The following is a 121,692-nucleotide window of genomic DNA, read 5'->3' on the forward strand; positions in this document are numbered from 1 at the left end:
CTGGCATATTAAGGATTTGAAACCATTTTATGTCGATGATTCTGATGATTTTTCGAGTGATGATCAATCCGACCAGGATTAGTTTGTTTACCGGATATTATCTACAGGCATATCTATATATTCATATATGAATATTATTTTCTTTTATTTTCTCTCGTTTACCTCCTTGACTACCCACCAAAAGTCACATATATCTTTGAGTACGGTTAGGTGAAAAAATATCACAATACCGTTATCTATTCGATCTGCGGGTAGGCTAAGCACTCGCTGATCTTTAGTATCTTACCGTTGAGTGAAAGTTACTCAAACTATTTAATTATCTTTGAGAAAAACTCAGTACCTTACCGTTAAGTGAAAAATCATTTAATATATCTCTGAGCAAAACTCATTAGGTACTTTACCGTTAAATGGAAAATTCCTTATATTATCTTTGAGTAAAGTTCATTTATCTTTGCTCACTATCTTATCGTTTGGCGGAAAACCACTCAAACTAGCTATGCGAAAGCACCCTATCTGGCCAGTAAGTTGAAAACCATTTGTTTACTGTACCGTTAAACTTATAATAACTTTGATTACGTTATTATACTTTTAGTATCTATATAGTAGTTATAGTAGCTCCTATATTACCTATTATAGTTTTTTATTTTTATAAGAAGTCCTTTATGGATTGATCAACCCCAAATGGCGATAATTTATTTATGATCTGACTTACAACCAGTGATGAATCGAGCCGCCATCAGTGAATCATAAGAATGTAATTCTCGACGTAAAACTCTATTCTTCTTCTTCTATATTTCAAAATCTGTTTTTACCTTACTAGTTGTCTCGAGAGGAACGGCTAGGACGATAATCTGGGATTCGTTAGCTAGGGACCTGTTGAGCTTTTGAGGAAGACAGACAGATTCCTCTTAAATCTTCTTACTCTTTAATTTTTTTCTTTTATTACTTATGTTGTCTACCAGACCCTTTTTTCACTGATATGACTTAGGAGTTTTCGTATGTTTACTTCAACCCGATTGTGACTTTACCGATTGTGTCCCTAAATTTAATTTAGACGCGTGGTACGCGTAGCTATTAACTGACAACCATGGACTTACTTCTTTCTTCTTCTACTTTTTTAAAATCTAGTTGAGTTTTTATTTATCTTTGTGACATTCACTTTGGCATAGGCATCCCAATGACTTTATGATTTTATCGAGCGCTGTTAATTTAGCCGTTTCGATACCGTATTTTTAATTATAGATTTCCTAAGCATAACTCTGTCTCTAATTTATCTTGCCGAAATACTCATGACTACCGAATTCGACGTTATTTCTTCGATAGGTAATTCTGATGTAATGAGGGTTACTTTAGATATCTTTTTTATCTTGACGTTTGGTTACCTCATTTGTTAATACTCGTAACGTTTTTATATCTTAATATTTTTTCAAGGCACGTTCCTCGAATAATTTTAAGGGCATAGAAAAAAAAAAGGAATCCTTAGGTTTTTATCGGAAACCATTGTTCTTCTTCTTTACCAGTTTCTTTTCTAGGCAGTTGGCTGTGTAACATATTTTTTATAATAAGATTAGTAAATAGTTAGTATACCTTTCAGATTAATTATAAATCCCTTTACACGCTACAATGTTACACCTAAGGCCGTATCTGCAAACAACTGGGTTTATTATTAGAAACGGGACCATTTGTTTATTGCAGCTTTACCGAAACACAATGTGTTGAAAATAGACCGACAGTCTCTTATTTTATAGAGCTCTTATTACTGTAATCTGTTTTGGTATAAAAACCTCCAAAGAAGTTTACTACTAAGATCCCGTTAGGTACTCCACTCTATTCAAAGCGGGAATGTGTATTGCAATGTTTTATTGCTGCTTTCCGTTTACTTTCGATTTCAAAGTAAACCTTTTTACTCAAAAACTTACCGTCTTCGCCTTTTTCGGCATGTTCCGTTATGTTGTTTAGATTACCGAGGCACAGCCTGGTTTGTGCGAAAGCAAAGTTTTCATTTTTTTTGAGAGGGAATATATCCTCACTTTTTTTAAAGAAAAAGCGTCGAAAAGATTGCGAATAGGAAAGGACTTGGCGGCTGAGTATCTTAGAGTGCAGACGTCTGTCTCTCATATCTAAAATCTTATCTACAATATATCTTGGGAGTGAAAAGTCACTCTATTATCTTATCTGACTGTGAATACACTCTAACATCTTCCAGATTTTGAAATCAAAATATAAGTATCTTCAGTGCTTGATTACTAGTTAAAGTAAAATTAGATTCAGTGCAACTTAAGAGGCAACATCATAAGGGTTACTGTAAGTGTCTTAATTAAATATACATCCAAATATCTCCAAAAGTAGAGCTAATCCACGGGCTATCTACCTCAAACCTTTCTTCATGTGGTTAAGGATAACCACCGATGTAATCTAGTTCCCAAAAGGACAGCGGTTTCATTAATAGAACTTTTTATTCATTAAATGAGAACTTTTCATTATCAAGTATTAATTACAAACATTCCCTATTTAATTAAAAGCTGTGCGAATGGCTTCTTTATAAAACCGAGTACGGGTGGTTTTTGAATTTTGAACTATAAACTTTTGATAACTACTTTGTATGCTTTACATTTAATTTTATTATATATTTTTTCTTTATATTTTCTATCCACCATTAAATTTACCAACTCAGTTATCTCGAGATAAGCCATAAACAGCAAAGAGAGGTCTTTTATGGTAGATGCTTGATTGATTTTTTTTAATTAATGACCAGACTCTCTTTACTGTGCTTTTATTTGTGCATGATTTTACCATAATATGATATATGTATTTGTTTTATTATATTTATTGTTGATTTCTACATGCATCCAACCACACATTGATTGTTGGTGCAGTTTTGACTTATGTATATAGTTTCCTGATTATCTTGTTTTTTGGGATTCACCCTTCTGGTGAACCATTTGCTCAATATATTGTTTTTTTGTTTATTTCATGATTTTTATTTATCTACTAATAATAAGTTTCCTGATAAGAGATTACCTCTAAATATTTGCTAAGTAACATAAACAATCACTATATTACCTTCGACCAGGAGAAATATGACGTAGAATAAGTTTTGTAGGTAAGTAGTTGAACGACTGTCACCGAATATATTTATTAGTTCTTTATGTAGTGTTTTGACAACACTTAGGTTTTTACTAATTAACTGTTCATACCTTTTCTTGTATTTATTCTCAGAACCTAATTATCTTCCCTTACCTGTTTCCGTTTCTAAGGTTTCTTAATTTTCCCCTTGTAACCCCAAAAAGTTTAGTGGCGCCCTCTAAGTATCTCTTTTCTTTTATATGGTAATTTTACCTACCTATCTGTTTATTTGTTTCTCTCTCTTCTCTAATGTACCTTCTCTTACCTTATCTTTACCTATTTCTTCTATTGGCCCTATTCCACGTTCCAAAATCTAGTTTAGAACCCACGACTCGCTTTCCACCAACCATCTGGCTGCCGTTCGCAGTGTCTCCATTGATAACCTTTCTAGCACCATCCAAAAAAAGGTTTTCTAGGTTAAAATATCTTTAATAATAAAGAAAATAGACGGTTTTACTCTTTAATATGTGTTTCTGACATGCATACGTCAGGAGGCCATGTTTTATCATACCACTAAAATGAAATTATTTCGTATATATAGTGCGATAGTAAAAGAGTGTTCAAAGAAAAAGAATATGTGTAATGTACATCTCGCTATTTAAAGAGCCTCCACGTAGACGAAAAATCCGTATTACTTACAGGAAAATTCCACCCCAAAACATATGCAGTCTCCATTAAACAATCTCGTCTCTCTTACGTTGCGCTGTGCATACCGCTTACCTAGTCGACAAATAATTCTTATAGGTGTCGATAAGAACTGTTTACGTTATGTGCCTTTCTGTTTTTAAAGTTTTGTTAACTGTTATTTTTTATTGTTAATTTAGTTTTGTTTCAGTTAAAACATATGTAAGGAGTAAAACTACCTATTTTCTTTGTTTCTTAAGATATCAGTCTTCAACTCAAAAAACAAAATGTTCGCAAAACATAAAACTACTTACAGTTCCGATCTATACTCAGATTTGTACCTCGTCCTCCCTACAGGGTGTTTCAAACTTAACACGAGAAAAACATTTCTGTTCTTCCACCCGCTATAAGTACAAGAAAGAAGTTTGAGTAAATTTTTGCACAATTGTGTAAATAATAATGAAATATCTAAAATAATAAAAAAAATTAGCGAAATCCGTTAATCCATTCACGAAAAAATCAACTATGAAAATGAGCATACATTTTCTATATCCTTAATTTATGCCTCCCAGTGTCTAAAAATATACAGAGTGAATAGTGCGTTCCTTTAAGGTATGGACAGTGGCGTAGCTGAAGATTGCGCCCCCCCCCGCGGCAATTTTTGTGGGCCCCCGTATTATAAACATAACAACTAATAACAGTATAATTACTAAAATATGTGTAAATGACAATATTTGGCCTTTCTTTAATAAGTCTTCATTAGTTAGTGTTAATAGATTTTTTTGGGAATAGACATGAAAACCTATTATACATGTACCTTAATCCGACAAACCTATTAGTAAGTTGTTGCAATATTACTAAATTTATATTGAGAACATTAACTACAAAACTTTTTTTGCTAAAAGTTATTTTTTTCTCGCAGCTGAGCTCATCGTAAAATTGTTATTCATTTATTTTTAAATTCCGGTATAATACCCCACTATTCTGCTATTCCTACTGCTTTTGCTAAAATAGTTTCTGAAAACGAATTTCTCATTTCTAAATTATCGAGTTTTTTCAAAAAGTTGAAGGGCGACCGTTAACTCTGCCGTTTAAGATTGCAAAAGTGTTGATGTTAGATTAATAATGTTAAGTATTTTAGATTAAATAGTAAAGTTAACGACAAATTCAAAATTATTCATATGCTCTAATAATGCATTACCTTATAATCTTTCATCGTTTTTTAGATAGCAATGAAATTTTCGTTAAAGATTTCATTACTTGTCGGAAAGCTCGACGCAAAGCCATCACAGCATCATGACTGGATAACCACCGGGTTTCACATAACCTTTTAAGTGTTGGAAAACGCTACTACTACTACTATCGGCTTACAGCGTTCTCCGACGTCTTCCGACTCCTAACCCCCATTCTTCTCTGTTTAACCATAGACCTGGAGGGATTTCTCTTTCCTCCAGTTCTTTTTCAATTCCCTCCCTCCAGTTTCTTCTCGGCCTTCCTCTTTTTTTCTCCCTTGTGGTGTCCATGCCATAATCTGTTTAGGGATCCTGTCCTCTGGCATTCTCTGTACATGGCCGTTCCATACCAGTTGTTTTGTTTTTATGTCATCAATTATTGTATGTGTTACTCCCATCATTTCTCGTATTCTCTCGTTCGGTATCCGATCTCTTCTTGATTTGCCTGCTGCTCTTCTCCAGAAGTCCATTTCTGTTACTAGTAACATTTTCTGCGCTCTTTGTTTCAGTGGCCAAACACTGCCATATGTGATTTTACTTTTAAGTATATGAGCTGTTTGTTCGCTTTAGATATTGTCTGGTCCCACAGAATGCCGTTCATCATGGATATGGCTTCTCTGCCCTGTATGTTTCTGTCTTTTATAGCAGCATCGAGTGTTCCAACTTGAGTTATCTTCATGCCCAGATACTTGTATTCATCGCAGTGTTTAATTTCTACCCCATCGTCTAATGTAATGGACTGCTTTGTTCCTCCAATACAAATGGCTTCAGTTTTCTTAATGTTGACTTCGAGACCCCATTTGTTATATTCTTCTATTAGCTTCCGCGTCATGTAATTTAATTCGTCATGATCTTGAGCAATTAGAATTTGGTCATCAGCGAAACATAAAGTGTATAGTGTTGTGTCGTCATTGAGAGGGATTCCCATTCCATTATATTTTCTTTTCCACAGCTTGAGTGCTTGTTCCAGATAAATTTTAAAAAGGGTAGGCGAAATACAACAACCCTGCTTAAATCCTTTCGTGACCTTAAATCCCTCAGACATCCTTGATACAGTTTTAATTTTTGCAGTCGTTCCATTATACAGACCTTGGACTGCTTTGATAAGACCATGTTTAATGTTGGTTTGATGTAGGGTTGACCATAGTTTGCTGAGGGGCACACTGTCATATGCTTTTTGTAAGTCTACGTATACCAGGTAAACTTCTTTATTGACGGATGTCCTTTTCTCAAAAACTTGCGTAATAGAGTACAGGTGGTCTACTATGGACCGCCCAGCTCTAAAGCCAGCTTGCTCCTCTGCTTCGTAATCTCTATAGTCATTTTCTATTTTGTGCTTAATAAGTTTCCCACACATCCTACTTATTGTGCTGTTTACCGCAATTCCTCTGTAATTTTCATATTGATCCTTGCTGCCCTTTTTGTGGATTGTTGACATGCTAAATAATTTCCATTCTTTTGGTAATTCGGCACCATTTAAGCAATTTTGGAAGAGTTTTCTTAGCTGTTCTTGGAGTTTGTCTGTGCTGGCTTTCATTAATTTTGCAGGGATGTCACCAGAACCAGGGGCTTTTCCATTTTTCAGGGATTTGGTTATTTCTTCCATCTCTGATTTACTTATTTGTAATGGTGATTAATTTATATGTATACCTATCGTGTTGTCTTCTATGTTAACAAATCCTGGTCTTTGTTTTGTTAGTAATGTTTTGAAATATTCTTCCCATTTTTCCGTTGTTATTGGTGATATAACGTCTTTTTTCTTATTAGTTCTCATATTTTTAATTAACCTCCAACTCTCTGTACTTCTTCTACCTCCTATGTAAGTGTTGATTTCTTGGCAGTTCTTTTCCCATGATTAGTTCTTTTTTTGAGTTATCTTCTTTCTTACTTTGGCTTGGGCTTCTTTGTAAATTATTTTATCGTTGTCTGTTTTTGTTGATAGGAACGTTTGGTATTTCCGACGTGTATCTGTAATTTCCCTTTCTACTTCTTCATCCCACCAGTACGGTTTTATTCCTTTATGGTTTTCGTCACATTTCCCCAGTGCTTCTTCTGCTGCCAAATGATTGGACTTTTTGATGTGTTCGTAGTGTTCTTCGGTATTTTCAAAACTACCACTTTCTAATTTTTCGTCTAAACCTTTTTTATACAATAGCTTTACACTCTAATGGTTTAGACTGTATAGATTGTACCGTAATTGTTTTATTAGCTGATTTGGCCGCATATGAAATGCCTCCCAAAAAAGGGTTTCTTACCTGTCGCTAAAATGGTCACATATGAATTGCCTCCCAAGCTTTAAATAAATTACATGCTTCTAATCTTTATGTGAAGCTGAAACGTTGCCATATCTTCGTCCCTTTGTAAATTTTTGGCAAAATTGGTATTTTGTTATTTAATTTTCAACCTTTATAATGTATTAAACATTATTCACACTAGGCGGTATTTATAAATTTCAACTAACTACTTATACATAATATACCATTAGTTTTATAACCATTATAATATATTTTATAATAACCTTTATTTTTTGTTATTATAGTTATTAAGGTACCATATAAGGATAATAACGCTTCAGGTCAATGGTGTATAGACCGAGGGCCTTCGGGCCCGGGGTATATACGTTGACCGAAAGCGTTATTATTATAATACCCGCGACAAGTCTCTTTTCCGCACGCGACTGCAGTTTGCCGAACGACGCGAAGCGGGAGTTTCTGCACTTGTTAGGAAAATAACTATTTCAATTAGAAAATTTATTTTTGCTTTACTTTCGGCAACATTTTTGTTTTGGTGTCGAAACAGAATTCATTTTAATATAGGTATTTATTTGAAATTGTAAAATTATATCAATAAAATTAAAGGGCAGTAGAAAGAAGAATTTTACTTGAAATGAACACTTTCGCATGGGTTTGTGGTTCTTTGTAAGGATGAAGAGTGCTCAGCCCAAAGATGTGGAAGAAATGTTGAATTTTCAGATAATATGTAATTATCAACAAGATAATCACAAAATTGGGTGACTCTTTCATCGACTGGTTTAATTTCTGCCAACTTTACAGCAAAAAAATCGACAAGAACTTCAGGATATAAGAATGAAAGACCAAAAATATAAATAAGAAAATGCGTAATTTCGGTTGACTTAACACCTTTTTTCTGGTATTCTGGAGCCAATCCCTGTGCTTGAACCTTTCTATACCATGCCCGTCCCAAATGAAAACGACATCCATGAAGATCTGCTTTAGGAAATGCCATACGAATACCATTATGAATGGAAATTTCAAAGTCTGAAGTTGTTACTTTAGAGGATAGAGGACAATTAATTGTAAAACATTCTTCTATGATATATTTAAAAGCGAGATAATATGAAGACGACTTTTTATCTTGAAGTAAACAAAAGACAAGAGTAATATAATGTCCATTTTTCAAGCCATGTATACTAAACAAATGAGTGAAAGAACGAGGACAGTATTCAAAAGTTCCGTCAACATACCAATTGGAAACAGTCGAAAGAAAACGAAGATTTGAAAAGCATGTTAATATAACAATATGATTATGTTTGTCATTTTTAATTATAAAACTTTCATTTCTATTTGTAATAATAGAAGATAAATCAAGAGCTTGATGAAATTCAGATATATTTTTGGGAAGTTTAATTAAAGAATTAGTGGTTCCAGCATAACATACATTTTGTCTCACCTTATTGATATCATTGATAGTAAATGTCTCTATATTTGTCTTCTTAAGTTCTTTACAGATGAGCTTCATTGGTTTTTCGCTGACATCTTCCACGGCTGCTCTTTTTATTGGATTGCTTACGGCTTTTCTATTGTAAACTTCGACAGACAACTTCTCGTGGTTATGACCTAATATTGATTCAATTATCGTATTTTCAGATCCCTGTGTTTTCACAAATGCTTTGCAGGTTTTTTTAGTACATTAGTACATATTCAAAAGTACCTATTCATGGAATCGTTAAGAAGAGATAAGAATCGGAATTGGAATTACCCAGAAAAGCTGGCTATTAGATTCTCGGAACAAGTTTCTTTTCTAAAAAGAAATATGTCATACTGTGAAATATTTATGTTACCATATTTTATGTACATTTTAGTACCTATTTAAATTATGATTTGGCAACATTGTCTCATTATACAGAGATTAAGTAGACAAAATATCAGTCTAACTGTTTAACAAACCGGAGGCATTTCGATTGTACCTAGGAGGCATTTCATGTATGAAAATATTTACCTGAAAAAGTGGGAGGCATTTCGATAACACCGGCTGATTTGACTCGATGTGCTCTTTTTCTTCGCAAACGCGAAGGATCCAATTAATAATACAGTCGAACCCGCTTATTAGAATCCCTGTTATAGGAATATCCCGGTTTATGGAATAGAAATTCGAGGTCCCGAAACGTTCCCATTTACTCCTTAATAAATTTATCTGTTTATTGGAATATGTTCTAATTAGATAATACCGCTTATTAACCTATTCTGCAGGTCAACGGATATTTTTTCACAATTTACTAAAAATTTAAATTATGTTTGGTATTATGGTTTATCGTCAAGGGCCTGTAGTGCTGGATTAGATATTATTGGGTAATAAATATTTATTACTTTGTTACGAGTACCATCTTTAGCCTACAAATGCATGGGTCGTAAAGTAATTTTTATTTATCTACAAAGTTCTGTACATATTCTCACCCACTGTTGCCTGCTATAAAATTGTTAGAAGCAGTTTATTTAGAATTCACCCAGAGAGTACCTACTTGTTTGCAAGATGTGAATTATGGCTTTGTTAAATTTGAAAACAAAAGATCTTACTTTAACCCGACGTGAGGTTGAAGTAACAATCCATTTATTGCCGCCAATAAAACTTCGATTCAACCAATGGATTAAGGATGACCACACGGATTAACAACAAAAAAGCTATAATTACCGATAATTTCTCAAGAAAAAATAAGTAATTTTGTTATATTATATGCATTTTAATAAGAAAATATTTACATATCTACATATTGCATACATTTCATATTAATTACCTACTGTATTCATTCACATACATATAATGTAATTTGGTATTTAACACATAGATAAGTAGTAGTTACACTACTGTATTATTGACATAAAAAGACCTAAAACCATTTACATATACTGGTTATGTAGGTACATATAATATGATATACATATTGGCATAGTATGTAAAATTACATATTGGCATAGTATGTAAAACTACACATTGACATAGTATGTAAATAATATTATTACGTATATTCGGTACACTTATTTCGACTAGCCATCAATGATCGGGTGTTAGAATATCCCGGTTATAAGAATATTTTTGCCTGGCACAAAGGCTATTCCAATAAGCGGGTTCGACTGTAGTACATCCTATATTTTAATACTTTCACTAAAAAAACATAATATTTTAATTATATCCTAAAAAAACCAACTCCTGTACACCAGCAACGGCATCATTCAACACTAGGTTTAGTTTGTGTACGGAAATGTGCTTTGATTGTATAAATTTTAAAATTTCATTTATAAGACCTTCTGCACTTTGGTCTAACATGCGAATAAATCCCAAAAAACTTTAAAGAACTTCTGCTTTAGAAGATAAATTATTTTCATCGCAAGTTACATACCGGAAAATAAAATTAAGCTGATCGTGTTTCGAAATATCTTGAGTGGTATCAAGATATTGAATAGAAACAATTTTTTTAAATTAATCAATTTGTTTTCAGTTTCTTAAGCCAGCAAATTTATAACTTCGTTTTGTATTTGGGGGCCCAGGTAATTTTTTTTTTTTTAGTTATTGTTTTTATCAATTAATTTAGCTAAAACAGGATCACATTTAGCTAGTAAAAGAACCACCGACAAAAATTACCTTTTTGGGATTCACTTTCATCTAATCTACCAACATGTCCACGAAAGTACGAAACGCTAAATTGCACCCGAAAACAGTAAGAGCTACGTCAATTACCCGCTTCATTATTTCCTTCCAAATTCCCTATTTTGATGCTTATTAAGAAATATGTTTTGGTCCCCAATTTAAAGATAGTAGAAGTATTAGGCTTGAAGGCTTTAAGGGGCCCCTCCTGACGTCGGGGCCCCCCGCCTTGCGGGCCCTGCGGGCCTGTCAGCTACGCCACTGGGTATGGATATAATACACAATTTAGAACAAAAAAGTTCTTTAACATTTTTTTCTGAAGTTAACCGTTTCCAAGAAAAAAAATACATTTTTCGCCATATAAGTGAATTTTTATTTTCATAAATTTGAATGTTGTTCTGAAGCTATTTCCTTGTGGCATTTTTATGATTAAATAGTAAAAAGGAGTGCCGAAAATTCATAAAGCGAACATACCACTTAGACCCATTTGTAGTACCATCAATTCTCCTTGTAGTGAACTATCAAAATTCTTATTAAACATTCTAAAACCATTTGCTAATAATGATGACACTTTTATAAAAAATACAAAACATTTTTTAAACAAATTATCAACTATTGAATTTAATCCAAATAATATTTTAGTAAGTTTTGACATAAACAGTTTATTTACAAATGTACCATTAGATAAAACTTTAAACATAATCAAAACGAAATTAGAGAATGATAATACATTGGCAACTAGGACAAGACTAAATGTATCAGCTATAATGGAGTTATTGACATTATGTACCAATAATACCTACTTTCAACTAAACAATGAATTCTATAAACAAAATTTTGGTCTAGCAATGGGCTCTTCCTTATCTCCATTAATGGCTAATATATTTATGGAGGATTTCGAAACTAATATTATTTCTAAACAAAATTTAAAACCCACAGTATGGTGGAGATATGTAGATGATGTGTTTTCAATATGGCCTCATAAATCAGAATTGTTGGATACGTTCCTGAATATTATAAACGATCAAGAAGAGACAATAAAATTTACAATGGAAAAGGAATACAATAACAGCCTACCTTTCCTCGATGTGTTGATATCAAAGAAGGATATTGGATATGAGACTCAAGTGTATAGAAAATCAACACACACCAACAGATACCTCAATTACAAGTCAAATCACAACATCAACGTTAAAAAGGGAATCATTAAATCCTTATATGATAGAGCCAAAATTACTTGTTCTAACGAAAATTCCTTTTTAGCAGAAAAACAATTGTTAGCATCTATTTTATTAAAAAATGATTATCCTTTATCGTTTATAAATAAGGAATTGTCAAGATTGGATCGAATGGAACAGAACAACTTAGAACGGAATCCTACAACATTCACAAGAAATAATACGAGAAAAATATCAATACCATATATAAAAGGACTATCCGAGAAACTTAAAACAATAGGAAATAAATTCAACATTTCAACAACATTCAAAACAACAAACACATTGAGATCTATTCTATCTAAAACTAAACCTAACAATGATCAAGAAAGAACAAAGAATTGCATTTATAAAATACCTTGTGAATGCGAACAATTTTATTTAGGTGAGACATCAAGACCATTAGACGTTAGAATAAGTGAACATCAATCTTATATTAAAAATAGAGAATTTGATAGATCTCAAATATGTCAACACGCATGGGATAATGAACATAGAGTTCAGTGGAGAGATTCAAGTATAGTCCTGAAAGAATCAGAGAGTAAAAAGAGAAAAATCAAAGAAGCGGCTCTAATTCTGCTAAATGAAACCAATTGTGTCGCAAATTCCTCGGTAGAATGCAGTAGGATGTGGTTGCCCATACTGAAAAAGGAAGTCAACAGAAAGAAAATACCAAGATTAGTAAGTCAATAACATCGAGCTGGTACATATTTTATATTTTAGTATTACTTATATATCTAGTATTATTAATATTATTTATAATTTAAACATGTTACAAGTCAGAATTTGGTATTATTTTTTGAGAGTAAATTAAATGTAAGACCAAATACTTACGATGTCGGGATAGTATCACAAGGTTTTTTCCTGGTTTTCCCTTGTGATTTACTATGAAGTCTCTAACGCGAGAATTTTACTGTCGTTGCATTTGGTTGTCTTTTTAAAGACAGATCACATGCTATAATTTTTTTGTGACGGATATTCTTGAGTTGGGGTTGATTTCATGTAATCGAATGAACTATCTTTCAGTAAGTCGTCCTAGGAACGCAACTCATAAATATTGGCAATATCATTTTAAAGTCTTCTACTTTAAAATGTATAATATATGTCTAAATTGCCAATATAAATGAGTCAGATTAAATAAATTATTAGAAGAATTTTTTTGCTTAGCAACAACATTTTTGTTTTTGACAATAATATTTTGTATTTTGACAACGGCACCCGATTTGGGCGTCGAAACGTTAATAAAATTATTTTTTTCATTTTAATTGTGGCTTATTTCCCATAATCATAAATTTGAATGGCATGGCAACGTAGCCTAAAAGAACTTGCTGTAACTGTGAAAATTTAACCTAATAACCCTTTGTTTATTTACTTTGAGGTGTGATTTTTGGGGTTGTTGACATCGTAGGTACCTACCTGCAAAATAATGGATATGGGTTTGGTTGATATTCACATTATTTTACCTGCCAGATGCAACTGACCTACAAACCTACTTTTTTAATCTTTAGATTTTTGAGTTACGCGTTGTTGCCAGACTTCAATTTGCATATCAAAATATATTCTCGGTTGTTGGTCAAATGGATCAATTTGTGCCTTCTACCTATACCTTTAAGGAACGCACTATTTTCGGGGACACCCTGTATAAGTAGAAATAATACATTATTTTTTTAGACGTAGAGTTTCAGAAGAGTAGATATTTTAAAATAATAAAAAGTATTGAGAATCCTACAAAAATCAATTTACCTATTATTTATTATCTAAAATAAATGAACAATTAATTTGACTCAACCTCTATAAATACATCTGTCGTTAAAGATATGTGGTTTGAATACTATATCACCTTAGATGTATAAAAGAATAATGCTCAACCAAAGTAGTTACAGTTTAACATGGGTGTAAAGTGTATATTCTTGACATGCCTATTTTATTTTGAAATATTTATGTTGGCTCATGCCCGTAAGTACATAAATGTATACATACAAACATACACACACACACAGACGCACGCGCGCGCATATAAATATATTAACCAATATTAACTAATCAACATTATTACAAGAATTAAAATCTCTGGCCCGATCTTTCGACGTTCCAAAGATGTCATCTTCAGGGCTTCCGGGATCTCAGGCTCTTGAACCCCCAGATAATACACTGTACACTGAACATTGCAATACAGTATTGTGTATGTCTATGTACAAAATGTATAGTAGGTATTATGTGTAGGGATGTGTAGGTATATACAGTATAGGTATGTCTAAAATTATTTTACTTAAATAAAAATATTTGAATGTAAAGATGAAATAAAAAATACTAATTTCTGTAAAGCTCAATTTTTCGATAAATGGGATTACGTTAAAAATAAATATTTTGTTTAGTTAATAACCGGTGCTTGTTAATAATCCATATTGCCACCTCTAGCTTTAGTTCAGGAAATTATTTTAGCTTAATTATTTTAGAAAGTTATTTTATTGTACGTTATTAATCTGTTTCTAGTGCGGATTTTTCAACTTTTTACTTCCAAAATGAATATTCCACCTATAACTTTTATCTTCAGTTTAAACTTAAGGTAACCAATTACAAATAATTTTTTATCATTCTTATTGTGCCATAAATATTTAAGTATAAAATCGCCGGTCCGGAATAAGAATGACTTAACTGCAAACAGCCAAATATCTCCGGAGAGCAAACAAAAACGATTTTTAAATAATTAACCCGGGAACAGTCGCGCTCACTTCTGTAACGTGAACAGTCGCGTGTTAGATTTTATCTCACAGTACGAATTTAAATAATAATTTACAATAAATTTTTATTTTATAATATCTTTATTTATTTGCTATGTTAAAAATACTATTTCTAACAATTATTAACTCTTAAGTACTAACACCCCGTCTCTCAGACGGCATCGCTTGTTAAAAGTGGGATATTTCCCTTCCTAGAAAATTTTGAAGTTCACCCGTTTATGACTTTTCAAGTTGGGTTGTTCTTTAGTAGTATTGAATTCGACAATTTTCGGCAGGTTGTTATTCGAAAGATATTTAGGCTCAAAGTGTGATTTCCGTCTAATAAACGTGATGTTAGTGTTTGTGCCCAGTTCGTCATTACACATAATGTGCCCCAGTTCCTCAAAATACATCAAATAAGGGAATAAAGACCCTGAGGAAACTCTTTTGAAATGATTTGATGAGGTAGAAGACGACATAAGCGAACTGGAATCAATTTGTGATGAAAATGTTGCCACTGACTACCATTGCTACACTGTACTAACTATAGTACCTGTCAGTTTCTTTTTGTTTTAATATTTTTTAAAAACCTTTTTATTTTCATTGTTCTTACTTTTTGTTTAACTGGATTTTAAATTTTTATTAAGATTCTTTAATTTGTTTAATTTTTATCACACTTTTTTCAGGAGTAAAAATGTACACAAACAATCCTTCCATTCTTGTTAAAATGTTTTTTATTTTAATAAATACAGAAAAAGTAGATATATATATATATATATATATATATATATATATATATATATATATATATATATATATATATATATATATAAATCAAACAAATGAAATAGAGAATGTGGAAAAATCTCCTTACGAACAATTCACACATCCACCATTTCAGGTTGGGAAAAATTTCTTGAATAGAATCAAAGATCCAAACACCTGTTCTTAGAAATGTGTTTCGCCCTCTTCAACCTCTCTGGGCTTATCAATAAAGATAAGAGGTTGAATATCTTTAGACACATTCCATCAAAAAACAACATTCGAGACCCAGACATAGCAGGAGCGTATATCTACGCCGCATAATCTGACCATGACAGCCTCACGTTTTAATTCCCTAATTACTATAAGTAAAATATATATATATATATATATATATATATATATATATATATATATATATATATATATATATATATATATATATATATATCATAAAGGAGTACGACCGTCAATTCCAATATAACAAAGGAGCACTCGTAAGTGTAGGGTTTTATCGGTCAGTGGGTGAAAAAAGAGACAAAGAATTCAGCTACTTCATCTATTTATTGAAGACGTTTCGTCTACTGCTCAGTAGACATCATCAGTTCATCTACAAAAAGAGTGGTATAAGAAACAACATCCAAAAGAGAGGTAAAAAAGCACTAGCGTTACCTTAAAAAGACATGTAGCAAAAGATAAGATGTACATAGTAAAAAAACCTTATCCATGAACCAACGTAATGTAAAAGTATATAACATTTAAGTGTATAGTTAATATTTAAAAAACTTTAGTACAGCCAAAGACAAGACCATGTGGTAACAGTCACATATAAAAAAACAAGTGTAAAAAAGCTGGCTTGCTTTTTTTTTTTTTTTTAAAGTCTAGAATGAATATATATATATATATATATATATATATATATATATATATATATATATATATATATATATATATATATATATTGATGTGATCTTGATTACTGATATGAGATAATATTCTTATATGTCATTTAATTTAATCCATGCATTAATCATAATCTAATTAATTTACCAGATCACATATCAATATGTTTTCAATCTCAGGGCGAATTATAAAATTAATTACTTACTCTCGTGGCTTCTAAGTATTTCTTAATGGTTCCTAATCGGGATAGGAAAGAAAAGAGTAAAATAATAACACATATGGGTTACAATTGTAATCAAAATATTGTTTATTTTATTTAACTGGCAATCACTGCTTAATATTTGCTATATCTTATTATTCTTAAACATAACATTTACACATGGGAATCTTATTTCCTTTTGGTTTCCAATTGAAAGTTTTTATTAACATTTAACTATTATGATTTATTAGCAACAATTCTATTTAAGTTTGATGAAGCTTTTCTGATATTTTCTTCAATTTTAAATGTGGTATTTAATACGAAAAACCCATACATTCATGTCCAAGCAAATGAGACTGACCTTTTTCTGGTGAACTGAGAATGTCTTCACACAAGACCCGTTTCGTGCTATCCTTGGCTGCAATCAAAACCTCGTCCTGGCTTCCAGTAATGTTCTCCTCTGAAACTAGCTCGTATAGCTCTCGTTTCCTGCTTCTGTCGTGATGCTGTGTTCTACCTTTTTCGAAACTGCAATCAGCTACCGGGAACTCTTGGCTCAAGGAGGTTCTTTTACTCTCAACCTGGCCTACCTCTCGTTCCACGATAGATACTCCACACTCACGGAACTACACCGGCTTTCTCACTCTGCGTACACTACCGTCTACTACTGGACTTCACTTCTCGACAGCTCAAAACATTCTGATCTCTATTTGTCATTCATTCCCCTACTTTCTAAATATCCCTTCCAGATTCACAAATCAAACTTCCACCACCAACTCTCATTCGCAGTATTCCTCAAAACCCATTTTTTAATCTTTCTAAATATGCTTAATGGATTTCAAAAGAAAAATAGTTAATTCCCATTCTAAAATTACTTTCTACTAATTACAAAATTTAATGATCTATTATCTACTTCAACTGAGTCTTATTTAGCATAAGCTAATGATCGAACCTTCCGCGAACAACGATAATGACCTATTATCGATTTCACTTGAGTTTTATTTAGCATAGGCTAATGATCGAACCTTCCGCGAACAACGATAATGGTACGCGCTATTCACTTTGTTTGTTCTAAGCGCATTGTCCCGAGTTTCGTTTAATCACTTCTTAAAATTAAATATAACAATTTGTTGTATACAGGTTGTTCTAAATTTATATGCCCGTGGTTGAGAAAATTGAAAATATTTTATATTAAATTGAATTTTGTTTATAATTATCAAAATTTAATTTTCATATCAAATAGAAATATAACAATATATATATATATATATATATATATATATACATATATATATATATATATATATATATATATATATATATATATATATATATATATATATAAAACAGATGAAATAGAGAATGTGGAAAAATCCCCTTACGAACAATTCACACATCCACCATTTCGGGCTGGGAAAAATTTTTTGAATAGAATCAAAGATCCAAACACCAGTTCTTAGAAATGTGTTTCGCCCTCTTCAACCCCTCTGTATATATATATATATATATATATATATATATATATATATATATATATATATATATATATATATGTATATATATATATATATATATATATATATATATATATATATATATATATATATATATATATATATATATATATATATATATATATACAGATATATTCTGTCAATCTGGCACGATTTTTAAGCAAAACCTGTCAATGTCGCACCCAATTTGACGATGTGGCACCCGATTTTGGGTGCCAGTACGACAGCGTGTATGTTTTCGTCCTAGGAGTGTACAAGTGTTCCTAATGCAGAATATGTAAAAAACGTAATGGTGCCAGATTGAGACTTTTTCTAAACGGACATATTGATTTGTTCAGGCATTTTTCGATAGAGGGCGCTCTACTATATACAACTGTATGTACCTATATAATTTTAGTCAATTTGGCACCAATAAAAAAGTGGTATAGTGGCACCATAAATCTGACAACTCCGCCTTTCCCTAATATAACCTAACTGATGTTACTTGGCGCCGTTTTGTTATACCGCTTAGATCGCTGCGATCAATGGAGATACATATCCGATTCTATGTAATAAAGTATTTTCAAAGGTGCTCTTTGTGTGCAGTAAATCAAAGTGAGTGCAATAAACAATAAATTGGATGTTAACATGAGAGACAGAACGAAAAGAATACTTAAATTATTAGACGACAAAGTACAATATAACTAACCTAAACTAATTATAACAATAGTAATACAGTATTAACCCTTTAACGTTTAGTGTTTATATTTGAAGCCACTAATGGTAGGCAAGCCCAAGCGGAGATTTTTGCAGTTACTCGAGCGCGTCATATTATCATATGGGTAGAATCCTGGTACCCTGCAGATGTACGTCTACCATATATTGGCTCTTACAGGGGAGTTCGTTAAGGGGGGGCCGAAAAAAAATCTATCCTTAAAAAAACTCCAAATTGTCAGATTAAGATAATGTAAGTTAAATAAATGAAAAAGAGTGTATATTTCAAAAATCAGACGATTTGAGCCGGGCGTAAGGAAATGGGTGAGTCCCAAAATTTCACAAGAAAAAAGCGAATATTTCGCGAAATAAATGACAGATCGAAAAACTAACGACTTCCCACATAAAGGGGGGGGGGGATTTTATATTTTAAATACGAATCCCGCGATATTTCGCGAAATGAACATCAGATCGAAAAACTGTAAAATACCCTTATTCAATATTTTTAAAAAATCTATAGAATGGCAACACACACGACCTCCCACGGAGGTGGGGTGGTGGGTTACTTTAAAATCCTAAATAGGAGCCCCCATTTTTTATTGCAGATTTGGATTCCATACGTAAAAATAAGTAACTTTTATGCGAAACATTTTTTCGAATTATGGATAGATGGCGTCATAATCGGAAAAAACGATTGTTGGAAATGGAAAACTAAATTAAAAAATGGCATGCGCCTAATAAAATTGAAAACTTTACTTAACTTTTTTTGGTTTTGGGACCTACTCTTCACAACCCAATAGGTCCCCAAAGCGCTCGAGTGACTTCAAATTTATCATACTTTGCTCCACTACCACAAAGAATACTCTAAAAGCATTAATTTTTTCTTGTAAGAACTGAGTCATTCTATTGTGGAATGAAGTGGAGAAACTAACGTGGTTTTTTATCTAATGAAACTTTTTATTTATTTGATGAAATAGAATCGCCAAGATAAATGTACAGATTTAAAATCCATATACACAGAGAGATTCTAAATTATGGAATAAATTCATTTTATGGTCACTTTGGAGAAAAATCCCGAGACAGGTCGATTTTTAATTTTAAAGTATGATTTTTTGACATTATATGCCATAATAGTAACGTCATCCATTAGGGCGTGATGACGTAATCGATGATTTTTTTTTTAAATGAGAATAGGGGTCGTGTAGTAGCTCATTTAAAAGGTTATTTAATTCTCTATTCGGTAATATAAACATAATCCTTATTTATAAAAAGTGGCCAAAAAAATTATTTTTGAATTAAATTATTTGCTGCAAAAAGGAGAATGTATGTATTTTATTTAACTCAAAATACATTCTACTACTGTGAGAAAAGAGAAAAATATGTTTATTTGATAAATAAACATTGCCTTTCGCTTAAATTAAATGTTCAAACTGCCAACAAGTAGGTGAGTGGCTGTTTGACATTTAATTTATGCGAAAAGCAATGTTTATGTATGAAATAAACATTTTTTTTTTATATTTTCTTACATCAGTAAAATGTATTTTGAGTTAAATAAATTACATATCTAGTTATATTCTTCTTTTTGCGCCAATTAATTTATTTCAAAAAAATATATTTTTGGCCATCCTGTATAAATAATAATGTTATTGTTTATATTACTGACTAGAGAATTGACTAACCTTTCAAATGAGCTACCACACGAGCCCCGTTTCCATTTTTAAAAAGTCATCGATTACATCAAACGCCCAAATGAATGAAGTCACTATTACATATATTATATAATATGTCAAAAAATCATAATTTAGAAATAAAAATCGACCTGTCTCGGGATTTTTCTCCAAAGTGGACTGTTTTCGATAAATTGAATTTATTCCATTATTTTAAACATCTCTATACAGGTGAGTCCACGAGTCTTTACCCGTGCGTTATCCTTTAAAGTTAAAGCATACGAAATAAGTCGAAAAATTTACTAAACGCAACAGCAAGTGACAGTAAGTAGCTACTGTTCCAATCACGGGTTAAAATTTGACGTTATCAAATAAATTAAATGGCAAATGTAAGTTTCGCTTTAAAATTTTGGTGCAGAATTACAGCTACATTTGAAGTAGCTTAATAAATTCTTTTATTATCATTGATTAATAAATAAATAAGCAATTTATAAAAAAAAATTAATAACATATTTTCTTTTTGATATTTTATTCACTTTGGCGGAACATTGAACACAAGCATTCCTTAACTGTGTCAATGAGGTTAGTTGTCAAAATTAATCGTAAAATAACAGAAACTTATTATAAAATTTCAAACTCCAATATAAAATTAGTTGGGAAAACAACTGTTTGTATACTATAAAAAACTTCAACAAACTGACAGCCATAAATGTAAACAAACGAAAACGTCAGAAATTGTACTTAAAATATGTGAAAACATCCCCAATCGTCCTTTTTTGTACCTATCTCTTTTCATTGTACTGAGCGTAGATCCTTCATAAAAATAACATGTGTTTTTACTTAATAAGAGGCGGTAACTGATTTGTCATTAGCTTCATGCGTGGAACAGAATGATTGTCCAATAATAAATATTCAGAATTCATATTCGATATTGAACAGAATTATTTTATCACCCAGTAGACCGCACGAATTTATTTATTTTATATTCACGCACGTAGATTAATTAGTTTAGATACAAATTGGTCAATTATCAACAATATAATTTGGAAATGTCACGAAACTGCTGACAAAAGTAGAATTATTTACCTTTATTAGATATACAAATCACGGGGGACTAGCGTCACCTATGACCCAATTTAAGCTTCTATAAAACTAGGCTCTTGGGCCTAGAAAGAGAGTTCTCATTCTGTCTTCAGCTAATCGCGTATCATTTATCAGTTACAGTGTTCGGCGGTTCTCCCGGGATTGAAATATATCCTTGTGTTCGTCTATATCAATAAACGTATTTATCGCTACTCACGTCTTTTACATCCTACGTATTTACACAATGATGCTAGATAAAAAGTATGTGTTTTATCTCGCCAGGTATTCATAAGGCACGGGTACAGACTCGTGGACTCAGTGCATATACAGTGATGAGTGCGCTAACGCTAATAACTGGCAAAATCACGTAAAAGATAGAAAACATTAAGTTATTAGATAAAAAAATGAAACTAGTAGATGTGGGAAGTTTAGTGACAATAACCTATAAATTTACATTATATTTACTGTTTCCCACCTTTAGACGTATCGCACGAGTTTAGCAACTGCCACTGTGAGAGTGACTGTTTTAGTTGATATTCTCCTCTGATACGTCTAAAGGTGGGAAACAATAAATAGAATTTAAATTTATACGTTTTTATCGCTAAATTTCCCAACTCTACTAGTTTCATTTCATTCTATCTCACAATTTAATATGTTTTCCATCTTTTGGGTTATTTTGCCGATTATTAGCGAGCTCATCAATGTATACAAAAGTGACTACATATTAGGTACAGTTATTATTGTTGGGGTGGAAATGATAGCTTTTTCTCTAGCTTTGAAATTTACAAGACGTCAAAAAATTGTCCTGTGTATAAGATCAGTATATCAAAAAAATATAGTTTTTATATACTTGGAAAGCAAAGATTCTATAGAAAATCATATTAAAAAATAAAATTTTTGTCTTCAAACAAAAACAAACACCAGCGCAATAAGAAACAACAAACCATGGTTTTGTCAAGAAGTCAAAGAACTCGCAGAACAAAAGAGAAAATGCTATATGTGTTACAAAAGTACCGGAACGCAGGAACAACGCGCCATCTATATAGAAAAAACAAACAGAATAAATTCGCTAATAAGAACAATAAAAAGAGAGCATTGAATCAAGTTCACAAGTGACATGGATCACTACAACTACGGCGCACAGAGGAAAGTTTGGAAAATGCTAAAAAACAGAGAAAAAACCAATAAATGAATTTGTACAGACAATAGGGATACCAACTGAGACATGGAAAAATATTTCAAAGAACCCTACGAAGGTGAAGAAGCCAATGACGAACACGATTACAAAACAGAAGACAGGTATATCACTAAAGAAACTGAAGGAGAAGCGAGAATGAAGATCTTAAAGAATAGACGATCGCCAGGTACTGATGGAATACCGAACGAACTGCTGAAATACAGCGGTCAGAAAGTCAATAATTATTGTCTCACAACATTGTTTAACAAAATTTTAGACAGAGCAGAGATACCACAAGATTGGCACACCAGTATCACAATACCCATCTTTAAGAAAGGATAAAGATCATATCCGGACAACTACAGAGGAATAACTCTCTTAAATACGACAATAAAGTTATTCACAGGCATATTCAAGGATAAATTGGATTTACAGACAAAGAGCAGAGAAGAACAGGAAGTATTCAGAAAACTCAGGTCGACGACAGATGCAATATTTGTCATGAAACAAGTGAAAGAGAAGTAGATAAAATATAACAAACCCGCATATATTTGTTTCGTAGACCTAACGAAAGCATTTGACAGTCATAAAACCGAGTCAAAAATCGTTCAAGTCGTTTCCGAGATACTTGAGGCGTTCCATACATAAAACTCACTCTGTATAAATGTTATTTAATTAAAATGTGTGTATTACTTTGTATTAATTCTTGTTAAAAAAAGTCAATCTTAAAATTTTCAACTAATAGCAAACAAAATTTATCAACTAATAATAGTGTCAAAGCTATTGCGTACTGTTCTGTAATTTAATTTGTATTTTTTTTTTATTTTTTATTTGAATAAATGGCAAATTGTAAAATTCTTTTATTCCATTTCATTTCATATACTTAATCTGAGAGTCCATCAATCCCTTTCTAGACAGAGAATGTTCTTTAAAATACAGTCAAATTTATGTCATTTATTTGGTTTTTGTGTTTTCACATTTATTAATTTGGTTGGTTTTTTCTATGTCTATGTTAAGTCAAGCTGAAAATGTACCTATACGTTTACGTTGTTCTAAGATCTAAAGTAATATTTAATAAATAGCAATATGCTAGTGGGTAACTGCGAGACTTGCAAGACTCTTGCTGCAAGACCAAGACCAAGACCAAGACTGGGAGTGCAATACCAAGACCAAGACCAAGACGAGGTGTATTGGTGCAAGACCAAGACCAAGGCTGTCCAAGTCTCGTCTTGGTCTTGCATTTGGGCAACACTAGATCCTTTATACGGGGCATTGTTTTCGTCGCTCTTCAGCGACCTTACTTGACGATGCTGGCGCAAATTTGACGACAATTAAACTTAATGGGGTGGAGATCTTCTACCGTTGCTGAGGGGTACATCGAGAATTATTTGGAAAATAAGAATTTGATTGCCCGAAAACTGCTGCCGGTGCAGCGAACATCACCAACAACATCCGAAGATATTGTGGCCTTAACTTCGACTAGAAATTCAGTTATTTCTACTCATTCCTCCTTAACTGCACAAAAACATTAATATGCCTAGTACAACGTACAGACACGATGTTCGTTGATACGATCACGTTGATTCAACGTAAAAAATGGGAATTACCTATCGTTGGGGCTTATAAGTTGATGTTCGTTTAAACGAACATGGCGACTTAAAGGCTTAAATAGTAGGATCTAAAAGAAAACGTACGAACACTGTGTCGTCATTTTTTAGTGGCACATGCATCTACACTGTCGATATCGTTTCAAACTTTCCACTTATTGACGATTTTCATAGAAAATTGGTCATAACTTTGTAAATAACCTGTATAACATAACAAACATTTTTATTTTTGTAATGGAAAAGTTAAGAAGATTTCTAATATAAAATAAAATACAGGGTGTTCCATTTAAAAAAAAATACAGGTTTCGTCTGCAACTATTTTATCGAACACCCTGTAACATTATAACTAATTTTGTGATGTAAAGCTCAAAGTTGGCTACAATAATAATAATAATAATAATAATATCGTATGGCATTTGTGCCGGGGAGATCCTATCGGATTGTTCCGGCGCCATTTACATCTTTAACCCTGTTTCAAGTAAGTAACTAGTGTCGATGAAAACTAGCCCAACGTGACCGACGACTTAACTTACTCTCCGAGGCACGGTGAACGGCTTGTATCATTTTTAAAAATGAAAATGGATTGTTGTTGCCGGGGCTCGAACCCGTGCGCTCTGGCTTATTAGGCCAGGTATCATGCCGCTGAGCTACTGCCGTCCACTACTGTCTACAATTTTTGTTGCTATCTATTATTATAGCAGATCTACTGAGCTTTATCACACTACTCAATTACCCTGTATTTCAATTTTTGTTTAGACGAAAAACTGTTTTAGGCGGTTATAGCGAACAACAGTCCAAATCAACGTTTTTTTTTATAGTATGTATATTGAAGTAACTAAGTCCTGTAGAACAAAAAAAAAATGGGAAAAACACATTCAAACTCTTTAAAAAGCAGTTTTTTCGGACTTTCAAAGGTGACGAACCTTACAGAAAGATATGAAAAAAAAAAAATAAAAATGTTTTGTTTGACAAAATACACAAGATTAAAAAAATAGACCTGCAGCCATCCCAAAAAACAGATATACGCTTTTTCCCAAAAAAACTAAAAAACATTTAAAAAATTAATAACCATTTTCAATTTCGTTGCAAAACGAAAACACAGCCGACCCATATTCTAGTCCAATCAGAGAGTGCTGAAAGCACCCCTACCGGTTTCGAAACTTATTAGTCTCTCATCAGGAGGCACATATGCTGCTCTCCCTGATCCAACCAAAACAAACCCCAGCGTGCAGTCCCGGATTGCAACGAACGAAATGGCATAGATGCCCTAGCGGCAACTGCTAGCAAAAAGACTAAGTTTTCACTCTAATGGCATATAAAATAACATAATGCTATTCTACATCCCACCAGCATGAAAACAATGGGAACCTTCTCTGGTTACACCTCCGAGGCTTCTACAATTTGCAAGCCATACGGATACTGAGACTAAGGAAGATGAGGGAATTCTACAATTTACAATTCACGTCCCATCTGCTCAGCGCGGTAAAGTTCCAACGAGAATGGTTCCCTTCATACTCCACACAGAGTAAATGTAAATCAAAAATGAATAACCATTTTCAATTTCGTTGCAAAACGAAAACACAGCCGAACCATATTCTAGTCCAATCAGAGAGTGCTGCAAGCACCCCTACCGGTTTAGAAACTTATTAGTCTCTCATCAAGAGGCACATATGCTGCTCTCCCTGATCCAACCAAAACAAACCCCAGCATGCAGTCCCGGATGAGCAGATGGGACGTGAATTGTAAATTGTAGAATTCACTTAAACATTCTAGAATTGTAAATTGTAGAACGAAAAATGAAGTTTTCGATAGTGGGGTAAGGGAGAAGGGGGTAGTGGGTTAAAATTAAGCTGAGTCTTATGTATTAATCACATTACACTTAAGAAAATGTAAAAAATTTAATTCTGGTAGTGAGGGAGGTACCTTTAATTTATTTATCCCGTCCCTAAGTAAAAAGTTTGATGTGCCACTGTCGACGCATATGCGACTAAAGTGACGGCACATATTTTCTTTTAGGTTCTACTATTTGACTCTTATCCGGGCAACATATTTTACTTACGTAACCGGGCAAATCGGGTCCGTTTGGCCCACTACTGTTCTTGAATGTACTATTCATATTTACCCATATATTTCTAATATTCTTTTTTGATTTTTTATTAAAGTTAAATTTAAATTATCTAGATTTAAAAAAGGTGCTACTATAGTATGCGGTCTACCTCGAGGGTGCGAGCTATCTGAAGGATTTGCACAAAATAATGAAGTGCAAAAAAACTTTTGTAGAAAAAATATTTATTCACAAGTAATAAACATTTGGAACCATATAAAGACTACCTCGATACGGAACAAGTTGCTCATCTACCGTTATGTGTTTTTCTGGTAAATAGTATTTCTGAAATATTTGGGTTGACTTGATTCCACACATCGCGTATTGCTGCTAATTTGTCGTTCCTTCTTCGTTCAGAGCTCGTCTTATTTATCGTCAAATCGAACAAGTCTTAGCAAGTTTTTGAATCGTTTTAACCCCATGGTAGCTTTAAATATAGTAGGTCCATAAAACTTACTCCAAAGTATATCTACATTATGGATGTTAGCACTCAGGTGCCCTGCAGTTAGTAGTAGTCCAATAGAGGCATATAGCTCTGGAGAGTCGCAATATTTCCAGTTCTATATCCCCAGGACTTCTTAGGCTTCTTTATTTGTACACTTGACTATTTCGTTCACAATTTTTTCGTTCACAAATAAACAAAAGGAATCAACAGAATTATCTACACTTTGACCAGTGACTAACATTACTTTGTGGTCTTTGCTTTTTATTATGTCGCAATATCCCATACGTCCTGTCGGTTGTGGTTAACTCTTCCATTTAATTCCATCCTTAGTTTCAAAAATTACACACTCTGAAATCTGGGAACTTGTAGCTACACATTCTTCTTCATTATCACTCAATACTAATTGCTGATCATCCTCTTCACTTGCTTCTGAAAGATGATCCTTAATTTCAGAGTCACTTTCAATGCCACCTACTTCAGGAGATTCTGTATCATAGGAATCCCATAAATGATCAGCAATATAGTTCTGCAGCTGATAATTGTTTTCGGGACTTTTTATTGGCACTATCTACTTTCACTGTAATTCAATATAATTTTAGGAGCTTAGTTGCCGACACTAACATCGATATCAAGCGACTGATAGCAGATGCATTATTTATTTCAAAATATGACAAACACCTAACAATATTATTGCATTCCAACAATAATTCTAACGTGCTATGTACTAAGAGTATAAGTCATAAAAAAGATTTTTCGGGATTCTTCTATATTTTGATTTATATAATTAATAAGGTATTACCAAAGTAGAAAGTAAAATAGTTAATTACTAATTTATTAATCATATTTCGTCACCATTTTCATATTTAGTTGTAATAGTTATTTCATCAGTGGTAAAAAAGACTTTGAAAAGTCCTAATAAAAAATTTTCATTTTTGACTTATACTCTTAATACATAGCACTCTAGAATTATCAGTTTTAAAATTAATTTAGAATAGAACACCTATTGTTAGCATCTCTTTGATGTTCACATCATTGTTTGTTACACGTTTAGACTTTATTATTGTATTTCCGGAATCATAAAAGTCGTTAAGATAATCCAAAAGACAATACCTGACTGCCAGTTTAACTATTGTAACAAAGATTTAGACTTTAGGTATAAATACAAATAGGGTCCGACGGGCCCGTGTTGCCCCTTTACGTGACAAAATTCTTTCGATGCAATAATTTCAGAAATGATAATGAATATTGTTGGAGAACTGTATTCTCCACCCAAAATAAACTCTATTTCACCAACAACAAATTTCCGCGCCGCCTCTGTAACAACCATAAATGATTCCATCACGCAGTGTCTGGAGAAATCTTCCAAGAATGTTAATCTCCGCCTTCTTTTACCCAAAGCACCCCCAAACCGGGGAAATTTGTTAACGGTATGCAAGAGCGGGGTGCAACAGTCAGTCAGTCAACTATCAACACTCATTAAGAACGTACGCAAAAACCTCTTTTCATTTACGCTTTTTCGAAGAGAATTCTTCACGCCGCAATTAGCAAAAAGCCGGTACAAAGTGTAAATATATGTGTAGTGGCGTCTTTCACGGATAAGTTGTTAACTCAATTGTTCACATGTAAAATTCTATTTCTTGCCTTTTTCAACTTCATTACAGTTATAGCAAAATATAAAGTGTTTTATTTACATTAACAATTCAACAGGCCAGAATTACAGCATCTTACGGTTCATTAAAAGTTCTCCACTTAGCTATCGAAGGCTTAGCGACACATTGAACTTACTGCAAGTGCAAAACGCTGGAAAGAGACATTGGAACTACTCCAAACTCTCCATGGAGGAATGTTGAACACCGGCGTCCCTCCATTTTGTTCCTCCGAGACCGGATTTTGTTTCTAAGAGCCGAATTTGGCCCTTAGAGCCACAATTGATCCATCGACCGAACTTTTCTGGCCTAAAAACACTCGATTCAAGTTTCTATCTAATTCTATTATTTTGTTAAAAAACATTTCTGGCTAATGCCAACTCTTTCTAAAAGACATTATAAGTGTCGCGTTTTTCGGATATTCTCGTCGAATAGACAATAATTCCAAGAGACAAAGTGATTGCGTTATTTATTCTACGGACAAATAAACATTCTGTGAACAAAAACAGTGATAATAGTTTACTTCAAGAAGTGGTGTTCAAGGACTAGCTGATTCCAGGAAAAGCAGCCCACATTCAAGTACCAAGAGCCCAGGGGTGACGTACAAAATAAACTTTTCTATATATGTAAATTCAAAAAGTTAATTATCAAAGATCTCTTGCGAAATGTTACTCTAATAAAGTTAAACACTATTTAAAGAACTATTCAGGGTTGAATTTTTGGTTTAATATTGCATGCTTGTTAAAATTCAAAAATAAATAATAATTTCATTCAAAAATAAACAAATTAAAGTTATTACAATGAGCAAAAAAGGTTTAAGTAAATTATTAAACAAAAAGCATTCCATTCTAGATTCTGTTAATAGAATTCAAACGTGGCTAGAAGCAAACCATGACTCGGAAAAAGATGTTTTCTCATTCAAAACAAGAGAAGGTCAATTACAAGACCTGTTCTCTGATTACAATAACGTACAGGATGAAATTGAATTCCTGGACGATTCTCAAAAATGTGATCGTGCCATATTTGAAGAAAATTATTTTGCGGTTCTGTCAAAAATACAAAGTTCGATTAGAGCATTGGATATTACCAATACAGGGAGCGTCGCTGCCGCTAAGCAAGTGGCCGTAAAGCTCCCGGCAATAAGCATATGCAAATATTCCGGGCAAATAGGGGACTTCGAAAGTTTTTTTGAGCTCTTTGACACACTGATAATACAAAATCAGTCCCTTTCTGACATCCAAAGGTTTCTTTATTTGAAAAGTTACCTACAGGGTGATTCTCTTAAGTTGGTGGATTCTTTGAAAGTCACAAATGAAAATTTTTCGATTGCTTTAGATATTCTAAAGAACCGCTATCAGAATAAGGTCACAATCATAAATTCTTACTTAACAGAAATTATAGACATTCCTACACTGAGAAACAGCTCACCGCAAGCCCTCAGAAATTTTCTAACTACCGTAACAAAAAATATGCAATTGCTAAAAAATTTGCAATTTTCAAGTACAGAGCTCATTGATATAATTTTAGTTTTCCTGCTAGAAAGCAAATTAGATTTTTCAACAAGGAGACTTTTTGAAACTGAGCGAAATCATTCAGATGTACCAAAATTGGATGTTCTTCTTGAATTTCTTGAAAAAAGGTGCATTGTTCTGGAAAGTCTGGAAAATACAAATCCTAGGCAAGCCAAAAACGTAAAAGTTTCACATCATGCATCCAGTAATAACACATCAGAGGATTCAGATAAAAATAATACGTCAAATAATTTAGTTTCTGATTTTTATTGCATTTTCTGCAAAAAGCAAGGTCATAAAATTTACAAATGTCACTTTTCCAAAAACATTCAGCATGATGACAAAATAAAATTCGTGAATTCAAAAGGTCTCTGCGTAAATTGCCTAGGTAGGCATAATTCTAAAGATTGTTCATCAAAACATGTATGTACCGTTTGTAAAAGGCGCCATAATACAAATTTGCACATTCTGGCACCAAATAATAATTCGGGTAAACATAATACTTTTTCTACGACCCATAAAAATGAAAGTCCGTCCACTTCTACAAATTCAAACAATTACGAACGCGAACATTCGTCAAATTCAAACTTTCAAGGTCCTTCGTTTCAAGGGCAAGAACCGTTTACAAATTCCTTTTCTGCCTTGTCCGTAAAAAATTTAAACATACTTCTAGCTACGGCCAAAGTAACCATTTTCGACAAAAACGGGAAACCTTTAACGGCCCGATTGTTACTCGATACGGGAAGTCAAAATAGCTTTTGTACCCAGTGTCTCGCTGATAGGCTGGGCTACAAGCCATATGACATATCTCTAAACATTTCTGGCATAGGCCAAAGTAATTCGGTTTCAAAAAAGATGGTCAACATAAAAATGCATTCTAACTATAATAAAAAGTCTTTCAAAATTTCATGTGCCATCTTAGAAAATATTACTTGCAACCTTCCACAGTTCCGCATTCTTACAAAAAAATTACCAATTCCAAGGGACGTTTTTCTCGCCGACGATTCATATCACAAACCTAGTCAGGTAGACATCTTGGTTGGGGCTGATTTAATTCTAGGCTACGACTTAATTCTTCCTGACATAATTCCTCTGGGCCCTAGGCTTCCAGTTTTGCAGGCTTCTCATCTGGGGTACCTAATAGCCGGCGTGATTGCTCCTCACTTGACGGCACCTACAGTAGCAAACAATGCTTCTGGAGATGTTGCTCTACTTTCTACGTGTAGCACGGACGAGCTGCTCACGAAATTCTGGAACATGGAAGAACTTTCTCAAAAACCTATTCTGTCGGAAGCTGACGAGCTGGCCGAACAAATATTTCAAACTACAACAAAGATCCTTGAAAATGGACGCTTTGAAGTAGATATTCCATTAAAAAGTGCACAAGAACACCAATTACTGGGTGATTCATTTTCTATAGCCAAACGGCGTTTTCTTTCACTCGAAAATAAATTCCAAAAAGATAAAAAATTATTTTTCGAGTACAAAAATTTCATTGACACATATATTTCTTTAGGGCATGCTGAATATGTACCTCTTTCGTTCGTAAATGAAAATTCGGACAAAAAATATTTTATTCCACATTTATGTGTCATCAACGAACAAAATAAAAGTACAACTTTGCGTGTCGTCATGGACGCTAGTTGTAAAAGCTCTACAGGAAAAACTCTGAACGACATTTCATTAAAAGGGTATCAGGTTCAACCCGATTTATTCGACATTCTGGTTCGTTTCAGGCAATACAAATTCATATTTTCCTGTGACATTTAAAAAATGTTTCGACAGACGTGGATCAACAAAGATCAACGCTTTCTACAAAATATTCTATGGAGGGACGATACCCACGATTCTATAAAATGTATTCAATTAAATACTATCACATACGGGACGAATAGCGCCCCGTTTCTTGCGACGAGAGTCTTGCAAGAAATTTCAAATAAAAATAAAGTTCAATTCCCATTGGCCTCGCATTTTCTCGAAAACCAATTCTACGTAGATGATGGTTTATGTGGGTCAAATAATATTCAAGAATTGCTCGAAATACTTCAGCAATTAAATTCTGTTCTAAACCGCCATGGGTTTACTTTACATAAATTCCATTCAAATTCATCCATATTCCTACAACAAATCAACCCAGAACATTCAAAAAATACTACTCAGGAATATGACCTAAATTTCGATTCCACTTCCAGTAAGGTTCTAGGCCTAAAATGGGACCCTGCGGAAGACCAAATAACAATTTCCGTCCCCGAAAATAATTTCTGCCCACCAATAACAAAAAGAAAAATCCTATCTGCGTTAGCGCAATGTTTCGACCCTCTGGGACTCATCAATCCGTTTATTGTTAAAGGCAAAATGCTTATGCAGAAACTCTATCTGCAAAAAATTCACTGGGACACAGAAATTTCGGACAAAACTATTCTAAACGATTGGAACAACTTTCTACAGGACTTGTCACAATTAAAACAATTAAAAATTCCTCGTTTCTATTTTTCTGAAAAAATAATTCTGAAGGTTGAGCTTCATGGATTTGCAGACAGCAGCATGGCAGCTTATGGCGCATGCGTATACCTAAGAACTTTCTATTCGGATGAGACCATCTCTTGTGCATTAGTTTCTTCCAAATCAAGGATAACTCCGTTAAAGACGGTAACACTTCCTAGGCTTGAGCTGTGCGCAATGGTTCTTCTTTCAAAACTTGTTGCAAAAATAATTTCTATCTTTGAAAATCAATCTATAAAATTTCATTCAGTCAGCCTCTGGTCAGACTCCCAAGTAGCTCTGTCGTGGTGTAAAAGTCATCCAAGTCGGTGGTCGGTTTTCGTGGCTCACCGGGTAGCTCTTGTCCAAGAGTTGACTCAAAACTTTACATGGCTTCACATAAAGTCTGCGCAAAATGCCACAGACCTTCTTTCTCGAGGAATGTCTGGTTCTGAAATTCTCAATAGCGACTTCTGGTGGCAAGGTCCCAAATGCTTGCGAGATAAAAATTTCAATGTTTCCAATCTAGTAAATGACAAAGTTCTCGAAAACCTATCCGAGGAAAGAAAAATAAGCCTCGTGGTAAATTCTAATGTGGAAAATTTCTGGATAAAAATTTTCTCACGTTTCTCAAATATTTCACGCTTAAAACGTACAGTAGCGTACGTATTTCGTTTTATTTCTAATTGTAAAAAACAAAAAATTTCTGAACCTCTTTCTGTTGCGGAGTTAAATTATGCAATGGATTTCATCATCAAGAAAATACAGGGTGATGCATTTTCAAAAGAAATTTCGGCGCTTAAAAATAACAAATTTATTTCGAATAAAAACTTCATGTCACTAAAACCATTTTTAGATTCTTCTAATTTTCTCAGAGTTGGAGGCAGACTTACGAACTGTCCCGACATAGACTATTTGCAAAAACATCCGATACTGCTCCCATCCAATAATCCTATCGTCAATCTTATCATCAAAAATGAACATCTCAGATTGTGACATGCTGGTGCGCAAAAAGTTCTCTCAAATCTTCGTTTGAAATTCTGGGCTCTCAATGGTCTAAAGGAAGCAAAACGAATCATTTGCAACTGCACCATATGTTTCCGATTTTCGTGTGCTCCTGCACAACAGCTTATGCGTAATTTACCTGAAGATAGGTTGTCCATTACAACAAGACCCTTTCAAAAAGTGGGTGTAGATTATGGTGGACCCTTTCTGTTAAAATCTTCTTCACTCCGAAAAGCGCCAAAAATCAAGGCATACATAGCCATTTTCGTGTGCATGGTGACCAAAGCTGTGCACATTGAGGTTGTTTCTGATCTAACAACTTCTTCCTTTCTATTAACACTTAAGAGATTCATTTCCCGACGTGGTAACCCAACCGTCATTTACAGTGACAATGCCACATGTTTTTCTGGTGCAAAAAACCAACTCTATGACTCATACAAATTTTTTCAAAATAAGTCTAATTCTCAAACCATTATGGAATACCTTTCTGAAAATCAAACCTCATGGAAGTTTATCCCCCCTAGATCTCCTCATTGGGCTGGGCTCTGGGAAGCTTCAGTAAAAAGCGCAAAATATCATATGCGTAGGCTAATAGGCTGTTCTTCTTTCACTTTCGAACAGTTTTACACTGTCATGGTTCAAATTGAAGCTGTGATGAATTCAAGGCCTATCTGTTCCATGTCCAGCGACCCTTCAGATTACACCTTTCTCAGTCCTGGGCATTTTATAATTGGCTCCAGCCTGTCAGCGCATCCTGAGCAAAACTTACAAAAAATTCCGGAAAATAAACTATCCATGTTTCAGCAAATTGCAAAAATACAACAAAGTTTCTGGAAAAAGTGGTCTGTTGATTACTTGAACCGGTTACAAAATTCTCCAAAATGGTCCCGACCAAGGGAAAACGTAAAAGTCAATGACTTAGTTCTTCTGAGAGAGGATAATGTACCTCCTCTAAAATGGCCTTTAGCACGGGTAGTTGATACAATGCCCGGGCAAGATGGCAAAGTCAGAGTGGTCAAGTTGAAGACCATCGATGGTCAATTCACAAGGGCAATCTCTAAAATTTCGGTTCTCCCTAATCAAGGTATAGAAGAGTAGGTTAGACCACAAGGCTCTAACGCCGGGGGGAATGTTGGAGAACTGTATTCTCCACCCAAAATAAACTCTATTTCACCAACAACAAATTTACGCGCCGCCTCTGTAACAACCATAAATGATTCCATCACGCAGTGTCTGGAGAAATCTTCCAAGAATGTTAATCTCCGCCTTCTTTTACCCAAAGCACCCCCAAACCGGGAAAATTTGTTAACGGTATGCAAGAGCGGGGTGCAACAGTCAGTCAGTCAACTATCAACACTCATTAAGAACGTACGCAAAAACCTCTTTTCATTTACGCTTTTTCGAAGAGAATTCTTCACGCCGCAATTAGCAAAAAGCCGGTACAAAGTGTAAATATATGTGTAGTGGCGTCTTTCACGGATAAGTTGTTAACTCAATTGTTCACATGTAAAATTCTATTTCTTGCCTTTTTCAACTTCATTACAGTCATAGCAAAATATAAAGTGTTTTATTTACATTAACAATTTAACAGGCCAGAATTACAGCATCTTACGGTTCATTAAAAGTTCTCCATTTAGCTATCGAAGGCTTAGCGACACATTGAACTTACTGCAAGTGCAAAACGCTGGAAAGAGACATTGGAACTACTCCAAACTCTCCATGGAGGAATGTTGAACACCGGCGTCCCTCCAAATATTTTGAATAGCTTATGACTATGTTGAAGGATACACACTTCTAAACAAATTCAGTGATGCATAAAATTCAATAAATTTTTTTTTATCAGTTTATGATAAAATAACACTGGGGAACACATTTTTTGTTGAGTTAGATCTGACACTTGTTTTTCACTAATTTTTGGCGTCTGAATATGAGAATAACCTCAGATTTTCTCTGTCACATCAACTTTTTAAACTACAGGATATCCTCAAAAATCATAAAAATCATGCATTTAAAGGAACATAAAATAAAAATCAGTTTACAATACAGTTTATAAATCATTTAATTTAAGTTAAATCGAGTTCATACAAATAAAATTGTTTAATAATGAACATTACTTACAAATTAAGAACAAAAATTGCGTTTATGGCTTTTTCAGGAGTGTTCAGTTTGTGTACATTCGCGCTTGATGCTCCAAAAATAGCCAGCCATCATATGTACATCCTATCTACCTTGGTACCTTGCTTCCATGATGAAACAGAACCAAATAAATTTCCATTATGGAGGAGAACACATTTCAAGCTCCGCTTTGAGCTATCTATAAACATTCTTGAGTTATAGTTTAATTGAAATTATAGTTTGAAATTCCCAATTCTTCCATTAAACCACTTACATTATGGCAAAACACAAATCCACCTTCACTTTGAAAATATTGCAGAAATGCCCTTTCTCGTGTTCGAAAATAGGATACCTTGGCTCCTTTTTCAAGCAAGTTTTTTTCATTGAGTCGTGATGCTAAGAGCTCTGAAGCTTTTTTGGATAGTTCCAAATCTCGTACCAAATCATTTAGCTCTTGTTGTTCGAATCCCTTACGTACGGAGTCATCTTCAATTTCGAAATCTTCATCGTTGGAGTCGCTTTCATCTGCACCATATCCGTATTCCTCTTCTTCCAAATAGGGAAATTCATTGAAAACTGGCAAGGGGTTTTCGCCGGAATACGGCACTGGGCGTATAGCTGACAGTAAACTAGGATACTCTATTTTACATTTGTTTTTCTTGTTATATCCTGATGTTTTCACTATACAAAAGTAACAATCACTTGAATGATCTTTGGGCTCACGCCAAATCATAGGTATACCAAATGGAAGTTTAGCGGAAATGCACTTTATGAGGTGCCCATACTTTATCTTGATCACCAAGTTTCACTTTAAAATAGGCAAAATATGCTTGTCTGACAAATGTACTAATGTTTGTCCTTTGACTGGGAATGGTAAAACTGCCACATATATAACAAAACGAATCGGGGCTATTTTCGCACTTACGACGTATAGGAGCACAGGTAACCATGAGGAAACGTTTCAGTTCAAACACACTAAGCAGTTCTATACACTTCAGTAACAAAATACTAAATACTGCTAACCGACACACAACGTTTCACCACAGTATAACAGACATAACTGAATTTAACAGGCAAGTCTAGACAAATTGCAGTTATCAGAGCGTCATTACTCCCACCAGGCGCCCCACCCCCATAGAAAAAGAACGTGACGTGATAGAAGAAAACTAAAAACAGTTTTGAAATCAGCATGCCTAATTCTATAAAAAACTGCTAAAAAATTTAACTCAACAGAAATTAAGTTTCAAATTGTTCCCCAGTGTAATTGGCGTCTCGGGCCCGTTGGACCCACCTTGCCCGGATAAGAGTTAAGTTATAGGCAGTTCTTATATAGCAGTTATAGTTCTTAAAGTGCTTAAAATGATTAGTAAAGGACATCGCACACATCTTATGGAAAATATAATGTCACTCAAATTCAATAAAATTTATACGAATAGATACGTTTTAAATTAACGGTCAGATCTTATCACTGCGCTAACTCTATATTTTCAATAATAAGAGCAGAAATTGATATAAATAAATCTGAAATCAAATGGGTACGTACATAAGTTAGAGAGAGAAAAAATATTTTAAAATACCCAAATTGTCGGTACTCCATAAATCAGCGGATTAGTTTCACTAATCCGCTTAGGCCCAGCGGGGTTTAAGCTCCTTTTGAATAGCACCCAGAGCAATAGTGACACTTTTACTGACTCCAAAAATGTTATTTCGATAAATTTTAATTGCAATTTGCGCCGTAATTAATCATAATTAAGAGTTGGCGCAATGATAAGATTTGACCGTTAATTTAAAACGAATCTATTCGTATAAATTTTATTGAATTTGAGTGACATTATATTTTCCATAAGATGTGTGCGATGTCCTTTCACCTATGCCAGCTCTTAGTCTAATAGTATATTTTGAGACTCGCTATATTATCGAGAAGTCAGCCGATAGAGGAGGACCGACCACCGACGACAGAAGCTGTAGTGCAGTCGAGAAAACGCCCGCCGTGTTAAAAGGAACTGCGTTTTTTATTGTTATTAAATGACCACTTCAAGTAACGATGGACAACCACAAATTCTCTACTTTTTGCTGCCGATTTCGACTTCAAAAAGCGGCCTTAGTTTCACGCTCGGTAGCGTATTATGAATCAAGTATTCATAATACGCGACCTAGTGATTCAAAGAACCAAACTCATTGGTTAATCTTTTCTAAAGTCAATGAAAAAATTTGAATCAACCGTTATAAATATACAGAGAGAGTCTGTAAAGTGGAATAAATTCAATATCTCAAATACTAATTGTTTTTTTGGAAAATGCTCAGACCCGTCGATTAGTATTTCAAATTGTCCTTTTTGACATTCAATAAAAATGTATACAGGGTGTCCCAATTTAGAGATATGACGTCATCGTCGATTTTCTTAAATGGCAACACTGTCATTTTGATAGCTAATTTGATAGGGTTTGTAAAGTTATACATAACTGCAAAATATCAAATTTTTATTCTCTACCATTTACAAGATAATAGAAAATAACAAAGTTATATCTGTAATTTGGAATATATTCAATAATTAAAATACTAACTGTTTTTTTGAAAAATGCTCAGACCCGTCGATTAGTATATCAAATTGTCATTTTTGACATATAATAATAATGTATACAGGGTGTCCCAATTTAGAGATATGACGTCATCGTTGATTTTCTTAAATGGCAACACTATCATTTTGATAGCTATTTTGATAGCGTGTGTAAAGTTATACACATCTGAAAAATTTCAAAATTTTATTCCCTACCATTTACAAGATAATAAAAAATAACAAAGTTATGAAGAACAAGAAGTAATCAAATAATAATTGAATTTATTTATTTCAATTAAGCAAATGCTCATAACGTTGCCCATTGACAATTTGACAATTGAGGGCAGCATTATGAGTTTTTGCTTAATTTATTGAAATAATTAAATTCAATTATTAGTTGATTACTTCTTTTTCATAACTTTGTTATTTTTTATTATCATCTAAATGGTAGAGAATACAAATTTGAAATTTTGCAGTTGTGTATAACTTTACACACCCTATCAAAATAGCTATCAAAATGACAGTGTTGCCATTTAAGAAAATCAACGATGACGTCATATCTCTAAATTGGGACACCCTGTATACATTATTATTATATGTCAAAAAGGACAATTTGATATACTAATCGACGGGTCTGAGCATTTTTCAAAAAAACAGTTAGTATTTTAATTATTGAATATATATTCCAAATTACAGATATAACTTTGTTATTTTCTATTATCTTGTAAATGGTAGAGAATAAAAATTTGATATTTTGCAGTTATGTATAACTTTACAAACCCTATCAAATTAGCTATCAAAATGATAGTGTTGCCATTTAAGAAAATCGACGATGACGTCATATCTCTAAATTGGGACACCCTGTATACATTATTATTGAATGTCAAAAAGGACAATTTGAAATACTAATCGACGGGTCTGAGCATTTTCCAAAAAAACAATTAGTACTTGAGATATTGAATTTATTCCACTTTACAGACTCTCTCTGTATATTATATATTTAGTAAAATCTGTTGACTGGTTATTCCAATAACCAGTCTCAATATCAACACTTAGCGAGAGGATTTAGAGTTAAGATGGAAAAATGTTTTATGTGGTTCGTGTGTGTATTTCTTTTTGGAGTATTTTCAATAGTTGATGCGGGTAAGTATACTACTGATGTATATAATGGCTAAATTAATATATTGGTTTGTATTAAGTATTTAGCAAAGCATGAATCATTGCCTTTTACCACGTAAAAAGAAGGTCAATTACCTTTGAAGAATATCATATTATCATTAAAATCACCAGCGCACACCTGGGCCCGGATTACGTACACTCGATACGCATCGTATCCGCCATGTTTTACCGTAGCGCCTTATGGCAAAACATGGCGGATACGATTCGTATCGAGTGTTCGTAATCCGGGCCCTGATAACAGATATTATCATTACAAAAAAAAGCAATTTTTTGGAAAAATTAGGCATAGGTACGATAAATTCGAAAAATGTCTATGTGTAATATTCTGTAAATCTTCATTTACTGAACTATCCTATTATACAGGGTGGCCGGATGAAAGCTCTAATAGTGCGTCTCTGTTGCACCTAGGTCGACCTTGACACATCTGCTTTCCGGATGAAACATTTTTTTAAATTTTATTTATAAGGAGCAGACTTTCTATATGCATTTTTGTCCATTTTTTCAAATTTTCAAACAAATATGGCATCGCAAACTATATGTACAGAGCCACCATTTTATGTCACAAAAGACGTTATAAATACATTATGTTGTCTGCAAATTAGGCAATCCAAACCACGTGATTTTCAATAACAGGACGTATGGCAGGCAGCAGTGTTGTCAGAGAAATTTTTGTAAATGCACCGGAATGACTGGAATAGTGACACAAAATGTACTAAACCAACACATTTTGTACAAAAACTTAAAAAAACGTCGTTTAATGTTATTTGAAGCAAATTTTTTATATCACAAATTTTTAGGTTTTTACTTTAGGAGACATTAGTATCAAAAGTTTGGTTGTTAATTTTATCAAATTGGTACAATTGTAACAACTCTGGCAACACTGCACACAATCGATTTGTATTGGATATTTTATTTAAAATCAAAATTTAATATTTAAGATAAAATATTTAATATTTAAAATACAATATTTTATTGAATTATACTAAAATTGATATTATTTAAAAGGCATTATATTTAATTTTGATTCAGGTTTTACTCACGTATCGAGTACTAGGAAGCAGATTTGTTGATCTTTACCTCGGTGAATTGATATGTTGCGGAGTGCAACTATATAGACTCCCCATGTCTATACATTCATCATCCTTTTCCTTGCAATTTTTAGAAGGATGGGAATAAGTATAAGAGAGAATCTGTTTCCGAACTAAGAAATCGAAAGATTTTATTATTTTTAAACATTTATTTGTTTGAAAATGGAGTCTTTTGGGTTTCGACATTTTGTTGATATTATTTCTTTATAGAAAAAAATTATTGACTATTTATAACATAACCTTTAATAAAATGTTGACTTTTTCACACACCCTTTTTCATATTTTTATTTTGTGAGGTCTGCTCTTCTTATGGCTCTTATCCATTCTTGTCTGTGTTTAGCACTATTTAGCAGATGATAAGTGGGTAGCATGTTTAAAATTCAGTGGTTTGGAAACAGCAAAGAAAGATAATTTATCCAACCTGCTTCCACAGATAACTACAATACATTGTCAGTCGCATGACAACTATTACTAGGTACCTAAAATAACAAAATATATATTACCACGATGATTTTATCTAAAATCTATTTTAGGGATGCTCAATATTATTTTTTATTAAACTTATGAAATATAAAATTTCTTAATCTACCTTTCTTCAATCTTCCAAATTACTTAGATAAAACTTTTTAACTACTTAAAGTTTATTGACGTAAGCAATATTTTTTACTATGTCACAGAAGTATTTCGCAAAACTTACACGGACATATAATAATAAAATTACTTTAAAATACTAAAATAACAATATACTATCATATGCCTTCAATGTATTGTATGCCATAGGCCAGACATATTGGAATAGTTTGACAGACCGTTGGATTGCCTAATTAAATGAAGAAAATGCTTTGGACTTTCTATGTGCTTTGTATCCATTGACGGTAGACGAACTAATCGAAGTTTGTCCGTGCGCTGTGGACTAATTGCGATTTGTTTGTCGTTGGCGGTAGTTGCCGTTTCATTGTTGGTGTCTATACTGTTAAGCTTGTTTATGTGCGTTTGTTTTTCCGCTTTTCAACGAAATAATATAAAATAATAGATGTACTTGTGGCAAGAGATCATGTAGTTGGTGATACAGACCGTGGTAGTAGAAAAAGAAGAAGACATCTCACTTTTAAGAGAGTTATTCCAAGAAGGGAAAAGACTAGTAGAGACTGGATTGTTTATGATATAAAAAATGCGTTAACTTCTTTAACAAAAAATTGAAGGAATCGGTGTTGCAAAACGAATTATTACTAATAGGTCACAAAATAACAATGATATTTTGCTTAATGGCGCGTCCGCATTGCGATGGCTTAGTGTGAAAACCTCGTATCTCATTTTACAGAAAATTTTACATGAGTAACTAAACTAAATTTTTGCATACTCTAACCCAAAATATATATGAAAAATATATGTGTAATGATCTAAACATACCCAGAATCAAAATATGTAAAGATAGTTTTTTGTTTTAAGTTATAGTATGAAGAAATTAAGTTTAAAGTATCTCCTGTAAAATTTTCTGTGAAATGAGATACGAAGTTTTCACACTAAGTTATCGATTGGTAAATTTTTCGTGCGTATTGAACTAATGGTTCGTCGTAAGAATTTGCGTCGCAAATTTTTATCAGTGAGGACGCGGTGCTCAAATCATTTGATCTTCGCTCGAAAACGATAACCGATGGAGCGTGTGCGTTGTGTGCGTCGAAAATTTTTGCGTCCGATTTATGCGACGAACACGTCCACACTTGCACGATTTATTTCGAGCATGCAAATACTTGCGACGAACAGCTGGTACGCACCACAAATTTACCAATGCGGACGCAGCATAAGACTGAGCTGTTTTACAGAAATGATGATCCATTCAAACAATTACAAATTGAAACGTAGAAAGAAGCTTTCTAATTTACACTTATCTACTGTAGATTTTCAAATCGAGATTAAACCAACTCAAAAAACTCCAGAGCGTCTCGAAACTATCAGTGGAACTATCAGGGGCGAATTGGGTCAACGATCCTGAGTTAACATGGTTACAACAAATTCTTTCTGACATTGGTAAGCAAAATGACCATCAAGCTAACCTTGGTGAAACTGAGGATGATGACATTATCGAAGGAGCTGAGTGCTGCGATTGCAGTGATGGTGACTATGAGAACCTTTATGATATATGTAAAATGCCATTATTTTTTAATTCATTTTTAAACATTATTTTGTATTTAAAACTATAACAGTATTTTTATGAAGCTACTCTAGTTATTTTTACTTCGTTACTACCAAAAGTCAGTCATACCGCTTTGTGTAGACAATAAAAATGCGTTTTGTCCCAGGATGATAATCTAAATGCAGTTTGTTCAACAGTTTTTTCAAGTTTTTTTTGGATATTATCAATACTAGATTTTTAGCATATACTTATATTTGAATGATTTTCCATCATCTTTTAGGTAAGTACATCAGTTTTTCGTTTAATTTCTTGCCAAAAGTTTGGTAGTTTTTCCCTATTTGCCAAAATTCAAAAAATGGCCAAAATTATTTAGAAAATCTGCTCCTCAAATATTACTTGCATGGGTTGCCAATCAAAATCTTGTCATAGCTATCCTTAACCCAGATATTACTACCGTCCTTTTAAAAGGCAGTGTAAATTATGCGTAATTTAGGTTAGTACAGCTACCAACTGATAGATGGCTCTAGATGGAGTGTTTTCAAGAGCCAGCATTCGACAAGTTTTAACGATTTTAGTGCGCGCACATGCTGTAATTGTGAGGTTATCTGTGTAAATTGCCAGGTTTTGGACTACAAAATGGATGCTTATAATTGGAGGTAAGTCTAGAATTAAAAAACTGTTATTTCACGGCATTGGCATGTGGATTATTGTGTAATAGGGACTTATGTATAGTATTTTTACTACAAAAACGTTATTACGTAGGTCAAAATTTTTGACGTAAGAGAACTGTCAAAACATTAGAATGTGACTTTTCATTATTGCCGTGTTTATAATAAACATAGCAATAATGAAAAGTCACATTCTAATGTTTTGACAGTTCTCTTAGGTCAAAAATTTTGACCTACGTAATAACGTTTTTGTAGTAAAAATACTATACGTATATTCTTGGCTCGAATAGTTGTCACGTTGTTTCAAAGGCTCGCCGCTTGGGATTTCATTTTGTTCTTTTAAAAGGACGGTAGTAATTAGTACTACCAACGTGCGTATTGTTTCAGGAGGCCTCTCAAATTGCATGAGCTATTAGAAGAGCTTGATTCTGATGAAATCCCAGTCCCTCCAGATGGTTTGATTATATTTACCCCAGAAAATGCCAATGATAATGTCACCGATTGCGACTCCGGCGATGAAGAACTAACTACAATAAATAATTTACCGGGTAGTCAGTTGAGAAACGATGTAGAACTTGTTTTTGACAACGCGACTGAATTACCACAAGATTCTGTGAATTCCAGCCTACCAGAAGAAGATTCGGATGATGACAATATACCATTGGCTTTGTTTCTTTCCAAGGAAAAGCTGCCCCATCAATTAGAGAAGAGAATATCTGCACACTGGATTCAAGGAGACTTGTATCAACACCCTGATTGTACTTACTGGAAAACTCAATTTGGACCGAAAATGACTCAGTCGCCGATGTAAATTTTCAATTTGTTTTTTGATGATGAAGTCATCAATTTGGTTACCGAATACACTAACATCTACGCAGGACAAAGAAATCTTTTGAACGACATTACTCAAAATGAGATTCGATGTTTTATAGGCGTTCTTGTATTGAGTGGTTATGTGGTTGTGCCGAAAAGGTACATGTACTGGGAAAATCGTGACGATTCGCACAACGCAATGGTGGTAGCTGCTATATCTAGGGATAGATTTTCCCACATAATGAAAGTTTTGCATGTTTGCAATAACTGGTCATTAGATAAATTTGATAGATTTGCCAAGATGCGACCCCTGTTCGACGTAATAAACAAAAAATTTATACAATTTTCCCCTTTAGAACAACATCACAGCATAGATGAGGCAATGGTTCCGTATTTTGGTCGCCATCCCACAAAGCAATTCATCAGGGGAAAACCAATCCGTTGGGGGTACAAAATGTGGGTAGGAGCCCTTCGTCTGGGATACATAGTTTGGTTTTCTCCTTACCAAGGTAATTCCACTACAATACCTGAACAATATAAAGTCCTTGGATTGGGTGCATCAGTAGTTCTATCCTATGCAGACAGATTGAATGAAGTATGGCCTCAAAGGCGATTTCATCTTATTTTTGATAATTATTTTACTTCTACTCATTTACTGCATGAGCTAAAACAAAGAGGCATATTTGGTACAGGCACTGTAAGGGAAAATCGCACCATGAAATGCCCTTTACCCTGTTCATCTAGTATGAGAAAAACTGAACGTCGTAAATACGAGTATCGTCTTGATAAAAATACAGGAATAGTGGTTTGCCGCTGGCATGATAATAATATCGTTTCTATTGCTTCCAATTTTGTACCAGTAATGCCTTGCTTCTCTGTAAAGAGATTTTCACAAGCAGAGAAAAAACATATTCAAGTTCCTCAACCAAATATTGTTAGAATATACAACAACTTCATGGGCGGCGTTGATCGCAGTGACCAGAACATCAGTTTATATCGAGTGTCCATAAGAGGAAAGAAATGGTATTTTCCCCTTTTTGCTCATTGCGTTGAAATGGCTATTCAAAATGCGTGGCAGATTCACAAAACTCAAGACGGTAAACTGGATCAACTTGAATTTAGAAGATCTATTGCAACTAATATTTTGGAAACTTTTAAAAAAGAAACAAAACGCGGACCTTCTAAGCGGAATTCGAATTCGGTAGCCAATTCAAAATATGACGGTATTAACCACTTGGTTCTTTATCAAGAAAAGCAATCGCGATGTGGATATTGTCACAAAAAAGTCCAGTTTTTGTGTGAAAAGTGCAAAATACCTTTACATCCAAAATTTTGTTTTAAATCCTTTCATTCTTTGTAAATTGATACTAATAAAATATATATGATATCTGGTACCGTATATTACTACCGTCCTTTTAAAAGAACATGTCAAAACTTGACAGGTATCGTCATAAAAAAATATATGATTGTGTTTTTTGGTTCCATATGCTATAATTTCCATGAAAATTCGAAATTAATTCAAAATGTTAACAATAAAAGTTTCAGTAATATCTGGGTTAACGAGGAGGCGTATGGTTTGAAATCAAAATTTCATGTTCAATCAGAAATCTTGTTGATGCGGTATACTCATTACTTGTGTTTTCATGGCATTTATTATTAGTCTTCTGTCTCTGAATGCTTTTTTCCATATAGCCAAATTTTCTTGCAGTTGTTTTGCCGTAGGTGCCAGAATAACGAGGTCATCGTTACGCGTACGCCATTGCGTATATTGATACCTTTTGCATGAGTCTGTATCCTATGTGATAGGCTTTTGTCAATTATTTGCATGCTTTCATTATTTCATCCATGACAGCTATAAACAACAATGGGCTTAGTATGCCTCCTTGACGTACTCCAACTCTTTTCCTGAAAGCTTCCGAGATCTTATTTCCTTTTCTTACGTGTACCTTCGCATTTTCGACATATAAACTTTTAATTGCATTAGTTAGATTATCCGTGACATTTTTCCTGATTAAGGAATTCCAAATGATGTGCCTTGGGACTCGATCAAAAGCACTCTCGAGGGCGATAAATCCAATAAATACCTACCCATTTCTTTCAACGCTTTTTTCAACTATCTGCCTTAGGCCGTCCACACACAGAGCTACTAAAAAGAAACTAAACTAGTTGGTAACTAGAATTACCAACTGGTTACTATCTATGACTCGCAAAATAAGCTACTGAAAATAAATAAAAACGAGTCACTTCTTGACTGTACGAATAACTTTGTTATACGGTGGTTAAATTTTAAACCTTTATATATATTATTGAATGTTATTATCGCGTTAAAAATATCTAGTGATTCAAGTGGTGAAGATATTATTCCTTATTATTATAACAAAAGACGTAAAAAGCAGAAAAAAGGACGTATTGGGCTCATCCCTACATTGCAAACAATATAAATTGCAGAGCCTTTGTTGCAGCAAAAGTATTACAAGAAAGTGATGCAAATTTCTTGCATTTTATAGGATGTCAAAACAAACTTATTTACATTTAGTACAATTGCTTGTTCGTGCAATTCACAAGAAAAATACTCCAATGCGAAACTACTAAACTAATAATTATACTTAAGACACCGGTAGCTAAATTAAACATTAGTATTATTTGTATTTATTATATTTCCACACAAGTTCATAATAGACTGTTCTACCAATTTCGCCATTTCGCATGTTAAACTTTAATAAAATATCACAACAGACTAAAAACTAGTCCCCAAGCAACCTGCACGTCGAGTCCGCTGTCGACGGATCACTGACGCATTACAGACCGGCAACTACCTAGTAGCGCTGTGTGCGGATACTCATTAAAATACATGCGCAGTAACTAATAAGTAATTGATTGGTAACTAAAGTCACCAACTGGTTTCTTTTTAGTAGTTCTGTGTGCGGATGGCCTTAATGTGAAGATTAAATCTTGGGTGCTTTATCCCGGTCTGAATCAGCACTGATTTTCTTCGAGATTTACTTCCACTAAATTTCTAAGTCGTTGTTCTAGTACTCTTTTGTACACTTTTCCTTGGACATTAAGTAGCGAGATACCTCTGTAATTGTTTCAGGATTTAAAGTCACTTTTCTTTAATGTCAACACTACAATGGAAGTTGTCCAATCTTGCGGTACTGTTTTGGTCCTATATGCCATATTAATCAGATATACCAATACGCTTTGTCCTGCTGGTGGCAAAATGTTGTCATTTCAGGGAATATGTCGTCACAGCCTGCCGATTTTCCTAATTTCAGCTGCTGGATTGTTGCTTTTACTTCGTCCTCTATGATTTCTTCGTTTCCTCCGGGCACCTCTCCCTCGACGTCATCAATTTGGGCCGTAGATTCGGAATTTAATAAATCATCGAAATGTTCTCTCCATCCTTCTATTTTCTTCTGTCCTTCCAATATGAGCGTTCCATCTTTTGAAAGAAGGTTGTTTACGGCTACTTTCATGTTTTGGTTTCTGAGGTTTTTCAGGGTTCTGTAGAATAGTTTTTAATTTCCCTGCTATTGGTTTCCATTGCCGTACCAAAGTCTGACCATTCTTTTTGCTTTGACCTTTTTACTAAATTTTGTACTTTCCTTTTTTGTGCTTTATAATCCTGATAGTCCTGGGCAGATTTTGTTGATAGATATATTTTCCATTTTTGTTTCTTAACTTGGACTTCTCTTTTGATCTCATTCAAGTTCGTTAAGGGGGGCCCGAAAAAAAAAATTGATCCTTAAAAATACTCGAAACTGTCAGATTAAGATAAGGTAAGTTAAGGACATACAAAGCAGTGTATATTTAAAAAATCTGACGATTTGAACTGGGCGTAAGTAAATGGGTGAATTAAAAAGTTTCACAAAAAAGCGAATAATTCGCGAAATGAACGTTAGATCGAAAAACTAAAAAATACGTATTCAATATTTTTCAAAAATCTATCGAATGATAACAAACATAACCCCCCACGGAGAGGGGTGGGGGTAAATTAAAAATTTTAAATACAAATCCCGCTATATTTCGCAAAATAAACATTAGATCGAAAAACTGCAAAATACACATAATCAATATTTTTGAAAAATCTATCGAATGGTACCAAACACGACCCCCCGCAGAGGTGGGGTGGGGGGTTACTTTAAAATCTTAAGTAGGAGCCCCAAATTTTTTTCTAGATTTGGATTTTTTACGTAAAAATAAGCAACTTTTATTCGAAACATTTTTTCGAATTATGGATAGATGGCGCTATGATCTAAAAAAACCATTGTTGGAAATCGAAAATTTAATTAAAAATGGAAAGTCCCCGCTAAAATGGAAAATTTTACTTAACTTTTTTTGGTTTTAGGACCTACTCTTCACAATCCAATAGGTACCCAAAGCGCTCGAGTGACTGCACATTTAGAATACTTCTCTCCCGTACTATACCGATAATATTAAAATTCATTTTCAAATACTTGAAGGGTGAGTCTAGGTTTACTCTCCTCATTATAATATGATCAATTAGTTCTTATTTGGTTACAAGTGATTTCGAATTAATTTGCCAATCTTCTAAAAAACATGAAACAATTTGACTCAACCTCTATAAATACCTATATCTCTCACCAATATCCGTTATATGGATATTCTAACAACTAGTAGAATATTTATAAAATAATGCTCAGCTAAACAATTTACATTAAGATGGAAATGTTCTGTTTGTGGTTTGTGTGTGTATTTTACTCGGTATTATTTAAAATAGCTGATGCTCGTAAGTAAACTACTATTGAATATTTATGGTATTTATACTATATAGTGACTCATTTAATTTATAATCTTTTGAAGTTAGAAATCCTCCATCGATATTAATAATAGGTCTGGATCCCGCTCATGAAAAAAAGTTGACTAATAGCAAGCTGAAAATTTGTTAATAGCTTAAAGGCGTCTAGTCGAATAAACTTTGATATATGGGAACACCGGAACAGGGGTAGTTTTAATTGTGGAACAGGTTAAAAATTTGGAACGGTCAGAACACGAAAACGGCACATTTATTTTGTCCGTCAGAACAGACTTAAACTCTCCGAACATAGAATAAACTCTCATGAAAAATCAGACTGCTATTTATCAGCTGTCATAATTCCTGTCATTTGACATATTCTACATGTTCCACTCATTAAAACGCCCATTTGGTGATAAATAGCAGTCTGATTTTTGCATGAGAGTTTATTCTCTGTTCGGAGAGTTCAAGTCTGTTCTGTCGGACAAAATACATGTGCCGTTTTCGTGGTCTGACCGTTCCAAATTTTTAACCTGTTCCACAATTAAAATTTCCCCTGTTCCAGTGTTCCCATATATCAAAGTTTGTCCGACTAAACACCCTTAAGCTATTAACAAATTTTCAGCTTGCTATTAATCAACTTTTTTTCATACGCGGGATCCAGACCTATAATGGAGATAGGGATGAACCCGTAGCTAATCCGAATTTTTTTTCAAAGAAACTATTACCTAGTTAAAAATAAGTGTGATCTGCATAAAGTTTTAGTGGCTCCATGATAGCTGATATACCTATTCAGCTTGTTTTTTTTTTGTCAATGTACCATCTCTCTCTAATTTGCCTCTTATTTTTTACCTTGTTAAAGTTTTATCCCATGGTAAATTGGTGAAAAGACTGGTAATGTAAAAACTTAGTAGTATATTGTTGGAATTGTAATCTATTTCTACCTTTTGTAAGATTGCTGTGAGTTCTTGATAAAGCCGAATTCATGTTATAACGAAGCGTATATGATACGGGTCGTGTAACAATAGACGGCGCACGTCCCCGTTGTCGTTCCGTCCCGTTGTACTATAAACTACTCAATTTCTTTCATATCACATGATTCTTCAACGTGTCCCGCAAGACAGCCGTGCCTTCCACGTTCCGTGCCCGTCCCGTCCTAAGATGTATCAGTCTTTAAAGATGTGTTGTATGCTAGAGTCTGTATTATGTCTAGGAGGAACGTTGACAGTCTGTTGCAAGGAGAACCTAATACTTAAGAACTTTTCGTGAAAGGTTTATTTCGAGTATTTAAGCACTTTGAAAGTACTTAAGGCCATGGGTACATAATTTGCAAATATTTTACGGTTATCCCTACTTTTTCTGTCTTTACACGGCAAATTACCTGTAGTAAAATTCACACTGGTATGGATATGTAAACATTACTAGAATGTCATTCAACTTGAAAATGTCATCATTAACTAAAAGAGATGGCTTTTGAATGTTCTTGGATAACTGTTGTTTGTAAACTTGCAAATTATTAATTCAGTTAATAAATGTGATAATTTTTTCACTAACTATGTATTCAGTGATTGTAAAAATATATATGTACAACAAAAACTAATACTCAATCGACAAAAAAAAATGAAACGTGTGAAAGTGATTTTTTAATAATATCTTGTTACTATGGAATGCTTACAATTTTGAACATCTTTAACAACAAAATCCTTGGATCACAGAATATATTATCCTGATGTATTCTCTGCTTGGATCTTCAACAAATAATACACAATAAATAACTTATTAAGTTCACGTCTTAAATCAATTATTTATCAAATACACTATATCAATAATATTTAATCAACAACTCAAAATAATCCCGATGCCATGTCAAATATTTAAAATTGTCACTGATTGTCAATGTCTGACTGACAATATTCTATTCGACTGAGTGCGTTGTAAGACAAAGATAGATTTGGAAAATATTACCACGGACATGGTGTCCATTTTTTTCGAATCCTGAAAAAACTAATAAATACTTTTAAAAAATTTAAACGCAGAATGAAAGACTAAATTATTACCGAATGCAGAAAGTCCCTTAGAATAAATAAAAAGTTTATTTTGAATGAGATATTTGAAATTAAAAATCACACTAAATTTTCTCTTAGTTATAACCCCTGTAACTTATTAAAATAAACATTATATAAGTTAGCTGGGACTTTTGGCCCTCGTTAATAAAGTAATCTTTCAATCCTCGTTTAAATTTTTCAAAAATACTTATTAGTTTTCTCAGGATTCGAAAAAAATGAATCCCCATTTGAATAGCACTGCAGCCGAAAAGACGTACCCATCCTCTTAATATTTTTTATTTTTTAAATTGCAAGTAAAAATATATTTAAAATAAATTTATGTACTAAGTACAAGTATTTGTCGGAATACTTAAAAGTTCAAGTACCAGTACACGAATCTTTTGTGGTATTTAGAGTAAAGTACTCAAGTACTTAAAAGTACTTAAGTACATTTTTTAAGTATTCTCGGTAATCAGTACCGCAGCTGTGCTCGACAGGTAATTTTAATTAAATATGTGCCACTCTGACTTAAACTAATCAGATACCTCTAATATTTTTTCCAACGGTACCTTCTTCTAGAATTGAGTAAGTATTGTAAATGTTCATTTACTTATTTATCTTTTATTACCTTTTAACTGACGTAATCAAAATAGCGTCCACAGAGAGCATTGATATCAGAAAAGGTGTGCGACAGGGATGTGTTCTCTCCCCTCTCCTTTCTAATATTTATTCCGAACAAATTTTTAAAAAAGCACTGAATGAAGCAAACGAAGGCATAAAAATCAATGAAGAATTGACAAATAACGACAGGGTACAAAGAGCGAGTGAAGAAAGAGGACTTAACCTCAACATAAATAAAACAATATGGATGCTGGTCAGCAAAACTCAAAAACCTGCCAGACAATTGAAAATAAAGAACCAAATAATCGAACACGTTGACTCGTACATATACCTTGGAACAGTCGTCAACTCGAAATGGGATCAAACCACCAAAATACGATTTAGAGTCAGAGCAACATTTAACAACATGAGAAATATATTCACCCATTCCGACATATCTCTTCCACTAAAAATACGGCTGCTAAAATGCTATGTATTTCCAGTCTTGCTGTATAGCACAGAGGCATTGACACTAACGGAAACATTAATGAGGAAGCTGAAGGCATTCAAAATGTGGGTGTATCGACGTGTCCTCAAAATATCCTGGACGACTCACACCACCAACGTAGATGTATTGCGCCGAATGGGAAAACAAAAAGAAATCTTTTTCACAATTAAAACGGAAACTTGAATACTTCGGTCATATTATGAGATATGATAAATATCATATACTCCAACTGATAATACAGGTTAAAATAGAAAGCAAACGCGGATGCTGAAGTAGAAGACACTCATGGCTTTAAAACTTACGTCAATGGTTTGGACTATCATCGATCGAGTTATTCAGAAACGCCGCAAATAAAATTAAAATTGGTATAATATCCTGAAATATCCTGGACGACTCACACCACCAACGTAGATGTATTGCGCCGAATGGGAAAACAAAAAGAAATCTTTTTCACAATTAAAAACGGAAACTTGAATACTTCGGTCATATTATGAGATATGATAAATATCATATACTCCAACTGATAATACAGGTTAAAATAGAAAGCAAACGCGGACGCTGAAGTAGAAGACACTCATGGCTTTAAAACTTACGTCAATGGTTTGGACTATCATCGATCGAGTTATTCAGAAACGCCGCAAATAAAATTAAAATTGGTATGATGATAGCCAACGTACACAACGGACAAGGCACATGAAGAAGAAGAAGATTCAAAATAGCAAGAGATAATTCACCATCACGTCGGGTAGAAGAAGAGTGGGCTGGCAACGGAAAAGATTGAGTGACAAGTCCAAGAAAATAGACAGAACAGACTAATAACAAGAAGGAAGAAAAATAAGGAGACGTTTGGGATGAATCGTTTAGGATAAGATTTAGGATGTCACAATCATTTTGATATTGATAAATCGCTTGACTTTTGTCAGACCCTTTGTCAAGCGCTTGAGGTATTTTACTAAGATGTTACGTGTTTTCGATACTGCAATATGAATTCAGAAGCTGAACACTGAAGTAAGAACAAATAAATGAACCGCAATAATTTGAAATGTGATATTATAGTCCAAGAGGCAGCGCTGAAAAATGTCTCTGAATTTACAAAGCTAGTCATTTCACAGTTGTTGATTACTGTGATTGTGTAGAGAAACATACTGCGGTCGGTCAAGCGAAACGTAGAACAGGTGGTACTGACAGCTTGTCAAAGTTGCTAACTTGCGGAGGTAATTAAATCCATTTACTAAGGCTGAAAATCAGTACACACATTCTAAATTAAATATAAATAAAAGTTATTATAGTTGGTCAGCTGTATGACGGGACAGAGCCGGTCGGTCGACCCTAATGAATGTACAGGGTTATTCACTATAGTCTGACCCCCCCTCTAAACTGCTTTATTTACAGAATTAGAAAAAAATGTAAAATACAAAACTTATTCAATTTTTAAATTATGATTTTTTGACATATTATATCTTACTAGTGACGTTATCCATCTGGGAGTGATGACGTAATCGACTATTTTTTTAAATGAGAATATGGGTCATGTGCTAGCATATTTGAAAGGTTATTCAATTCCCTATTCAGTAATATAAACATTAACATAATTGTTTATACAGGGTGTCTAAAATTTTTTTTTAAATAAATTAATTGTTTAATTAATAATTCAGAAAATTTTTCGGACACCCTGTATAAATAATGGTCTTAATGTTTATATTACTGCATAGAGAATTGAATAAACTTTTAAATGGGCTAGCACACGACCCCTATTCTCATTAAAAAAATAGTCGATTACGTCATCACGCCCAGATGGATGACGTCATTAGTACGATATAGTGGAACCTCGATTATCCGTCTCTCCATTAACCGTCACCTCTGTTAACCGTCAGGGTCCGTACATAAGTTTGATTGACTACATAAGCAAAAATTGAGTCATCAATTCATTTTGTTTGAGCATTGAAATCAAACGAATGGTTAATTTGTGATGTGGATGCAAACAGCTATCAAATGCTGACAAATGATGAAATCGATGAAATGGCAACAGAGGCGGACAAAATAGATTCAGAAGCTGATACAGACTTGGAATTTGACGGTGGCAATATCGATGATACTATTGCAACTTACAAAGATTTGAAGAAGCAAAATTTGATTAAAGAAGCTAGAGAAGCTGCACATAGCACATACAACAATTCATCGAGTGGTATTTTCAACAAGGAGAAGCCAATAAAATAGATTGCATGATATTACTCCGATTAAGAAATTCAGATGTTGCAAAATGTAAAGTAACAGTAAAACAAACAAAGAGTTTAGAATATTTTAAACCAAATTGATTCGATTGCCGATACACAAATCCTTCTTATATTGTGAAACAAAAAATACAAATTAAATTTTAGAGTTGTACTGTGACCTTTTATTTTTTTTGTAATGTTCTGTTAACCGTCTTTTCGATTATCCGTCATACCTTTGTCCGGTGCCTTGACGGATAATCGAGGTTCCACTGTATGTGGAAAAATCATAATTAAATAATCGAATAACTTTTGTATTTTACATTTTTTTCTAATTCTCTAAATAAAGTAGTTTACAAGGGTGTCAAAATATAGTGAATAACCCTGTACACTCATTGGGGCCGACCGACTTACATTGTAGAATTATTATCCTGTCATATAGCTGACAGTCTATAATAACTTATATTAATATTATATTTAGAATTTGTGTACTCATTTTCAGCCATAGTAAATGGATTTAATTACTTCCGCAGGTAAGCAACTTTGACAAGCTGTCAGTGCCACCTGTTCTGCGTTTCGCTTTACCGATTGCAGTATGTTTCTCTACACAATCACGGTAATCAACTGTAAAAAAACTAGTTTTAGTAAATTCAGAGAGATTTTCGGCACTGCCTCTCTGTCTATTACGGAAGGATGTTTATAATAGCATGGATGCAAAAGGTAACGAACACGAAATTATTGCGAGAAATGGGCAAATACTTCCAAATAAAAATAAGGAAGTTACAATATCTGGGACACGTAATGAGGAGACAGCGATATGAAATGCTAAGGGAGCTCGCAAACCAAAGCAATATCCCTACATCGCATAACATACATTGACGCACTGAAACTTCGTTCACCGAAAACCAGATGTGACACGAGAAAGTGCGTATCTTTCGCAATGTATGTTATGCGATGTAGGATATTGCTTCGGTATGCGAGCTCGCTAAGACTGATAATACAGGGAAAGATAAGAGGCGAAAGAAATATAGGAAAAACGAGAGTGTCATGGTTGAAGACTTTAAGCGACTGGTTTAAATGCAGTTCTATAGAACTATTCAGAGCAGCGGTAGTAGAGTAAAGATAGGCATGATGATATCCAACCTCCGATTGAGAGACAGCACTTAAAAAATAATAACTTAACCCATATTACACAAAATGTATAAATAAATAATATGAAATAATATAATATTTTAACATTAAATAAATATTCGAGGTGTGCAATTACTTGGAGGGGATACGAGAAACGATCGTGCACAAATAGTGGAGAAATCTTGTAACTTTCCTAAATAAATCATATTGTCAATTGAAATTGTCAAATTGGCGTATATTTCATACCTACTGTCATTGAAGAAGAAAAATTATCATACAGAAGTAAAAACTTCGTTTGTATAATGGTATAAAAAAAGTTTTATTAAAAAACATTAAAAGTCATCCAAAAGGAATTGCAAAACGTTTTCAATCTGGATCAGATCATCCTCAGTGCGTTCTGCTTAGTACATGAAACTAGCAACTTTTTGAAATAGAGATCCAGAAATCCTAATCCAGAATTATGGTTTACATGATAATTGTATGGTATTTATAGCGACTTCAAGTCGATGTTACAAGATTAAATGTGTTAGGAGTGCTCAAAGGACAACTTGGTTCCCTGCTCGATAAGAACTTGTGGTTCTTGCCAGTTCAATGGACACAGACCAACAAAAAATTATATGTTGCTCCACAGTATTGATATGATAAGCAATTATTATATAAAAGTAAATTTAAATAATTGTATTTTGCTTGCAGTACTGCATTTTAATAATTAATTTTATTTACTACATACAATTGTTTACCTTTTATTAATATAACCGAAATCTTACTTTTTCTTCTTATAATTTTTTTATGCTACAGCCTTGACAATTATCTAACGCAGTAGTCGGCAAATTTTTTAGCCAAAGAGCCAAATATGAACATTAAAACAATTTAAAAAAAAATTGGGAGCCAAATCTGCTTGTTCAGCAAACTTTTATTATGCTAAATAAAACTAAGTCAGTTGATTAAGATAGTGAAAAATGCTCTTAGTGATATTCCAAAAATAAAAGAACCACATGTTTAACATCGACCAAAAAGTATTCGACCAAAAAAATGGTTAAACCCCTAGCCCCATCCATAACCCCCCAAAAAATGAAAATGTGTTTTTCGTTTTTTGGCGATATCTTCGTCTTTAATAATCGTAGAAACTTTTATTGTCTTTCGTTTTGTAGGGTTTTATTTCCTACAACACTGTATTTTTTACAAAATTTTTGGCGCAAAATCCCATTTTTTTTAAATGTTGATATTTAGAATCGAAAAGAATCGGAAAGAACAGCAAACGTGAGATTTTTAGCTGATTACAAGAATCAGGAATATTATTTCAAGCGTTGAAAATGATCATGTCTTCCTACTCCAGGTCATTCAAAGCAGACCACTTCTTGTGTTGTGAATATTTTTCTTCTCCAATATTTTCAATTCAACAGAAAGACGTTCGTATTTAGAGCGCCATACCTCTTTGTTTTTTAAATCCAGAAATTGTATTTCAAAGTTATTAATGCCAATTTCAAAAGGAGAAAATTTCAACTCTGTTGCAGCAAGAGGATTTTTGACAAATTCTAAAGTTTGTAAGTTTGATAAAAGTTAATTTATCAGAATAAGATGTAACGTTTTTCCTACCAATTTTTATTAACGGAAAATATTATTGCGCTTTCCGTGGATATTTGTGCCAGAGCCGCATCTAAGGAGCCAAAGAGCCACATGCGGCTCCGGAGCTGCACTTTGTTGACCACTGATCTAACGGAATGGGACGTTTCATCGCCGCCAGTTCATCGCTGCCGTTTCGACGCCGCCGATTCATCGCCAGTCCATTTCATCGCCGTCCGTTTCATCGCCAGTTAGTCAGTTGATTTTGTATTATGGGAGATAACTCGACACGACGTTAAATTCAGTTCAAAACTTATGCCAATTAAACAGATAAAAAATATTATTATATTTACTGTTCTATTTCTACTTCCCCTAAATTTAATACTAAGGCCCGGTACATTATGTCTGCGTTAACAGCCGGTTAGTTAACCGGGGTTTAATCGGGACCTCTTTAGGGTCTCTTGCGTTGTAATAAATGCAATTATAATTATTATTATACTTATTTATAATTAGTACTATAGTACTATTGTAGTATTAAATGGCCTTTGTAGAAATAATATGTTCAAATTTATGTAGTGTTAGGATGGGTTAGGTCAGGGTAGGTCATTTCCTAGAATTCCTAATTAATATTAAAAATAAATAATAAATGTAACAGTCGAAAATTGGTCGGAAATTCGGAAATAAATCAGTTAGCGGTTAACTGACTGGTGATAAATGGGCCGGCGATGAATCGGCCGGCGATGAATTGGCGATGATGAACTGGCGGCGATGAAACGTCCTATACCCTTATCCAACAACCAGGACTAATATAATTGGCCAATATAATTAAAAGTGCGAAAAATGTTGCTAAGCTATGAAACCAGGTGTCGCTTTTCCGAACTTGCACGGTCCCAATAACGATTTAGCTGTTTTTTAATTTATTCAAAACAATTATGTTATTTAAGTTTAATTACTAAGCGATCTATCACTTTTCTCTTTCTTACAGAACGTGGACAGCCATGTCTTACGCCCAACGGAAACTTAGAAATATGTAAGTCAATCTACGACTGCAGCCACTTTATTAGAGCAATTATAAAACAAAATCCGTCTGAATTAAATTTTATAAAACAATCACAATGTGGTTTCGATACATCTTTCTTGGTTTGCTGTGGTGCCGATGTCAATTTTGTGACATCTAGAAACTCATCTTCTATACTTAGAAAAAGGGAACTTCTATCTGTCAATTCCAGCATTTTACCAGACCAGGTATCTATTTCAGACAGAAAAGTTTGCGGTTATCAGGTAAGAAGTAGTTATACTTATCCAAAACAGCTTCAAAAAAGTGGTAATATGGTCCTTAAGTGAATATGTACAATCAATCCTCTCGAAATTTGCACAAGTATGACATTATTCACGAATTATTTTTTATATTACGACTCTTCCCAACCCACAGATTATATTATGTATAATGATTAACTTAAGAAAAATCCACGAGAAAAATAAAATTCTTGTAGCTAGCAACAATTCACAGCACATTGGTCACAGAAACACACTTGTTTATAAATGACTGTTGAATATGTCCAAGGGTTCGTAACAAACTTTAAATTAATACGCCAAAATGAATTCTAATGTTAATTGTAGCACGAAACGTCTCTACCGGTGGTTTTTCTGAAACTACATTTAAAACACGACTTTTTTTAATTCGAGTTTTGGTTGAAGTTTTGTTTCGTATCGTATGAAATTTGACACGAATAAGCGTCGATGTTTATAGAAACAAAGATATGAGCGTTCAAAATCATCGCCACTTAGGATATTTTTATAAACATGATGTACACGGTTCCATGACATCTCGTAACGCAACAGTTCGTAACCGGACAACTGGTAACGGACAATTCGTAACAGCGATAGTTCGTAACGGCGACAGTTCGTAATTATACAAATTCGTACCGGACAATTCGTAACGTCCAAATTGAATTATTCTGTTTATTTTTGTTAACGTGGAAACTAACTGTTATTACAGTTATAATGAAATTATGTTTATCAATTTAACGAATCAGTATTAGGATAAGTATTAGGTGTTTAAGGATATAATAATAGTTATTTATGACATAAGTGTTAAAAGTACAATTTTAAGGCGCGCATGTGAAAGTTTGCAGAATGAGCGAAGCGAATACTTTTATTGTTGTATATTTTAATAGTTTTTTTTTTTCTACAAACGTGCTAAAAATGCAATAATACAGTTTAAATTAAATTTTAAAAACCTTTTAAACCACCTTTTTCAAATTGCGCAAGTTATACTATTGATATTAAGGTTAATAAATAAAATATAAATATTTTGACGTTTCACAATTTGACAATTCACTTTAAACTGCAGTGCTTTAAAATTTTTAAAGCACTAGTGCTTTAAAGTAGCATTTTTAACGCTCCTATGGAGTGCTAAAAATTGCATTTTTAACACGGTTTTAGAAAAAAGTATTTAAACACGCAAACAAAAATTATTTAAATAAAATGCTTTTCTTAGAAACATGTTTACTTAGAAAGTTGGGAATGTCTAAAGACGGTTGTCGGCTTAAATATTTCACAAATTACTTCATTATTTTTTTTGTCTAGGTATATGCAAATTTAAGGGACAATAATGCCTGGTTTCACCAACAAATCTTAAGCTCTAGCTTAGCTTAGCTCAGCCTATACATAGGGCCGCTTTGACTCTCACTTACGTTTCATCATAATTTTCGATTATTATCTAAGTAATCTATGTAGCAATTCATTGTAGCAAGCTAAAAACTGGTCCAGAACTCAATGCTGCAACGCGTATTTCTCGTAAACGGAGCTTAAAACACGTCTTATGTCTAAGATGTGTTGGTGCAATCAGGCATAAGAGGGACAAACTTTTAAAAATATTGTTAAAAGTTTGTATGTATTTAAATATTTGTTTGTGCTTAAAGACTTTTAATATATATTCTGAAACACAAAGTATAAAATGTGTTAAAGATGTTTATGCAGGTACCTACTATTTCGTTAAATTGATAAACATGTTTCAATTACATATAACTGTAATAAGAGTTAGTTTCAACGTTAACAAAAATAAACAGAATAATTCAATTTTGACGTTACGGCTTGTCCGTTATGAGTTTGTATATTTACGAACTGTCGCCGTTACGAAGTGTCGCCGTTACGAACTGTCGCTGTTACGATTTGTCCGTTACCAATTGTCCGGTTACGAACTGTCGCGTTACGAGATGTCTGGTCACCAATGTACACACATGAAAAGTAGTCGGAATTGGCAAAAAAATTGAAACTTTTTTGTTTATTTATGAAGCATAACGTAAGCAACTAATGCAAAAAGTAAAATTATGTATAGTTCATACAATAAGCTACAACCTGTAAAAGTTTCAGTTTCCACATTGTGAAAACAAGCATTTTCCATTAAAATCGTTTTTTTTTTATTTAAACAATTAATAAACATAAAAAAATTATTGACTGTTCGTTTATTGTTCCTGCGAATGCATATGTCTGCAAATTTTCATTCATTTGCATTGAAGAAAAGGCAGTCAAATTAACGTCTATAGAGTTGACCCACACGATTGAACTAAAGAAAAGCGTTTACGGATGCCAAGACTATAGGAAGATGAAGGGATTTTACCATTTATAATTCACATCCCATCTGCTCAGCGTGGTAAAAGCTATAACGAGAAGGTTTCCTACCTACTCCAAATAGAGAACATATGTTAAACATTAAAAATGGATAAACATTTTCAATTTCGTTGCAACTCGAAAACGCAGCAGCATTTTCAGTAATCAAAAAACTTAGTATTTTTCTTAGCAGATGAAGCTACGGCATCCCAGCCATTTCGTTCGTTGCAATCCGAGACTGCACGCGTCGGAGTATCCTTATTCAGTCAGAAATATGACCTATGTGTCTACTGACGACGGGCAAAAAAGTCCCAAAACCGGTATAGACGCTTGCTGCTCTCTCTGATTGATCTAGATCTAGAATATTCTGCTGTTGCGTTTTCGGGTTGCAACGGAATTGAAAATATTTATACATTTTTAATTTTCATATTGATGTGTATGTATGTAACTTTATTAATGAAAAATAAGGTAAATAATTTATTTTTCAGGGTCATATGTCTCATCTACCACTTGCAACGGGCCTCGGAGCGATAAAGACGTATTTAGACGACCACCCTTGGATGGCTTTACTTGGTTACACAACGCGTTTGGGTAGATTAAAGTGGGCTTGTGGAGGCACCCTAATTAGTCACAGACATGTCTTGACAGCTGCGCACTGTGTAACTGGCGAGGCTGAAGTATTGGTTGGAAAAGTGTAAGTAAAATACTTAAATAAATAATAAATAATCCCCAACTTATTCGTATCACTGTCTTTGCTTATTATATTCTGAGGCCGAACAGGAGACTTTAATCTTTAGTGCCTTGGCAATAGTTGATAATATATTCATCTAATCTAATTTTTCAGTAGAACATTTTGAAAGTTTGAAAGGTCCTCTAAATCCTTGAAATTTTTAAAACGGGTTGCCAATGTGATTTTCAACTTACCAAGAAGACCAAAAGTAAGCATTTTTTCAAGAATGTTTTTCTCATTAATCTGAAAAATACTGCACATTTGAAAAAAAATATTTTTAATGTTGTCTATCTTTATTGATATCGCGCAGCATCACTTAACAATAACAAATTTTTTTCAATAACAAAATGTGACTGCATATTGTAGCATCCCTTTCGTCTCCTTTATTTGTCGACTCCTTGCCTTTTTCTTCTTGTATTGCCTATCCGTTTCGGATGTTGGCGACCATCATGGTAATCTGTACTTTACACACTGCTGCTATGAAAAGATTTGTAGTGGTTGTGTTGAACCACGTACGTAGATTTTTTAGCCACGAAATCCTTCGCCGTCCTGGTCCTCGCTTTCCCTCTACTTTTCCCTGTAAGACTAGTTGCAGCAGTCCATATCTTTCACTGTTCCTAATGATGTGATCGAGGTATTCGATTTTGGCTGTTTTTATTTTGATTAACAGCTCATTTTCTTTTTGCATTCTCAGCAAAACACCCTCATTAGTAATGTGATCGGTATAAGATATCTTCAGGATTCGACGATAAAGCCACATCTCAAAAGCCTCAATTTTCTTGCGGGTGGAGTCTGTGAGAGTCCACGACTCAACTCCGTACAACAGTATAGGAAAGATATAACATCGTACTCCTTGCCTTACAAACTGTAAAAGGCAGATATTAAGGATGTTACCAGAAAGTGGTGCCACGATAATTTTCAGATGTATTGTTCAGATCTGAGAAGCATTTCTCTTTAAAATTGTTTCTGTTGGTATCGTTTGAGGTAAAAAAGTCTGAAAATATGCAATTTTAATAAATGCATATGCACTTATAAAATTTATCCAAAATATGCACATATGCATGTAATATGCATTTTGCATATTTCTGAGCTCTAGTGATTAATTTATTCAAAATAATTTGCGTCTGCGTTCAAGAAAAGTGACACATGTATCACTTATTTTTCTTTTTTTTTTGCAGTATTTTTTGTTTAGTGTTATTACTTGTATTTAAAGTTACATCATTAAAACTATAATAGGGGAGTGCAATTAGAACGGAAATATGCATTGTTTCGGAAAAATTCAAACAAGCTTATATTTTTCTAAAACTTATTTTGTTAGTTTATATACATGCTAAAGTAAAAATTCTACTTGCAGATTTGGAAGCTAATTGTTTATTAATTGTTTAAACAATAACAATTTTTTTGTATAAAAAGTTTTAAAAATATCGTCAAATTCATCATTTTACTTTGATCAAATATGTTTCTGTTTTGATTAGGCTGAATCCGAATATGGCATTGCAATTTGAAAATTCTTATACAGAAGCTCTTATACAGTGTGTCTGCGTAGCTAGAAACCACATGGAAAACTTTTTTATTATCAATTTTGCGAAAAAATTTATTGTTATTGGAATGCTCTAAATAATCAAAAATCTAAAACTCAACCATCAGATATCAAGTTTTGTCAATTTTATACGAGTTATGTCAAAAATATGAATTTCGTTAAAGAGTAAACTACCTTTATATTCCAGCATATCAAAAAATGCTATTATGAAAAGTTGTTTGAAATTATAGTCTAAATATACAATTACATCATTCTAACCGAAAAAACAAAATAAATTTTTTCTCAAATTACGGATACTCATCATCAGTTTATTACAATTATGATAACTATTTTATTATCACTTTTACGAAAAAAAGTTAGTTTTCATAAAATGCTCTCCCTGGGCTAAAATCTAAGATACAACCATCAGACATCAAAATTTTTTAATTTTTTACGAGGTATGTAAAAAATATGAATTTTTCTTAAGAGTTAAGAGCCTTTATTATTCACAATATTTTAATTAGAAGGATATAATTGAACACTAAAACAAATTTTTTAATTTCAAACAACTTTTCTTAATAACAATTTTCGATATTGTGAAATGTAATGGTACTTTACTCTTGAGTGAAATGCATATTTTTGACATTTCTTGTATAACAATATTTAAATTTGATATTTAATGATTGCATCTTAGATTATATACGATACAGAGTATTTCATAAAGAATAACTTTTTTTCGTAAAACTGATAATAAAAAATTGATGGATTCGACCGTTACTTGATGGAAGTTCATTTTATCTCACAATAAAACACTGAAAAACGTTTGTTTTTCTATACTTCCACAAAATTTATTACAACTATGTTATTACTACAGCTGTTTCGGCAAAGTGCCTTTCTCAAGTGATATATTTTACAATGTGTTTGCCTTTTTAAGTCTTTAACTGAAGAGTCTATACACAATTCATCATCCCATCCTACACAACACAAATTAGCAGCCTACCATAGCATGATACATAGACTGACAGAAATTCCTATGACAAAAAATAACTTCGAGACAGAACTGAATATCATTAGACAAATAGCAGTAAACAATGGCTATAACGAACAAACAGTTAACAACATTTTAAACCAAAAACTCCATAAGAACTCCATTCTGCTCTCTCACATATACTGGCAAAATAACAACAAAAATAGCCAGATACATAAAAAAGAAAGGAATAATACCAGCTTTCAGAACTAACAACAATTTAAGCAAACATATTAAAAACAATAAAAGCCGAAAGAGAAAGCAACTACAGAGTGGTGTGTACAAACTAACTTGTGGTGACTGTCCGAAAACTTACATCGGTCAAACTGGCAGAACTTTTGACAAACGGATAGCAGAACACGAAAGGGCTTTCAACAATAGAAAAACAGACACTTCTACATACGCACTTCACCTTCTAGATCATAATCATTCTTTCAATGAAGAGTTTCAAATTCTACATATTCAAAATAAAGGCTAAGGCCTATCAGCTAAAGCTATCACTTTTAGAATCAATGGAAATTAATAAATTGAAAAATACAGATATAATTCTGAATGACCAACTCGAGACAAACAGCTCCCCACTCCTCAACCTCTTCAGTTAAAGACTTAAAAAGGCAAACACATTGTAAAATATATCACTTGAGAAAGGCACTTTGCCGAAACAGCAGTAGTAATAACATAGTTGTAATAAATTTTGTGGAAGTATAGAAAAACAAACGTTTTTCAGTGTTTTATTGTGAGATAATAAAAAAGTTATCAATAGGTTCCAAGTTACGCAGACATACTGTATAAGAGATAAATAATTTTTTTTTGCTGAACATTTATTATTCTTGAAGCTTATTATTAACTGTATTTTAGGTAATTTTACAGAAAAAAATTTTGATCACTTTGTACAAACATTTTTTTAGCTGGTAATTTTCGGTTTTTGTATTACATTTTTGGTATCTTTCTTAATTTTCTTAAAAATAAATAGTTTATTTCATTTCTAAAGTGCAAAAATTCAGTACATTTTAGAGACTACATCTTAAGCTTTAAAAAAGTACTTATAAAACTGTAATAGATCTGTCCAAACTTGAGTAATACCGTTTTAAAATGGTGGTAATTCTATACAACTACGAAGATTTCAAAAATTACATTTTTTGAGACGTCATATCATTTGAATTAAATCTTTGAGAGATTTTTTTTGAACAAAACATCATTTAGCAAGATGCTGGAGAGGTAAATTGTGCAAAACTGAGAGTATTAAAAGAAAAACTGTATTAGTTACATATTTTTAAATCATTTTTAAACAAAATTCATGTAAGGCTCATTTTCCGCCCACACCGTAGTTATGCCCATATATTTTATTTCTTTGTATAATAACCATAAGACAGCTTAATTATTTTTCTTTCATGTTCAATTTGTAAAATTTCATTTGATCCATTAGTTAAAGAATTACATTAAAATAACTCAACCATGCACTTCGAAGAACGTTAGTTTACAGTGCGCCAATGCTTGTGAGAAGGGGACTTTAGCGTTATAATTAAAAAATTATAGAAGATACAGATTTAATTTTAGAAAGTTCTTTATCTAAGTTTTTTTTTATAAGGTTTTTCTTGTAAAATTTTCTGAATTTTTGAATGGTCAAGTCAGTTTTATTCTAAAATTTATATTTTCGGAGTTATTTAAAAAAACATCTAATTTCGTAGTTCATTTGTTAAATAAAAAATGAAGCACCCACTTCTCGAGTACAACTTTTTGATATGTTGTTTATTAAACATTTCTAAACAGTTTATTTAGAAGTTCTCCTAAAAATGATTAATTTTTAAGGTTTTTTCTTAACTTTTTGAGTATTACGAGTAGTATAAAGAAGTACTAAACCAGTGATCTGTAAGAAAGTGTGAAATTTAGCGCCTAGAAGTTAAATTTCAGAAAACAAATAATATGGAAGGTATACCACCCGAACCTCCAGATAAAGGTAAATTTTATGTAGAAATGGAAGGAGATGGGATGATGGAATATGAGGAATTAAATAAAAATAACAATAGAGTAAATAATAAGGTAACAAACAAACAAAACCAAACAAGTAATACTATTGAGGTAAGTAACAAATTTAGTTGCAATAACGATGAAAATTTGACAAATTTAAATCAAACAGATAAGTCAGGTAAGCAAAATTTAAATAAAGTAATAAATTTAAGATTAAAACATAGATATCAATTTGGAGATAATGCACCTTATATAGTACACATAGAAAATAAAAACGGTAACATTGGTCGATTACACAGGATCGGCACGGCCCGTTTGATTTTAAGTGCAGTTCCTGAAATTGAAAATAATATCACACAAATTACAGTAGTTGGTAGAAATAAAATCAAGGTAGAACTAAATAATTTTGCTAGTGCTAATAAATTAATTGATTCTCAAATTCTTAAAAGCAAAGAGTATGAGGCATATGTTCCAACGTTTTTTACTCAAAAGAAAGGTGTTATAAAATTGGTAGATAAAGAGATAGAAGATAATGATTTATTATCATTAATTAAACCTAGATTTGGAATTAAAATCGAAGTATTACATGTAAAAAGAATTATGCGGAAAGTGATTCAAGATAATGGTAATACTAATTATGTAAAAACAGGAACCGTAATTGTCACTTTTAAAGGTCAGTCTATACCAAAAAATGTAATAATAGAAAAAATGATATACGAGGTGGAAAATTATACACCCAGAATAATCCAATGTTTAAAGTGTTTGAGATTTGGGCATATAAGTGCCCAATGTAGAGGAAAAGATAGGTGTGAAAGATGTGGCGAAGAACACAACAAATCTAATTGTTCCAATCCGAATAATTTACTTTGTGTATTGTGCAAAGGAAAACACAGCGCTACTGACAAGGGAGCAGATTGTACAGAAAGACAAAAACAGGAATATATTAAAAAAATTATGAATAATGAAAATATAACATATTATGAAGCTAATAATAAATATAAAAAATGTTATTCAACAGTAAGTAAAGACCAAGAAAATACTTCAAATAAATATACAATATCTAAACGAAAAAGATCAAGTAGTATTGATTCTAGTAGTGTAGATAAAGAAACAATGGAAGCACGCAGAAAAATTTTGCAAACACCAAGAATACAAAGTCAGCCTTGTTATAATTTTAATAATCCCATTTATTCTAACACAACACAAACACAAAACGATAATCAAAATAATATAGGAGAAATAATAGTAAACTTTATTTCAGCAACATTAAATCAAATTAATCACAATTTAGATAAAAAAACGTTGGAATTATTAAAAAACAATATTTCACAATTATTATTACCTCGTGATGGCTAACGTTTCATTTCTTCAATGGAATGCGAGTAAAACAAATAAGGGTTATTTAGAAAAATTCTTGTATGACAATAAAATAGATATAGGATTAATATCAGAAACTTGGTTAAAAAAAAGTAATTTTATTAACTTTACTGGTTATAATGTCTTTAGGAATGATAGAGATGATGGATATGGTGGAGTAGCCATCCTTTTGAAAAAATTAATAAAATTTAACAACAGTCCTACTTTTCACCAAATTAATGACATATTGTGCAATAGCATATCAATTAAAATTCAATCCGGAAAAAAGTTAAACATTTATTCAATATACGTAAAACCAAATCTTAAAATCACTCTAAATGAATGGAAAAAGTTTTTTAATAGTCTAGAGAAGCCTTTTATAATTGGTGGTGATTTTAATAGCCACAATTATGTTTGGGGTTGTAGTACTGTAGATACTATAGGAAAAAATCTGTTAGAAGCTATTGAGGACTGTAATCTTGTAATTTTAAATAATGGTAAAGAAACTTTGATGCGTAGACCGAATAGCAATAATAAATCTGCAATAGATCTTACAATATGCTCAGCAAATATTAGTCATTTTTTCGATTGGGATGTTGTGGACGAGACATTAGGATCAAATCATTTTGCTATTATTATTAAGTCAAATATTAATGTTAATAAAGCGGAATGTGTAAATACAAAATTCAAATGGAACATAAATAAAGCGGATTGGTCTCTTTTCTCTTCTATCACTGATAATTTCATGGAAATAGATAATAATTTAAATTACCAACAATTTTTAAATAAATTAAACGAATATTGTAAGATATGTATACCGGAGAAGAGAACAGGGACTAATCCACGATTTAGAAAAACTTGGTGGAATGACAATTGTAAAAAGGTAATAGAAGAACAAAAACTAGCTTTACGCAAGTTTAAACTACAGTCTAATATACAAAATTATATAAATTATAATAAATGTGTAGCGAAAACCAAAAAAGTTGTATTAGAGAGTAAGCGTAATGCATGGAGAAATTTTTGTAAAACTTTAAACAAAAATACACCAATTAAAGATATGTGGAATCAAGCCAAACGATTACAAAACATTTTTAAACCACAAGTAAATCCAGTGACTGAAGGAGAATGGGTTGAGGAGTTTTTAAGAAAATTATGTCCAGATAATATATTTTCAAAAATTAATGTAATGGAAAGAAAAAACTCTATGCATCCACTTTCAATTCCATTTAGTTTCTGTGAATTAGAAATAAGCCTTAAGAATAAGAAAAATACTTCTCCAGGTATAGATAATGTACATTATATTATGTTGGCCAATTTACATCAAAAAGGGAAAGAAACACTATTAAATTTTTTTAATCAAATATGGTTATCAGAAGATATTCCAGATAACTGGAGAGAGTACCGGGTGATTCCTATTCTCAAAACAAATCGGAATCCTGATTCAGCAGAATCTTATAGAGGTATTTCATTGAGCTCCTGCATAACAAAAACACTGGAAAGAATGATAAAACTTAGGCTCGAAAGTTGGCTAGAAAAAAACAATAAATTATCACAAACACAATTTGGATTTCGAAAAAATCATTCTACTGTGGAAGCTGTGAGTCATTTGGTAACAGATATAAATTTAGCGTTTACGAAAAATTCTTCAGTAATCGCTCTTTTATTAGATGTTGAAGCAGCATACGACAACGTTAATTTAAATATACTATATAACAAAATGATACAAATAGGTCTGCCAGAATGCTTCTGTCAAAAAATAATAAAATTGTATGACTGTAGAAAAATTTATATATCGGTAAATAATAACACATTTGGTCCAAGAGTAGCGATGGGTGGTTTACCTCAAGGAGGAATATTAAGCCCTTTGTTATATTTAATTTACACTTCTGATATAGAAAAAAATTTAAACTCAACAAAAATTTTACAATTTGCAGATGATATAGTTATTTATCAAGAAAACATTAAAATAGAAAATGCAGTCAAATCCATTGAAGAAGGAGACAAACATATTAAAATATGGAGTGAATTACATGGACTAAATATATCTGATTCCAAAACCAAATTATGTATTTTTACAAGAAAACGAAAAGAAATACCCAATCACATCTTAATAAACAATATATCCTATCCTGTACAAAGTTATGTTAAATATTTGGGTATTACTCTGGATAGACAGCTTCTCTGGAAAGAATATATAGACAATATAGTTAAAAAAACAGAAAAAGGAATAAACCTTCTTCGATTCGTATCACACTTACGTTGGGGAGCAGATCCAAATATTTCTTTGTTGTTATTTAAAAATAATATAAGAGCTATATTCGACTACGGATCAATATTATACAGTGACGCATCACAGTGTCATTTAAATAAAATAGACAAAATCATTAATAAATCCCTTAGATTGTGTATAGGAGCCCTAAGAAGTACACCGATAAATAATCTACAAGTTGAATGCTGTGAAATGCCGATGGATATAAGACGAAAAAAACTTGGCATCAACCTTTTAGTTAGATTGTATGAAAAAAAGGCAAGTTTAATTTCCAAAATACATCAACTGTTTTTAGCAGACTTGACAGAAAAATATTGGATAAAAAAGAAAACTCTAAATATGGTAGATTTATATTCAAAAATGACAATATATGATAAACAACTTTATAAATATGACATAAACCCAAATTATAATATTGACTTTAATAGTATGGAACAAGTTCAGGTATACTTTTTAAGGGACTATAGCAAGTTGCCTATATCTTTAAGAAAATTAGTGTTTATCTCCGACAGTTCACAAATGTTCAAAGATTATTGTATGCTATATACAGATGCATCAAAAAATATTGAAGGTGTGGGATGTGCCTATTGGGATAGCAGTCATAAAATTAGTAAAATGTTTAAACTAAATTCTATTATGAGTATATACACAGCTGAATTAATAGCGATAATGGAAGCACTAAAATATTTATCTAATATAAATCATTCAAAGTTTATAATTTTTAGTGACAGTAAAAGTTCTCTTAGTAAAATTAGTGCTATAAATCCTAAATCAAAAGTGAACTACATTGAATTATATATCATAAATAAAATTAAAGAACTTCAGCAACAAGGAAAGTCTGTTAAGTTGGCATGGGTTAAAAGCCACTGTGGAATAACTGGAAATGAAATGGTAGATGAATTGGCTAAAAACGCGGTGACACAAGGAGTATTAACCCATTATTTTTGTACGCCAAAAGATATTGAATCAAATTTATTCAAAGAGATTAAGAAAGAATGGAAAGAAAGGTATATTGATGAAAACGTAAATACAGGAAACCACTACAGATCAATCAGAAACTATATAACGGATAAACCTTGGTTTTCTAAAATGGAGTCGACAAAAGATATGATAAGAACCATATGCAGAATGAGATTTGACCACTGTCTTACTCCATCATATTTATTTAAAATTAATATAGCTGATAGTCCACAATGTATTTGTGGACAGTTGGGCAATCTACAACACAAAATTTTGACCTGTTCTCTTATCTCTAATAAAGTTAATATGTTTTTAAATTCACTGTATTCTTTGACTGATGTCCACCATCCCATTAATTTAAATTATTTATTAACATTAGAAAATAATGAGTTGGTATACCGACTATTGTATAAACATATTTTAGATATTAAGCTTAAATTGTAATTGTAAAATATAGAGTAAGTATTTCTTGTAAATTGTTATATGTTAAAAGAAAAAGAAAAGAAAAGAAAAGAAAAAAAAAGAAAAGAAATATAAAAAAAAATAATAAAATAAAAATAAAAAAAAATAAAAAAAAAAATAAAAAAAAAAATAAAAAAAAAATAAAAAAAAATAATAAAAAAAAAAGAAAGAAAAAATATAAAAAAGATATATAAAAAAATAGAAAAAAAAAAATATAATAATTAAAAAAAATATAAAAAAAATATGTAGATAAAAATGAATGACGAACTTGGACAGTCCATAGTAAAATAGCTATCGAATGAAGTAGAGGGCTAAAGAAGAATGTTGCAGTTTTTGCTGTGGAACTCTGAGAACATCATTTGAAAAAAAATTAATAAAAATATATATTGTTATATTTCTATTTGATATAAAAATTAAAATTTGATAATTATAAACAAAATTCAATTTAATATAAAATATTTTCAATTTTCTCAACCACGGGCATATAAATTTAGAACACCCTGTATACAACAAATTGTTATATTTAATTTTAAGAAGTGATTAGAATAAGCGTACGAAACTCGGAACAATGTGCTTAGATAAACAAAGTGAATGACGCGTACCATTATCGTTCTTCTCGGAAGGTCGATCATTAGCCTATGTTAGGATGCCCACGTGCAACCTTGTGTTCCCAATGAATAAAACTGCTGACTAAGTGGACTGTATATATTTTTATTACTAAGACATGTGTGAACTCTTTGAAGTCAACAAACAGACTAACTAAAAAATGAATATGTCGCTAATAAGCCATATATGCACGCAGGCAGGGCCGTCTCAGGACATTTCATTAAATATTGCAGCGAACATGCCGCCCCTCCTTGAAAGCACAGTCTTTCAAGATAACTAAAACTAAAGTTCCTATTATACCAACAAAATAATGCAACAATATAACCTAAAACCAAAAATGATGTCCTAAAATAAACGAAAATTTCTCTTTCCCCTATGGCTAATTATCCATCGGTAACACGCAAATTTTTGCCACCGCACGTTTAATACAGTGTCCATTACTCGTTGTGAGCGTCACTACCCGCACAATACCGTCTTTCCAGGATGCACCTCCATTACCCCTGCCAAAGACCATTTCATGGGTGGTACCCCACTCTCCTCCAAAATTACTATTTGTCCGGGTTTAATCTGGTCAGCTGAAGAACGCCATTTATTTCTTTCTTGCAAATTTGCCAGATAACCCTTGGACCATTTACTCCAAAAATTTTGCATCATCTGCGTTACCAATTGAAACCTTTGAATACGACCCGGATTCAGATGTAGAATGTTCTCCTGCTGCAACGCCACCAATGGACAGCCAATTAAAAAAATCAGGAGTGAGAACATTAAAATCAGTAGGATCCTCGGAAAGAGGGGTCAAAGGACGGGAATTTAAGCAGGCTTCAGTCTGCGCAATTACCGTATTCAAATCATCATAGGTGAGACTAGTGTCCCCAACAACCCTTTTTAAATGATATTTTGCCAATTTTACAGCTTCCTCCCATAAACCACCGAAATGTGGAGAATAGCTTAGTATAAAATGCCAGTTAATAGACAATTCAGATAAGTATCTAGCAAAAGTACACTGATTTACCCTATCCCGTAAAAAATTAAATAAATCCTGAAAGTGGTTGTTAGCCCCTACAAAGTTACTTCCATTATCCGAATATATATCCCGTGGTAAACCCCTTCTGGATATAAATCTTTTAAAACAATTCAAAAATCCCTGCGTAGTTAAATCATTGACCAACTCCAAATGACAAGCCTTGGTCACCAAGCAAACAAAAATACACAAATACCCCTTAATAATTTTTTGCCCTCTAAGCTTATGAGCCCTTATATGAAACGGACCTGCATAGTCAACGCCACACCGTTCAAAAGGTTTACTAGGAGTTATGCGACTAGCCGGTAAATTTCCCATTTTTTGTTTAAGATGCAATGGCTTTGCCCGAAAACACGTTATGCACTTACGTAATATATCCCGAACCACGCTTCTACCCGATATAGGCCAATAGGTTAATCTCACAATATTTAATAACGTTTGCGCACCCGCATGCAAATTTCGATAGTGTTCGTTTTGTATTATGAGTTTTGTTAACTTATGTGATTTCGAAAGTATAATCGGATGCTTTTGGTCGTACCCTACCTCAGCATTCTGTATTCTTCCTCCTACCCTTATTATACCCGAATCATCTAAGAATGGATTTAAACATATTATTTTACTTGAATTCAAAACCCCTTTTGATTTTTTCAGAGCTTGCCAGTCTTCATAAAAACTCTGTTTCTGCGATAATATTATTAATCGTCTCAAAGCTGTTTCTTGTTCGTCACTTGAGAGAACTTTACTTAAAACCCTTTGTTTCCTTTTTAATTTAGAATTTTTGTAGAATCTAAATATCCAACCTCTTACATTTTTTAACCGTTTAAGACTAGAATATTTACCGAATATGTCCTGTACCACAATTGGAGAAAATACCAATTTTGGCTTTCTAATTTCTGGCAGCTCCTCTACCTTAACACCTGATTCTGTTTTAGACCACATTTCTTCGTGCAGTCTTAAAAAATTAGAACCATTCCACCGCCATCTAAAATACTTGAATTGCTCTGGTTCTATTCCTCTTAATAAAACATCCGCTGGATTTATCTCTGACCTAACATGTCCCCAAGAATTTTTATCCGTTAACCGTTGAATCTCCCCTACTCTATTCGCTATAAAAGTTTTCCATTGGCACGGTTCTCCCCGTATCCATGCCAATGCTATCGTGGAATCCGTCCAAAGTCTTACCTTGGTAAACCTAATATTTAAAGATTTAATCACCTCTTTAGTCAATTTTGCTCCTAAAAGAGCAGCACATAGCTCCAGTCTTGGCAAGGATACTGACTTCAAAGGAGCCACCCTAGATTTTGAACAAGCTAAATTTACATTATGCGTACCGTTAGCATCCGTTGATCTTATGTAAATAACCGCTCCATAAGCTACCTCGGAAGAATCCGTAAAGCAATGAAGTTGAACATCCGTTGGGTTTTCACAATAAATTTTTCGATTTATTTTTAATTCTTCCAGAGCCATCATTTTATCCCTGAACCTGCTCCAGGACGAGTGAAGTTCCTGAGGTAATGATTCATCCCATCCCAATTTCATCTGCCATAATGCTTGTACTATTAATTTTTCCCTTATCATCACTGGACTACCTAGGTCCAGTGGATCGAATACTTGAGCTACGACCGATAGAAAGCCTCTCTTGTACACCTCATCTTTTCTTGTAGCAATCGTGATTCTAAAAGGCAAAACATATTCCTTTGAATTCCATAATAATCCAAGTGTTTTATTAATCCCATCTTCCGCTAGATAATATTCTATATCTCCTGCCGAATTAAACTCATCCATAAGAACCTCTGGATGATTTGACTTCCATTTTCTTAATGGAAGACATCCTGAATCCAAAATACTAATTATTTCCCCTTTTAAACTTCTAGCTTCTTCAACCGTGTTTGTACCGTTTATTAGATCATCCATATAAAAATCACGAAGTATAACTTCACTTGCCCTTTGATATTTATCCCTTTTTTCCCTAGCTAACTCTAATAAGCATCGAACCGCTAAAACACTATATGGAGCTAACCCGTAGGTGACCGTGTTCAACCTATAAACTCCTACTTCGGTTTTCGTTGAAAATCTCCATAGAATTCCCTGAAATTCCCCGTTTGGATCATAAATCAAAATTTGCCGGTACATCTTAGCTATATCAGCAACAATGACTATAGCATGTTCCCTAAACCGTAACAAAATATTAAATAAATTATCCTGTAATTTATTACCCGTCATTAAAGTATCATTTAGCGAGATTCCCGAATCGCTAACCGCAGAACCGTCAAAAACAACCCTACATTTCGTAGTGATAGAAAAATCCTTGAACGCCCCGTGGTGACAAAGATAATGAGCCGCTTGTGAGACTTGATTCTCATCCTCAATCTTGAACATGTACCCTAACTGGATATATTCCTTCATAAAATCATTATATTGCTGCTTCATGACGGCGTTCCTTTCTAATTTCCCTTCCAAATGACTAAATCTTTTTAACGCCGTGTCATAAGATTGGCCCAACTTATCCACATTATCCTTAAATAGATATTTCACAATAAACCTGCCTTCCCAGTTTCTTTCCCTAGAATTTTTAAATAATTCCTCACATCTTCGTTCTTCCGCTGTATGAGGTGTAGCTTCCTCACATTCATCCAAGCTCCGAAACCGTTCTAATTGTGCTTCAATATTTTTATTTTCCGTAAAATTGCAACTTCGTTTTTTGTGCTGGTCATTAACCCCTGGTATTAGCCCCGATACCATCAAACCCAATTTGGTTTTTTGAATAAAAGGTCCCTCTTTATTCACCTTGAACCGCCCTATACAAAGTAAGTACCAAAATACAGTTGCTCCAAGTAGCAAACCTATTTTTTTTGTTTTCCAAAACTCAGTATCCGCTAGAGTAATATTTTCCGAAATTTTAAAAGTATTTACTAAATCCATGCTACGTGACGGTAGAACGTCAGAAATTTTATCAATGGCTAAGAAACAACCATCCATTTGAAAACTATTACATTTAGACCACACCGTTAAGTTAACCGAATCCCTTATGTTTGTGCAATTGTACTCTATCCCTTTTACCGGTATATTTACTTTAAAGGACTTTAGTCCTGTCTTTTCCCATACTTCTTTAGTCATAAAGTTTGATTTTGAAGCACCGTCTAATAATGCTTTACAGTCACTTAATTTTCCCGATTTTTCCATTATTTGTAACTGTTCCGTAGATAATAAAATCTCCCTTGAATCCGTATTTTCCGATATCCTCACCGATTTGTAACTGTGAACAATATCCTGTTCACAAGTCCGCGTACCTTCTGTATTCCCTTGAGCCTTCGAATTTTCATTATAATTATTTCCCGAATTATCCGCTGTGTTAACAGTGCTTTCCCTATTATTGTTATTACCCGAATTAATCCGATTTGCCGTATTATTTGCCGTGTTGTTATTATTAACCTGATTTCCCGTATTATGTGCCGTTTTAGCAGTGTCTTCCCTATCATTATTATTACCCGAGTTAATCCGATTTACCGTATTATTTGCCGTATTATTATTATTAACCCGGGTTCCCGTATCCACATTTCCCGTAACCGCATTTCCTGCAGTGGTATGTTCCGTAACCTGATTTTCCGTAACCGTATTTTCCGTAACCTCATTTTCCGTAACCGTATTTTCCGTAACCGTATTATTATCCGTTTGTGGTGTCCCGCGACTAGCCACATTTGTGTTTACCGAGTCCGAATTGTTTATACCGAAATTCCCTGAAATATGTGGCAGAATATTAAATTTTCTACCACAAGCACTGCAACCTGGCATAGTACAGCTTTCTACCCTATGATTCCGCCTTTCCGTTTGAGCCCGATTATCCGTATTTTTTACCAATGCTCCTCTTTCCGTTGGAGCCCGATTTTCCGTGTTTTTGCTAATACCCGCATTTTTAGAACCATCGTATGAATTTTGTAATTTACCCTCAGCTAACGCAATAATCCTAATATAATTATCTTCGAAACTAACCCTTTCATCTAATTGTTTCCCTGAACTGTCTAACATTTCAATTTTTGACTGAATGTCTGCAAATTTATCCCAATTTTCTTCACATTTCGATTTGCGAAGACGTAATTCTATGAATCGCAGTTGATTATCCCTTATATTATTTATAAATGTTTCAAACCGGCTTAATTGACCTTTAATTACACCCCTTCTAGCAACTAAATCTGTTAGATCACCCATTATAAACCAAAAATAATTTATTAAAACCAATAATTATTAAATCAACCAAATGTATTATCAAATTAAATTCTCCAATTTTAAACTCCGGAAATAAAAGTAATTAAAATCAAAATTTACTACCTATGACAAATGAATAACATGCAATAAACACAGACCAAATTATGCTGTTTTTTATCGAATGAAATTAAGGAAAATATAAATAGGATATTGGCTCACCCACTGTTAATTTTATTATCGACGTATACCATGCCACTATTAGCTGAAACTTGATCCGCTTATTCCAACTGCCGTCTTTATGATCTTTGTTTTCCGTCCGTTGAACTTGTAAAGCAAAACACTTAACCGTCTTGAGTCCCACTTGTTGACTTCACCCAATTTTGAACGAAAACTATTCACTTATTACGTCACCGTCACCACGTTGACGATGTATGTCTTAGTGTAATCTAATTTAACTGCTCCCTTGACCAATTTACATCGGCACTATAGTGAAATTTGATCTGTCTCGAATGGACCAATGTTAGGATGCCCACGTGCAACCTTGTGTTCCCAATGAATAAAACTGCTGACTAAGTGGACTGTATATATTTTTATTACTAAGACATGTGTGAACTCTTTGAAGTCAACAAACAGACTAACTAAAAAATGAATATGTCGCTAATAAGCCATATATGCACGCAGGCAGGGCCGTCTCAGGACATTTCATTAAATATTGCAGCGAACAGCCTATGCTAAATAAAACTCAGTGAAATAGATGATAGTTCATTATCGTTTTTCGCGGAAGGTTTCGATCATTAGCCTATGCTAAATAAGACTCATTTGAAAGAGAGAATAGGTCATTAAAATTTGTAAATAGTTAGAAAGTATTTTAGAATGGGAATTAAATATTTTCTTTTGAAATCCATTAAGCATATTTAGAAAGATTAAAAATTGGTTTTGAGGAATATTACGAATGAGAGTTGGTGGTGGAAGATTGATTTGTGAATCTGGAAGGGATATTTAGAAAGTAGGTGAATGAATGACAAAGTGAGATCAGAATGTTTTGAGCTGTCGAGAAGTGAAGTCGAGTAGTAGACGGTAGTGTACGGAGAGTGAGAAAGCCGATGTAGTTCCGTGAGTGTGGAGTATCTATCGTGGAACGAGAAGTAGGCCAGGTCGAGAGTAAAAGAACCTCCTTGAGCCAAGAGTGTCCCGGTAGCTGATAGCAGTTTCGAGAAAGGTAGAACACAGCATCACGACAGACGCAGGAACGAGAGCTATACGAGCTAGTTTTTCAAAGGAGAACATTACTGGAAGCCAGGACGAGGTTTGATCGCAGCCAAGGATAGCAGGAAACGGGTCTTGTGTGAGGACATTTTCAGTTCACCAGGAAAAGGTCAGTCTCATTTGTTTGGACATGAATGTATGGGTTTTTCGTATTAAATTCCACATAAAAAATTGAATAACATAATCAATAATATCAGAAAAGCTTCATCAAACTTAAATAGAGTTGTTCCTAATAACTCCTAATAGTTAAATGTTAATAAAAACTTTCAATTGAAAACCAAAAGGAAATAAGATTCCCATTTGTAAATGTTATGTTTAAGAATAATAAGAAATAGCAAATATTAAGCATTTATTGCCTTTTAAATAAAATAAAAAATATTTTGATTATAATTGTAACCCATATGTGTATTTTTTTTACTCTTTTCTTTTCTATCCCGATTAGGAACCATTAAGAAATATTTAGAAGCCACGAAAGTAAGTAATTAATTTATAATTCGCCCTGAGATTGAAAACATATTGATATGTGATCTGGTTAATTAATTAGATTAGTATTAATACATTGATTAAATTAAGTGACATATAAGAATATTATCTCATATCAATAATCAAGATCACATCAACTGTCGTCCAACGTGGAAAGCATTGTAAAGTATTTCTAGTGGCAAATTTGAAGGATAGAAAGAGTAAAGCCGGTATTTGAAAATTTATATGCCTGTGGTAAAAAGTGAGATACTTACATTTGATAACATAAAATTTTAGATCTCTTTAGGTACAAATTTTACATAACTGATTTAATATTTTATTTTTACGATATTTACATTTGATATATTTATTGACAATTTATAATATTTGGGTAAAAAAAAAGTCGTCTTGGTAACATACTAGTAAAATTTCATATTTGGCGGGGATAATACTTCTTGAAAACAAATGTCTGTGACAAGAAGCCAAAGCAAGGACAACAAAAAACAAAAAGAACATTCAGAACCAAGAAGATATTTTAGACACGACAATCATGGCATCAGAACAGCAAGAATTATCAGGAATAGATAAACTATTACAACTGATGCAACTCCAGTCACAAAAACTGGATGACAATCAACGAAAAGTGGATCGAAAAATGGATGAAACACAACAAAAATTGGATCAGAAAATGGATAAAGTGGAGAAAAAAATGGATGACAATCAACAGGAAACAAAACAAGCGATAGAAGAGAACAATAAGAAAATAGAGGAACGCATAGAAAAGTATGAAATGAAAATTAAAGATCACATGCAAAAACAAGAAATGAGAATGAAGGACCACATGAAAGAACAAGAAATGAAAATTCAAAATAAAATGAAGGAGTTAACGAATTGCCAGAAAAAAGAAATGGAAAGTTTGGAAAACAAGTTGGAAAACGCTATTCAAGCAATCAGAGAAGAAATGGAAAGAAAGATTGCGGAAATCAATATTCAACAAAATGTAGGAGAAAGAAGAGAAATGGTTATAAATAGCACAGATGACGTGAAGATAAGGTTTGGCGGGGATGTAAGAAGATTACACCCAGTGCCGTTCATAAATAGCTTGAAAAAGAAAACACAGCACATCGGAAGTTTCGAAACAGCAAAAGAAACTATCAGAAACCATCTCAAAAATGAAGCAAGCCTATGGTTCGATTGCAAAGAAGAAGAATTTGACAGTTGGCAAGAATTTGAACAAAAATTTTTGAATTATTTCTGGGGAAAAGTCCAACAATTGGAAATTAACAAGGAATTGCAAAATGGGAAATACAATGATAGGATGGGTATATCAGAAAGGACATATGCATTACAAATTTACTATAACGCAAAACATTTACAATATAATTACTCATCAGAACAATTAGTCGAACTGATTGCAAGACATTTCGAAGAAACGCTGGAAGACCATATCACATTGCAAAACTACAAAGACATAGATAGTTTTTGCCAATTCCTACAAATAAGAGAATTGCGTTTAAGAGAAAGAAAATCAAGAAGGTCGCGAGAAGATTACAGGCCCCGAGAAACACAGGAGTACAGAGATAGAAATGAAAATAGGAGGGACTATACAAGACGAGATTTTAATCCCAGAAGGGAAAACGAAAATAGAGACAACGGAAGAGGAAATTATGAACAAAGAAATAGGCAATGGAATGAGGACAGAAATCGAGAATACCAGAATAGAAACACCACACGCTCAAATCAAGAAAACAGAAATAATGGTAGACAAAATGAACAGGGATATCGAGAAAACCGAAACAGATCCGACAGACCAAGAGAAAATAGAAGAGAAGTAAATAATACCCAGACAGATGGATATGACGGAGAGAGACATTATGACGAAAATATAAACAACGATGAGCAACCGGCGTTTTTTCACGACGGCGCTCACTAAAAACCAAAAATCAAACAGGAATCTTTTGTAACCCCAAGGATTTTATTAAATTGGCAAGAAACAACGAAAAGAAAAATGGAGTAAATTTAAAATTTGTGGATGGATTTATCAACGAGAAACCAATTAAAATTATGATAGACACTGGATCTGAAATAACATTGGTCAACAGAAAACTAATAGAAGAAGTTAACTTAACAAATTTAATTTACAAAATACCTAGGGTAAATTTAGTGGGCGCAAACAAACGGACATTGGCAACTATAAATGAAGGCATACGAGTAATGGTACGACTGGGTAAGAAGATGTATGCACTACAATGTGTAATAATGCCAAACATGTCACATGACATGATAGTAGGAGTTGACGAATTGGCAGAAAAACATGTAGTGATAAATTTTAAAAATAATACGATGAATCTAACAGAAGAAAAAGAAGAAGAACAGGACAAGGAACAGGAGAAACAAAATACGGACGAATCAGGTAAAGAACAAACAGTGGAAATGAATTTGGCAACGAAGCAAGGACAAAGAAGAAAAGGGAGAAAAAGTCAGAAAAAGACAAAAGAAAATGAAACCTGTGGCTCCTCAAAAGAAGAGTTGAGCCCAGAAGAAGAAAATTTGAGAGTATCAGAAACAAAGGAAACCTGGGATTCCTCAAAATAAGAGACGAGCGCAGGAGAAGAAGAAATAAAGCAAAAAAATGAAAGCGAAAAAGATATGATCGAAACAGTGGCATTTGAAGAGGAGGCATATGAAAACGAGGATGCAGAATACACGATAAAAGTATGTGAAAAATCGGAGGAAAAAGACAGAAGATTAATATGGGAAAAAGGGAAAGACAACATAATAGCCGACACTCTAACACAGGATGAGGACACTGAAAATAAGGAAACAATTACTCTACAGGTGGGACTAATTAGAGTAATACAAGAAGAAGGGGTATAAGACGTAGATTAAAGTAAGGAAATATACAGGGAGTTGGTTTTGCCTCGAGAAAATTTATTTAAAAATGCAGATAAATTTTATCGAATACAAGGCGGGGATTTGTTATATTTCTATTTGATATAAAAATTAAAATTTGATAATTATAAACAAAATTCAATTTAATATAAAATATTTTCAATTTTCTCAACCACGGGCATATAAATTTAGAACACCCTGTATACAACAAATTGTTATATTTAATTTTAAGAAGTGATTAGAATAAGCGTACGAAACTCGGAACAATGTGCTTAGATAAACAAAGTGAATGACGCGTACCATTATCGTTCTTCTCGGAAGGTCGATCATTAGCCTATGCTAAATAAAACTCAGTGAAATAGATGATAGTTCATTATCGTTTTTCGCGGAAGGTTTCGATCATTAGCCTATGCTAAATAAGACTCATTTGAAAGAGAGAATAGGTCATTAAAATTTGTAAATAGTTAGAAAGTATTTTAGAATGGGAATTAAATATTTTCTTTTGAAATCCATTAAGCATATTTAGAAAGATTAAAAATTGGTTTTGAGGAATATTACGAATGAGAGTTGGTGGTGGAAGATTGATTTGTGAATCTGGAAGGGATATTTAGAAAGTAGGTGAATGAATGACAAAGTGAGATCAGAATGTTTTGAGCTGTCGAGAAGTGAAGTCGAGTAGTAGACGGTAGTGTACGGAGAGTGAGAAAGCCGATGTAGTTCCGTGAGTGTGGAGTATCTATCGTGGAACGAGAAGTAGGCCAGGTCGAGAGTAAAAGAACCTCCTTGAGCCAAGAGTGTCCCGGTAGCTGATAGCAGTTTCGAGAAAGGTAGAACACAGCATCACGACAGACGCAGGAACGAGAGCTATACGAGCTAGTTTTTCAAAGGAGAACATTACTGGAAGCCAGGACGAGGTTTGATCGCAGCCAAGGATAGCAGGAAACGGGTCTTGTGTGAGGACATTTTCAGTTCACCAGGAAAAGGTCAGTCTCATTTGTTTGGACATGAATGTATGGGTTTTTCGTATTAAATTACACATAAAAAATTGAATAACATAATCAATAATATCAGAAAAGCTTCATCAAACTTAAATAGAGTTGTTCCTAATAACTCCTAATAGTTAAATGTTAATAAAAACTTTCAATTGAAAACCAAAAGGAAATAAGATTCCCATTTGTAAATGTTATGTTTAAGAATAATAAGAAATAGCAAATATTAAGCATTGATTGCCTTTTAAATAAAATAAAAAATATTTTGATTATAATTGTAACCCATATGTGTATTTTTTTTACTCTTTTCTTTTCTATCCCGATTAGGAACCATTAAGAAATATTTAGAAGCCACGAAAGTAAGTAATTAATTTATAATTCGCCCTGAGATTGAAAACATATTGATATGTGATCTGGTTAATTAATTAGATTAGTATTAATACATTGATTAAATTAAGTGACATATAAGAATATTATCTCATATCAATAATCAAGATCACATCAATATATATAAAAAATTATTAAAAAAAAAATACAAAAATAATTATTTATTAGTAGAATTATTTGTTATATTAGTATTAGTTTTAGGATAAGATACGAAAAAATGACTAATAAAATAAAAAATAGTAAAATTGGCGAATGGATTTAGTGTCCGCAGTCATATAAACCCAAACAAACAACAAACAACATTTCTAAATGAAATTACAAAAAATTCTATCTTGTTTGATTTTTTCCGAAGTAAAAATCTATATGCACTCCCCTATAAGTCTGTTAATCAGATAATAATAATTATATTATATTTTGTACTGCAAGAGCCACTTTTGATAAATAATGTTTCCTAAATTTTTCGGTATCTTACCTTGTACAGGGTGTTTCATTGGGAAACGGAAATACTTTAATGGTGAATAGAGGTCACCGAGACCGTTCGAGGTATACTAAATTTTTTGCCCTACCGACTTTTATATCCGAGTTACAGGGTGTTTTATCGATTTTGCTCATTTCTTTCCTAAGCCATAACTTTAGAACCACCCAGTATATTTTTTAATATTTGGTACACATATGTCTCATTCAAAATCCAAACGACCGGCATACTCATCACAAGAAAAATCCAGGTCCGGATTAACAAAAAATTGTAAAGTAATTGTAACCTTAAAACAACACCCTATATATGAAAATTTTGAAAATCTGTTTGCACATTTGAAAAGAGCACAAAAACTAAGTCTAATGGTTCGCTTCGATTTTTCGGCCAGACAATTTTTTGACTTTAATTTTGAATTTATATTGAATTTTCTAAGAACTCGACATTAAAAAGCAGGTATTATTAACTTTTAATTATAAATTATTAAAATTATTAATTAAATCCTCATTTTAAAATGAATCAATACTTATTTACCACATTGGAAAGACCCAATTATTAATCACAAGAAAAATCCAGGTCCGGAATAACAAAAAAAAAACATAAAGTAATTTTGACCTTGAAACAACACCCTGTATATTGGCATTTTCAAAAATTATTTGCACATTTGAAAAGACCACAAAACTTCGAGTTCATCGGTTCACTTTGATTTTTTGTGCAAAAATTTATTAACTTTAATTTTGAAATTAAATATATTCAAATTTTTAAGAACCCCGAAATTAATAAGCACGTTTTTAAAGCACTTTTAATAATAAATCACTCAAGTTAATGAATAAATACTAATTTTAAAAATAATCAGTTATTATTTACTACGTTAGCAGAACTCACTTACCAAGCACAAGAAAAATTAAGGTCCGTATTAACAACAAAACACAAAGTAATTGTGACCTTGCAAAAACACCCTGTATATTGAAATTTTTAAAATAACTTTGCACACTTGAAGGGAGAACTAAACACTAAGTTCAATGTCCTTTAATTTTTTAATGTGCAGACAATTTAATGACATTACTTTTGAAATTATATCGAAATTTTTATTATGAGTTCCCAGAGTTCTTAAAAATTTCGACATCATTTCAAAATTAAATGCATTAAATTGTCTGTCCAAAAAATTAAAGCGAACGATGAAACTTAGTTTTTGTGCTCTTTTCAAACCTATGTGCAAACGGATTTTGAAAGTTTCAATATACAGGGTGTTGTTCCAAGGTTACAATTATTACTTTATATTGTGTTGTTAATCCGGACCTGGATTTTTGTTCTGATTTGTAATTAGGTCGTTCGAATGTCGTAAATAAGTATTGATTAATTTTAAAATGGGTATTTATTTAACAACTTTAATAATTTATGGTTAAAAGTGCTTTAAAAATCTGATCTTTAATTTCAGTGTTCTTAAAATTATCAATATATTTAATTTCAAAATTAAAGTCATTAAATATCATTCACAAAAAATTAAAGCAAACCGATAAACTCAGATTTTTGTGGTCTTTTCAAATGTGCGAACAAATTTTAAAAATTTTAATATACAGGGTGTTGTTTTAAGATCACAATTACTTTATGTTTTTTTGTTAATCCGGACCTGGATTTTTCTTGTGATTAATCATTGGGTCGTTCAAATTTGGTAAATAAGTATTGATTAATTTTAAAATGAGTATTTGTTCAATATCTTTAATAATTTATAATTAAAAGTTAATAATACCTGCTTTTTAATGTCAGAGTTCTTAAAAAATTCAATATAATTTCAAAATTAAAGTCTTAAAATTGTCTGGCAGAAAAATTGAAGCAAACGATTAGACTTAGTTTTTTGTGCTATTTTCAAATATGCAAACAGATTTTCAGAATTTCAATATACAGGGTGTTGTTTTAAGGTCACAATTACTTTATAATTTTTTGTTAATCTAGACCTGGATTTTTCTTGTGATTAGTATGTCGGTCGTTTGGGTTTTGGATGAGACACATGGTTCCAAAGTTATGGCTTAGGAAAAAATTGGCAAAATCGATAAAACACCCTGTAACTCGGTTATAAAAGTCGATAGGGCAAAAAATGTAGTATACCTAGAACCGCCTCGGTGACCTCTATTCATAATTAAAGTATTTCCGTTTCCCAATGAAACACCCTGTATAGTGTCACAACTCAAAAAAAATAGTTTTTTAAATATTTTTATTTATTTATATTATAAAAAATATTTTATAAAAAATTATAAAAAATATATCATATAAAAAATATTTTTAGCAGAATTAATACACTATTTATAGAGCTTTAAAAACCTTTGTAACTGATTAAAACAGATTGTAACAGTTCTAGAACAAATTTTAAACGTTGTTTTCTCAATTCTTCGCTCTTTTGACTTATAACACTGTTTGAGCAGAGGTGCGATATTAAAATAAATTTTCCAGGAGACTAGAATCTCATCCAAATGAGTTAGCAAGAAACCTTACTGATGATCATAATGATGTATGACGCTTGAAGCGATTCAAAATAGTGAACCTAGCAAGAATATTGGAATAACCTATATAATTTATTTTTATGTTAATTAAATTTATGCAAAGAGAGTGATCAATGGAACTCCCGCTACAGGTCAAATTATCAGTAGTAATTGCACGAGGGCTCTAAAATTATCGATTTGTTTCCCGAGTGATCTTTTGACAGTATTAATTTTACGACCCGAAGGGGAGTGAAATTAAAAACGTCAAAGTGGCACAAGGGCAACATGTCGATAATAATTTTAGAGATCGAGTGTAATTCGCTGAGATTATTTCATGAATAAAACTGTCTTTTTAAATAATTTTAGCTAATATTTTATTGATATATTCACCTGAATATTTGCTAAACTTGTTTCTTGGGGTTCTCTGTGACAAGTTATAAAACATTAATTGTCATTAATGTCACTGAATCCTGAATGTTCATATTTGCGTGGTAACGAACGGCATCTGACGTAATGCTTGACAACGGGATATTATAAAAATTATCGGGTATAATATCACAAGAGAGTGAGAATAAATTGAAAATAATGCGACAGTTTTTCGAAAATTTGTTGTCTGGCAATAGACACGAGAGCCCGTAGAGCTCGAGTGGCTGTTGCCCAATGACAACAAATTTGAGTAAAAATGAAACATTATTTTCTTATTTATTCTTACTGTCGTGTGATATTCGTAAGATTATTTTTTAATACGTATATTATGGATATTGTCTTAAATGTGACAGTTGTCAAAACTAGGAAACTGGTTGCCATTTTAAACAGAAACAATCTACTTAAAAAAATTCTATCGGTAATTTTCTACAGTAGATAATTCTAAGTATAATTTTAATCTGATTGGACGGAATTAAACACGTTATCAAATATCTTAATATACGATTGAAAGTTAAAATCATTAAAAAATAATCGCTGTAATTTTTATTTCTGTAGCTTTCTATTGGTCAGAATCTCATTTGAATGAAATAATCAGTTAAATAATTTATCTATTGTTCTTAGTTAAGGACTGATTGTAAACATCGCAAAAAAAAACTATCAGCTAACTAAACAGTAATTTAAATATAACGGTTCAATTAAACATTATAACTGTTAAAGCATGTATTTGTATTTCCCATTTGTTAATTGAAAAATAGAAGCAGGTGCAAGACATTTACTCTTAAAATAGATATGTAGGTAGTAATTTTGAAATAAAACAAAAACATTTTCTTTTATATTACAGAGGTACAACAATGTGCAAATAATTTCTGTATCACACTGAAAAGAGGGTTTTAACAGCCGATAAAATATTCCTTTCAACTGCTCTTTTTTGTATGTCACCTAAAATCTATTACCAATACTACAGTCCAAATCTAACCCAAATTAGTAGACATTTTAAACATTTGTTTTAAAACATTTATTTACAAACTTAGAGACAACATATTTTATTATTAATTAATTTTCTTTTTAGTACCCACGTCAAATTAGGTGCATATGATAAAACCGAGGAAATAGCTTGCGATAGCAAGGGTTTTTGTACTGAGGAAGCTGTAATTCTTGGGATTGAGAGTTTTTCGTTCCACGATAATTATGATGCCAGTGACAAAACCAGTAGTAATGACATAGCTATTATAAAGTTAAATCAAACAGTAGAATACACAGGTAAGTGTAATTTTTCCTGTTTTTTTTTTATTTAAAACAAAGAGCATCCTCCTTAAGGATATTAGCGACATTGCGTTACAGTATATAATATACATACAATCGAGTGCTTACATGATTTAATTTTACACAACATACACTAAGCATCAAAATTAACGCACCACCTCAAAAATGGGAAATTTTTAATATCTCGTATTTCCTAAACCTGTTATCCGATTTTAGTGATTTTTTAGTATATTATAGCTTTATTCTTCAGGAATATCGGTGTACTAATATTATTTCTAAACAGGTAAGTGTCATTGCATAACGGGTGTAACAATGATGATGTGTTATATCCTCAAATTTGGAACACCCTGTGGAATATTCTAGCGTATATAAAATATTGAAATTAAAACTCTGCAGTTTTAGGCTTTCTTAACATTTTTCTTCTCGATTCATTGGCTCATGCGAGATAATAAAAAAGTTAGGTGCCTTAACAGCTAGCCATGTTATTCATCAATACAGGGTGTTTCTAAATAAGTGCGACAAACTTTAAGGGGTAATTCTGCATGAAAAAATAATGATAATTTGCTTTATAAACATATGTCCGCAAATGCTTCGTTTCCGAGATACGGGATGTTGAATTTTTTCTTACAAACTGACGATTTATTTATTGCTCTAAAACCGGTTGAGATATGTAAATAATATTTAGTAGCTTTTAAAAGGTAGTTATTGCGCATATTTTTTGACATACAATTAAGAATTTTATATTCACCATTGGCGTGCATACGGGTAATATGAACGGGTAATATGACCCGTATGCCAATGGCGAATATAAAATTCTTAATTGTATGCCAAAAAATGCGCAATAACTACCTCTTAAAACCTATCAAATTACATTTGGATATTACAACCGGTTTCAGAGGAATAAATAAATCGTCAGTTCGTAAGAAAAAATTCAACATCCCGTATCTCGGAAACGAAGCATTTGCGGACATATGTTTATAAAGCAAACGGTCATTATTTTTTCATGCAGAATTACTCCTTAAAGTGTATCGCACTTATTTAGAATCACCCTGTATTGATGAAGAACGTTGCTAGTGGTTAAAGTACGTAACTTTTTTATTATCCAACATAAGCGAATGAGTCAAAAAGCATAATGTTAAGAAAGCCTAAGGCTACAGTAGAGTTTTGATTTCAATATTTTATATACGCCAGAATATTTCCAGGGTGTCCAAAACTTTGAGGAAAAAACACCCGGTATAACAGTATCATTGTTACATCCGGTATACATGACACTTATCTGTTTAGCAACAATATTATTACATCAATATTCTTGAAGAATAAAGCTATAACATATTAAAAAATCACTAAAATCGGACAACAGATTTATGAAATACAAGACATCAAAAATGTCCCATTTTTAAGGTGGTGCGTTAATTTTGATGCTTAGTGTATTTATAAAAGATAGATACCCTATTAATTTTCCATAGTCAAAATTCTTTCCAAGTAGCGTTTTGCAAGCTGTTCGGGATGGCATACACGTCTTTGAATGGTTTGTTTAGGACAGTCAATTAGGAAATTGTCTATATGGTCTACTACTACAGTGGTGCTCAGACTTATACTGCACGAGATCTACCAAATAAACACAAAGCGTCAAGCGATCGACTTCTAGTAAAAAACAATTTTGAAAAATTAGAAACTCTATTGCACATTTCTATTTGATAAGAAGTAACTATAGAGAGTTTTAATCAAAGTTATGTTTTTCATCGTAATTTTATTTGGATGTTGATGCATATTATGGTGGCACTTCATATTATCCGCAAGTTTTTTACGTAATTACCGAGGGCCAAACACAAGCATGATCAGAGATGTTCGTCAGTTAGCCGATTACGATACTACCATTTCACTACCTTCATTAAGGAAAAGGCAGATTGACAGGAGTACTTTGATCCAAAGAATGTTATGAGCTGCAGAGCTACTGGCCTCAAATTTTTCAGACGATATGGAAGGCCAAAATTTCGTAACGGTCGCTCTGGACTTAAGGTTTATATCGGAAATTATTTCAGTAGGTACCTTATTTTGGACGGAAATGATCTCTATATTGAAAGTAATGGATATTTCAGTGGCAATTGTTTCCACATCTTCGCAAGAAAATGGATTAGACATGACTGTTGCAATATCTGTCAGGTTTCTAAAATCAGCGAAGCATCTGTAAAAATCGCTATGAACTGCGTGCAGCTCCGTCTCGTAATAAACTTAATTTAAATAAGCGGTTACCCTTCTCTTCAACGATGAAAAGTTGTTTAAATATTTCCTTTTAATTTTATTAATCAATAATTTAAATTTGTTGATAAAAGAATGTACTGCGCTCATCATATCGATAATTGTTTGATTTTTAGCCTGTAGTTCCAAATAATTTGCTAAATCTGATACCAAAGCCAAATCACTGAGCCATTTTTCGTTTTGAAGTAGATGAATGTCGTCCTCTCGTTTTCCAAGGAAAGAAAAACTTCTGGAACCTATCTAAAAGTTTTTCACAGCTCAACTGCCTCGTATCCGTATGCAGAAGTAAGAACAGTGTGTTCCGAAGAGTCGCTAGCTTCCAATTGCGTTTTAAATAGACATCGTTGCAAGCTTCGCGCTCTGATTGAATTCACAATTTTTATTTTCCACGTTTGGGCAAAGCAACGGAAGACCGACAAAGACAAATACACTTATCTTTACCAGAGTAAACAGAAATTCTTCAACCCATGCATTATTAAAATGATTGTTCTACTTTTTTTGCCGTACTCATATCGTTTTTCAATACTGGTATAACTTGGACATTGAGGGGGTAAAAAACTTTACATACTTGGGATCCCTAGTCACATCTGATAATAACGTAGCAGAGGAAGTGAAGAGGCGAATATTTATTGCCAATAAAAGTTATCATGGCTTAATTCGGCAACTAAGATCAGACAACGTCGCAAGGAAAACAAAATGCCAAATATACAAAACCCTAATAAGACCGGTACTCACATACGGCTCAGAAACCTGGACACTCACTAAAAGAGAGGAAACATTCCTAGCCACCTTTGAAAGAAAAATCTTGCGACACATATATAAGGGCACAAAAGAAAATGGAATTTGGCGAAGAAGGTACAACTTTGAACTATACGAAATATACCAGGATCCAGATATCATAACATTCATTAAAATAGGACGGCTGCGTTGGATGGGACATGTAGAAAGAATGGAAGAAGGCGAAATACCAAACAAAATATTCAAACAGATGCCAGTAGGAAAAAGAACAAGAGGAAGACCGAAGCTGAGATATTTAGAACAAATAGAAAATGATATAAAAACCTTAAAAATAAAAAACTGGAGAAAAAAAGCACGAAACAGATCAGAGTGGAGAAGAATTCTGGCACAGGCCAAGACCCAGAAAGGGCTGTCGAGCCAATGATGATGATGATGATGATAACTTGGTAATAAATAACAGACTTACAGCAATAAAATGCCGAATCTTAACTTTCGCAACTTTCAGATGAAGAGCGGCCATATTTCGATCATATGCTTGTGATGAGTGAGCGCGATCCCGTCTTTTCCATTTATAATATTTATTTCGTGAATCGCGATCGACTTCAAAAACTTTGGCGATCGACCCCTTGGGTGCCACTACTGGTCTACTACATACATCACAAATTGAACACTTTGGTGCTTCGCTCTTTAAAAATAGGTGTGCGTGTGTATATTACAGGGGTGGCCAAACTCCTTGAGAGTCCGAGCCATTTTTCAAAATTTGAAATTTCTCGCGAGCCGCAATTAAACTATTATTGAAAAAGTGTAAAAAATGTATCAAATTTTTCTCTTAGTGTTAGGATTTCACTAATTTTAAAGTGAAATAAAAAGGTTCACATCGTTGTTTTAAATATGCAAATAATTTTATAATAAGCCTTTACTAGTTCACGATACTTTTCATTTGGATTTTTTTCAGGATTCTTCATCATCCTTCCATCTTTTTCTGGGACGGCTTACTGATCTATCGTCTTTCAAAAAATATTGTCTTTAACACTCACTCTTCCTCTGATCTTACCACATGACCTGCCCATCTTATCTTAGCTTTTATATGTTTGATGATGTTTTCAGTATCATACACAGTCACCAACTCAGCTTTGCGACGCCTTCTCAACTCTCCGTCAATTCATCTCTTTGAGGGCCAGATATCGTTCTAAAAACTTTCCTTTCAAATAAGCAGCTTATCATTTAATTCCCACTGATGCATAATCCATGTTTCACTTCCATATGTAAGAATTGGGAAAATAATTGCCATGTACAGTCTTAATTTAAATTGTCGTTTTAGCAGCTAAGATCTTAATAATAATGATATGACCTGTTTTTGTATGTGGTTGTCATCTGTGATTATCGCCCTTAGATATTTAAACTCTTTTACTACTTCGAACTTGCGGTCATTCATAGTTATGTTCTGCCTAACTCTTGGTCTTGGACTTTTGGTTACTATCATCTATTTCGTCTTGTTTTCATTTATTCGAAGGCCCAAACTACTTGTTTCTTCCTCAAGTTGTGAAAACGCCTCTCTCCCGTCTCTTGTAGAATGAGCGGCTGCAACTAGATCATCAGCAAAGGCCAACACTAGTTTTGCTCCTCGATTTGTAAATTGCCGTCATCTCAGATGATATTTTACTTATTACATATTCTAAGGCCAAATTGAATGGCAATGGTGATAAGGAGTCTCCTTGTCTAAGTTCTGATGCTACACTTATTCTTTTATATTTGTTGTCAGTAATTTAAGACAATTTTGAAACATAAGAATTAAAAGTAATTCAGGTACATTTATTGAGAGCCACAAATAATCCTTCAAAGAGCCACAGTTTGGCCATCCCTGGTATATTATCTACTATGGTCAAATCTCAGACGTGTTAGAATTACTTGGGATCTTCTGCTTGTTGCTGTCGGTTGCCACGAAGAAATGCTACTTTTAATACGTTTTAGTTTCGAACCCGAATTTTACCACTCCCGGTGCCACACACCTGACACTTTATTATTGAAAAAGTCTTGTATATCATTTGCCACACTCGGATATCTGACCTTTGATTCGTCATTATCATTACCGACAGAATCAAGAGCACAGGCATCTGCTAATTCATTGCCTTCGATACCAATGTGGGAAGGTATCCACAAGAAGTTTACTGTTCTGAGGTATTCTTGAGCTTTCTGAATTTCAATTTTATCATTTTCTCTATGGGATGTGTCGGGTAGAAATTTTGCATAGCTTTAATTGCCGTAAGACAGTCGGAGAAATTTACTGTAAAAGATGTTTTTGGTGTTAATATATTGTAGAGCTTTAAATATTGCAAATAGTTCTGATGGGTATATGGTGGAATAAGTGAGAAGTTCAAATTTTAAGGGACCGTCTGATGTTATAATGAAGCGTTTTACATGTCTGCTCTAATGGGATCAAGGAAAGACTATCTACCAAGTTACTGGGGGGTCAGAATGGGGCTAGTAGAAGGAACAGACACGCAAACCTTCATGCGAACGACAGCTCATTTTTTGTGCGGTGGCGGGTCGTAGATTCGTTGGGAGGGGTAGGAGGGTTTAAAGAAGGCTAACTACATAACCAAATAAGTAAAGGATACTTACACAGACTTGATGACTTTCCTACTATTTAAACAAATTGGGACGCCGTTTGAAAAATCCTCAAATTCTCATATCGAGTACTTACTGGAAAGCAACTGGGGACATTCATCGTAGATTCCTCGTTGGGGTTAAACTGGGCTATCTATTATCATCATATGGCTTCTATGCCATATCATTTTCTTCCATTCTAAAACTTAATTTGCTTGTATTAGTTATCTGGTTAATAATTTTTTTAAAGAAAGAGGTTACAGAAATAAAAATGTGAACATTTTATAATGTTTATTTAAACCTTACTCCGAGAATAAACATATTCTCAAAAAAGAAATGAATATTAAAAACAAATACATGATTTTACAATTCTTAACCTTATTTTTAGCAGTGTACCAAAACAAAAAATTTGACATGGCTGTCAAAAGTCACTGCCATTTTTTATTTACTTTACAATAAAATGAAATTATGAAAACAAATTATTTAAATATGTAAAACCTTTACCAAATTAATCCACTTGGAATTTAATTAAAATAAACATTATCATACCTTAAAACAAAAATCCATGTCACACGTCAAAAACTTATCCAAAATTTTCCATTCTAAGCGGGCCTGGGAGGGAAGACATTCAATTTTGAACCAAACAGGACACAGGATAAAATTGATACCAAATCAAATATAATCGGGGTACTTCAATACATGATAATCGGGGTACTTCAATACAGGAATGTTACCATAACATCATAAAAACAGGAAACCAGGAAACCACGCACTCTTTTTTACCGGCAAATCAAACTGCGTAACAATAAAACTGTTTCACAATAATATATCCACTTAAAATGCTGTGAAAATATTGTAATAATATTCCTTGACATTTACTGGACAAACTGCCAGTCCTTCACTTCTTTTACCATAAAAAGAAAACCATTTTAAAGCCGGCAAAGTGCGTTTCTTTGTGAGTCTGTTGAGTATTACACAAAAAGATGCTCATACTTCAAACATGCTTTCAGAACTAAACTTTATTTTCAGCGGCGTACGTACCGCGTACCTTCTCTTCCCAAAATTCTCCTACGCTTCAAGCCGATCATTCTTTCGGTTTGACATTTGACCAATCGGCGGAGAGAACTCAACGATCTTTCAAAATTCTGACCAATAATATCATAGGGTTTTTAGCGCTCAAAACTTAAGGGAAATATACTGGGATTTTTCAACGGATCCTTCCAGAACAATAAATGTTTATACAAGTAAACAGGAAATTTCCTATGATTTTACTATGTTGCGAAACAAACAGTATTACTCATAAGCAGGGACGGCTCAGAATTTTTAATGATATATTAACTCACAAAATATATTAGAAAAATATATATTTTTCTTGGGATAGAATTAAAATTAATGGATATTTTTTATAAAACATTGTAGTAGAAATCCATCTGCTACAATAGCCTCCTCGCAAGAGAGGAAACTGGATTACCTATTCAGTTTTCGAAAACTACAAAAATCCAACATTGACATTTTGGGTGTGACAGGACAACAATACCAAAATATTTAAATAATGGCTATTGGGGATTAAACAAAAACATCGTTGTTAGGGAGTGGGCTAGCGTGTCATCAATCGCCAGACTCTTTAAAGTCGAGTAGACTTAAATGTTTAAAGACTCTAATAAGAACTGTAGGTGATAAGAGTTTCTGTGTCTTGGGGAAGAAAATAATCTTGTGCCCTGTGTGGACCTCGCTGACATCCACAGCAGTAACACAAGTGATATATATATATATAGATATATATATATATATATATATATATATATATATTATATATATATCATATAATATATACCATATAGCAGGGCAGACACAGCCTCATCACCTCGTTGCCTAACCGGGACTGGTTTTCAAAAACTAAAAAATCATTTGAGCTCCTGGCTCAGCAGATAGGCATCTGCTTAAACTCTACTAAACACATAGCGAGTTTCACGGGACAATTCGGCAACGGTTCAGCAAAAGGAGGATTTAGAAAATCCAGTCTAAATACCTCGTTGAGATAAAATGTCAAGGGAGGTGCATGTGACAACAAAAAAAGACCAAAAAGACTAGTATACTGGGTTCAAACGGGATATCAAACCTTTTAATAAGATAAAAAAAAATGAACGTAACACATGACATAGGAAATACTACATCATTACGTTTTCAATCAAAAGTCCTACCTAGGACATAAAAGCCTTTCATGAAAGTTCACAAGACAACTTTCACATTTTCAAATCACTAGCTGGGATAAACTTGTACTTTTCAAAACCGGGGATATGATCTTACTTTTCCAAAACATAAGTAGACTTTATTTTTCCAAAACATGAGTAGACTTCACTCTTTTAAACTAGGGTTAGACTACTTTTTCAAAACAGGGATGAAAGCAACACACAAGGGAAAGACCAAAGGGACATTGGAAAGAATGACAGTTCCGACGAACGACCACTTCCATTTATCCACCGAAAGCAAGCTTCACCTGTACTCAACGCGGCCAGATCCTAAGCTCACTAGCCTTGTCACAGCTTCTGCTCTTGGCCTACTTTCAATAAAAAAACACAAGGGAGGTCAACGAACTATTCGCCAAAAAAAATCAAACTCCATCACGGACATGGGCTAACAGACATTACGGGATAACAGAGTCTAAAATTTCCAGACAAAACAGGGATAGACAAACAAAAAGAAAACTACAGACTCAAAAGACATTTAGACATTCTCCATACACATGGGCTTACAAACACAAATAATATTGAAACTTGGTACTTATATGAGCTTACACAAATACAACCGTTCTTGCTCCGACTATTAATGGGAGTGTTCCCAGACAACTGAACAACACTTCCTCATCACGAGTATTACACTTGTGATATGCCAGATACAAGAAAACATACATAATTTTATGAACAAGTGGAGGGGCCTCGCCATGGTCTCCCTCTTCACTTTTTCATGGGGTTACTTTTTCTTCACTTCTCAAATCTTTTTCAACTAATCATTGGTATCCTTTACGACACCTACAAAGATAGATTATTCAAAAAAAGACAACACAGATAAGTGGAGGGGCCTCGCCACAGTTTCCCTCTTCACTTTTTATCAATCATAACAGTTTTTTCAAAACAGTGTCGACAGAGAACGCTATCTTCAAATCTAACAGCGATAGCTTTTCTCCTGGCTGCTTGAAAAAACAAGGGGTATACTTCTTCATTAATAAGTGGAGGGGCCTCGCCACGGTTTCCATCTTCACTTCTTCATGAACAAGTGGAGGGGCCTCGCCACGGTTTCCCTCTTCACTTCTTCATGGGGTTACTTCTTCTAAGGATGACTTCTCCAACTAACCTGTGGCATAACATACCCAATATAGATAGGCTTCGCTGGAAAATCAAGGGACATACGCACACAGACCATACCGAATTAGCTCATACACGGACCATAACAACTATTATCACACATCTACTCAAACGACCAAATCAATAATCACAAAAAACGTTTATTCTGTAAAAAACTGTTGATCTATAAGAATACATGCAAAAAAATATAACATATTGTTATACTCTATAAGTTGATTCAATATTAAAAACTTTTTAATTGTAACTTTTAGCAAAATTTTCAAAAAATAAAATTTTAACGTTACTTTTACCAAAATTTTCAAAAAAAATTTTTTACTTTATGTTTTACTCATCTGTTTGTCTATATATTTTATCAATATTTTCCAAAAAATTTAACCAATGCTTTCATCATGGGTACAATATCAATACAATATAGTAAGTACGCTACAATATTAAACATACTATTCTGTTGTACGATACATACTATACAATACCAGTATACTACGGTTTACATAATATGGGGTTACAAGTTAAATACACTATGATGTATGAAATGGTACATGCCTATACAATCAGCAGCATGACCAAATCAACACCACTATACCATGTGCACATACTTACACCTCTTTGGAAAAATTATTAACATTCGTAAACAAAAATTATAAAAATGGGCTCTTTAGTGGGAACTAAAAGACTGAAACAGTTTCGGGGGCACTAAAAGACTTGAAACAGTTTCTGGGGACAAGACAAGAGGAATCTGGGCTAAACTACTTGGGAAGACTAGTGCGATAGTTACTCGGGGTCAAACTTCAGGGTAAATGTTAAAAGTATTACAAGTGTAACACCAAATGGGGGGTGGCTAAAGATATTGGGGACTAGTAGATAGGCTAACTACTAGTGCAAATGGTATACAAGCTAAACTTGTAACAGTGGGTACACAAAACAGAAAAAGAGTAGAGCTTCCATGTTGTCGGAAACACTTGTAGCACACACTGAGATCGGGCTGCCCAAGGGGACGGGCACTGCCTTAACAGTTGTAGTACAAATGGGACCGAAAGGAGGCTAACAAGACATGGTAGTTGGAGCATATTTATGGGGTTAAGGGGGCTAAAAAAGATATGCCCCACGTTATAGGGGGCCAGTTGAAGCATTCAACTGGACAAGACAACAACTGGATACTGAAGGAGGCAGAAAAATGAATCGGCCTCACACGTTGGGCGCAAGTTGAAGCGTTTTACATGTCTGCTCTAATGGGATCAAGGAAAGACTATCTACCAAGATACTGGGGGGTCAGAATGGGGCTAGTAGAAGGAACAGACACGCAAACCTTCATGCGAACGACAGCTCATTTTTTGTGCGGTGGCGGGTCGTAGATTCGTTGGGACGGGTAGGAGAGCTTAAAGAAGACTAACTACATAACCAAATAAGCAAAGGATACTTACACAGACTTGAGGAATTTCCTACTATTTAAACAAATTGGGACGCCGTTTGAAAAATCCTCAAATTCTCATATCGAGTACTTACTGGAAAGCAACTGGGGGACATTCATCGTAGATTCCTCGTTGGGGTTAAACTGGGCTATCTATTATCATCATATGGCTTCTATGCCATATCATTTTCTTCCATTCTAAAACTTAATTTGCTTGTATTAGTTATCTGGTTAAAAATTTTATTAAAGAAAGAGGTTACAGAAATAAAAATGTGAACATTTTATAATGTTTATTTAAACCTTCCTCCGAGAATAAACATATTCTCAAAAAAGAAATGAATAATAAAAACAAATACATGATTTTACAATTCTTAACCTTATTTTTAGCAGTGTACCAACACAAAAATTTGACATGGCTGTCAAAGTCACTGCCATTTTTTATTTACTTTACAATAAAATTTTCCATGTTGAAAACAAATTATTTAAATATGTAAAACCTTTACCAAATTAATCCACTTGGAATTTAATTAAAATAAACATTATCATACCTTAAAACAAAAATCCGTGTCACACGTCAAAAACTTATCCAACATTTTCCATTCTAAGCGGGGCTGGGAGGGAAGACATTCAATTTTGAACCAAACAGGACACAGGATAAAATTGATACCAAATCAAATATAATCGGGGTACTTCAATACAGGATAATCGGGGTACTTCAATACAGGAATGTTACCATAACATCATAAAAACAGGAAACCAGGAAACCACGCACTCTTTTTTACCGGCAAATCAAACTGCGTAACTTAAAAACTGTTTCACAATAATATATCCACTTAAAATGCTGTGAAACTATTGTAATAATATTCCTTGACATTTACTGGACAAACTGCCAGTCCTTCACTTCTTTTACCATAAAAAGAAAACCATTTTAAAGCCGGCAAAGTGCGTTTCTTTGTGAGTCTGTTGAGTTCTACACAAAAAGATGCTTATACTTCAAACATGCTTTCAGAACTAAACTTTATTTTCAGCGGCGTACGTACCGCGTACCTTCTCTTCCCAAAATTCTCCTACGCTTCAAGCCGATCATTCTTTCGGTTTGACATTTGACCAATCGGCGGAGAGAACTCAACGATCTTTCAAAATTCTGACCAATAATATCATAGGGTTTTTAGCGCTCAAAACTTAAGGGAAATATACTGGGATTTTTCAACGGATCCTTCCAGAACAATAAATGTTTATACAAGTAAACAGGAAATTTCCTATGATTTTACTATGTTGCGAAACAAACAGTATTGCTCATAAGCAGGGACCGCTTAGAATTTTTAATGATATATTAACTCACAAAATATATTAGAAAAATAAATATTTTTCTTGGGATGGGATTAAAATTAATGGATATTTTTTATAAAACATTGTAGTAGAAATCCATCTGCTACAATAATAGCTGCTCCATATTCGAATTTTGATGCGTCGGTGAATATTTTGAACCAGTATTATTTTTGTACTGCTAGTTCAAGATATAGTCCAGGGTAATAAAGTCTTTTCCATGACACTTCAACAGCCAGGGTACTGAAGCGTTTTTTTCGACAGGCAATACATATAAAAACAAATTGTAGCTATTTCTTGCGTAGGATCTGGCGGCCATTTTTATTTCTAAACAATTTGTGTCAAAAAACTGCCTTCTTTCCTTTTTTTCTATCTTCATCACAAAGTTTAATACACTCATTTATTGTTAAAATAATTGCGAAATAAACCGAAATTTCAAAAAAATTCACTTCGCAATAGCTATTGTAAAAATAAGTGTACAGGTTTGAAATTTATATCAAATGAGGGTTCTTTGGTGCTTAATATGTAACAAAAATTTCAAAGCGATTCATTTAATTGTCTAAATTTTATTCAAATTGTTTTTTCCCAGAGAGCTATTTACAATAGTTATTGCGAAATTAATTTTTTTTGCAATATCGACCTTTTTTCGCAATTATAGTAACAATAAATAAATGAGTATATCAAACTTTGTAATTGTTTTACACATTTTAAATCCTTTCTCATTCTCTCGAAGATGTTTTTACAAAGAAAACGTTAAGTATTACCGTTTTCCATTGATTTAAAGAAAATGTAAAATAGTGTTTTTTGACACTAAATTGTTTATAAATTAAAATGGGCGCCAGGTCGTACGAAGGAAATAGTTGTATATTATATTAAAGTTACATACAGGGTGTAACAAAAATACAGGTCATAAATTAAAGTACATATTCTGGGACCAAAAATAGTTCGAATAAACCTAACTTAAAATAAAAATTTATACCATTTTTATTCAGTTGCAATGCGAAGGCAAAACAATCTCCATGGAGAACAGTGCCTACGTTCCTTCCGATGAAGGCTCCAATAAGAGCCGAAAATCGCGATTCAAGGGACTGGATTGCACTCCGTATTCTAACTGAAAAGTAAGATTGTTTTGCCTTCGCATTGCAACTGAATAAAAATGGTATACATTTTTATTTTATTTTATAGTCGTATTACTCCGTAGGGTAACTAGGTGCATTTTTCCGTTGGAACTTTACCAGCTACAGACGAGGGATGTGAATTGCATAGTGTAGAATTCCTTCCCTCTCGTCTTCACTGCAGCATCCATTTGACTTGCAAATTGTAGAAGTCTTGGAGGTGTCACCAGGAAAGTGTACCAATAAGTTTTCAATTTAAAAATCTTTTAGTAATATTTTAATATTTTCAATATTAATAATTTACTATTAGGATTGAAAACTACTTCGTCGTAAACCTAACTTACTTTACTACAAATATGCACATAAAAAAAGTTACAGCCCTTTGAAGTTACAAAATAAAAATCGATTTTTTCGAATATATCGAAAACAATTAGAGATGTTTTATTGAAAATGGACATGTGACATTCTTATGGCAGGAACATCTTAAAGAAAAATTATGGTGAAATTTGTGCACCCCATAAAAATTTTATGGGTGTTTTGTCCCCTTTAACCCCCTCAAACTTTTGTGTAGGTTCCAATTAAATTATTTTTGTGGTACCATTAGTTGAATTAAATATTTTTAAAACTTTTTTGCCTCCTAGTATTTTTCGATAAGGCAGTTTTTATCGAGTTGCAGCTTCTTTTTTAATATGTTTACATACAAATTTTATGGGCGTTTTGTTCCTTTAAACCACCCGAATGTTTGTGTACGTTCCAATTAAACTATTACTGCGATTCCGTTAGTTAAACACAGTGTTTTGAAAACTTTTTTGCCTCTTTGTATTTTTGCGATAAGACATCTTTTATCGAGATGTGGCTTCTTTTTTAATGTGGTTCAAAACCTACGTAAAAATGTAAATCATAAATAAATGCTCATATTATTACCAAGTCTCCATAATCGTACTTAAACATATACAAATATGTGGTGGATTTGACAAATATGCAAAATATATCGATATAAACTGATTTTTCGAAAAAGTACTGAGAGGCAAAAAAGTTTTTTCAAACATTCTGTTTAACTAATGGTACTACAATAATAATTAAATTGAAACGTACACAAAAGTTTGGGTGGGTTTAAAGGAACAAAACCCCCATAAAATTTTTATGGGGTGTCTAATTTTCACTATATTTTTTTTAAATACCACTGCCATAAGAATACCACATGTCTATTTTCAATAAAATATCTGTAATAGATTTCGATATATTGAAAAAAATCGATTTTCATTTTTTAAGTCAAAGGGCTGTAACTTTATTTATGTGCACATTTATACTAAGGTAAGTTAGGTTCAATCGAACTATTTTTGGTCCCAGAATATGTGATTAAATTTATGACCTGTATTTTTGTTACACCCTGTATATTAAATGATTGTGAGTACGTCTTTCTTTTACTTCATTTAAAATGAACTCACATATACAACCCATTCAACATTTGAAATAGTTGTAATTTGTTCATATATGTATTACTTGTCGAAAAAACGCTTCAGTGCCCTGGCTGTTGAAGCGTCACGAACAGGATATATATTTTTGTCTTATTACCCTGGCCTAAAAATGTTAAGCTCTGCTTTAGAAATTGCTGGATTTGTTTGGTCCTTAATAAGTAAGTTTAATGATACTTTAATTTTTGGTTCCCCAATAGTCCATGTTATGTGTGGTCTATCCTATTTTATGGTTGTGAGACATGGACGTTAAAAACCACAATGCTAAACAAAATAGAAGCATTCGGATTGTGGTGCTATCGACGAATCCTAAAGATATCGTGTGTTTCGCACACTTCCAATGAAGATGTTCTTCAAATGATGAATTCGGAACGTCTGCTCATAAGCATCATAAAGAGGAGAAAAACAGAATACTTCGGCCATATAATTAGAGGACCTAAATACCATCTGCTTCGCCTTATAACACAAGGAAAAGTGGAGGGAAAGAGATGGATTGGTCGAAAGAAACTTTCATGGCTGCATAATATTAGACAATGGTGTGGCTGCACAGTAGAAGAATTATTTCGCGCAGCAGCCGATAGAGAGAGATTTCAGGAAATTGTAAACATGATGACGGCCAACGTCTGAATACAGACACGGCACCTAAAGAAGAAGAATAGTCCATGCAGTCTAATAGTCAGACTTTACGGGAAAAACTTTTGGAAATTTAATATTTAATTCAGAACAGTTAGTACATTCTATTTTTTTCATAGTAACATTTTCGAGTACGAGACCTAGTATTAAGGTAGTTCGTGTATTTATCATTGAAAGTATTGTCGTACAAAGTCTTACTTGGATTTGAAGCAATATAATTTGAGTGAGATAGTGCTAAATACATTCTTCGATATTGTAAGAGTGGTTCACCGTCTCTACTCATTAAGCTTTCAATGGGTGTTGTCCGGAATGCTTCAAGAGCAACTCTAGTTCCAAGTTTATGTAAAGTGTGAAGCTTTTAAGGATTTATGTCGAGGCTGAGACATAATATGCAATTAACACGTAGTCTATTTTAGATCTTATTAATGTCCGATATACTATCAATAGGGTTGTTTGATCTGATCCCCAATTTCTATTAGCCAGTGTTCTTAATTTTAGTCTTTTATGGCATTCGGAAAAAACCTGAATTATATGCTACTGCCACGACAGTTTTTGATGAAACCACATACCCAGAAATTTTGTGGATAGTTTAAATGCCACTGTGGAGTTATACATCTTTAATGTTGGGTAAACTTCTGGAGTCGAGGTCTTATGGTGTAAAATACTGCGAAGTTTTGGGTATTGAAAATTCTAAACCTGTACTGACTGACCATCCTTCTAACTGGTATAGCATTAATTGCAAGATATATGTCATTAATTTAATGTTTTTACCTTTGATGTACACAACAAGATCATCAGCGAATAATCGAGCTTTTAGCGGATTTGGACGAATATGCCATTGCTACTAGACACAATGTAGGACTACGTACTGAACCCTGTGGAGTTTCATTTTCTTTAGCATGCTCCTATTTGTTTCAACAAAATATAATGTTTTGTAATGTTATACAGGGTAGTTTAAAATATAATTATGTTTTTTTTTTATTAATTTCGTAGCAACATTCACACCCTGTAGGATTGTAGTAGTAGTCTAAGAGCTAGTGAACCCTCTGACTAATGGTCGTCCTGTAAGGCTAGAAATTTGTATAGTGATAATTCATAGCACACCAAGGCTAAAAACTGTAACCTGGCAGGCATCAGCCGTGCACGTGTATCTACCTGGTGAATCGAAAAGTGCAAATTTAGGGGGTAAAATAAACTTTCTCCTGTAAAGTTTAAATTTAAGTATGTGTTTGAGTAGGTCATTTAGAAGAAATGTGTACAATGACAGGCGATTCTGAAGATCACAAGACCTTGCCAGGCGAGAGGAAAAATTAGGGGTTTTTCCTAAAATTATTCTTTTTGCATCGAAAAAAGTTTTTTTGGGTTTTTGAATCATTCCAACAGAAAAGGTCTCTAGTGATTTTTCTCCTAGGTTAATAGTTTTTGTTATATAAGCGATTAAAAATTTTGAAAATTGCGAAATCGGACATTTAACTAAAAATTTCAATATTGCCAAGGTAGGTAGATATTCTTTAAACATTGATTAATGAAATCCCGAAGAGTTTTTTGCAATAAAATATTGAAAACCCCTTTGTTTTTTAATCGCTAATTAAGCGGGCGATCACACTGTAGTATAAGTGAGGACGTATGAGTTTGCATAAATAAATTATCTGGAGAATGGGAAAATTTGAAGATAAATCCTCAGGTCGTCAGACAGGTCGATTTTTATTTTAAATTAGGACTTTTTGCCATATACACTCACCGGCAGAGAAAACGGACATCCCAAAAAATGGGTCATATTTAATGTCTTGTATTTCCTAAAACTGATGTCCGATTTAAGTAATTTCTTTAATATGTTATAGCCTTATTCTTGTGTTTTTTTCTCGAAGTTTGGAACACCCTGTGGAATGTTCTACCTTTTATAAAATACTAAAATTAAAACCCAACTATAGCCACAGATTTTCTTAACATTTTGTTTTTTTTATTCATTCGCTTATGTTGGATAATAAAAAAAGTTAGGCACTTTAACAACTAACCCTGTTTTTCGTCAATACAGGGTGTTTTTCAATAAGTACGGCAAGCTTTAAGGGGCAATTCTGCATGATAAAATAATGACAGTTTGCTTTATAAACTTATGCTCGCAAATACTTCGTTTCTGAGATAGGGGGTGTTGAAATTTTTCTTACAAACCGACGATTTATTTATTGCTCTAAAACGGTTTGTGATATGCAAATGAAATTTGGTAGATTTTTATTGCGCATTTTTTGGCATGCAATTGAGAATTTTATATTCACCATTGGCGTGCATACGGGATATATCTAAAATATTTATACCCGTATGCACGCCAATAGTGAATATAAAATTCTTAGTTGTATGCCAAAAAATGCGCAATAACCACCTCTTAAAATCTACCAAATTTAATTTGCATATCACAAAGCGTTTTAGAGAAATAAATAAATCGTCAGTTTGTAAGACCAATTTCAACATCCCCTATCTCGGAAACGAAGCATTTGCGGGCATACGTTTATAAAGCAAACTGTCATTATTTTATCATGCAGAATTACCCCTTAGAGTTTGCCGTACTTATTTAAAAACACCCTGTATTAACGAAAAACAGGGGTAGTTGTTAAAGTGCTTAACTTTTTTATTATCCAACATAAGCGAATGAATCAAAAAACAGAATGTTAAGAAAACCTGAGGCTATAGTTTGGTTATAATTTCAGTAAAACACAAAAGCTAGAAGATTTTTACAGGGTGTTCCAAAATTTGAGAAAAAAACACAGTTTGATTCGTACACCCTGTATACAATGATAATGTACCTGTCTAGCAACAGTATTATTACAGCGATATTGATAAAGAATAAGGCTATAACATATTAAAAAAATTACTTAAATCGGACATCAGGTTTAGAAAATACAAGACATTAAAAATGACCCACTTCTTTGGGGTGCCCGTTTTCTCTGCCGGTGAGTGTATATATAATACTAGTGACGTCATCCATCTGGGCGTATGACGTAATCGATGATTTTTTTAAATGAGAGTAGGGGTTGTGTGATAGCTCATTTGAAAGGTTATTTAATTCTCTACTTAGTAATATAAACATTACCATAATTATTTATACAGGGTGTACAAAACAATTTTTTCTTCTTTTTGTCTAAATTAATTTAATAAAAAAAATTTTTTTGTACACCCTGTATAAATAATTATGTTAATAAAAATGTATACCATTTTTATTGAGTTGCAATGCGAAGGCAAAACAATCTTACTTTTCAATTAGAATACGGAGTTCAGTCCAGTCCCTTGAATCGCGATTTTCGGCTCTTATTGAAGCCTTCATCGGAAGGAACGTACGCACTGTTCTCCATATTTTAACTGATTCGTATCGAGAGGTTTTCCCACCCATTGCAACTGAAGTGATGATAGTAGATGGTTAGTGCCATCTGGCATTAAAAGACGAAGTAGTTTTCAATCCTAATAGTAAATTATTAATACCGAAAATATTAAAAATATTACTAAAAGATTTTTAAATTGAAAACTTATTGGTACACTTTCCTGGTGACACCTCCAAGACTTCTACAATTTGCAAGTCAAATGGATGCTGCAGTGAAGACGAGAGGGAAGGAATTCTACACTATGCAATTCACATCCCCCGTCTGCAGCTGGTAAAGTTCCAACGGAAAAATGCACCTAGTTACTCTACGGAGTAATACGACTATAAAATAAAAATGTATACCATTTTTATTCAGTTGCAATGCGAAGGCAAAACAATCTTACTTTTCAATTAGAATACGGAGTGCAGTCCAGTCCCTTGAATCGCGATTTTCGGCTCTTATTGGAGCCTTCATCGGAAGGAACGTAGGCACTGTTCTCCAATATTTTAACTGATTCGTTTTGAGAGGTTTTCCCACCCATTGCAACTGAAGTGATGACAGTAGGTGGCTAGCGCCATCTGGCATTGAAAGACGAAGTAGTTTTCAATCCTAATAGTAAATTATTAATATCGAAAATATTAAAAATATTACTAAAAGATTTTCGGATTAAAAGAATCGCGATTCAAGGGACTGGACTGCACTCCGTATTCTAATTGAAAAGTAAGATTGTTTTGCCTTCGCATTGCAACTGAATAAAAATGGTATACATTTTTATTTTATAGTCGTATTACTCCGTAGAGTAACTAGGTGCATTTTTCCGTTGGAAATTTACCAGCTGCAGACGGGGGATGTAAATTGCATAGTGTAGAATTCCTTCCCTCTCGTCTTCACTGCAGCATCCATTTGACTTGCAAATTGTAGAAGTCTTGGAGGTGTCACCAGGAAAGTGTACCAATAAGTTTTCAATTTAAAAACCTTTTAGTAATATTTTTAATATTTTCGATATTAATAATTTACTATTAGGATTGAAAACTACTTCGTTTTTCAATGCCAGATGGCGCTAGCCACCTACTATCATCACTTCAGTTGCAATGGGTGGGAAAACCTCTCGATACGAATCAGTTAAAATATGGAGAACAGTGCCTACGTTCCTTCCGATGAAGCCTCCAATAAGAGCCGAAAATCGCGATTCAAGGGACTGGACTGCACTCCGTATTCTAATTGAAAAGTAAGATTGTTTTGCCTTCGCATTGCAACCGAATAAAAATGGTATACATTTTTATTTTATAGTCGTATTACTCCGTAGAGTAACTAGGTGCATTTTTCCGTTGGAACTTTACCAGCTGCAGACGGGGGATGTGAATTGCATAGTGTAGAATTCCTTCCCTCTCGTCTTCACTGCCGCATCCATTTGACTTGCAAATTGTAGAAGTCTTGGAGGTGTCACCAGGAAAGTGTACCAATAAGTTTTCAATTTAAAAATCTTCTAGTACCTAATATTTTTAATATTTTCGATATTAATAATTTACTATTAGAATTGAAAACTACTTCGTCGTCAATTATGTTAATGTTTATATTACTGAATAGAGAATTAAATAACCTTTCAAATGAGCTATCACACAACTCCTACTCTCATTTAAAAACATCGATTACGTCATCACCCCCAGATGGATGACGTCACTAGTATTATATATATGCCAAAAAGTCCTAATTTAAAAATAAAAATCGACCTATCTGAGGATTTCACTTTAAATTTGCCATTCTCGAGATAATGAATTTATGCAAACTCAAACGTTCTCACTTATACTACAGTGTGATTGCCCGCTTGATTAGCAATTAAAAAACAAAGGGGTTTTCGATATTGTATTGCAAAAAACTCTTCGGGATTTCATCAATCAATGTTTAAAGAATATCTACCTACCTTGGCTACATTGAAATTTTTAGTTAAATTTCCGATTTAGGGTTAAAAATGGCCGATTTCACAATTTTCAAAATTTTTAATCGCTTATATATCAAAAACTATTAACCTAAGAGAAAAATCACTAGAGACCTTTTCTATTTGGAATGATTCAAAAAACCTAAAAAAACTTTTTTCGATGCAGAAAAAATAATTTGAGAAAAAACCCCTTATCTTTCCCCTCGCCTGACAAGGTCTTTTGCTCTTCAGAATCGCCTGTCATTGTACACATTTTTTCTAATTGACTTACTCAAACACATATGTACTTAAATTTAAACTTTACAGGAGAAAGTTTATTTTACCTCCTAAATTTGCACTTTTCGATTCACCTGGTAGATACACGTGCAAGGATGATGCCTGCCAGGTCATGGTTTTTAGCCTTGGTGTGCTATGAATTATCACTAGACAAATTTCTAGCCTTACGGGACGGCCGTTAGTCGGAGGGTTCACTAGCTCTTAGACTATAGTTTGACATCAAAATCTCTATTTATATTCAAATGATTTTTAATATAATCTAGTATTGTTAAGAATTACTTGTATAGCTAATTTTTTAACTTTAGTATACAGGTTTGGTTGAAACTCGGAATGAGTATTTTATGAGTTTTCTTAAATGGAACACCCTGTATTTTATTATTGTATTGAAATGATATTTTATGGTTCTTTATTTCTTAAGCATTGCCTATGCCTAAATGTTTTAATTTGTGAGTTATTGGTGATTCAAGCCAAACATTAATTTCAACAAAATATACGTGAAATTTTATTAGGTTGGTCTTGAAAATATTCAATCACAAATAATTTTTCGGAAATAAATACATATTAATCTAGTTTGATCCTGAAAATTACCAATAATAGTTGAGCTATTAATATACCTACGTAGTTAAGAGTGTTGTTACGATTAACAATTTATTAAGCACAAATTAAACAGTTAGGTATACGGAATGCTTCAAAAATAAAAAATTACCATAAAATATAATTTCATTATAATACTAAAATATAGGGTGTTCCATTTAATAAATTCCTCCTTCCGAGTTTCGACCAACGCAACGCTTTAAACTAAAATTAAACATTTAGATATACTAATAATTGTTAAAAAAAGTATACTATATTAAAAATCATTTGAACATAAATAGAGTTTCTGATGTCAAACTATTACAATCCTACAGGATGTGAAAGTTGATACGAAATTAATAAAAAACGTAATTATCTTTGAAACTAGCCTGTATAATATTACAAAACTTCATATTTTAAGAAAGAAGAAATCGAGGCCCATCCAAAATTATAAAAATATATAGGGTGTCCCATTTAAAAAGACGAAGTTAAAAGCAACTTTTGGTACAACCAGAAGTAGAAAATAGAAAAAATAATTCCATTAAATGGATCACTCTTCAAAACACATTCATTCCAATTTTCATAATAGTCCAGGATAATAAAGTGGAAATAGACCATGTTCGGGACACTCAAAGATCCAGGCAGTTGACTAATTTTTTAGTTATTATAGACTTATAGGAAGAAGACCTACCTATTTCCTGACTAGAGTTCGCGTCCGTTTTTTAATTATTAACAATTTAGTGCAAAAATCGCGATTTTTCCGATTTTTTGCACCCCATTCAAAAGCTAAACAGTTGACATAAAACTACACAATTTAATTTTTTAATATATTGAAAAACCTTCAAAATGCCGATTTTAGAAATTTAAAAAGTTAATCTGTTGCTACGCAAACTGCAGAACAAGTGAAAATCGTTATTTGTTAATAAGTTTTACTAAACTTCTTTAGAATTTTAGTGTTTCATCCAAAGTTGTGTATTGGGGTACTTAACAAACCCTCAAAATTTGAGACCGATCCATTAATTAGTTTAAAAGTTATTTCATTTGATTATCCCAGAGACCTTTATTTTGCAATAACATAAGACAGAAAATAGTGAAGATAAGGCAATTCTGCGTATGTTAAATGAAAGTAGAACAATGGTACTATCAAAATAATCTAACAAAAAGATAAAAAAATTATCTCATATACTCAAAAATACTAATGCCACATTTTTGAAATTGTGTAGTTTATAAACATTTAGAACAACTTTAAAAATATTGTCCGTAGCAAAATCATTTTATATATTCGAAAGGTTGGTATTTTCCAAAAAATTTTTAAAATGTTGTTCAGTTGGTGACTAATCGTGGTAAGTGAATGGGGAGCTGGGAGCCGACAAATGCACGAGTTCAAAAACTAAAAAAGGCAACTTAAAACTACTATCATTTTCTATATCTCTGGATCTGCTGAATATATTTTGATCTTTCTTTTTTTAATTTGTATGTAATTTTTCTGTACATTACAAATATGTAATTCGTCTATTTGCAATTTGACATTTATTAATTAATAAAAAGTTTAATTTGTTTAAACAATTTTTATAAATAGTTTAAACAGACTACCATTATTAATTTTTGGTTGTGACGATGAAAGCATGGTCACAACCAAAAAATGAAACAGAGTTTGCAGATCATATAACTGTATATCTACAAAACAGACCCCCTACATATGATATAAATCAGCTAAATAAATTAATTACTATTACCATAGCAGAAGCTCAGAGGAAATGTTTTACGGTCAACAAGAGAGAGGAGAGAATCACTGCTAACACCAAACTTAAAATGGTAAAATGGAAGAAAGAAGAGAAATGCTAAAAGATAAGAATATAGAACAACAAAGGTTAAATAAAATAAACAAAGAGGTCTCTAAAGCTATAAGAAAGGACATAAGGGCATATAAAAATGAGAAAATCTTGCAGACAATCGAGCATAACAAGAGCATCAAGATATTAAGAAGGAAATTGACGAACAGCAGAAAAGAAATTATCAGACTCAGGGGAAAAAATGGCAAACTAATATCCAATAGAGAGGAAATGCTAGAGATGGTGGAATACTTCTATAAAACACTATATACAAATAAACTTGACCTAAACCCTACAGAACATTCACAACAAAAAATTATGAATCAAGGTTCAGAGGATATTCCCGAGATAACAACGGCTGAAATCTATCATGCATTAAAGAAAACGAAAAATAACAAGGCACCAGGAGAGGACGGAGTAGCGGCAGACGCGCTAAAAATCGGAGGCTCTGCTCTCATCAGGTCAATCAAACACCTTTTCAATATATGCTTAGAAAACCAAGCCATACCAGCTGAATGGAATAATTCTATAACGCTCCTCATACATAAGAAAGGAGATGAAACCGACCTCGAAAACTATAGGCCAATTAGTCTTCTAAACCACCTGTATAAATTGTTTGCTCGAATAATCACTGCCAGAATTGAGAACAAGCTAGAAACATGCCAATCTAGAGAACAGGCAGGTTTCCGTCCTGGGTATGTTACAAATGACCATCTAACTTGCCTAAAGGTCCTAATCGAAAAAACTGTGGAGTACAACCGGCCGCTAGTTCTAGTATTTGTTGACTACAAGAAAGCCTTTGACACTATCAAAATGGTAGCCATATTAAGAGCTTTGAGAGATTGTAGAATCGAAGAAGAAGAAGAAGAATCGACTACCGATATTCCAACATTATTCAACATATATACGCAAATGCCACAACAGCAATAAACCTCTATATCCAAACTCAAAAAATAAAACTAAAAAGGGGAGTTAGACAAGGAGATAACGTGTCACCAAAACTATTCAATGCCGTAATGCAGCATGCATTCCAGATGTTAGAATGGGAAAAGAGAGGTTTGAATATCGATGGCGAAAGGCTGAACCACCTACGATTTGCAGATGATATAGTTTTAATAACCGACGACTTAAAGGAAGCTCACGAAATGCTGCAAGAACTAAAACGAGTTTCTCAAAAAATAGGGTTGGAAATAAACTTTGGGAAAACTAAAATGATGACCAGTTTAGTACCTAGCGGACCACTGACACTAGAAAACTGCCATATCAAAACAGTTCACAAATACATCTATCTGGGCCACGAAATACAAATAAGTAGAGAAAACCAAACATGCGAATTATCTCGAAGAATAGCTTTAGGAGCAGCATATGGCAAACTAAGAGACGTGTTCAAGGAAAACATCCCAATAAAGCTAAAAAGAAAAGCATTTAACCAGTGCGTACCTCCGGTGCTTACTTATGGAGCTGAAACACTGACATTGACGAAAACATCAATAAGAAAACTACAAGAAGCACAAGAAAGGAAAGATCCATGCTTGGCCTAACTTTGAGAGACAGAATACGAAATTATGAGTTACGGCGAAGAACTGGAGTGGAAGACATCATAAAGCGCATTACGAAGTTGAAGTGGAAATGGTCAGGACACGTCGCAAGACAAAGAGACAACATATGGACAAGGAAGATCTAAGAGTGGCGGCCAAGGGCGGAGAAACGAAGTCGTGGAAGACCACCTACCAGATGGACCGACGATATTAAGAGAAAAGCGACAAACTGGATTGCAGCTGCCCAGGACAGAGAAGGGTGGAGACATCTTGAGGAGGCCTATGTCCGACAGTGGACAAATTTGGCTGTGTGATGATGATGATGATGATCATTATTAATCATACAAAAAGTTATCATTATTAATCATACAAAAAGTTAAGGTATACTTTAATAAATAAATTATCTTCAATAAATAATTAGCCAATAAAAATATGTTATTTATTAAAGTGAACTTAAACTTTTTATATGATCATTAATAATACTATGATTAAAAAAAATTTTTTTGTAAAAAATATTTTTTCAGGTATTATCTAAACAAATTAGACTGATTATTTCATTCATAGGAGATTCTGACCAATAGAAAGCTACAGAAATCTGAATTAAATCGATAATTTTTGATAATTGCCCGTCGTTAAGTATATTACGTCAGATGTCCTTCGTTGCTACGAAAAAATACATTCAGTGACATTAATGCCAATTAATGTTTTAAAAATTATAAAAGTGATGACTTTCAATCGTCAAATATTTATAAAAACTTTTTGTTTAATTGTACTAATTTATACTTACATAAATAAATTACAATAAAATTTTGGTTTTGAACAGTTTTATTCATGAAATAATCGCAACAAATTGCACTCGAACTCTAAAATTAATATAGAATTTTTGCCCTTGTGACACTTTGACATAATTTCACTCGCCTTTGAAATTAAAACTGTCAAAGTGTCACTCGGGAAAAATTCAATAATTTTAGAGCTCTTGTGCAATTACTACTGATTATTAATTAATAAATTTATAAACAAATTGCATATTTGTAATGTACGTAGAAATTACATACAAATTAAAAAAAAAGATGAAAATCCATTGAGTGGATCCGGAGATACAGAAAATTGTATTAGTTTGAATTTGCTTTTTCGGTATTTAAACTCGGTGGATTCGTAGGTTCCCGCTAGTATTCGTTTGAACTACAATTTTGAAAAATCGTAGAGGCTGCTGTGAAGATACAATGTTTATGCAAATGTGTTAACAAAAAATACAAATCCCATTATTTAAAATGAAATTGCTTAATTATTATAAATAAATTAGCTGTGAATTAAAAAAAAACACATGGCTAACTTTGTCCCTAATGAACCCAGGCTAAATTTTTTTATTTGAAAATTCGTGTTAAAATACTAGCTTCTCAAATATACAGGGTGTCCCGAAAAGAATGGTCATAAATTATACCACACATTTTGGGGTCAAAAATAGTTCGGTTGGACTTAACTTACCTTAGTACAAATGTGCTCATAAAAAAAGTTACAGCCCTTTGAATTTACAAAATGAAAATCGATTTTTTCAATATGTCGAAAACTCTCAAAGATTTTTTATTGAAAACGGGCATGTATCATTCTTATGACAGGCCCACCTTAAAACCAAATTATAGTGAAATTTTTCCACCCCATAAAAAATGTATGGGGATTTTGTTCCCTTGAACCCCCCCAAACTTTTGTGTACGATCCAATTAATTCATTATTGTGGTAACATTAGTTGAACACAACGTTTTTAAAACTTTTTCGCCTCTTAGTATTTTTTCGATAAGCCATTTTTTATCGAGATGCGGCTACTTTTTTACTATATTTACATAAAAAATTTATGGGGGTTTTGTTCCTTTAAACCCCCCAAATGTTTGTGTACGTTCCAATTAAACTATTTTTGTGGTACCATTAGTTAAACACAGTGTTTTTAAAACTTTTTTGTCTCTTAGTCTTTTTTTGATAATTCAACTTTTATCGAGATGTGGCTTCTTTTTCAAAATATACCAAAAAATTTAAGTTATAAATAAATTTTCAGATTATTAACAGGTGTCGATAATCATACTTAACCATATACAAATAGGTGGTGGATTCGACAAATATTCAAAATATCTCGATAAACACTGCCTTATGAAAAAAGTACTAAGAGGCAAAAAAGTTTTAAAAATATTGTGTTTAACTAATGGTGCCACAATAATAATTTAAATGGAACGTACATAAAAGTTTTGGGGGGGGGGGTTTAAGGGAACAAAACCCCCATAAAGTTTTTATGGGGTACACAAATTTCACTATAATTTTTTTTAAGATGCTGCTACCATAAAGATTCCTCATGTCCATTTTCAATAAAAAAACCTCTAGAAGTTTTCGATATATTAAAAAAAATCGATTTTCATTTTGTAACTTAAAAGGGCTGTAACTTTTTTTGTGTGCACTATTGTATATAGGTAAGTGAGGTTTAATCAACCTATTTTTGACCCCAGAATCTGTGGTATAATTTATGACTAATCTTTTCGGGACACCCTGTATAAGAAGATTGCTCCTACGGACACTATTTGTAAAGTTATTCTAAATGTTTATAAACTACAAAATTTCAAAAAATTGGCATTAGGATTTTTGATTATATTGATTAATTTTTTATCTTTTTTTAATACATTTTGATACTATCACTCTTCTACTTTCATTTGGCATACTCAGAATTGCCCTATCTTCATTATTTTATGTCTTATGTTATTGCAAAATAAAGGTCTCTGGGATAAACAAACAGAATAACTCTTGAACTAATTAATGGATCGGTCTCAAATTTTAAAGGTTTGTTAAGTACCCCAATATCCAACTTATGGGTGAAACACTAAAGTTCTAAGATAGTTTTAGTAAAAGTTATTAACAAATAACGATTTTCACGTATTTTGCAGTTTGCGTAGCAAGAGATTAACTTTTTAACTTTCAAAAATCGACAATTTAAAGTTTTTTCAATGTTCTAAAAAATTGAATTTTGTAATTGTATGTCAACTATTTAGCTTTTAAATGGGGTGCAAAAAATCGAAAAAATCGCGATTTTTGCACTTAACTGTTAATAATTAAAAAACGGACGCGAACTCTAGGCAGGAAACAGATAGGTTTTCTTCCCATAGGTCTACCATAACTAAAAAAGTAGTCGGCTACCTGGATCTTTGAGTGACCCGAGAAAATCCTTATTACCCTGGCCTATAAGTAGTTGCCTTTAGTTCTCGAGATATTTCTAATAGGCCTCATCTTATGTAGTTGCCTTTGAATACGTGTTATTGGTGCTTTACTTGTGTGTATAATTATCTACTATAGGCTCTGTGTATCATCTAAAAGATCGGTTATACGTCCTTTATATTTAGATATTTGTTTTTAATCCTATAACTAATAACTTTGTAATTAACGTTATAGAATTTATTAGACCAATATGCCTTCCTGAATCAAATAGAGAATTAAGCATATATGACTGGCTTGAAATAGTTGGTTGGGGTCTTACAGATCATGGCGAAACCAATGTCAAAATCAAAGTTAAATTACCTATTCGAAGGAGAGAGCTATGTGTGAGAGCTTACAGATCAGTAGGACTTAAGCTAAGTGACTCCCAGATATGTGCTGGAGGAATATACGGAAAAGATTCCTGCAAAGGTAAAAATTTTTTTTAATTATTACGGTTTTATTAGTTAGTATTAGCTTTTTTTACATTTTTTTTGGCTTACCTGTTTGTTCATCACTCGTCAGGTATGCGGGCATGTATGATTTTTACTACTAAATACCACATTTATGCCACTACCAAAAAAATATTAAAAACACGAGGACTTCTTCTTGTAGTTCCTTCTCCTATCGTAGGTTGGCTATCATCACAGCTATCCATAACTTATTGGCGGCGGCTCTGAAAAGATCTACTGAGCTGCAACTATACCACTCTTTTAAGTTTCTCAGCCAGGAAATTCTTTTTCTACCTATGGATCTTTTCCCCTTAATTTTTCCCTGCATTATGAGTCTTAATATCTCATATATCGTGCCATTAATAATGTGGACCAAATATTCTAGCATTCCTGTTTTGATGTTCTTTATCACCTCGTTATCCTTTTGTAGTCTCCTTAGCACCTCTGCATTCGTAACTCGTTGGATCCATGGTATTTTCAAAATCCTTCTGTAGCACCACACCTCAAATGCTTCTATTTTCTTTATGTTGTCTATTTTCAGTGTCCAGCTTTCCATTCCATACAACTAAGCCGAGAACACGTAGCATCTTAAGACTCTTATTCTCAGCTCCAGAGGAAGGTCTCGATTAACAAACATTTTTTTCATTTTTATGAATGCCTTTCTTGCAGTTTCAATGTTTGTTCTGATTTCTTTATCTTGGTCGTTGTTTTCTGTTACCTAGGTTCCCAGATATATGTAGGTATCTACTCTTTCTACTTGTTTTCCCCCGATATTTAGCCTTCCTACTGTCTGTTGTTTAGAAATACTCATGAACTTGGTTTTCTTAACGTTCATTTGTAATCCATATTTTATACTGACTAGATAAAATCTATTTATTAATCGTTGCAATGCTTCTAGACTATCTGCAAAAATAGCGGCGTCGTCTGCGAATCTTATGTTGTTCAAGATTTTTCCGTTTATTGATATACCCTGTTTATCCACTGATATTCCTTCCTTAAAAATAGCTTCGCTGTACAGAATGAATACCAATGGAGAAAACACACAACCCTGTCTCTACACCTCTTTTAATTTCTATGGTTTCCATTTCGACATTTTCATTTTCAGCTTTGCTTTTTGGTTCCGGTACAGATTGACAATAACCCGTATATCTTGACTGTCCACATCCTTTTCTTCTAAAAGTTCTACGAGTTTCTGATATCGTACTCTATCAACAGCCTTTTGATAATCTATAAAGCAGACATAGAGATCCTGGTTCATATCTAGTCGTCTTTGTGCGAGAACGTTAAAAGCGCACAGAGCCTCTCTCGTTCCTAGTCCTCCTTGAATCCAAACTGGGTGTCATCTATATCTTCTTCTATTTTTTTATACAGTCTTCCGTGTATTATTTTGAGGAATATCTTAAGTGTGTGGCTTATTAAGGAAACTGTTCTGTACTGGGAGTACTCTGGGCTAATTAGCAAAATACAAGGAAACGTTATTTACCAGCAATTTTATTGCTGGATTCGAATCTAATGATTGTATATATTAATAATATAGGTAAGCAAAGTCTGCAGATAGTGTGCTACTTTTTTATAAACAAAATGGCGCTCGAAAATCGTGTTTTTTTCAATTTTTGCTCTATAACTCCAAAGATTTTAACCTTAAACCAAAAAACTCAATTAAAAATTCAGCGTAATTAAATTCTGCATAGAGACGCGTTTTTCCCGATTTACTTAGACAAAAACTTTCCCCGGAAAATGCGGGGTTTTCCAACAAAATCTTTAATTTTCAACTACAATTTTAGATAAGTAATTGTCTATCAATAATTATATAACTTGGCAATATAAAAGCTCTTTTTTTACAGATTATAATTCCAGAAGCCGATGGGAATTAAATGAACAGCTTAGAAACAATTGAATTGTTAATTAAACATTTACGGTCGCTATAATAACCACACTATTTACGGTACATAACAATAACTATCATTTTTCTATAAAAAGATACTATACCTATCTAACGTTCTTTACAGAATTTGAAATTGGACTATCTAAGCGGCCTCAGGAATATTTTAAAATTATAAACAATTTTTTGCCTTATAAACAAATAGAATATCTCGGGAAATATTAAACTAAATTAAATCATGAAAACCGTATTGGAACAGAAGCTGCAGGGTGCTTCTTTTAAAAAATGTTTAATTGTGATGGGTAATTCCTAAGATACAACAGGTCAAAGTTGACCGGCATTTACGGCAAAGATATAAATAATAGGATCATAATTTTTAAACCGTCACCTTTTCGTTTTTGTCCTATTTCACCACACTAATTTTCATATCTTTAAAATACTCATAACATATATTATTATAATAAAAACTATCGATATTACGAGTGAAAATTGCCAAAAATAGCAAAATTCCAATCTAAAATTAGGTTGGAGAAAATATAATCTCAAAGTTCAAAATCGGCATACGTTAAAAAATGTATTTTCTCGGCTTCCCATGGAAAAATTTTCTTCATTATCTTTTTGTTCCCAAGTAAGTCGAGTAGAGCCATCTAACTAATGTATTATTAAATGTAAAATTGCTTTTGTTCTGTTATAATAGATAATTTATTTATAAAAAAATAAAACTACATATTTTTTCCAGTTGTAGACTTTTTTTAGATAAACTTACTACAGGTGTAACCTTTTAACGGTAAAAACACAAATATTCTCATTTGAAAGCTGTATAATTATTTAAACAATCTTTATTTAGACAAATTAAACATTTTTGTTATAATAAATAAATTAAATTATTATAACAAAACCAAAGCAACTTTGACATTTATTAATGCGTTAGTTAGATGGCTCCACTCGAGTTACTTGGGAACAAAAAAAGAATGAAGAAAATTGCTCCATGGGAAGCCGAGAAAATGCATTTTTTAACGTATACCGATTTTGAACTTTGGGATTACCTTTTCTCCAACCTAATTTTTTATTGTAACTTTTTTTTTGGCCATTTTCACTCGTAATATCGATAGTTTTTATTATAATAATATATTTTATGAGTATTTTAAAGATATGAAAATTGGTATGTACCAAGAGGATAAAAATAGAAAGGGGACGGTTTAAAAATTTTGATCCTATTTTTTATATCTTTGCCGTAAATGCTGGTCAACTTTGACCGGTTGTATCTCGGGAACCACTCATCCCAATTAAACGTTTTTTAAAGAAGCGCCCTGCCGCTGTTTTTCCAATATCGTTTTCATGATTTAATTTAGTTCAATATTTCCCGAGATATTCTATTTGTTTTTAAGCCAAAAAATTGTTTTTAATTTTAAAATATTCCTGAGGATGCTTAAATAGTCCAATTTTAATTCTGTAAAGAACATTAAGATAGGAACAGTGTCTTTTTATACAAAAATCTTAGTTATTCTTATGTATCGTAAATAATGTGGTTATTATAGCGACCGTAAATTTTTAATTAACAATTTAATTGTTGCTAAGCTGTTCATTCAATTTCCATCAGTACTGGAATTATAATCTATACGAAAAGAGCTTTTATATTGCCAAGTTCTATAATCATTGATAAAAATTACTTATCTAAAATTTTAGTTGAAAATTAAAGATTTTGTTGGAAAACCCGCATTTACCGGGGAAATTTTTCGTCTAAGTAAATCAGGAAAAACACGTCTCTATGCAGAATTTAATTACGCTGAATTTTTATTCGAGTGTTTTTGGTGTAGAGTTAAAACCTTTGGAGTTACAGAGCAAAAATTGAAAAAAAAAGACGATTTTCGGGTGCCATTTTATTTACGAAAAAAGTAGCACAATATCTGCGGACTTTGCATACCAATATTATTAATATGTAGAACCATAAGATTCGATTCCAGCAATAAAATTGATGATAAATAACTTTTCCCAAAAATGGCCTATTCTCCGATAATCTGTTAAGACTATAGTGTTACAAATGTGGACAGCAACCAATCATGGGGTATTACTCCTTTTGTGTATACCTTATTGAATAGATCTAAAAGTATATAAAGTGTTTCTTCGTAAATGCATTTAATTAGATCAGTGGGTATCTGATCTGGGCCTACTACTTTTTCGGTTTATGCATTTTAATTGCCTGTTTTGGTGACTACAGGTGTAATATGGTGATTACAGCACCATAGTTTTGATTTATAAAGTCATTTATTATGTTGAAGATATTTCTATAGATTATACACGATCCTCGAACAGCAGCTGGACAAATTTCAGTTTGGATTTAGAAGCGGACTTACAACTAGGAAACATTATTCAATATCTAAGTGTTAATTTAAAAAGTTAGGGACGTAAGTACTGATGTATTTGCATGAAAAAATGAAAATACGAAAACATGAAACAAAAACACTCAACAGCCTTCACAAAACATGGAAACGAGAAGAAAAATAAATTTGATTTTGACAAAACTAAAATCTTAAAAACTGAACATAATAAAAAAGAGGGAGCTGCTGGCGTCTATGGAAGTTAAAGAAAAACAACAACGCAATAAATGGTAAAAAGATGTCAAAAATGTATAAAATATATATTTTATTTTAATTTAAAATAAACAAAAGATAATTCAGGAAGCGTATGATGTGGAAGCAATTAATTGTTTAAATGATAAATAAAATATTAATAAAATACCACACTAATTTTGACATATTATATTTTAAACTTAATGCTTTATTTTGTATGTTCCTATGTTTTAACATGTTTTAATTTGTATATTTGTGTAATTATTCACAACAAATTTTTCATTCATGATAGGTCAACGTTCTTCTTAAATTATTGTATTATATATCTTTTGATATTAATAATTGTCGTCTTTACAGGTGACAGTGGGGGTCCCCTCCTAGGACATTTGGAAAGAGAGAAGCCTTATCAGTGGTATCAAGAAGGAATCATCTCATTTGGAAATCGTGATTGTGGTGTAGAAGGATTACCGGGAATCTATACAAAAGTTTCTAGTTTTTTACCTTGGATCCATAGTCATATTAGAGAGTAGTACCTAACTTAAAAGTATGTAAACTAGAAAAGTAAATGTCTCCAAACCAATTAATCATTTATGACCATTTCTATCAAAATTTAGTTCTTAGTAATTTGTTTTAAGCTCATGATTTATTTATCTTTTATTATAAGCATTCCACAAATATTTTGTTTTGATGTGTTTTGTGTTTATTCGCATGGTGTAATTTAAAAACTACACCTGCGAGCAAAAAATTGACTCACTCAATGAATTGTAGTTTATGCTTAGTAATTTCATGTTGAGTTCTTTGAATTAAAACAACTAATGCAACATAAATGCTTATTATACATAGAGTTTCCAAAAGATTATTGTTTTGTGCAAATTGACAACGTGTTGTAAAATTTGCTTACTTCTCTACCCACCTTCCGGTGTTTCATATTCACTACCCATCCCCCACCCATTGTGACGGGTATTTCTTTCAAGACGACAGACCCAGTAAAACACAGGTTAAAACAAAATAAACATATTCAAGGTAATTATGTACAGATCAAAATAAAAATGAAATTTAATTCTGTTTATCGTCCCGTTGCGGCGAAGTCCCCCCTGGATGGACGTCTGCAAAAGAAAAGCAAAATTAATAACAAAACGAAGTATCCTTACACCTCACTGCAGTGTAAGATACAAAACAGTCACGCGATTAAAATATTAATAGTTTATCGGGAGCTCGTTCACTTCATTTGCTACCGTTTAATTATGAGCCTGCGAATTACTTCAACACGGTACACCTCGCTGCTCAAGTTGGCCTGCCTCAGTTTGCGAGCTCATGTCAATACAGTGCATCTCACTATTTAGGTAGGCCTGCCTCGCTCACTTCGCTTGGCTGTTATTGGGGCCCAGAGCTGTCACTTCAAGATTGGAGAATCTCCATTCGCTGGCCTCCTTAAGTAGCGCTTTGCCTGGGCTCTTTTGGAGAAGTGAAAATAAGTGGGGAGTCGTTCTGCGCGGATGGTGGAACTCGCACAGTCCTAGCTGTCGGTGTGTGCTCGCGGCCTATCATTACACCATGATGATATATATCAGGGGTGGCCAGGCTTTTTGATAGCCAGAGCCACTTTTCATAAGTTAAAATTTTTCGCGAGCCGCAATTAAAAACGTATTCAAAAAGTATGCAAAGGAAGTATGTACAATGTTTTTTAACAGAACTTTTATTTATTGAAAACAGAAATAAAATTACGAAATATTAAAACTTAATTACATTTTTGTTTTTCTTATTCTTCTTCTCGTTGTCTTTATGCCCAATAAGAGAGCCGAACT

General features: G+C 32.9%; 1 protein-coding gene across 5 annotated transcripts; it reads left to right on the plus strand.

Moving 5' to 3' along the window:
- The first annotated feature begins 13,942 nt into the window (after positions 1-13,942).
- LOC114327669 (CLIP domain-containing serine protease HP8-like) lies at positions 13,943-120,741 on the plus strand. Of its 5 annotated transcripts, none has more exons than XM_050657287.1 (6): positions 13,943-14,035; positions 57,949-58,244; positions 61,064-61,269; positions 87,137-87,327; positions 115,182-115,415; positions 120,245-120,741. In XM_050657287.1, exons 1-6 carry the CDS (start codon positions 13,969-13,971, stop codon positions 120,415-120,417), a joined length of 1,167 nt encoding a protein of 388 aa, XP_050513244.1. In that variant the 5' UTR covers positions 13,943-13,968; the 3' UTR covers positions 120,418-120,741. The 5 variants fall into 5 exon arrangements, with proteins under 5 accessions (XP_050513244.1, XP_050513245.1, XP_028132149.2 ...); XM_028276348.2 differs by lacking the exon at positions 13,943-14,035 and adding an exon at positions 39,263-39,411; XM_028276347.2 differs by lacking the exon at positions 13,943-14,035 and adding an exon at positions 48,788-48,900.
- The last annotated feature ends 951 nt before the right edge of the window (positions 120,742-121,692 follow it).

This window comes from Diabrotica virgifera, chromosome 7 (assembly GCF_917563875.1).
Source record: "Diabrotica virgifera virgifera chromosome 7, PGI_DIABVI_V3a".
NCBI classification, from domain to species: domain Eukaryota; kingdom Metazoa; phylum Arthropoda; class Insecta; order Coleoptera; family Chrysomelidae; genus Diabrotica; species Diabrotica virgifera.

Bases quoted from the DNA above. Each gene is read 5' to 3' on its own strand.
- LOC114327669 (XM_050657287.1), top strand. From the start codon at position 13,969: ATGGGTGTAAAGTGTATATTCTTGACATGCCTATTTTATTTTGAAATA. The intron at 87,328-115,181 runs GTAAGTGTAATT...TTAACGTTATAG, and splicing joins TCAAACAGTAGAATACACAG to AATTTATTAGACCAATATGC. The intron at 115,416-120,244 runs GTAAAAATTTTT...TCGTCTTTACAG, and splicing joins CGGAAAAGATTCCTGCAAAG to GTGACAGTGGGGGTCCCCTC.